General features: G+C 40.1%; 2 protein-coding genes across 5 annotated transcripts; both read left to right on the forward strand.

Moving 5' to 3' along the window:
- Positions 1-3,437: 3,437 nt before the first annotated feature.
- Positions 3,438-59,790, forward strand: LOC133512884 (connector enhancer of kinase suppressor of ras 3-like). 2 transcript variants are annotated; one of them, XM_061842933.1, is made up of 25 exons: positions 3,438-3,754; positions 21,245-21,408; positions 28,051-28,253; positions 28,423-28,510; positions 32,839-32,880; positions 33,649-33,768; positions 33,863-33,922; positions 34,386-34,454; positions 34,562-34,708; positions 37,400-37,524; positions 38,241-38,428; positions 40,143-40,229; positions 40,979-41,232; positions 43,481-43,518; positions 45,381-45,423; positions 51,135-51,188; positions 53,533-53,572; positions 53,905-54,074; positions 54,783-54,856; positions 55,014-55,085; positions 55,198-55,262; positions 55,510-55,634; positions 55,722-56,046; positions 57,890-58,080; positions 58,669-59,790. In XM_061842933.1, exons 1-25 carry the CDS (start codon positions 3,703-3,705, stop codon positions 58,867-58,869), a joined length of 2,997 nt encoding a protein of 998 aa, XP_061698917.1. In that variant the 5' UTR covers positions 3,438-3,702; the 3' UTR covers positions 58,870-59,790. The 2 variants fall into 2 exon arrangements, with proteins under 2 accessions (XP_061698917.1, XP_061698916.1); XM_061842932.1 differs by lacking the exon at positions 3,438-3,754 and adding an exon at positions 19,726-19,870.
- Positions 59,791-59,859: 69 nt separating this feature from the next.
- Positions 59,860-106,177, forward strand: scaf8 (SR-related CTD-associated factor 8). Of its 3 annotated transcripts, XM_061842930.1 has the most exons (21): positions 59,860-60,029; positions 63,439-63,522; positions 92,601-92,645; positions 92,940-93,101; positions 93,178-93,334; positions 93,441-93,568; positions 93,718-93,894; positions 96,346-96,425; positions 96,510-96,621; positions 96,979-97,110; positions 98,761-98,870; positions 98,999-99,192; positions 99,283-99,383; positions 99,573-99,686; positions 99,869-100,025; positions 100,749-100,879; positions 101,130-101,271; positions 102,814-102,861; positions 102,946-103,167; positions 103,274-104,981; positions 105,166-106,177. In XM_061842930.1, exons 1-20 carry the CDS (start codon positions 60,000-60,002, stop codon positions 104,965-104,967), a joined length of 4,020 nt encoding a protein of 1,339 aa, XP_061698914.1. In that variant the 5' UTR covers positions 59,860-59,999; the 3' UTR covers positions 104,968-104,981; positions 105,166-106,177. The 3 variants fall into 3 exon arrangements, with proteins under 3 accessions (XP_061698914.1, XP_061698913.1, XP_061698915.1); XM_061842929.1 differs by having other exon boundaries at positions 103,274-106,177; XM_061842931.1 differs by lacking the exon at positions 59,860-60,029 and adding an exon at positions 73,781-73,862 and having other exon boundaries at positions 63,442-63,522; positions 103,274-106,177.
- The last annotated feature ends 23,665 nt before the right edge of the window (positions 106,178-129,842 follow it).

Below are 129,842 nucleotides of genomic sequence, written 5' to 3' on the forward strand. Positions count from 1 at the left end.
CCTGAAGGACACACATATTAATTTGAGTTTTAGTTTTTGTCTTTTGATGTGTATGAGGATGTGTATTTTAACGGCATCTTTAGCCCTCCATATCCTGCCTTCTTAAGTTGCAAACTGAATAGCATCCTGTGCTAGTGTACTTCATTTGCTTGCCTTTAGCTGCTTTTATAATTATTAGTCTGATCTTGATTTAATGTAATGATAAATATCAGCACTCTACTTAGTGTATCATGAGTCAGATCAATATATCATCACAATACAAGGAAGTTCATGCAGAATTGTCTAATCGTAATGTCTTTACGTGACCTTTTGTCTGAGGGACTTTTTCTGTGGTTTCATTATGTTACAGTATATTTTCCAGCATCAAAAGCCAATAGTCTTCCCATTTTTCATCTGGTGCTCAGATTTTCCCTTTCTTTTACGGCAGACTCCATACCTCACGTCAACAATAGTCCCTTCAGTGCCTAAATCATATTAGGATGGCCCTTCCCTGAATTCTACTCCGTCCAAATCCCTTCAAACCAGCCTACTCCAATGAAAATTGAGAATGCCTCTTTTGTGACACTTAATACACTGTACTTTATGATTTTATGCTACATTCTATCACCATAGTATTTACAGGCGATTAACTCAACATCCTTCTGCTCATTTTGGGCTACACCATGTTATTCAGACATATGGTATTATTATTATTATCCATCCATTTTCCCTACTGCTTATCACCACAAGGTTCTCGGGTCACGTTTGAACCTATCCCAGCTGACTCTTGGTGAAAGGCGGACTACATCCTGAACCAGTCACTTGGCAGTCACATATAGGGCACATATAGACACAAAACCATCCATCCATCTATTTTCTTTACTGCTTAACCTTACGAGGGTCACGGGAGTGCTGGAGCCTGTCCCAGCTGTCAATCGGCAGGAGGCGGGGTACACCCTGAACTGGTTGCCAGCCAATTGCAGGGCACATTGAGACAAACAGCCGCACTCAATCACACCCAGGAGCAATTTAGAATGTCCAATTAATGTTGCATGTTTCTGGGATGTGGGAGGAAACCGGAGTGCCCGGAGAAAACCCACGCAGGCATGGGGAGAACATGCAAACGCCCTCAGAACTTTGAGGCTAACGCTTTACCAGCTGATCGACAAAAAACCATTCACACTCATATTCACTCTATCACTGAGTGGGAACTAAACCCACTTTGTCCACACCAAAGTCAGTCAAAAGTTCTGATAGCGTGTGTTTAAGTACAAAAGATACAGGATATTCAGGCCTTTACCAGGAGGTCCTGCACAAGCAGCTGGATAGCTTTTAACAATTGTACTGTCTTCTTCTTTTCCTTTCGGCTTGTCCCGTTCGGGGTCACCACAGTGTGTCATCTTTTTCCAGCTAAGCCTATCTTGTGCATCTTCCTCTCTAACACCCACTGAAATCATGTTTTCCCTCACAACATCCATCAACCTTCTGTTTGGTCTTCCTCTCACTCTTTTGCCTGGCTGCTCCATCCTCAGCACCCTTCTACCAATATACTCACTCTCTCCCCTCTGAACATGTCCAAACCATCTAAGTCTGCTCACTAACCTTGTCTCCAAAACATCCAACTTTGGCTGTCCCTCTAATTAGCTAATTTCTAATCCTATCCAACCTGCTCACTCCGAGCAAGAACCTCAACATCTTCATTTCTGCTACCCCCACTTCTGCTTCTTGTTGTCTCTTCAGTGCTACCATCTCTAATCTGTACATCATAGCCGGCCTCACCGCCGTTTTATAAACTTTGCCCTTCATCCTAGTAGAAACTCTTCTGTCACATAACACACCAGACACCTTCCGCCAGCTGTTCCAACTTGCTTGAACCCGTTTCTTCACTGTCTTACCACACTCACGATTGCTTGACCCAAGTATTTGAAGTCATTCACCTTCGTTATCTCTTCTCCCTGTAGCCTCACTCTTTCCCCTCCACCCTTGTCATTCACACACATATATTTAGTTTTACTTTGGCAAATCTTCTTTCCTGTACTTTACAGTGCGTGCCTCCATCTTTTTAATTGTTCCTCGGCCTGTTCCCTGCTTTCACTGCAGATCACAATATCGTCTGCGAACGTCATAGTCCAAGGGGATTCCAGTCTAACCTCATCCGTCAGTCTATCCATTACTACCGCAAACAGAAAGGGGCTCAGAACTGATCCCTGATGCAATCCCACCTTCACCTTAAATTCTTCTGTTACGCCTACGGCACACCTCACCACTGTTCTGCTGCCCTCGTACATGTCCTGTAATTTTCTTACATATTTCTCTGCCACACCAAACCTCCGCATGCAGTACCACATTTCCTCTCTTGGTAGGCTTTCTCTTGATCTAGATCCACAAAGACACAATGTAGCTCCTTCTGACTTTCACTGGACTGTACAGTTGTACTGTATCTGCTGAATTAGATGATAGAAAGGAGGGAAAACACACACCTTACATGCAGTGTTACTTGAAAGTTTGTAAATCCTACTGACTTTTCACTCTTATAAAGAAAAAATATATAGTATAATCAACTACTGACCTTGTTAGACATGCATCCAATTCCCAAATTGTGAAGCATGCCTTCCGATGAGTAGAATCACAGATAAAGAGAACTATTTTTATTTATTTAAACCCAGAAATATAATTTTGCTGCCCCCCCCAAAAAAAAAAATTGCTACATTGGTTAAATCCATCAGGTGCAAGACAGGCCAAACACTTGGGTGCTTATTAAACGGATTTAAGAGAAGCAATAAATAATACCTCATTGGGAAAGGTCTGTGCCTGCACTAATCGGGATGAAGGCAACCAAATAAAAATCCATAAACATCAACAAAAGCAAGAACAAAGGAAATAAACGAGGATATGAACAAAAGTGTATTGGCAGCCCATCCACAGCGCATTCTCGAAATATTCTACTGCAAGACAAATACTTTTTGTGCCTGGAAAACGGGCAAAAAAAAACAGAAAGAAAAAGAAAAAAGCTAAAGCCTGAACAAACTTGCTTTTTCACTGTAGGACTGTTGACTACCACCAGATGGAACTAGTGAACTACTATTTTTCAAGATTGCACTGAAACGTCTTTTTATTTAAATAAATAAATAAATATTACCATGGAATATCACAAGTGTTTCGAACTCGTTTTGCAGAATATCTGTGGGGGGGGGGAAACTGCATTCACGGTATTGCGAAATGGAACAAGTTGAGCACACCTCCAGTTTCTAATCAGGCGGGTGAACGAAAAGTTCAATTATCGTCACGTCTTTGCATTTGCGGCACCTCGTAAATTTCAATTTCATTACGAGTTCAAATATGTGAATAAACCATTACTAAAAACTACACTTGACTTTGAGGACTCAACGGAAAGCTTTAATATTAAAATTACATATAGTAGTAGTTGCATAGCTGAGAGGCCACATTACTGTCCTTCAGTGACGTTGTGTTGTTTACCTTTTTTCCCTGCTGTCTATGAACGCAGCACGGTCCACCCCAACCACCACCACACGCACACACACATGCGAGTTGATGAGTTTTATTTTTTCAACAGTGTTCCTCTTCGTGTCATGCGAGTTGTTCGGTAAATGAAGACAAACAGCCTAAAAGAACATTAACTAATTTATGATGGAAATGTGACTCTTCGTAACTCTTCCTCACATTGCGTCGCGAAAACATTTTGTCGCGAATCACGAAGAAGCCATGGAGCCGATAACCAAGTGGACGCCAAAGCAAGTTGTAGACTGGATGAAAGGTAAGTCCTAGTCACGTTGTCTGCCTTTATGTCTAACTAAAACATTTTAGAGTCGTTGTAAAGGTGCGTTTATATGCTAGAAGCCGTGGTTATTCGGCAGCTAGTTTCATAGAAACTGTGACATCACTCAACAATGTCACTGCATAGCATTTCACTTGTCAATCATTGGGACACTTTCAGTCGGACGTGCTTTCTTTTACGCGCATTAGTAGACACTACTTTTTCGTACTGTGTATGTAGTTTTTCTCTTAGTAGCAGCAAATTAGCTGGACTCTATTAACAAACCTGCTGGGCTTGCTGTCATTTGCAACTTTACTCAAAAAACGCCAATGTCCATCTATGCGTTGTATATTTACCATCCATCCATGTTCTGTACCCCTTATCCTCACAAGTAGGAAAAAAAATCAGTGACCTGTCAGAAACTGTGGCCATGTAGTGATGTCTGTCAGCAATTACTTACATCAATACTTGTGTAGTGTGGCGTAAACACGTTTGGTCGGAATTTAGTCTGTTCTATATTGTATGTTGTAAATATTAAAACATGACTGGGTGTCTGCACGCAACACAGATTAAAACACACACACACTCACACACGACAGTTAAACGCTATACACATTGGCACACAATATAATGTGTGTGTGTGCGCGCGCGTGCGTGTGGCCCTAGTGGCACACTTATTTTAGAAGGCTTTGTTGATTGTGTGATTGCGAGAGGGTGAAGCAATGGTTGATTTGATAAAACTGGTAAAGGTTACAAAAGTACCTCAATTTTTTTTTTATTTTTTTTTGCATCAGTTCATGGTTAGGCAAATTTTGTATAAATGGAGAACGTTAGCACTGTTGCATTTCTTTCAAGAGGTGGCCATCCTCCAAAGATAACTGCAAGAGAATTGTGGAGGATTCTCAATGAGGTAGCAAAAACAAAAACCCCAAGAAAACCTTAGTGTCAGTCGTAGACTGGCAATCAATGATCAAACATCTCTGTAGTATTGCCATCCTTGAAATCTATTTAAATGACATAAAAGATGAATGGGGTTTATGGTAGAACAGCAAGGAGGAAATTTGCTGTAAAGCAATTGGATTTTCCACAGCCATACTGGCAAAATATTCTGTGGTTAGATGAAACTAAAGTGGAGTTGTTTGGGAGCAACACAGAATGCCTTGTGTGGAGTAAAATGGCACGCAAAACCTTATCCAAACTGAAGCATAGTGGAGGGAGTGTCACGGTATAGATATGCTTTGCCAAGTCAGGGCCTGGAAAGCTTACGATCATCAATGTAAAAATCACTTCAAATGTTTAAGAAGATATATTGCAGAAGAACCTATGGCGATCTGTCCATCAGTTGAAGCTCAAAAGAGGTTGGGTGTTACAACAGGGCAAATATAAATGTTCTGAAGTGGCCCAGACGAAGTACTGAATTCAAATCAATTGCGATGTTGCGGCATTACCTCAAGAAAGTTATTCACACCAGAGATCCCAGGAATTTTGCTGAACTGCAAGCTTGTAAAGAGGTATAGTCCAAAGTTCAACCTAATTTTTATGCAAATTTGGTCTGCAACAAAAGAAACCCTTAGTTGGACATAATTTGGCAAAGGAGGGTCGGGTTATTACATCTGTAGGTTCACATGCCTGTTCGCTCCCTTTCCTATGCTCTATAAAAATGTGGGAAGAAATGTTTGAATGGTATTTGTTTGAAGACACTGTTGTATTATAGATATTCAGATGGTTCAGACTACATTTGAAGACCACTTTATGCAGAAATGTAAGAAATTCCACTGGGTTCCTGTACTTCTTCATCCCACTGTACAGACATTCCCCCAGCTGGCATGGCTGACATTACGATGTTTAAAGGCCTTTCACTTGACGTACGAATACTTTGACGACAGTAGCATATTTGCCACCTATTGTGAATTCCTCTTTGAACCTGGGTCCAGTCACTGCAAAGCTATGTGCGGTGAGAACTGTCACATGGTATGTGAGGTAAGGGAGAAAATATTCACTGGTCTCATGCGCTCCAAACGTCGTCACGATTGTTTGTAGTCCTACCAAATGATCTGACTTAGGACATGTAAGGATTTTTTTTTTTCTTTGTAGTTGAAACAACTCTAAGCACACAATGTTAGTGTCTTTAATATCACAGTTGTGGTCTGCTTTTGAAGCCAGTCTTCCATTGCTCATCCATGGTTGGCATCTTAAAAGCATTGTGGAGGGGGTCACTTTCATCGAAAAGAGCCGAGCCAGGACGCGCATGATTATGGGGTATTTGTCGACACTGGCCTCATCGCTGCGAGACTTCCTGAAAATCAAACTCAGTGGTTGTCATTGTTAGTTTTAACTGAGGAATTTTCAGTCCATGATAAATTGGGTCAAACAAGGTGAACAGACTGTAAGAGCATATTTTTTTAAGCTTAAAATAACCAAAGCCTAGGATGTAGAGCACGTACCAAGGTGAGCAGGTTCTTAAGCAAAAAATTGACACTTTGTCATGCAGTAATTGTCATGGTCAGCTCAAGCAAAAGGGATTTTCTTGTCATGGTACTTTGAACAAACTGGATTATTCCTCCTTGAATTCATGCTCCTTTGTTTTATTCAGCTTTTTATTTTAACACATCAGAAATTGTTACTGTGGTCATACAAGTACAATAAAATGATAAAATTGAAATGTTATAAACTACATTGTATTATTATTGTTTAGAGTGCAGTTCCCTAGCTGTAGGAAATCATTACAAGTAGTCCACAATCCGATCTAGCAAAACCAAAGCAATGCTCTCAACCAATATATCAGCTAACCTTTTCAGTGAACCTGATAATTTGGTGTAGATGTACATTCCCAGTATGGACTGCATTTTCTCTAGCTGGACACAACTGTACTGGAACTTGGCAGATTGTGAAAAACTGAAGGTATAGTAAATTAGAGCTGGAAACAAGCAAGGATGTGCAAAATGGCTTAAGCCACAAACATTAGCACGTCATCTCCTGATGATTAATGCATAGTATGACCTAGGGCTCCAGGTAGCAAATATTTTAATAATCACAATTATGCTGAAAATTTCATCAATTAATAGGGTACATCACTATCATGTTTGTGCTTCATCAAAATGAAATTATGAATAAACGAGAAAAATTGATATTTCAAGTAATAATAAATGACCATTTGGTAACCTTTATTTCTCAAATTCATGTTGCGCTAGCAGAAAACGGCATTTTCTCGTCTAGAAACATTTCCGGTGAGGACCTCCGCATAGACACGTGTGCAGGCTCCAAAGTACCAATGCACAGTGTAAGAAATAAAATTGAACTCACAGGACTACTACATTTGATACATATACATTTGCCTTTTGGTTTTCTCAAAGAGACACTGACTCTTTGTGTACTGAAGCAGTTGTTAATCAGTTGCATTGTTGGAGGAGATCAAGCAGTGGCTGGTGGATGTTTATTGCCAGTGAAAGGGCAATTGATGCTTTCAATTTAAACACTGTCGTCTTTTGTCTTGGGGGCTCGCAAAGGCCTGAAGCACGTTTTCTTGTCCACAACCTCTGATCTTTTACCTGGACCTGTGATGTTACGTAATCAGGGTGCCATGTGTCTTGTTACCCATCAGGATATGATGGAAATTTTAGTAAATCATCTTAAATAGTATGGAAAATATCATGAATATGCTGCACAAATTTAAGGGTGCGTTGGGGGAAAAAAAAAAAGTCTGCAGTTCGTCTCACTTCCATTTTCCATATATAGTCGTGAGTCTACATGATCGAATATTCAGCTGTGAAGAGTCAGCACCACTCTATGGTTGTGAAACTGCTGATTAGTTTCTCATTTACCAAACATTTAGTTTCTTTTCCCTCTCCCTTGGTTGGTTTGTCACTGCAAGTAAGCCTGCCAAATCTTGAAAAGGCATTCCAAACATGCAAACCTGAACAATGACAGACTGATGCCTGGCTTTTCGCCAGTATTTTAACAATCTTAAACTGCGCTTGAACATGTGACTGTAAGTACTGGATGAGGATGAACTGGAAGTTCTCCAGTCTGTACTGCACTTAAATACTAACCGTTTATTTTTAACAGATGAATTGGACATAAGTCATAACTAAATCATCAAGTTGCCGACTTTGATCATGCAGTTCCATCCAGTAACCCCAATGACCTGATATCTACACCAGCTGACTAGACTGGTTTGACTCGAGATATTGACATAAATATGTCTTGTTTTATGACAGCCAGTTGTGTATGACATAATGAAATATGGATGAATACGCATCAAGAAATTTGCATCCCATCAGTCACGGTGTTCACAAAGGTGTGGGTTTCTTTTTCTTGCTTCTTAACTAACATCAAAGTGCTGAAGCAGTAATTAGGTCTTCATTGAGGTGACAAACGTAGCAAGTATGCTGTACTCTTTTAATAGTTTGTGCAAAACATTCAAAATAGCCTCCCCGTTGGCAACCCCCAGAAGCTTATTCAATTAAAAATGAAACTAGAGTGTGGGCAATCACTGATTAAGATAATTATCTGTCTCTGCTTAAGTTCACTGTCATTGAAAGCTTTAGAAATCAAATATCCATGTTAACTGGGTGGAAGTTAATGAGTTTTAACAGGACTGCAAGTAGATTTTGAGCAGGCTCTTCACCCTGAAGGCGACTTTCGACTCACATGGTCGACAACGCCCACATAGCATCACTTGACTTATGCATTGCCCCGTGCAGCACCGCTGTGTAGCTTGATGCGCACGCGTCAAAAAAGTTGCTGCGCCAATGACGTAGAATAAAAACTGGACTTCGCACAGGCCCCTTTCACGTGGTAATTCGGCTTCAACTTCTGGTCAGGGCAAAACATTGCTTTGGGTACTATTTCACATCAAAGTTGACGTCCTTTGACATCCTTACAATTGTACGTTGTGAAACATAATATCAAATTGAATTGGAATACGTTAGGTTTAGCTTTTTTGTTGCACTGTTGGCTGTCAAAACCGTGCAGGCTGTCGCAAAGACGTGTCTTTTAACCGGTATGTGTGTTTCAGCTTAACCTTCATAATTAATTATGATATATTTATCTCATCGTTTTCCATAACAATGTGTGTATGTTTACCATACTCATTGCCCTGACCAAAAGTCAAAGCCTGTTGACCATGGCGGAACCAATGATGGATGCCGAGTGCGGAGTCCAGTTTTTTATTCTACATGATTTTGCTGCGTGGAGAAAGCCACAGTACTCATCTCGCGTGATTGGTCCATTTTAGTTGCATGAAGGTATGACATACTCGCCGTTCCTCCCGGGTCCACATATGACCGACACTGCTGCTGCCTTTATCAACTTTGCAGAATAACTAAATCTATCATGTGGTCATTTAGGTCCATTTGTTTCAGACACTGTTCCTTGGTCACCATTATTGTTGCTTTGTTCCTTGTTATGGAAAGGGAAGTAAAAATGGCTACTTAAAATGACCGAAATGTGCTGAAGAAACCCCACCTGGTGGCGTCCAATCCAATACCAGCCATAGCGACACTGCTGACTTGGAGCGGCAGCTCATGCTCAAAACTGCGGGCACCGTCTGTGCTTGAGTATAAAGGCAAATTAGGCGCAGGAGACTCGCCGTGACATAGCGTGGTCACCCAGGTGTGAATATAAAGAGGCCTTTATTGTGACATTGGCTGCCATTGTCTTAAAACCACAAGGGGGGTTTGAGAGTTGGATAAAATGTATAAGCACCACTAAAGACATAATATAGATGGTTAATACTGATTCGATTTTCCAATTTGACCAAGATGCGGAACCTGTTCAATTGCTTGATTTATACGAGTATATTAAGACTTAACTTGAAAGTCATTATTTTCTTGACGTCACTTAAAATGAAGTCAACCTTTTGCCATCAACATATTTCCAGGCACCAGGCCGTTTAGCACTTACAATAAACATATTGTTACATTGACTGCAGATAACATGTTACCTTTCTATAGAAAATGGTCTTTACAGTTCAGGGGAAGTGCTGAAAGAGGATTCCCCCTGGAGAGAGGTGACCAAGAGGGATCACCTTCGTTAAATCTGTGGACAACCCCCACCCACACAAAAGCTACCGCTGTGGCCTATTTCTCACACAGACTGGTTTTCTCCAGTCTTAAAGCCTCAACAACTCCAGCCTATGGGAAGACAGTCAATGGTTAATAATGCCATTAGTTTTATGAAATGGATAGCTGGTCCATTAGATTTTCATCAGAAATACATGTTCCTCAGGAGCTAAAGATGGTATTCAGGTGATAATTTGTAAAAGTTTGGTGTAGGCTGCATGAAACACTATCAGGGACTGCAGTATAAACCACCTGTAAAAGAATATATTTGCATTCATAAGCAACTCATTGCTTTCCCTGATTTCTCTCTCAAACTTTGTTCCGTCAGTTTCCCTTTCACTCTAATATTAAATGTGCAATGCAAATCGAGACGATCACTTCTTTGTGAGAACTGCAAGCGTTTTTGGGCTGTGGTGTGTCCTAAGATCATTGGCCTGTGAAGTGTTCTGCTTCAGCTCTGCGAATAAATCTTCCAATCTTAGGTGGCACAAATGGTGTAAGTGCAAATACAGGTGATATGGCGAGTGACGTCTCGTGCAAGGAAGTCAAGCTTGTGTGCCAGCCTATTCACCGTTTGTGTTTGCATGGCAGGCTCTCTCTGCCCTCATGCGATTGAAGTTCTTCTATTACATTGAATACTTCTGCTAGTACAACAAATGTGCTCTTGAATAGTGTTGGGGTTTTGGTATTCCTGTGTCAGTATTGCAGTCAAAACAGCTTTTACTGCAGTTACACTCAAATCACCTCGGTATGCAGTCACTTTCTGCTCCGAAGATGAGCAGTGAAAACAAGTGTGGTGTGTTCTCTTGTGTTGGAACCACAACTTGCATTTATAAGGTGAATGGTCTCGTTCACTCACAAAGATTCGACAATCATCTAATATTGTAATCAAATCAAACTATTTGCAGCGGGTATCTTTGTGAACCCACAGTAAGCTTTAGTTTAGCACTGGGCGAATACCATCACACAGCTTGTTTTGAACATGTTGAGACTTGCCTGCCCCCCCCCCCCCATTTCTCCAACTACAAATGGACAAATTCTTCTGTTTGCGCAGTTTTTAAATCATACTATTTATATTACATACAATTCTATGCTGGACCCTTCCACTGATATACAGAGGAACTATTTCCAATCCACTTCACCCATGTTTCCAAAGGGTTCTTGCTTTTGTCAGGGTCCTATTTCCTTTGGGTTACCACGCTTCATGTACATTTTGTGCTGAGTCTGACATATTATCATAATAGTTAACCATTTGTATTTTCTCTCTATCAACCACATTAGTATATGTACTGAAGGTCACTCTTGATAGATAGATCCTGAGGTGTAGCCAACTTTACTAAGTTTTGCTGCCTGTTTTCATGACACATATTACAACTGGCTGCCAATAATTATGGAGTTTATCTTCTTTTGTTTGGTCCAGACACTCTGCCAAAGCCTCTTACCTACCCTTCACCCACTCACTGTATGCACAGCCCTGTTATAACAGCTTTCAGTCAACATTGCATTTATTATTTATATGAACCCAATTGGCTCGTTGTTTAAGTGGCGTAGCTGTAAGGGGAAACTGACAGCAGGTGCTGGCAAGAGTACAAACACACTTCACCTGGAGGGGGGAGGGGTCTTGGTGTGTTTTTATGTCCACACTTTAGATTGTATCTTTTTTGTTGTTTTTAATTAGAATATGAACAAAAGTAACACAGTGCAGCAGTGTTGTGAATGTGTGTGTGCGTTCTTGTGGGTAACAAGTCACTCAAACTGAACTTTCACAGCTAATGACTCAGCCATGCTCTTCACATCAGAGAAAACAGGATTTGCTCCCCAAAGCCTGTCGTCACTCATGTAGTTCATACTTTGCACAACTCATTCATGGATATTTGTTTCTACATGTCTTTCATAGCTGGGCCATTGAGGATTTCCCTAGAATGCCTTGTCGATTTTACTCCTTGACTGACTTGACACACTGAAGTTGTATTTTCATCAAAAATATGGCAACCAGTTCAGGGTGTACCCTCCCTCCTGCCCGTTGACAGCTGGGATTGGCTCCAGCACTCCCGCGACCCTCGGGAGGATAAACGTGGTGAAGAAAATGGATGGATGGATGTTCTTATTCTTTTGCATCTACCTGCTTTCCAAACATACCTGGACACGAGATCCCATCATTGTATTGTGTTCTGTCAGGCTGCAACACCCCTCATCTTCACTTTTATCTTCAACTCACTGTTTGGCCTGGTAGCTGGGATTTGAACCCTAGACCACAGAACTGTGAGCCAGTCTTCTACCGTTCCACCAGCGTATGTTGCATTGAAGTCATAGTACATAATACTGAATCTGATGCAAAGTTTGGCCCCGTTTGAGAAAATATGCCCACATTCCATGTTTGTATTGCTAGCTGCAAGTTCTTTCTATAGCAAACTAAATGAGTGGGACCCATTCCCCCCCCCCCAAAAGCCTTTTTTTTTTTTTTTTTTTTACTCTTAATATGGTACAGTTATTATCATGGTGATAAATTGGTCTATACTGTCTTCAGCATGCAGGGCCACCCTCATCATGCTATTATGAATGAACACAATCCTTAATTTGTGACAGTCTTCATATGTGTCTTGGTCTGGATTTAGACTTCATGGTTCACGTGAAATGCTGGCAAGGGAGGCCTGTGTGAAAGATCCTATTGATAGGGTCTTGTTATACTCCAAATTCTTTGTGAGGGCATGACAACATGGCATGTAAACTGATTTGACCGTTGACTCAATGAGCAACTCTTTGGTTTACCATGTTTGTAGATAGCACCTGTATTTGACAAGCAGCTTGTCGTCTTTTCATCACACACGAGGATTTGCACGGATGACTTTAAAATGCACAAATGTATTGTCGGCTTCTTAATTTTCCAGATAATTATCTTGTTGTATGTCTCCATGTGCCCTGGAATTGGCTGGCAACCTGTTCAGGGTGTACCCTGGGTCCTATCCGATGACAGCTAGGATAGGCTCCAGCAATCTCATGACCTTTTTGAGGATAAGTGGCTCAAAAAATGGATGGATGGGTGGATGGATGGATACATTATTTTACACTTGAGATTATGTGAGTCCCAGCATACGTGCCTGGAAACCTTGGAACAATGATTCGCTGGAATTTATAGTACAGCTACAGTAATCATTACTGTATGTGTGTTGCTTTGTGGTCCTGCTGCATTGCAGATTATTTGTACAAAATGTGCAGTGTTTTTATGTTTCTTTTTTTTTTCTTGCAATATATTTTTCATCCTGCCACTATGGCAATATTTTTAGGACATCCATCCATTTTCTGAACCGCTGATCCTCACAAAGGTTGCAGGAGTGCTCACCTATCCCAGCTATAATCGGGCAGGAGGTGGGGTACTGGTTGCCAGCCAATCACAGTGCACATGGAAACAGACAACAATCGCGGACTCAATCACAGCTAAGGGAAATTTAGAGTCTCTAATTATAGCATGTTTTTGGGATGTGGGAGGAAAACTGAGTGCCTGGAGAAAACCCACGCAGGGCCCCGTGAGGACATGCAAACTCCAAACAGGCAGGGCCGGGATTTGAACCCCGGTCCTCAGAACTGTGAGGTGAACGCTTTAAGCAGTTGCCCCACTGTGCTGCCTTTTTTAGGACATTTCCCCCAAAATGATACGTTTCATGATAAATGATGCCACTTATATAATATTATAGAACATAATAATTCAAGTACATCCTTTTAAAGAACTCTCATGGTAAATTTAAATCTGAATAGACATTGAACATTGGCATTATAATGTAGAAAAATTAATATCTTGGATACAAAAAAATGTAATTAAATCGGACTCTGGCTCTGTTTGCAAAAATTGCACTTAAAAATATTGAACATTTGGCACATAGATAAAGCCTCATTAACCCCCTGCCAAATTTGACTAAAAAAGCGATGTACTTGCAAGCATTTGTCTTTTTTTTTTTTTAAATCAGATGCCATTAACCACATTTTAATGTTTACGATGACGTCTTCATTTTTATTTATGCTATAATTGTTGTCATGTGTAGTGTACTCTACAATTTCTGCTTCCTGGATCATTTATTATGCCTCTTGGCTTGTGAAAAAGACATTTTATCTTTCAATTTGTTACCTAGTTAAATAAAGGATACATGTAAAAGATAGTGGGGCTAAGCTCCAGCACTCCTGTCACCCTTGTAAGGATAAGCGGCTCAGAAAATTGATGGCTGGATGGGGGGGGGTGTAAAATAAGGACCGCCCTCAAGCTGCTGAACTATGTGAAACCTGTTATCAAGGGATACTGAAAACAAGTTTGACGAATTTAGCTACTGCATGAATATTGACAATATCTGCTGTAGTCAGTGGGCCGACTGGTTAGTGTCTGCCTCACAGTTCAGAGCACCGGGGTTCAAATCCCGGTCCCGCCAGTGCACTTCCCGCGTCATCCCACATCCCAAAAATATGCACTTAATTGAGACTCTAAATTGCCCTTAGGTGTGATTTTGAGTGTCACAGTTGTTTCTATGTGCCATGGTCTGGTTTCCTCCCAAAACCTGCATTAATAGAGGACTCTAGAGCCTAACCCATCTTTGGCCAGGACACAGTATACACCCTGAACTGGTTGCCAGCCAGTCACAGTGCATAATATTAACTAATTACACTTACACTATTCATAAACTATTCACACCCACAATCACACCACGGCCATTTTATAGTCTTCAATCAATGTAGGTTTTTGGGTTGTGGGAGAAACCTACGCAGGCACGGGAAGAACATGCAAACGCCACACAAGCAGGGCCAAGATTTGAACCCTGGTCCTCCAAACGATGAGGTAGACTCAAACCAATGGTTCTGTGCTTGTTTTCTTGTGCTAGACTGACTCCACATTAGGTTAGGTCAACGTTAGCTTTCACTGGCAGCAGTTTGTTCAACCGATCTCTGTGAGGACGTCAGGGCTTGCGGTTAAAATCTCTCTAGTATGTTCACTGCCTTCCTTGCACAAACATCGTTCCTATGAAGTTCAACAAACTAATCACTCGTGTCTAACGCATCGCGAATAAGTTCAATGAACAAATACCCTTGAGTTCTTCAGTACACCAGTTCATTTTAGTCCCTCCACTGAACTAATCACTTTTCAGTTCTGTACACCACTTCATTGCACGAATTACTTAATCACTTAAGTCCCTCCCCGACCTGAACGCCTCTTCCTGACACTCGATGCATATTCTTCATTAGCTAAAGTAAATGGCAATGCTGGTGAATCGAAAATCAAACAGGAATACCTTTATTGAAGTCAAGCCCTATACTCTGGCTGGTCATTCATTGAAAATTCAGGAGTGTTTGACAGAACAGTTCAGCCGTTCTGTCAAACACTCCCAGCCGACTCTCTCGCCTCACGCCAGTGGGCGGCGGCAAAGCTAAATGAAAAAAATCATTTCATAAACTAGTTCATTTCAGTTCTTTCTCCAAAAAGCTGTTCTTTCGAACAAAATGTTCACGAACAACACAACAAGTGTACCGCTGTCATTTTTTAATTTTTTTTTTAACCAGTAAACGTTTTGTGTGTGTCATGTGGGGAATCATCAATTGGCACTGAAACGGCTGATAGTCATTTGTGCTGAGGACTGGATTGCAGTTTGATTGTTAATAGATTTTTAGGTGTTGGCTTTCCATGCCTTTTTGCACCTTCCTTTCTTCCTGTGTTCAATACTGTGTTCATTACTTTTTCTCTATCATTTCACATTATTACACTACTTCATTTCTGATCTTATTTGTTCTACTTTCTTTTTATGTAAGATTTACTTGGGTTGTTCCCAGAAGATGATGAAAATTTCATGTCACTAGCACCTATGGAAATATATTTAGTGAAAAAAAATGATAAATACTTGTTTCAGATACTACTGTATATGTAACAAAAATGAAAAATAAGTCAATCTAGTCAAGTCTGGTCGCTCACTACTGTGGAGATACATTTGAGAAGGGCAGTTTTGCGTTTTAGTTTTTCCATTTTACCAACATTCAGTTGTGATTTTGTGATGTCATGGACCAACCTCGCCCCGCATCTAATCATTATTTTTCCTACGCCCAATCGTGTAGCAAGTTTAAACAGATTAAGACACACACTTTTTCTGGTGCTCATTGACCTCGTCAAGCTTTCTCACGTGCTTTTTAATCATTGCTTTGGTTTCTGCAGATTTATCACTATCACGTCCTATGACTTGACAAGTACCGCTTTTAAACTCTTTTCTACATCTATTTTGACATCTGCCTCCAGTTACCAGTCACCACTGATCTGATCATGACAAAAGTAGCAACGTTGTATCGAAAATGTGGCGTAAATATTGCGTTTTCGGAATGACACTTGACAATGCAATATAATTTACTCGTAATTCATTGTTAGGGCTTTTTCAGGAAACAGAAACTGGTATGGATTAACTCAGCACACTCATGGTTGTTGATACGCGTCAGCTGGGGCTGTGAACTTTAACCTGGTCATCATCCATCAAGTTAGAGACCAGCCTCAGCTGCTTTTTCTCACTAGGAAAACCCAGTCTGCATATGCAATAGCCAATATGTAGTTTTCTCTCTCTTTTGTTCACTCTGGTAAATCAGGTTGAGCACTCCTTGTTAGCAGACGGAGAAAGCCACAATAGCTATGATTTGTATCAATTAAACCACTCACTGAAGTCAAAATGTGGGCAACATCCAGTATCTCAAAGTATGTCCCCGAAATACGATTTAATCATGAAAAATATACCATAAAATTGCCACACAGTTGTGTACTAAGCACTCAGTGAAACAGACAACATGCCGAGATGTAGACCCCTATTGTACGACTCTTTCCCCTGTTCCCATTGGAAGGATAAGGCTAGTGTGTAATACAGGCTTTGTTGTCCTGTTAAGTCATGCATTTGAAGATAGCTTTGCAGTTGCAGGGACAAGCTTTTTCTTTCTAATTACACCACAGCCTGGTCTAGCCAGAGTCCATTGTCCCAAGTGCTGTGAATTCCCACAATGGTGGTGCTCTGTGGGGAACAATGAGTCAAATTCCTGACCGTTCCCTGCAGGTTCAGAGGGCTGGCTAACAAATAAAAACAGCACAGTTACAGTGGATTTGCCATTGTACACTCAGTGATGTTCCCACTGGCCACCTCAGTGGGAATATTGGTGTGTTTGTTTGTGTGCGTTACAGAGTGGCGGCCGCTCCCAGTGAGAAAGGCAGTGGTTTAAAGATGGGAGCGATCTGCATGAGGGAGCTGACAAAGTTTTTCCTAGAGGAAGTGAAGGCAAATCACTCTTTGTCATTTGTTTCCAATTTTTATTGTCCCAAGGCCCATATTTTACATTTGATAAATCTCACGTCACAGAGAAAAATACAAATGTCACAAAAAGTACCTTATAATGTACTTAATGTGAAATCTTGGCATATTTAGTGAAGCACAGCTGATAAACTCACAGGAAGCTATCCCTTGTTCTATGAATTACAGCAGGTGCATACATATTGTACCTTCTGCACATTGAGTGAAAGAGCATTTAATTATTCTGCTTGTCGCTATGTCATTGGCATAGATAGAATTTTTTTTTTTGTGGTTAAAAAAAAATTCTTGTTCAAGATAGTGGAATTGGAAAATTTCCCACAACACATGGAATGATCTCTCATGGCAGACTAATGTGCCACATTACAGTGGTTGAGTCCTGTGCAATGAGAACCAAACGTTTGAGAACTTGAAGCATTGAGTTGGCTCAAGTTAGACTATTGATCAAATTGCTCAACTACTGCTTGCTACTAAACTTCATAACTCCGTGCTCAAACTTACCCAGTATTTTTTTTTTTTAAAGAACAGAAGGCGGATCTAACCTTTGTCCAGTGTGTAAACCTGTAGGTAAAACTGGTTAACGTATACCGTAATTTCCGGCTTACAAGAGTGCACCTGTTTATAAGCCTCACCCAGTACGTTTGTAAAGGAAATACCATTCGGTACATACATATGCCGCAGCTGTGTAAAAGCTGCAAGTGCCCACTTTGAAACCCACATTGAAACGCAAAATATTTACAAAGAAAGATGGTACACAGAGCGTTTAACGCTACCGCCGCCACGCTAATGCTATCACCACGCTAACGCTAATGCCACGCTAACAAGGCCGGACCAATGAAAATCACTTCCTCGGCACATGTATTCCACCGGTCTCACTCTTACCTTTTCTGCTCGAGTGCCCCCTTGCAGCTGTTAGAAAAAAAATGCATAAATTAGCCGCATCACCGCATAAACCGCAGCGTTGAAAGCGTGTGGGGAAAAAAGTCGCGGCTTGAAGGCCGTAAATTACGGTATATTGATTGATTGGTCACAACAGGTTTTACGTTTTGAATTTTGCCCACGTTATTCTAAATGGGGTTTTTTTTTCTACAAGTTTGACATACTGTATGATTGTTTATTCAGTCCCTAGTGTGTACTTCATCTCTCACCTCACGTCAGTTATCTAGAATAGGCTAATGCGAGCTGGAAACATGCATAGCATAGTACAGAAAATATGTGTGGTAATACATCTGTTTTTTTGTTCCTGATTTATGTGAGCACAAATACTGTGATAGATGATGCCATGTAAGAGGACAATCTGCAGTTTTGAAGGTCTTGCGTTCTGCCACTGGGAAATATTGAGATGACAAGAATAGCACAGAAATTGGCACAAAGAAAGGTTCTGGTGTTTACATTGCCAGAAATGTGTGCTTCCACAAACATTAACTCTGCTCTGGGTCTCAACGGCCTCCCTCAGCATAAAATGTAGTTCCACTTGCGCGGTCCAGACTGGGGTGTCTGTGCCACGGTCTTTCCAAGCTACCCACAATTCTGTCTAGCTATGGGAACACACATAGGCGCAGGCCAAACTGAATTGATCACCTGTTGCAGACAAAGTAATCGGAAATGAGTGAATTAAATAAGGTGGTTTCTCAGACCTCCTCAGCAAACTTAAGGTTGTCACACAACAGCAAATTGTAGAAGGAGACCAAATGGCTTAATTGAAATGATAAAACCAACAAATCTTTAATCTAAACTGAACTTATTAGCTCACCACATTTAATGAGTTGCTGCACTTGGGCTTAAATCCAACTGAACATTGGGGAGCAATAAATATGGCCCCAGCTCTATATCAGCATGATTGTATTTGACTTTGGTGGTGTATGTTTATGCCTCTACTGTGGAGTTACACCCTCTTGCTTTGGTCCAAGGACATTTGCCAAGTGGTGGACGGAGGCCCTAAAACTCTCTCAAAGCCCTTTCATCATGCAGAACATTTAAAAAAGGTTTCACACAGTCACTGCGTTCCTTTCCACTCAATTCACAATATTACGACACCAAGTTCTTTACTAATATCAATGCTAGTATAATAGTCTACCCAGACTTTGGTTGACAAACCCTGTTTTATTTTCCCAAGAGGATCGTTCTTGTGTAACCCTATCTTGTGGTTCTTGGGCCTTAGAGCTTACAAAAAAAGGACAATTTGACCCTTAAAGCTGAGTTTACCTGTGGCCGCTCTTTTGAAAGTAGACATAAATGTGACATAATTGCCTTTGGCCTTGCCAACCTTGGATTTTTCATTTACTTGCAAGTAGCTCGCCCATTGTTTACATTTAACGTGACTTTGTCTTCTTATTTCTGCATTTGTCAGTTATTTTTGTTCATTTTGCATGTAACATCTTGTTTTCCTTGCAGTTGTCCTTTCAGAGGTTAAACCCAAACTTCCTTAATGTGGTGTTCAGGAATTTGCATGCAATGGAATGAGAAACATCTCATGAGCCTAACTGGATTTGGCTTGTGCGCAGACGAATGGTTAACAAGCCATGATGGGCTCTCCTTTGATTCAGCCGAAATGACTAAGCTCAAGCTTAGACCATAGCAAACAAATTGATAAAATCACCTGTCATAAAGCATCATGAAGTACTTTAATGCACACGCTTTCAAGTTCAGTGAGCTTTCAAAGTTTTACCATTTTATCAGTCATGAGTAATTTCAAATGGAATTAACCTTCTTGTACTCAAATTTTACTTGGATCACTGGACTTCTGAGAAGTAAGCATAACATTCAACCATTTAAAAAAAAAAAAAAGTTTTACAATATTAACAACAAAGACACGGTAATTTTCATTACTGTTAAACAGGGTAAGCTCCGGCATTAGGATGTGATAACTTTAAGCACTGTACCTACTTGCCTATCATTATTTTTTTTGGAGGGGAGGGGGACACTGAATAGATTTCATTTCTGTTTACCTCCACTTTACAAGAAAATTGTAAAATAGAATTGACTCAAACTGATGCAAACATGCCACTAATCGTAACTATTTTGTCTTTACTTTTTAATTACCAATGTCATAGGATCTGTAGCAATAGAATTCAGTATTTCATTTGACAGTTAATCAACTTCCAATGTTTAACATTGTTCTGACATCTTAAAATTTTATACCCACGCACATGACCCACCCTGAGTTATTGAGATATAAAGTATGATCTGCCTTTTTAGAAAAATGACAAGAAGCCGCACCCAGTGGGTTGTGTGTCATAAATTCATGCTCTATATTTTATTAGTCCCCACTGGTCTGCTACTACGTTTTATGTTCTTCGGAAAAAAAAAGTTGTTCTTCATGACTTAAATTTCTAGCTGAATTACTGCTACCAAATCTTCCTTTTTACTGATGAATAATTGTGTGTGTGTGTGTGTGTGTTGTGTGTGTGTGTGTGTGTGTGTGTGGTGTGTGTGTGTGTGTGGTGAGATTGGGTGAGTTGTGACTGAGAGCGTCTCACAGCTGCCTTTCTCTCTTTTTGAGAAGCAGGGCACAGGGCCATGCATCTGCAGCTGCCCCCTCTCTGTACGCCCTTTCATTGGAAGAAAAATGGCGTTCTACAAACATGCACACACATGCGCGTACACAGCCACACACAAACTCAGACATGCATGTTTGTTGTTGTTGGGTTTTTTTTTCTTTGGTTGTGCATGTTTTTTCATTTCTTGTTTTGTGTATATATACAGCTCAGCTCCTGTTTGTCTACCGGAAGCAAACATTTTATTTAATTGATTTCTCGCTGTTTGACCTTTTGAATACCAGTGTTGTTAGGCTGGCTGTCCAATCAATGCATTATTCGGACTCAGAAACAGGCAATTGGCACGCAGACACTTGCACAAATATAGCCATCCTTTGTTTAACCAGCCTAACAGACGTAGCGGTCGCAACTGTAGCTCTGTTTTTAGTGTTTATCTTGCAGTTATCTATCCCACCTGTTATTCCTCTTCTCTGCATTGTTTTTACACTTGCATTCTCACACAACAAACCACATCTGCACACACTTACACATGCAAACTAGAGGGGCAGATACTTCTCATAATATTTGCAGTCATCTGAACTAAAAACATCCTGCTCTCTTTTTTCTTTTTTTTTAATGGGCGTACAGGTTTGGATGACAGCTTACAACAGTACGTGGGCAACTTTGAGCGGGAGAAGATCAGTGGAGAACAGTTACTGAAGATAACGCACCAAGACTTGGAAGAGCTTGGTGTGGCCAGGATTGGACACCAGGAGCTGGTGCTGGAGGCTGTTGATCTGCTGTGTGCTTTGGTTAGTAGTGTTCAATAAGTGTATTATTTAATGGAAAAAAAAAAAAAAAGAAAAATGGTTCCAGCCTTCAATAGATGATTTTAGGAAGTGGTGAAAGGTGAACCTCTTGGTAATCCTGGGTGTCTCAACTCTCTTGCGCTGTATTAACTCCAAACTCTTGATGTAGTTTGTTGTCTGGCACCTATAAGAGCAACAATGCTGAAAGGCTCATCATTTCCCAGCTCACCGAGTTATGGAGGCTCAGCCATATTTAAAACCATATTCAACTGATGGATTTAAAATGAGAAGCAAATTGCTCACTAAAGTTTGCTTTTGGGCACCTGTGGACATGTTGTCCAATGTTCTTGTCCCTTCCAACACATTTGCTCTTTCCTCATATATTAATATCTTCAGTCCTTATGTGTAAGCACTTGGGTGCTAGTTAGCATCAAAGCAGCACTGCAAACTGCCCAGCGCAAGGGGGGCTAACTTTTCCAACAGATGGGATTGGTTTGGAATTTTATCACTTCCTGTCCCATAAAAGGCTAAAAGACTGGGGCCCATGTGTTTTGATCTGTCAGCATTTTCCCTCTTTATGCACTTGTAAAAAGGGCCTTTATTTTAAATGTTGGAATTGATTAACTTAAACATTTTCTTTTTCAGCAAACAGTCTTAACACTTCAGTTCAAGGGTTCATCTCAATTCAAATCTTTTCAAAGGTCTCAAACTATGGATGGTTTCTCTTGGATCATGTGGACACCAGGCATGTTTCATGTGGAGTATAAACCCCACTCACTTTTCATCAGCCTCCCCAAAGTTTGCCTTTCCAAATAATGCGTTGAAATGAGTACTTTCAAATTCAACATTTGGATGTTTGATTCCAACTGATGTGTAAGGTGTTAGAAATGGCACATTTATAATGTATTTTTGGAATCATAGTGTTTTTTACCTGCTTTCTAGTGGATGGGTGCACATGGAAAGACTAAACGTTAAAGAGCAGCATTGTTTTTTTGGAAGATGTGCTGATACAGGTTCCCTCCCACGGCGCAGTGTGTTAATATGCATCTTATGGTCAAACACATTTTTAATAATGCAGTAATCAGGCCAACACTTTTGTTTACCAATCCCTATAATTTTAGCCTGTTACGAGAACATGACAAAATAAGAGAATTTATCACGTAATAGTTGTGCACAACAGGTTTTTTGTTGTCAATGTAGATGACATTGGGGTGTCTCAGTACCTTTTATAGTAACCTACAATTTCTTTTTTGTTCTTGTAAATTGTCTGTTTTATCAACTGATTTAGGACAATTTTGCATTGCTTAATCTGAAAATATGAATTTCTAAACTATCGTTCAGTTTGGGCTTTTATCCCAAGTTCCTAAATGTATTAATCTTATATTATACATTCCTTACTGTAAATTGAATTGTAGACATTGATAAGAGCACCTGGAAATGGAATATGTCATCGTTTGTGCATTTATTTGAATCTCAAAAGCAAAAATACCTGTATATGGGGCCAGAGTTTAAAAAAAAAAAAAAAAAAAAGTTGACCCGATTGAGCAAAACCAAAGTGATATTTCTGAGCATCAAAATTGTCCTAAATTAACTTAAAAAAAAAAAACTCTTCCATTCATTTTCACTAGAGTCCCAGGCAGTCTGGAACCATTCCCAGCTGAGTCCGGTTAGCTAAAACAACTGACAATAAATTTGTTGTTGACTGGTGTAATTTGCCCAATGTCTTTATGTAACCGGTCTGCCTCATCATCTCAACATTTGTCTTGAGTTTCAGAATGGATTGTGTTTGACCGTTTTGTAAATTACTCTTTGGCATTTTATCTTCATTCTCCTGCTCTTCCTTAGAAGGTAAGGTATTGAGTTCTAAATTCTTGGCCAACTCTCACTTGTAATTCTGATGAAGGGGGTTCCAGCCATCCACACAACTCACGGGAGGAAGCTTAAATTGTAGCATGGTCATTGCTGGTTTACTCCTTGTTTGTCAGCTGTCAAGGGGGTTTGATTATGCTGTAAAGACTTCTGACACGGCTGCACGTATGCTGTAAAGACTTCTGACATGGCAGCACTCCACGTGGATGACTAGTTCGCACATCTGTCTCTCAGTCCTGAGGACCGAAGTTCAAATGTTTTTTCTTTGGGCTCTCTGGTTTCCTCCCACATCCCAAAAACCTACAGGGTAGCTTAATTAAAGTTTAATTTCCCTGTAGGTGTAGATGTGAATGGGAATGTTTGTTTATATGTCCTCTGCAATTGGCTGGCGACTATTTCAGGGTGTGGCCCCGCCTCCCGCCCGTAGGTGGCGTGGATTGACTCCAGCACACCCACGACCCTAGTGATTATAGGTGGAATGGAAGATGAATGAATGCCTTCTGACACACCCACTGCCGTTACAACCCGGTATGCACCAACACAAAAGGGGTCGAAACCATTGAAGTCTGAGGATCACTGGAATTCCTGGATCATGGAGTTTCCCTTAGACACGTGAATATTATAGATTTCCATTTGGGAAATAGGTATGTTACACTTTAAATGTGAAATGAGCTCCTGGTGGGTGATGAAAGTTCACCATTGTCAGTGAAACATGCACAATGCTCATGTAAAGGGTCACTGCTCATTTGTTTTGTATCCTGTTTGATAAATCCATTAAGTCATCTAATCACTAATCAGAAAAACGGTCACAACTCAAGAGAAAAGTGAGTCAACCAGCCGTTTTTGATCTGTGTTGTCCACCAAGCAACCATGCTGACGTCACTTAAACACATTTCGTGACCGACAATGATATTGATAACAGAAACAATTGTTTCAAATTGTAATTCATTGATGCAGTGGTTTTTTATTTTTTATTTTTTAAATTATGAGGACCACTTTCAGACAAACTCGAAGCCGTTGCCCACAATGAAGTAGCTCCTCCTCACAGCTGGGGGGAGTCAGCTGGCGCAGAATTTTTTTCTGACAGTTACCGTAATATGATATTTTGTCGTCTTTGGCTGTTGGTCTAATGTGGTAGAGACACATTACGGCCGTTGGGCAGTCTGAGTGGGCTTTCGCTGGAGCACGGGAGCAGTTAACTAGTTCAAAAAATAGAATATGATGTTTTACCATCCTGGATTCCTAGATCTACCACAGCCTATGGAGTTCAGATGATCAAATGCACTTAAATCTTTGGGAGAAGACACGCATGGCCAGTTATCAGAGGGAAAACACACACACACACACTCAGAGGCTACTTCCCTCAGAGTGCGCATATGGCCAGAAGGTGTAAAAATTATAGAATAAAGTAGATGGCATGGGTACGGTCAGAAATGCGCAGAGCTGTGCGTCTTTTCTGACTTAAGTATATAAGAGATTATGGTCCTATCTATGCAAGTAATTGTGATTTGAATTAAAAATGCCACTGAAAATTTTATGTTGTGAAATTCCCATTCTTATTTCAAAGTGATTTATATTTTAAATAGCTGTATTTCATTTTAACTTTTTAATGTTAACAAATTCACCATATAAAAAAGTTCAACCTTTAAAATTCAAATGCAATATTTGCAGTCTACTGAGATGCAACTGGCTACAATTCACTGTCTGAGATTCAACTGGCTGGATTGGCTCGGTGTTGGGTTCTGACCTGAAGTTACCCTGTCTTCTTAACACTGAATTTAGAGGGTGAGGAAAAAAAATCTTTATTTTAGATGTCAAAAAAATTTTGCATCCCCCTTGTTTTCATTTTGGTATTAAATGCCACTCAGAGCCAATTGCTCTTCGTATTTAAGATTGCCGACCCCTTAGTAATGCCATGACGTATTGTTTGCTGTATTGTGGGTGTTCCTGTCTACAGCAGTGTACTCATTCAGCATAAGTTATTTACTATTTTTTGCATATTTTACAGACATGGCATGCCATTACACAATGTCACAGAAATTGCTCACATATTCACTTTGGAAAATTTGCAAGGCTTTATGCACCATTACCGTATGTGTCATATAGGCCTTAGCACCTGACATCAATGAGCCCATTGCAATTCAGATTGGGCATGAATCAACCCTAACCAAAATTGCACGACTGTTTCTTTGTTTTTGTTTTGGTGATAAAGACCTCAACATTAGTGTTTCTTAACGCAAAAATAGATACTTAAGCATAATAAAGTTTAGTGGAGGGTATGGGGGAGGCACAAGCATTTGGTGGACAGGCACAGCCCCCCCTGGCATGCCCATAACGATGGTGCCCCTGTCTCTCAGGTTTATCCCTGCTCTCCAGGAATAAACAAAGAGCATTGTTTCGTTTTACTGGATTTCTGTGACCCATGATGTCTTTTGCAGTGTCTCTAAAACCCAAAACGTTTGTGCAAGTTCCTTCCTCCCAGTGATGCATAAGTCCCACATTAGACATTAACTCTCATGTTAAAATAAAATAAATAAAACAATGTGATGCACCATAGAAGCCCTGTTAATATATTTTCCTATTGCCTGTGGATCTAATCACATAACGTGTTTATAGTTCAGTCTTGCTAAAGCCTGTGCAAAGAACAGGAAATGCCGTTGGTGTGGAAGCGATCCTTCACTTTGAAGGAAACATTCATTTCGGTCCTTTTATAAACATCATAACATCAGTATCAACAAAAGATCAACAAAGCGTCAGGCCCAGACCTTGTGTCCCCATCCTGCCTCAAAGTCTGTGCAGAACAACTTGCTTCTGTCCTCACAAAGCTCTTCAACAGGTCTCTAGAACTGTGTGAAGTACAAACCTGCTTCAAACGCTCCACCATCGTAGCAGTCGCCAAAAAAGCAGCAATCTCAGGTCTTAATGACTACAGGCGTGTTGAACATCTCGACAGCAAGGGAATCGATGTAAGGATGCCGGTCCAATCAGTAAAACCATTTGTAATATATTCTGTAGACTACTGCACGATTCGTCACCTTAAACTGGTCCCTTTGCACAATTGTCATTGCACTGGTCTATAATGGGAACCGCTAACGGGTACGGTCACTCTGTACAAGCTTAACATAATGTGGGGCGTTGACACACTATCTCTTATCTGTTCTAAATGAAGAAGACTTTGCGTCTTGCACATCGGTGACTCTTAAGGAATAGTTCCTATTAACTGAATGTCTCTTGTTCTTTGTTCTTGTTAGTTGGGTCTTTGTTCTTAATGTCCTACCAGGGCGGCACCAACTGCAGGAGACAAATTCAAATTCCACACTTGGCCAATACAGCTGATTCTGATTTTGAACTTTCAGACTGCTACTTGCACATAGTCTCCACATACAGTATATTTATAATTACAGCAGTAATGGTGTCCAATTGGGACATGCATTAAAAAAAATGCATTTTGTATTATTGTCCTCGTAAATGGCACTAAGAAAATGGTAATTTGACTTCAAATGTTGCTGTCAGTGTCAAAATATTACATTTGACATTGTACACATTGCTTAGATATTTTATTCCCTTTAGTCTGAAATCGGGCAGTGGGCAAGTCCTTTGGACTTGTATTGCTTAAACTGGATGTTTCCGCCGTGTACAAATCCAGACTCAGGAAAACGCGAAATTTAAAGCGCCGCTGCCTTGTGGCCACATCCAGCTTTAGTGAAGGCTTCAGGAGTACACCTCGAGGAAAAATCCAGAGTCAGAGTCCCTAAGGTATCTTGCAGCAGTATTCATCTTTGTCCTGGCAGCTCCTGCAACAACACTGGTCCCAAATTGTAGTGACCTAGTCCAGGTAGTGTTGTGCAGAGGGGAGACTTTCTGCATGGGCAACAACTTGTTCTCCATACTACAGCTCCCAGGCTGAGATCCAACTAAAAGTCAGAAACATGAGATTTGTTAAACAAATGTGAGGTGCTTGCAGTCAGATTATACCTCAAATTTTAATCACCATTAAATTTATTTTTGTTAATGACAAGTCTTATGTGACAAAACACTTGCTAAATTGACAGTGTTAATTCTATAGATATTCACAACCACGAGTCAGGTTGCCAATGACGTGTCAGACTATTCTAGTAATTCCTTGAATCCTGAGATTAGTGAGATGTGTGTTATTAGGAGGAGGGAGTGGTAAAAAGCAGGCACTAAAAACACTCAGCTCTCCTTTACTGGCTCGACACGTGCCACGTTTCTCCTTGCAAGCATGTTTAGTTTCTTGCACATTCATCTGAACAGTAGAATTGCTGGCAGTGTTGCAACACCCTGCAAGCTGAAATTTACAAGCACAGGAAGACTATATTTCTCTTACTCTTCTTAAACAGACAAGATACATGTATGATAAACTGTGTGCTTCAAGTCAAATACAGTAAAAATGCATCTGTTAATTTTCAATCTGAAGTTTTCCAGTGAGTGTGTTTATTTTCTACCAGGCTGCTGTTTAATGACCCTTGAAGACTGAGTTTGGCTACTTTGTACATGTAAAGCGGTGATAAATTAGAGCAATTCAATGACCGGAAACAACCCCTGGCACAAGAATGCAAACTTTACTCTGCATGATAGGAATCAGATTATGACACGTAATGTGAACACCCTAGCCACATGCTCTATGTGTCAAGCAAGAGCCAATCCTCAGGTCCTTGAACTCAATTGAAGAAACAAGTAGCTTTCTTTTGGAATTTTTTTTTTTCGTTTTTGGTTTCAAACTTTTGGTTATTGTGTATGCATGCACTGTTTCAGAACTATGGCGTGGAGACGGACAACTTGAAGAACCTGGTGGTGAGGATGAGAGCAGCCACCAACAGTCTTCACATGGCCACATCTGATCGTAGGAAAAGCCCGGTGTATGATGGCAGCGCCTCACGCAAGCCACCCAATGACTTTCTTACGTGTGTGGTGGAGCTCATTGGTGCTGCAAAGAGCCTCCTGGCTTGGCTTGACAGGTAACATAGCACTTTCATGCCATCCTTCTGAAAACAGATAGTCTCAGTATTTAATTTTCCAGTTATAATTTTTAACTGTTTTTTCTTTAAAGTTATATCAAATTGCAGTTCCTCTCTTCTTTCTGTTGCTTCTATTAATGTTTTTTGTCCTCCACTTGTCTACCGTCAGGACGCCCCTTACAGGGATCAGTGACTTCACAGCAACCAAGAACAAGATAATTCAGCTGTGCCTGGAGCTAACCACCACAGTTCAACAGGTTTGGACACTAGTTAGCAAAACAGCACAAGTATAGCCAGAGAAATCGACATACACACAATAGCATTTTCCACTGAGTGCATACCAGCCCAGGGGCACAGACATGCAGGATCAAGTGAAGGAGTGAAGCGTTATGGGAAATGTGGTCTGGCAGTCATGACAGAAGCCTGGAGCCCAGAGTCTGAACTAATAATTGCAACCACTGATGTTTTCTTTTGGGGATCTGTCTTCTACTTGCTAGCTAACAGTGAAGATCCCCTTTGTATCCTTCGAACGTTGCTTAGATTTTTCAACATGTTCACAACAGAAGCTCGAATTGTCTTTCAAGCCTAGGTGTTTGGACCTGGAAGGGGTCTGTATGAACGTATGGAAGGAGATTTTTGTTTTCAATTAAATTCTCAGAGAATTGCTGTCATATTTTATCATATTGGAAGTCTAGTTTCACACAAGTTAGTTTTTAAAGAGTCAGTGAGTAGTTGAACGTATCTATCCATCCATTTTCTTAGCCACTCATCCTCACAAGGGTCGCGGGGATTGCTGGAACCTATCCCGGCTGTCAACTGGCAGGAGGCGGGGTTACACCCTGAACTGGTTGCCAGCCAATCACAGGGCATACCACAATCACACCTACGGGCAGTTTTGAGTGTCCAATTAATGTTGCATATTTTGGGCATGTGGGAGAAAACCCACGCAGGCTCAGAAGAACATGCAAACTCCACACAGGCGGGTCCAGGATCGAACCCGGAACCTCACAACTGTGAGGCCAACGCTTTCCAGCTGATCCACCATGCTGCCTTGTTGAATGTAGTGATGATAAAATATTGTTTCAAGCTGACTTCAAAGGGCAGTTGAAAGTGGCCACCGAGACGTCAGGTGTCCTTTTTAGCGGCTTATTGCATCAAAATAAATTCCTTTCCCAGAGTGCACATTTCCTCGCCGGTGTATGGGATTTCAGCACCTCTGCTGATTTACTGTGGTTTCCTCGTCATGGTCATCTAGTAGACGTGGGGGTGCACAATTCCCACACTACCGTGTGAATAGCAGAGATTAGGGTGTAGAAGAAGGGTACTCAAGTACAACTCTTCAAGCGCCACATGTTTTTTTTTTTTCCACTGAGTCAAACGGCCATTTATTGAGGTTGTTCAGGTCACGTGGAGTGATAATGCAATATTTAAAACAAAAATAAGAGCTATCATCAAATGTTTCAATTTTTACATCTTTTAAATCAGTAATGGAATAAAACTGAGGGGCTTTGCTAAATTTTAGCCATCAATATCCCCTTTGTTCCCTTTATACATTGTCTATCATGTCACGCATTCTTTGATTTGCTTTATCCAAAATGCCTTCTTGTGTTTACCCAAAATCCACAACAATAATTGAGCACCTTAGCTTTTTGTTATATGTGACAAGAATCCTGAATCAGTGCATTTATTTTTCTTCATAGATCTGTGTTTTTTGGGGGGGAGAAATATCTTCAAAATTCCTATGCCTTGTCTCATAATGCCATTTCAATTGGGAAATGTTAATTCAATCCATGTTTATAGTCAAATGGGGTACGAGCGACACGGATCTTGTGATAGTTTGAGGGAGAATGGGTGCAGGTTTTTCAGCCCATTGTTCCTTTCTGGTCCAAAACTAAATTGAAAGCCAAAAATTGCACTTGCAGCTGTAAACTCAGATTTATGCAATAGCAGGCCGTCTGTATATGGTTGGCATGAAGGCAAGGACTGGTAAACATGTGGTGGCCTAGCCAAAGCACACACAAGACCTTGTGCACCGCCAGCCTCCGCAGCACGGTGTTGTCCCATTGTCATATATACACATTGAATGGGTTAGTTGATAGCACGCTGTGCTAAGTGTTGTGTGAAAATGTCTTAACAGTTCAGGTGCATTAACTGAGTCGCCGGTGAGCTGGAAGAGGCCCAGGGGCCGCCTATTGTAGGCTCTCGGTGTAAACTAAACGCTTCATTGGTGCTGAAAGGATGGAGCACTTTTTTTAACGGCACGTTACCCGGTTGTTGAAAGAACCTGCTTATTTTTTCAAACACCTTTTGAAATTGATATTAATTGCTGAAAGTCTAAACTAAATTGTCACCTTCCTTGCTCTTATTTGGACATAATGTGGTACTACTTCATGAGTTTAGACATTAGGTTTGCACAGCTAGTTGATGAACTTAATTTGAAAAATGAAGGCTTTTCAGATCATGCAATTTACATCTGACTGAATGAAGTCTGTGTTTACACACGTGAAAGACTTGGTCATAAAACTCAAGATGTCGTCCATCTTGTCGGACCTGTGTGTGGATGGAGGTGTAGGTGCATTCCTCCAACCATTTTCTGAGTCGCTTATGCTCACAAGGGTCGTGGGAGTGCCGCAGCCTATCCCAGCTATCTTTGGGCAGACTGACTAAACTGGTTGCCAGCAAATCACAGGGGACATATAAACAACTGTATTTTAGAAATTTTAATTTAGAGAATAATTGTTGTGGTTTTGTGATGAAATTCATGACTTAAGTGTAGCAGTCATGGCTTTTTATTTTGAACAGGTGTTAACATACCTACATGTTCCCACACCGACCCACCTCTCTGTTTCGCATCATTGCTCAACCATACAAATCTGCTCTAGTAGCAGATCAAAGGCCCAAAAGGCAGTAGACAAAGTCATCTGATCCACTCTGGCTGTGGGGTCAAGTCCAAAATCTCACGGGATTACTACACTCACGGAATTGTCATTTTGCATTTACTGACTATTGGTTATGATCCAGCTTCTTTCTACAGAGAAGACAAAATTTTACAAAATAGATCTGGGGTTAATGAAAGCATTTCAGAAGAATCATTTGCTCTATCACGTTCCTATTATTTTATAGGGTTGTAGGACATTACAACTCCAAAGACGTTTTCTTAAGCAGTGCTTGTAGAAAATCGTGATCGTTTTGTTTCATTCCTTCCTTAATTTCCTTTAAACGCAGCAATGTATTTTAGCACTTCCCTTTTGGATTGGGCCAGTCTATCTGGAATCTGTAATTACATGTGCTAGTGTGTCCAAATTCGTTCTGAAACCCTACTTTATTTTTGGTTCTCTTTAGACAGAATATTGTAATGAAATCAGTTTGTATATCAGATGCAACCTGTCATCAGTGTTTTTACCCATTTTGTGTTTACACTACCCTTCATCTAGTGATGGAAATCTGGCAAAGTCACATGTAGACCACTATAGTCCCAGATGATCTGAATCATGTGAACAGACATTGAAATATGGATTCTCCACATTACATGGCCTGTAGAAAGACTATGAAATATATTCATGGGGCACAAGAAGCAAACAGCTAAACCAAATACGTCTTTTCAAATGAAACATCACTGATATGCCCCTTTTGTCCCAGTGGAATGTGCAAACGACAGAAATATAGGCAAACTCATTCAGCCTCCATTGTCAATCTCCACAAGGGATTTGCAAGAAGCAACAGATCTAGCTTTGTTAGGGCACACGTCTGTCCGTGTTAATAGGGTCATACGTTTTTTTTTTTTTCACGTCACTTGTGTAGATTCAAACGTGTGACAGGTTTACATAGATTCTTTGTCGTCAAGCTTTAACTGAAGCATTTCACCTGTGTTTTGATGGACGGCCTGCTTTGTGGTAGCCTCTCCCTGTAAGAGCCAGTTTGGAAAACAAACAGGGCCCCTCTCCTCCCCACCTCATAAAAACAAACTGGGACCCCACCCCAACCCCTACTCCAGAAGCAGGGTGCACCTCTCTTCTTAAATACAGTGCCTTTTCACCATAAGTGACAGTTGTCAGGAGAGGCTGTTGCCTCAGCTGTGTGGAGTCCAGCTGCAGCCAAAGCACTCTGTTGGACTACATTTACCTCCAAGTGTCTCCCAAGCTGACTTAGCACAACTGATTAAGGCATCTCTAAAATAATGACATTAACAGCTACTGTGGCTCTCTGGACTTGATGCTAGTTTGATGAGCAAAAAGGCCTCCATCTAAGAGCATGGTTTAGACGATTTCCTTGACATTATGTTTTACCACATTGGCCTCCATATTGCCCGCACATTGTTCCTACATGCGTCAGAGTGGCCTTCAGATCCCAGTAATAGTTAACTGCACCACGCCGGGATTTGTGTAATTATAGTCTCCGTCAATTAAGGCAGGGGTGTACTTTTGATATACTGGCTGTTTATTTTTTATTCAGTTCTCTTCATTCTACACCTGGAGAGTAGACATACACATACACATTGGTACTTTTATTATGATTGCTTTTTCTACCACGTTGTAATTTGCCACTCAGGATCCTAATCTGTCATTGCTATTCTTGTGTGTAACAGGACTGCTGTGTTTATGATATGGAAGAAAAGATCCTAGAAGTTGTAAGTATCCTGGATGTATCTTTTTCTGATTAAAATAGATTTACTCATTGGTTCATAAGAATAAGTGAATGTGCTAAACCAGTGTGTCAAACTCGAGGCCCGGGGGCTATATCTGTCCAGCCACATCACTTTATGTGGCCCACAAATTAACATAAATTGTGTCTATTTCAATTACTGTTGCTAATATCTGTATCAAAATTTCAAGTTGTCATCAGAAATGAATGTTGAGATATTGGATATTTTTGTTACGAAACCATTGTTACAGTAACTTGAACAATAGTTTAGCAAACCTGTCAACACTTCTGATTTCTAAACAGTTATCCATCAGTTTGTTGTTCATATACAATATGATGTGCCACATTTATATGATTTCAAAGTCATAGCGGATAATGTGGTCTGTGACAAAGATGTTTGATGCAGCTGCATCAAGTGCATAAAAAAATATCACTAAATGAATCTTCCAGGTCCCTTGTATAGTTGATACTTCAGTTCGTCATAGTTGTCTACACTACAGCAATGCGAACTCTCAAACACCATTAGGCCCATCTAATGAGGAAAATCTCGCCGACGATATCCATCGGGTTAATTTCAATGCTCTGAGTTTCACTTATACTTAAATGATCTGTGCGGTCTTTACATTCAACATGGACCTAACATTGGGGCATACATGGAGTCCGCAGCCACTTTCACGGTTGCTTCGTGATAAACCCGAGTTAGAGGCATGGGAGCGGAACAATTTTATGTATTGTTTGTGTGGTCGTTTTGCAGTCTCAGATTTTAAACAACATCTGCGATCAGACTGTGAGAACCACCTCTGACCCCCTGATGAGCCAGTCTGCCTGCTTGGAGGAAGTCCAGCTGACCAATATCGCACCGGGTGAAGGACTGGTAAGGAATGGATAATCTGACGCTTGTGTAGGTCTCCCTTTTTGAAACTAGTTATCCACAATATGAAGTGCACTGGTTTTGTGTTTTCTCCTAGGGAATGTATATTAAGTCGACATATGACGGGTTGCATGTCATTACTGGAACTACAGAACATGTAGGTAGAACACAGCAACTCACATTTCACTCTCACCCTTCTCTTCATCTTGATCTCACAGCTCCTCCTTCAGTTGTCAAAGAACATGCTTTTAAGAACTGTTAGGGAGATTCTAACAGCTCATGCTTACGAAAACTGATTGTTTCTGCATGTCCACAAACAGCCTGTACAAAAGTCACGTCTTTGTCAACAATTACACATTCAGGCAGTGACTAATGCACTAGTATCACTGTCATGGATGGATCGTTTTGCCTCCGGCCCTTATTGTGAATCACTATCTGAATCATCAACAAGAGTCCTTTGTTGTTGGTTTTCATACGATTTGTATGTTTGAATTGAATTTGATTGACATTATAGCTTCAATTAAAGGTAAGGAGATGATCTGTAGTAATATATTAGACAATATTTCTGAGCAGCAGGCAAATAAACCAGCCACATACTAACCCTCGTGTTTGTTCTTCAGTCTCCAGCTGACCTGACCAGGAAAATTCATGCTGGTGATGAAGTGATTCAGGTCAATCAACAGACAGTGGTGAGAATGTTTTTGACGTAGTTAAATGCATTAATATCACAGTAGTTAAACCAATAGCATTGTGAGCAAATGTTAATAAAAGTTTGTATTCATTTCCTTCAATCCAGGTGGGTTGGCAACTGAAAAACCTAGTGATCAAACTGAGGGAGGATCCCATAGGTGTGTTTCTCCTCTTAAAGAAGCGACCCACAGGAACAACAGGTTTTACCCCCGCCCCTCTCAAGAACATGCGCTGGAAGCCTCCTGTACCTCAGGTACGTACGCACTTCCTCCCTGTGCCTATCTAGTCATTATCTGTCAATTATAAGATTTTTACAGCCAAGAGTCCAAAGCTGCAAGCCCAGACATGTTTCTCTGAGGCTCTCTGAAGAGTTCAATGCTTGAGTTTTCCATCATAAATGGCATTGTCCCGTGATTCAGTGTGGTAGATAAAGCAGCCATGCCTGTGTGTAGGAGTCTCCTCAGATTGTATCTGGTTCATTTGAGTCAAATGGCCAGGATGTTACCATCAAAATAAGACAACATAACAGATACATGATCCATTCAGTGCTTTTCCATTATTAGTAGATGTGTTTGAGGAATTTTCTTCACTGATTTACTTTCCTAGTCCTGTTTTCCAGCACAAATGGGATACAGATCCTCCTTTAGATTTGACCTAAAAGCCGAATAGGACAAAGAAAAAGAGGAATTTCTCCCCTTGTCTCCATAAACAGATATTGCGGCTGAAGTATTTCTCACCATTTTTCTCATGTAATATATTTTCAAAGGTGCATTTTGACAGGAAATTTTCTACAGCTGTCGGGATCAACCCAAGTAATCTATACATAGAAAAAAGTAAACAAAATAGGATCAGAAATGAAGTTGTAACAATCTGAAATGATACAGGGAAACAGTATTGAACGCATGTAGAAAGGGATGTGCAAAAAGGCACAGAAATCCAAGACAACACCTACATTATATCATACCACAGCTACAATCTATCAATAAATGGCAATCCATACCCTTGTGGGATATATCGAAATATAAGGAAGATAAGGAATAAGGAATATCTGATGGTTCTGTCCAAATTGATGGCCTACAGGTACCTTCAATTTCCAAGGTTATTTGTTCTACGTTCTTTATATATATATATATATATATATATATAGTTGGGTTATTCCCAACATCTGGTGAAATTTTCATGTCAATAGTGACTTTGGAAATATAACTTTATTATTATATATTTAAAATGTTGACATGTTTAAAACTTATTTCAGCAGCTGTATCGAAGACATTAAAGCTGCTGTAAAAGTGAAATTCAAGCTGTGGCTTTGTCAGATCTAGCCACTTTTCTAATCTGTGTTTTGCAAAAGGGCTCTCATCGTAACGGTGATGACCTCTGCCAACATGCCCACAAAATCTTGTTTTAGAAAGTAGTCAGAGATATCAGTGGTAGCCATCTAAGACTCCGACAAGAAAAATAGAATCATATTCCTGTTTTAGGTGTAAATGAAAACTTTGCAGTACTGTATTGTATAATGATTTAGGAACATATTGTATTCATTTATTGAATATCACCCTGCGCGAGTCCTTGGCCGATTGTCAACAGATGGGGAGGGTACTTGCTCTGGAGGAAATTCTGTTTTCCAAATAGCAGTTTAAAGTGTATGCTCCTTGTGCACCACACGTCGATTGCGCAACTCTGGGTGTGCGTAGCAAATGCCTCTTCCCACACAATGCCATCCTGGGCGACTGCTCCAATCGCCCATATCAGAAATTGCTAACGCTCAAACTCTCAATCAAATACTGTTATATAAAGTCCATATTATTAATTGAAAGTGTCTTCTGTTCTCTATCATCAAAAACTTATCTCCTGTGCATCCCAAATCTAAACGGGGAACTAAAAGGTCATTTTTGGGGGCGAGATGAGGATCAGCTCTGAGCCCCTTCCTGTTTGCTGTGGTAATGGATAGGCTGACAGATGAGGTTAGACTAGATTCTCCTTGGACCATGATGTCCACAGATGATATTGTGATATGCAGTGAAAGCAGGGAGCAGGTGGAGGAACAATTAGAAAGATGAAAGCATGCACTGGAAAGGAGAGGAATGAAAATTAGCGGAAGTAAAACGGAATATATGTGCGTGAATGAGAGGGGTGGAGGTGGAAGTGTGAGGCTCCAGGGAGAAGAGATTGCAAGGGTGGACGACTTCAAATACTTGGTCAATAGTCCATCGCAATGATGAGTGTAGTAAGGAAGTGAAGAAACTGGTCCAAGCAAGTTGGACAGCTAGCAGAGGTGTCTGGTGTATTATGTGACAGAAGAGTCTCCGCTAGGATGAAGGGCAAAGTTTATAAAACAGTGGTGAGGCCAGCCATGATGTACGGATTAGAGACGGTGGCACTGAAGAGACGACAGGAAGCAGAACTGGAGGTGGCAGAAATGAAGATGTTGAGGTTCTCGCTAGGAGTGAGCAGGTTGGTTAGGATTGGAAATGAGCTCGTTAGAGGGACAGCCAAAGTTGGATGTTTTAGAGACCAGGTTCAAGAAAACAGACTTCGATCGTTTGGACATGTCCAGAGGTGAGAGAGTGAGTATATTGGTAGAAGGGTGCTGAGGATGGAGCTGCCAGGCAAAAGAGTGAGAGGAAGACCAAAGAAAAGGTTGATGGATGTTGTGAGGGAACACATGAGGACAGTGGGTGTAAGAGGAAAATGCACAAGATGAGCTTAGTTGGAAAAAGATTACACGCTTGGCGACCCCCAATGGGACAAGCCGAAAGAAGAAGATGAGAATAAGAACTGAGTATTGGGTTCAGTTTTACTTGAATGCGCAAAAGTATTTAGAATTTTTATTTTACCTTCATTTTTTTTGACTTAGTAATATAATAAAAAAATATTGATGACTGATCATTTGTGTATGTGAACTGTTTGGGCATTTTGTGACTAATTGTGCTGTCTTTCCCAGAGCAATTCCTCCTTGATCCGAGCCCATTCTCCATGCAGCTCAGCTAATGGATCAACAAAAAAGGAGAAACCAGCAATCCTCGATTTTTACATCCCACCTCCCCCTCAAATGCCGTACACTCCAAGGTGAGACTTCAAATTTTTCCATTATTATATTTAGGATATTTGATGCCATTTGGAACAGTAGCTCATTGTTGCCTCACTCCAAGATGGTTTAAGTTTCGGAAGGTGCTTCATATCTCACTTTAGGCCCTTTTTAGCGGGTGTTTTTTTGTTTTTTTTCTTGTTTGTTTTTGGGGTTTTTTTTGTTTTTTGTTTTTTTGGCACGTTTTCTCTAGCCCCTCCCCTTAATTCCCACAGTTCAAAGACATGTTAGATTATCTGAAGACTCTTGCTCGTTTTGTGTCAGTTTCTGTCAGTCACAATTGATCAGCTGACAGTTTCCCGCCTCTCACTACCCCACGTAAGTTTCCCTGTGACCCTAAAAAAGAGGAAGTGGATTAGAATTTGAATGAATGACGGATTCAAAAAGTTGAGGTCTTAACAGAATCGACAAGATACAGGTTTTTCATGAGCATCCTCCCCACTAATAAGTTGCTGCTGGCCTGACATTCACCTCCTACAGAAGATGCTACTGCTTTCTTCCAACCCACTCTTTTCCCACCAATCCTACAGCCTCCCTGATGCAATGACGCTTATCTTCCTCCTCCAGGAGATGACATGTTCCACACATTTAAATGACAGAAGGACCAAATTTTACATCACGTCTTTGACATATGCAAATCACATTTTCTTTTGTGCTGTTCAAAATAATCCTGCACTGGTTGTGCTTGTCCTTGCAGAGAGGGAAGAACGGACACCGTCTCTACCTTTAGTCAAAGGCCAAAAGGCTCCGAGTCACCCAACTCCTTCCTGGACCAGGAGAGTAGAAAACGCTGCACCATCACAGATTATGACAAACTAAGTGTCGGATGTCCAATTGAAGCCAATGTGATCCAACCCAGAATGAGGGAGCACAACCAATCTCGTGGTTTGTAGCTTTTCATGACTCACCTAACATAGTGATTCCCAAACAGTGCTGAGGTTGACTACTGTGCAATGATAGCTCATCAAGGGTGCTGTGGAAAATAATCCAAATTTCACTACTATTGTTTGAAAATTAGACTTCACATTGATCTGAAAGGTTTAATCGGTATCGGCCGCTAATTACCATGTAATGCTGATCACCTTTGTCATAATTCACTGATCACTAATTGCCTCCCCAAAAGACATTTACTACATGTCACCATCGAATACAGTATATTTGAATCAAAAGGCAAGTTCATTTTTAGCCTTATCGCTTGTCTTTTAATGTACTACTGTAGATATCTGACACCGAATACTAATTTATTTTTATAAAGAAAACATGATACGTAAGACAGGCAACACATGATGCGTGAATCACAGTACAAGACAAATTTGGTCTTTCACGATTGCACTATGTCAGACAACTGCATTTGAATCTTATATATCGATTCTACTGCATCCCGTCATGTATGATCACTGGGCTTTATCTTGTCCACTCAAATGTGACGAGATGCACTCCTTACACTGGTGATTACAACAAAAATGGAATGCTACACATGTTTTATAAGAACAAAATGGGTAAAAAAAAAAAAAAAATGTGGTGGTGGGCAGTGCTGCTTGGAACATGATTTTTAATTGGAGATTGCATGAGGTATGTTCAGATACTTTTATTACAATATGGCTCACAAGCAGACAACCAACCGCAAACAACCAACCTTTTTGTAGCATAGCAAGCTAGTGCTTCCACAAAGGGTCGTACTAGCGTTCTGTCAAATCATGCTCTAAAGTTTTGGTGTGTGTGAAGTCATTTGATTGCAATAATGTAATATAATTACAGTAAGTTAGCACCCATTGTCTGTAATGTTGGTTTGACCTGACTGATTGGAATACATGACCTGTCTAAAAGAAGTGATTGCCCACTTTTATGGAGCAAAGGCACATATTTTAAAATTGAAAAATCCCATGGCACACCAACAAACAAAAATCCCGCAAAAAGTGTGTACATGAATTACAGTAGTGTACGCGCTTCCTGCCATCTAATAGAAGACCATTCGTTTGTTCTGTCTGACTCACTGGCACAAAAAGATGAGCAATGATACATTATTGTAAAAATATTTTTGGGCGCCATTAAGTAAAACTTGATGACTTCCCACAGCACACTGGTTGGGAAACACTGGACTAAAAATTGGTTTTGAAGATACTCATTATACAGTACATAAGTATATACAGTAAATGAACAAGTCATGCAAGTCGAGTGAATCAGTGAAACAAATTCTGATCATGTAAAGGCTACTGAAAATGTTTAATTACAAATTCATATTTTGCCAGCAACACAACTTATAGTGACAGGAAGGCAATTAAATATTCTTCTATTAGATGCCAGAAGTTATAAAACCATATTCACCTGTTGCCATTCATGCAACAGAATAAGTCATAGGTTCCTGCGAGTACGTCAGCTTTGTGTTCAATTGAATATGGTCAGATGTGAGTAAATTGAGACAAGATCATTGTTTCAGTAGTCGTACTTTTTGTGACATTTTTGTTTAATGTACTTTGGTGTATTTCTCTGGTAAAATCTGGATGCTTTGTCTCGATAATGACTGGGGACACACTGCATGAATAGATAATATAGTAGTTCACAAAACGGTGGTATTCTCAATAAATAACTTGTTTTCTAGGTAAGCCCCGGCCACTCTCCATGCCTGTGGATACTTGTGTTGCAATTGTCGATCCCTTTGCTAAACCGTGGACGCAGAACAGGAAAGGTATTAACAGCATGATTATTCCAATATTTTAACTTACAAGAATGTTTTACTCTGACTCACGATGTTGCCTTTTTTTTCCCTACTTGCGTATTAAGCTGTCTTTCCGGTAAGCCACACAGTTCATTTTAGGATGATGCACCAGTTTTTTTTAATCCAAAGTTGTCACGTCGGGTACCGTGCATCTTGTGGTATAACGTTCCAGTTGTTAGTCTCGTTGTCTTCCTCTGCTTGAATAAATTAATTGGCAACGTACACTGTCACAGTGGTGTGACGCACCTCTACCCACCCCGCCCGCCTACATGATATACTGCAAGGGTGTCAAACTTACTTTTGTCACGGGCCAAATTGTAGTTACAGTACGATTTGGGGGCCGTTATGACTGAGAAATCATAAAAATCTTTAAGCGCCTCATCACGTTTACACATGAAATTTAAGTAGTAGTTTTGGAATCAGAAACCAAGGGAAGTGGATTATTCGAGTATTGTTGATTCATTTGTGATATGATGATTTGGAATTTTGGTCCAGAGTTTGACAAAAACCATGGAAATTGATACGTATGACTTGCCTTCACAGGCCACATCTGGCCCCCTGGGCCTTGAGTTTGAAACCTGTGGTTAACAGTATCAAACAAGACTATGGGGAGCAGAAATGAGCTGTGTTACTGAATATAAATGTAGCTTTTATTTATGCAATGACTATTTTCCAGAGAAGCGCAGCAAATGTCATGTGACTTGTGTCCTTGTGTCAAGGTGAGGACCTCCTCTACAGATACCTGAGCAATGAGAGGATCCCCACCATAGCTGAGGAAGTGGCGTCAGCGTCTCCTCCCACCTACATACCTAGTGGGGACCGCCGACTCGTCAGAGTGGACCACATCCGAGGCACCCGCTACTATTCAAACGCCGACCTTCACAACAGCGCCACCATCCCCTACCAGGAGGATGTCAAAAAAGCCCCCGTAGCTGCAGTCTCCAAGCGCACAACGCCCGAACGTTCATTACTGGTCAGTTGGATCACGAGACTTAAACTGTTGACTCACTGATGATCCGCTTCCTGTTTGGTGCTTCCCGTTCCTGTTTCCTTCCTTGGTGCCTTTGATTTTTTTGGGGGGAATTTGGGGGGTGGGCGGAAGCTTGTGGCTCTCTTGCACTCTTTTGCCAACTGTTTCCCTGGTGTTGCCTACTACTACCAACCACTACTCATCCACCAACCCTGCTTTTGTAGTACTCTACTGTACTTACTACATTACATCATCACCCCTTTAACAGACTACAACTAAATTTCATGTCAGCCTCAAGAGGATCAGTTCATTCAGGTTTGGACACTTTGCTGTCTATAAACTCCACTGTACATATTAAGTTATGTCTTTGCCTGGTATTACTTTGGTCATGTTCTTATTTTTGTTCTATTTCCATATATAAATTATAAAATAAAGCAAGGAACTCAAAGGATTTTGTTTTTGTTAATGCAACTGTGCATGTTTTTAGATTACTTTTGTGATTAGTTAGCATCTATATAATATTTCTCTGCCAATGGTTGCCTCTAGTAAGCTATGCATATGCTTAAAAAGTTTTATTGTCACTTAAGTTGACGTCGCTGCCTCAGTTGGTGAAAGGATATTTTCATTGCTGTCAGTAACAAATATTTGTTTGGTTTAGAAGCTACATACACACTACTGAGTGTATACCCTGATTCAGTTTACACTGCAATTACCCAACTCAAGGGGTCTATGCATGCAGATGGATAACTGTAATGAGTGGCTTTTTTAAAACCAGGGTGTTACTGTTTGAACCAGTTTTTTTTTTTTAAATCCACCTGCTAGATCATGCTATGGAAAGACAGCAGATCACGCCAGACAGTATTGTTTAAAAGTTCTGTACACCGAGGAAATTTCCGTTATTGCTTGATGTTCCCTTTTGTACGTTTTGCATAGCATTTTATTAAAAAGTGCAGCTTGTTTCAGTCTTCCATCGTGTTGTCATTATTTTAACATTGAGTGTGAAGTTACTGCCTCGAGTTTAACTGTGCTCTATTTTGGTTTCTTTTCATTTAGTTTATTCTAGACCCATTCATTTGACTTCTGGATCAGAGAATTTTAGGCTGATAATCGGTCAAGGGTCTATGAGGTCCTTATTGACTTTCCCGCTGCACGTAAATCCAGTACCAAACTGTAGAGCAGTCTGCCTTGCTAACCTTCGAACTATGCTCATGTTTTTAAAGCATGTGGTGCAACAGGTAGCAAACGTGAAGGTACCCTCTGTGTGTACGTGCGGTTGGGTGTGCCTCGGACGATGATGGCTATGAATGGACCTTCCTCTTTGATGAACTTTTCACCTCCAGCTGGTGAACCATATGCTCAAAGCTGGTTTATCATAAGGACCTCTTATGTCATCTTTTAAACATTGAAGGTGAGGGTAGGATAACACACCCTAGCAGCTTTTGCCCTTTTTCACTGATCAAAATTAACTCTCACCTTAGCTTGGGTTTCTGATGCATGCTTGTTAATCTTCTCAATTTCTCTTTTCTGTGTGGCTCTTGCCCAGGCTTCCATTGCTAGTGTATCCTGTGATCCTTAATAATTTGCACCTTCTGAAGGCCCGAGATTTGCCTGAATACCAGCTGCACTCTTTTTACCCCATTAAGTTTGCTAACCATGAACTCATGTCGCCTCACGTCACAAACATCTGCAAGAGAATTGCATGTTGGTTTACTGTAGGTTGACAATTAAGTGAAACTTGGAGGGATATACTGTATGGATAAAGAAAATACTTTGTTCATTTAAAAAGCATTTTAAATTTAATCCACTGCATAGAATATTCCATTGCAATTAAACTCAGGGGTGTCAAACTCATTTTCATATTTTTCCCCCCTCAGAGGGCCTTTGACTGTAAAACCATGAATTTGAATTCCCTTTTTACATACAAATTGATTAACTTTTTTATATCAGAAGACAAGGATAATATGTTGTCCAGCTATTGTTCCAATTACTGTAAAAAAAAAAAAAGTCTTTGGAAGTAAAAAAAAAAAAAAAATGCTTTGAAAATCTTTATTAAATGTGACCTTTTGGCATATTGATCGTAATGATGGAAGTTCACGCACACAATTTGCTTCTATTATTTCCATAAAATGATGTGGTAGGCTAAATCTGGCTTCCGCACCTTGAGTTTGACACCATTGATTAAAGTGAAAGCTAGACAAATTTATCTTGACTTAAACATACTGTAAAACATGAACTTCTTTATGTATCACAGGAACCCGACTGGCACTCTAGCAGGGACTTCCTCAACCGGTGAGTGTCTTTGCCCACTTTCTTTGACATGTTAATGTCGCGTTCAGCTCGTAGATAAGATGGCAAAATTAAGAGGCAGCCCAACCTCATTTTCCTTCATCAAACTGGGTGGGATCCTGAGGAACTGCAGTCCCAGTGGGTGGGCTGCTTTTACCGCACGAGTATTAGACAGACAGGTGGTGAGAGTTGCAGGGTGGCAACACTGCATGCTCAGGGGAGGTTTCATTTGAGGTGATTAAATCACAGCGGATGAAGTCAAAGGATTCCAAAATGAACGTGATTAAGAGGTATAAAGGAACATCAGACTCTTTAACTTAACGTTAAAATCAAAGTAAAAAGTAGAATTTCTCCATGACCTCCCACTGTTTAGTAGACTTCCTGATGTTATTTTGTCAAGGTCACTAATCTTGTAATGAGAGGGGGCCTGAATCACAGTCTCTTATAGTTCATCCCAAAGGTTTTTGATAGGTCAGCCTTTTGACTCCCAAACTCTTCCCAACATGCCTTTCTGGACCTTGTTTTCTGCACTGGGGCAGAGTAGAGTTGGGTCAGCAAAGGTTAGAAGCCTACAGTTGAGCAATGTTGTGCCAGAATTAAGATTTAAAAAAAAAAATCATCTATCCAATCCCCAATTGATTAAAGATTTAAATGAACAATTTGTGTCTCAGAACTATACCACACATTGATGTGTGGAAAAGAGCACTTTTGTATTTTTCTTCATCTGAAAGTCTTTGATCCACAGCAACAGAATGACAACATCTGAGGGTTGTTCTTTCCTCCATATTTCGTCATGCCTGACCCCCCACCCCCACCCCGTGCCTCCCCTGCTCTCATACGCAGAGCCCGATAAAGTGTGACTTCCCACATTAATGTCGTGATCGATGACTCCAGTCGCCCTCCCACCTCCATGCTTCTATTTTAGGTAGCAGGAACGTCTCAGTCGATTTGCCGCCTGCTCAATCGCAACACATGACTCATATTTTCAATAAATAAATGGATGCGGCACTAATCGGTTGACTTGTTACTGTTGGAGTGGGGTGACTTTTAGGAATACTGTACAAGGCCGAAGAACGTGATTGATGCACGAATGAATCAAGTGTCCTCACTATTTTGGTATGGCAATGTGCAAAAACAAATGCACTTTTCACATGACAGAGCGCTTAATATGATGCTGCAGTCCTTTTTTTTTCCTGTTGCCACCTGTCAAAATCATCTGCTTGGCTGAGGCCCATGAAGGACAAAAATCAGACAAACACATCTCGTTTGATTTTTTACCGTGTGAGCGTTTGTTTTGTTTTTTTGCCATCACTCTGAATCAGTCAAGCTTTCAAAAAAATTTGAATATGTTTGGAAGGAGGTGCATGCAAAAGTTAGCTTTTACCAATATAGTAATTTTCTATTTTGACTGCCAGTAGTATTCATCAACAATATTCCATGTTATTGTTTTTAAGTGCATAATATTGCAAAGCAGTAATCTGCTGTAGATGTAACAGCAACATAGTCTTGTTACTGAAGGAGACATCTGTTTAACAAAAAAAAAAAAAGATATGGGAAGAGGGAAAAGAAATAAGGACCCGAAAAAGAGGGAAATAGCCAACATTTTTGTCGCCTAAAATTGCAGGGTGAGGCCCCGTCCGGGATGCGCGGAGTACATCCAGCTTTGGGAACCCATGTTGCTGTGGCAGTTTGCCAAATGTATTATCACAACCACTGGCACCAACCTACTATATTCCAGCCATTAAACATTTTTCACAGAATTCGTCAAGAATCAGTCTGGCCATGTTGTGTACATGTAGTGCACTTCTTAATTGTGTTGGTGAGCCAAGCTTGTGAATTTTAGATTCTCCTCTTTCTCCTTGCAGGTATAATCAACCAAATATACGATCCTGGTCCTTCTCTCAAGCTGTAAGTATACTGCAAACACTGCAAAGTGCTGCATTTGCTTCTGCAGTAATTGTGGGTCATCGTCTGTGAAATTGAATTTTTTTGATTAGGCAGCAAGGTGGAGTAGTGGTTAGCATAGTCGAGATGTTCTGAGTTCAAATCTTGCTAGCTGCTAGTTTTTTTTCAATTAATTAATTATTTAATTTTTTTTTTTTTTTACTTTGGTGAGTATCTCACAAGTGTCACACAATCAGTTACTTCTTTGTGTGTAGCAACCATGAGTACTTCAGACCCAAAACTAAATGAAGCTCCTCTACTCACTTCAACATAGGCCCTTGGCCCAAAGATGTGACAAGATAGTGCCAATACATAATTTTTATATTGACACGGGTTTAGTCAGTGCGCATCAACAGCGAACAGTTGAAAATGGAACATTTTTTTCCATTTGACTGATGAATGAACTATTTTAGTTGGAGGCCATTGCAGTTATGATTTTCCCCAGAGGGCCTTTACACTATTTCCAATAAATGACACCTCTTCACATTATTATAAATATCGGTACACAACTGCTTCTACAATTGTGTTGTCAACACAAATAAAGTGAAATTGTGGTATGAAAATATCTAAGATCTATTGTTTAATTTATATTAGGCTCTTTAAAAGTGAAGAAAAATCGCAATTCTGGTACAAATTTGTTTAGCAAGAAACATAAAGTAGGCACACTTAATTTGCTTTAGTGGACTAGATAAAATGATAGTGAGTCAGTGCTAGCCCCCATCTCTTTAGTTTGACACCTGTGACATAGAGAACCACATTATACTGTATATTGAAAAAAAATCCCTAGATAGTTATGGGGGAGTAGAGGGGGGGGGGGAGTAGGGAACTCATTTTGTCACCAGCCGCACTGGAGTTATGGTTTCCTTCAGGGGGCTGTTATGACTGTAAAACCATATAACTGTATAACCGCCTCTAAGAAAAATGGACTGACTACTTTTGAAATAAATAGTCAAAGAAACTATTAAATGTTTGATTTACGATGAAACTATTAAATGACTATTCAATTAATTTTAAAAAGTAGTTTAAGAACAAAAAAATGCTTAGAATCTCAGCATTATTAAAAGACATTTTGCAATTTTGGAACTGATGAGGTAGATGAACATGTTTTGGTTAGACTGGCCACACAACATGGTGTGGGAGGCCACATCTGCCCCCAGGGCCACAACTTTGACACCTGTGGAGTACACACGTGTGAATTGCGTTTTGGTAGAACGAAATCATGTGAATACAAACACTTGAAATACTCGTATCTTCCATTTGAACAAACAAAATTGTGTCCGTGAGTCGTTTGCTGCGGCGTTTGTGGCCATACGAATGATCATGTGACGCAAGACCTATCGTGGCCGCCGTAGAAGCTCTTTGGAGGGGGCAAAGTGAGCAGCCTGGGTTGTGACATCATTAGCAGGACTGCACTGCACCCCCCCCCCCCTCTCCCCACCATTTCCACATTCTCTTGCTCCAGAAGAATAGCCTTTTTGTTAGGCCCTTCTCTCTCACACACACTGGGTTTTGGGTCAGGAAGGGTGAGGAGTGGTGACGGGGTGTGGGGTACACGAGATAAGTGCCGTGACAATTCCCAGCATGTATCCTGATGGAAGATTGAGCACGAAAATGGTGTGACCAATCGGAATTCTCAGGAATCCATAAGGCCTTTGACACGTCTGTTGAGACTTGGCTGCACACAAGTACTCCTCCTCCGTAAATCAGAACTGAGTTGTATGATGGCACACACACAAAAAAAAAGCAGGAATCTGAATTATGTTGAAATGGTGCGCTTGATTAAAGGTCCAATATTTTGGCTATTTAGACTTCCGTAAAGTGACAATCTAACATGGATTTAATAAAAAAGTGTAAATTTCCTTTGAATATAATAAAAAAAATCATTGGTTTTGTCATCCAAGTCTCCAGAAAAAGGCCCGACACCTACTTCTGTTTGACCTAGTTTGAGATCCGCTTTGTCCATATAAGGTTAAGACCACCCCCTTTCCTCTGATTGCTCGCCTCTGTGTAGAAGACACACTTGTGATAGCAGACACATTTGATGCGTTGACAACGCTGGCTTAGGACCAGAGAGGTTGTCGGAGATCTTTGCGAGTGATGTAGATAAGCTCGAGATATTCAGATGACCTGACTTCAGGCCTCTCACCAGAAAAGCATCTACAACTAGACGATTTTATTTCATACTTCACGTTTACTCAGGCACCACAGAGACAATATTATATCCCAAATTCTAGAAAAGGCAGCATTATATAGACAGAATCAAAGAGAATATTGGACTTACTAACACAAGGAGAGATAGAGGATGCTAAAAGTGACAAAACAGTACTTTAATTTGAATAAATCTGTGTTCATACGAGAGACCTAATAAGATAAAATGAAGTCTAATACAGGACTCCATACTAGATCACTTTGTTTACTTTTACCCTAGCAAAGACATATGAAGCACACGGCGATATGATATGTATCATGGGAGTCTAGAAAATCAGCAACAGTTTTGTGAAGTATGGCACTGGGACAACACTAACGTGTGTCATATGGGGCAACGTCTAATTTGCTTTATGAAATCAATCCTAGACATTGAAATAAGACTTTACATAACCATGTGCCCTGTGGTTGGCTGGCAACCAGTTCAGGGTGTACCCAGCCTCCTGCCCAAGGGTAGCTTGGATTGGCTACAGCACTCTCGTGACCCTTGTGAGGATAAGCGGCTCAGATAATGAATGGATTGATGGATGACTTTAACAGCACAGCAAGTTGGGGATTCTGGGTTTTAATCTTGGCTCAGGCCTTCATGTAAGGAGTTGCACGTTCTCTTTCATATACAGTCCATCTGTGTTTGATTTTTTTTTCGGGTCCTCCGGCTTCTTCTCACATTCCAAAACTTGCATGTCAGGTTCATTGAATACGACGGGTGTGAATGGTTGTTGGTTAACTGTCTAATTGCCTTACAATTAGCTGGCATCAAGTGCGTGGTATGCACCACCTCTCACCCAGAACCAGAACCGGCCTTTATTTTCTCAGGCTCCTCCCTGATCCTAATGAGGATCATTTGAACTTGATGGCTGGAAGACTTTCTGTTGCCATTGTATTTTCCATGTGGAATATTGTGTTAGTTTGAAAGTACAATAATACCATTACAGTGAAATACATTTAATCTGGATGTATGGTATATTATAGTTAGATGTCCCCTTTGCTTGAAAAAAATAAAAGAAATTATAACTTTTATTTTGAAAGTATTTGTCTTTACTCTGAAATTTCCATCAGGTTTGATTTGACTTCCTCTTGGTGAGCGTTGTACGCGCTTTGCGTTGCAGCGACACCCTGTGGCAAAATGTTGCAACTGTTGTGACGCCCTCGTCACAAATGCAGTCGTCACTCTGCTACTACTACTACGACAACTAATACTCAGTAGTACAACTGTATTTGAATTGAAAGTCTCCTTTATTTAAATGAGTTGAACAAAACGTGCTTAATTCACCTCATTTTACGGGGAAGTTAATGAGGCCGCTCGAATTCATTAGGACGTGACCGTGTGGTGTCAGCTACGGTACGTGGAGCACTTTAGTGAGCATTTTTCAACTACTTTTGGGCTTGTGGCATTACGTGGTCAACCGGCGAATGAAGTGTTATTTGGATAAACATTCACTCCTCCTGTAGAAAACATTCATAAAATATGCCAACATATAGTGTAATCTATATACGTTACCTGTTTGCTGACAGGCTTTTACGTAAATTGCGTATCGTTTCTAGCAAATTAAGCCCCTTTTTGGCAAGTAGTTTATTTTCTACGTCATTACCGAGGTGTTTTGTTTTTCCTTCGGGGTACAACGATTAAAGTATTTTGCCCAAGTAAAGGTAAATTGTGTACATTTCGCACTAGTTTTGATCTCGTATCTTAAAAAAAAAAACATATTTTTGGGTATCTGAGTTAGCACTTCGTATGGCGTCATTCGAAAATTTCAATTTTTTTGCACTCTCGGGGTCGAAGTGGGGGAATTTGGAATGATGACCTTTACTGTGCAACAAATATTTTTACAGTTTATTATATGCAACTTAACAAGACCGACGTCATAAATGTTGGAAAATATGCCAAGAAAGTTCAGTGATAAGGTTGTTTTTATTACAATTAAGACACGCTGAGACTACCTTACGACCACCTTTGAAAAGGTAAAATACTAATATATAAAACTATTCCCCAGGTTAACCACAAGTGTCAAGTCACTGTGAAGTGAAAATAAGGTTTGTAAATGACACCACGAAGAAGAATATCAACCCTTCCACAATGAATGATAATTAAAATATACACCAAATATACTGTCAAAATGAGGCTTCAAAATTGTGAAAAAGCCAGCTGTTCTTTCACTCCACAAGTGAGTACGACATCGTTCATCGTCTTGGCATGTTTATCAGCAAATTATCCTCTAACCTACAAATGTATTTAAACATAAATACCATAATTTTGTTTCTAGGGGTTTTAATTTTTAGCTACAATGCACTGTTTTGAATGACAGTACTTTAAAGCTTGATTTCAAAACCCAAGATCAAGCAGCTGTATTTAATCTGTACGGATGTTATTGTAAGTTTCCACATTTCCTGTAAAACCTGCAATGCTCGTCGATGCACACAGTGAAAGCTGGCGTTTTACATTTGTTGGGGGCGAAAAAAAGCTCATCAGGAAATTTGCACACTTTGCGTTTTATTTGTAGCCATAGTTACTTGTTTCGGTCATTGCCCACTTTTCTCTCCCACTCTCGACTCAACTAGCTCATGACACCCGGAAAGCCACAACTGCCGCCACAGTTGAGCAACATACTCTGACGTTTTTTTTTTTTTTCTCAAAGTTTTTTTATGGTATAGCTGTTCGACCACAGAGGATAGTGATACTTGAAATATGAAGCACTTTTAACAGGTATGAGTCGTTTTATTGTTCTGGTTTTGCTTCTTTGACATTATTCTGTGTAATTTTTATATTTTTGTTAGAACCATCTTCCCAGACTGCCTGATGTGTTATGTGTTGATTGCTTTTTAATGTTATCACAGGAGAAAATCATCCAATTTTTTAGTATCGTATGATAGTATCTATGGGTTATATTCTCTTGGCAACCCTAAAATAAGGAACTTGTGTTTTCTGAGGAAGTGAGTCAAGTGGGTGCTTTGGTTTCTCAATATGTCACCCATCAGTGACGATCAATTGAGCGGTACTAAATGCTCGGCGTCGGCCCTTATTGCTAACATAATCATTAATATTTGAAGGCGTAGTATTTGAACAAGGTGTTAGGATACTTAGGAGTGCGGAGGTGCGTCACAACCTGCTGACAGTGCAACTTGAAAGCCGTGAGTCAAGTGCAACTTTTTATCCATCCTACTTTTCATCAAATCTTTTCGTTTGTGTGGTTGTTGTGATCATTTATTACCTCCATAATGGACTATTAATGTTCAGGAGTGTGGGTTTATCTATTTTTGTGGCAGCACATGGCACCTATCATCTGTTGTATACTGTGCTGTTATTTGCAGTCATCAGCTATTTACCATTATTGATGAGAGCTTTTGTATTTAATGCATTTTCAAATGCTTTTTTTCTTAGTGCTATTAAATAAGTGCCTATTGATTAGTGAGTAGTAAATTACATTTTTTTTATCTTGTGTTGTATGGTTTTTGTTTTCTTTTGTTTTCAGGCTGCCTTTCCCATATCGGTGTCACCCTCCATGGCTGCTGATGATTACAACCCTGTAAGTTATTTTTATTTGTTTATTTGAATTTTTGTGTCTGTGTTGTCAGTTTAGTTAGATAACTTTGCTGGACCCAAAAAGGTAAGGATTTTTTTGTTGAATAAGGCCCACATTTTTGGGGAAAAAGGCTACTTGTTTTAACAGATTTACTTATTGTGACCCCATCATTAATTTAAATCTACAGTGCTGTGAAAAAGTATTTGTACCATTCTCAAATTATTATTATCTTTTGCATAGTTGCCCCTTTTTAAGATAGTCAACACTGAAATGCAAATGAATTAATTGCTGCCCTTGTTAAATCAAGAATTAACATGGCTGAACAATTTTTTTTGGAAGGGAACCTGAGTTCATTGTCACAGTGCACACCCAAGCCAAGTGACCTCCAGAACTCTTCAGTCAAGAAATGACTTCAATTGAATGTGTCTCATAAAAATAAGTTGGCAAAAAAATCTCAAAAGGCTGAAAGAAAATCCCACAATCCACAATTAGAAATTCAGGAAAAGGTGATGAATAAAGTATTTTACGTGTCAGTCTAGAAAGGGGTTACAAAGCCTTTTGTCAAGATGTAGGACTCTGTGAGAGCCATTATGCACAAATGGGGAAAACTCGTAACAGTGGTGAACCTTCCCAGGAGTGGCCATCCTACAAAAATGACCCCAATAGTACAGGGACGACTCATCTATCTTAAAGAAAACCCAGGACAACACTTAAAGCAAAAGAGTCCTTCCTTGCCTCAGTTAAGATCAATGTTTATGACTCAAAATGAAGTGCGAGATGGGGAAAAGATGGCAGAGTTCTATGGTGAAAACCACGAATGACCAAATAGAACAGAAATGCTTGAAAAATCTTAATTGCTCCAAAGACTTTTGGGAGAATATTGTATGGACTGACGATTTGAAAGTTTCAAGTTTTTGGAAGGTGTGTGTCTTATTACATTTGGTGTAAATGTAACACAGCATTTCAGAAAAAAAACCATCATACCAACACTCAAAAGTGGTGGTATTGTGATGATCTTGGGTTGCTCCGTACCGTCAGGAACTGGACAATTTCCTGTGATTGATGGAACCATGAAATCTGCTCCCTACCAGAAAATCCTGAAGGAGAATATTCTGCCTCAATGTGTAACACCCATGGGTTCTGCAGCAGGATCACTATCCAACACCAGCAAGTCAACTTGTGAATGGCTTATGGGTGGGGTTGAGGGTGTTTGGAAGTGCTCTAGTCAACGTTTGAAATTCAATTTTATTCAAATGTTGTGGCATGACCTTATAAGACTCAGTCATGCTCAAAAACCCTCCATTGTCACTTAATTTAAACAATTCTGTAAGGCAGAGAGGACCAAAATATCTCCACAGAGAAGTGAAAGACTGAGCCAGTTCTTGATAAGTCTTGATCTTGATTTCAGTTGGTGCTGCTGAGGGTGGCCCAACCCGTTACTGCATTAGGTTTGGGAAGCAATTCCTTTTTCACACAGGGCCAGGTATCTACATTTTATGTTAACTGGGCTTGTCTTAGTCTGATATTTGCATTTGTTTGATGATCTCAAGCAAAGTGGAGAAATTATGCAAAATGTAAGAATTTGAGAAGGACGCCAATAGTTTTGCTGCAGCACTCTGTATGTTGATATCATGGGAATATGACCCAGTAGGTTTTTGACCCACAGAGTAACTAAATTACTAAATAGAGTATATGTCCATGGGTACAGTCTTCAGTCGACAGTTATTAATTATTGATTGAAAGATTCAGATGGAAACGTATGTCCTATTTGGTCAATTAAATCTTTTTTTATCACAAATTTATACTGTGGGTCCCCATGTGGGTGCTCTCTTTGACAACGCAACGCTAACGGCTCAACAAACCTGCCTGGGTTTTGTCGGATTTCCTGAAAAATTATGACCCGAAGATATATCATTCATTCACACAAATTTATTTTTTTTCACATTTAATTTGTCGGCTCTAGGTCAGCAATTTCAACAATTTTGATTTTGTTTGCTGGTTCTGAAGCTAAATGTACTCTATTTCAGATCCATTTCATTTAAAATGACATTGAGATCAGGTTGAGAATTTCTGTAGCTCTCTAAAATGTTCTGAGATATGAACTATATACGCACTGTTTTTAAATAGAGCTATAGCTTAATAAAACAAAGTCAAGTCAGAGATTAGGCTCGTGGTTATCTGTTTGCGAGCAAATGCGTCAGTGTGAAGGAAAGAACGAGTGCATGTGACATTTGCAGTATGAAACAGGATGTTCCAACCAGCCTCCTCTTATAAGCGGTTGGGTCTTAGTTAGTGTGACCCTCTCATCATCACACTGTTGTTTCTCTCCTGTGTTTCACTCCAAAAGGTCTCCCTGCGACAAAAGTCCAAGAAGAAGAACCGAGGAGGTAAATCCGTCGTCGTCTTCCAGTCCACATCCGTTTTGTCTGCTGAACTGTAATTCCCAGCCTCTGAGCTAATGTGGCCACAGGGCTTATTTACTTTTAACTTTCTGTCACCAATGAGAGGTCATTTTTAGATCATTATCTTATCTTGACTTGTATCTGAAAGAGGAAGTCTGATGTGAGCAAGTATCTGTATAATTTTAACCTATTTTTACGATGTTTGCGACTTAATTTCTCGCCAGAAAATGTCCCGCTTTCACACATTCACTCACTTCTAACTCTGACCTTGCATCTCATTGTGACTTTTGTGTGTGTGTGTGTGTGTGTGTACACAGGCAATGGTGCGATGAGCAGGAGACGGGTGTCAGTCAAAGAGCTGGGTCAGCCAGACCACCAGGGTTGGTTGTATAAGAAGAAAGACAGCAAAAGCTTCCTGGGTATCAAATGGAAGAAGTTCTGGTTCATTCTGAAGAAGACTGCATTATATTGGTACACAAACCCGCTGGTGAGAATACTGTTATTGTTACCTTCTTCTGGATCTTGTAAAATCCATTTGAATGGATGTTTAGTTGATTGAGCGAGTCATATCTATTGAGAAATGTTGAGCTGCCCGACTATTTGAAGAACTGTTCCTTTCATCAATTTCATATTTGTGTAAGTTGAACATAGTATATACTACATGTTGACAAAGGTTTAGCATAGAGATTTGTTAAACTGAAATCACCCAGTTGATTATACTTGCTTGAGACTGGCAACCAGTTCAGTGTGTAGTCCGCCTTTCACCGAAGCTAGCTGGGATAGGATCCAGCACACCTGTGACCCTTGTGAGGATAAGCGGAAAACGGATGGATGGATGGGTGAAAATTATTAAATTATGCAGGTGTGCCGTGTCTTCGTTTTAGTTCACAGCTACTTTATCATGCATTTAACATACATGCTTCTCAGCCTCAACAATAACTCAAACTAGCACAGCTGTCTCCTTGTCAGCCGGTCTTAATGACTACAATTCGCTATCGCTGCGGTTGCTGAGGCTGACAGCTGGGCCTGAGAACGCCTCTGTGACTGACAGGTTTGATTTGGCATTGGAAATGTCACTGAAACATTGCAGAAGGAAATAGAAGAAGTGGCGAAGGTCAGGTGGCTTAGTCAGGAAGTGACTTGAAGTCGTTTGTTCATCTTGTTTCACGCTCACTCTTGTTTGTTTGTGTTGCAGGCGGAGAAAGCTGAGGGCTACATTGACCTCACCAACTTCATGATTGACCGAGCCATCGAGTGTAAAAAGAAATAGTAAGCATGCATGCAGCTAGAACAAACGTCTGCTTATACTGTCGACAGAAATTAAAAAAATAAGTTCCTCCAACATTATTTGACATGAACTTCATGGAAATTAACTTTCAATGTACTCTTTCGTGTCCCATCTTAATGTTGACTATTCTTTGTCCAGTGCATTCAAAGCTTGTCACCCACAAGTCATGATGTTTTATTTTGCTGCTGAGAACCATGACGAAATGAACTTGTAAGTAACAAACAGGATGGTGTATATTCAGCATTCAAGAAAATACTTCAAATCATTTTAAATGTTCAAATCCCACTGAACTATATATGTGTGTTGTGTGCATGTGCTCCAGGTGGTTAAATAAGCTTGGTCTTGCCTCCATTCATTATGAGCCTACAGATCAAAACACAGCAGCTGGTGAGTTTCTGGATAAAATATACTTTAGCATGATTTCTTTTTTTTTTTTTAGGAATTCAGTTGTTTATAACTATTTGAAACAAATCAGTGGGGGGAAGATGTCAATATGTCAAATTATAGATATTCCTGAACAGAAACTGAAAGCGGCTGCATTGTTTTCTTTATGACACATGGTCAAATAAATGTGTTCATAAATATCTGTCTACGGACTGAATTTTGATGTTACATTGATCATGTGTGCTTTTAGAGTGTTACAGTGAGGCTAGTGACCGTGAAGAATCAGAAACCACGGATATACCTCCACCACCATACTGTGAACAGACCCAGCGGGGCTCTGTGGGTCCGTCTGATCCTCTTGGCAGCACACACCAGGTCAGTGCCATGGCTTCTTCCAGTATTCCCTTTATTGCAAATCAAACTTTAAAAGCTGTGTTTCACGTGATTATGTCGGTCTCACAGGGCACTCTTCCTCCACCGTACTCCTCTGCAGTCCCCAGCGAAGGAAACGGCTCACATTCCTCACCCCTCAGTACAATGACATCGCAGAGCTCGTCCGCCTCATCGCTCTCCAGGCAGCGTCATTCCTGGTTGGATCTGGTCGCGCAGGTGTCGCCTGCTCCCACTGGTGATGCCCCAGTGGTGTGCTCAGTCCAGGTGCTCTTGCATCAACATACGTCAGACGAGGAAGAAGCGCAAAAGAGTTCAGCTCCTCTTCAGGAGGCTGAAACAGAGTCCGATGTGGAAGGGGCTGCACCGAGGGAGACTTCAGGTGTTGTGGACAAAGGTACATTTAAAACACTGCGAATAGAACTGAACTAATCTAGAACTGAACTAAAAATATAATGTCAGATTTCCTCCCCCCCCTCCCCCCCAACAAAAATAGTATTTATGATTTCAATCATTTTCCCCCTTTGTGTTCAGACAAAGCCTATGACAATGACATTATGAAAAAACAGTTTCGACCCCCCCCTTCCCCTTGGGATTAGCTTTATTTACATCGATACCAAACAAGCCTTGAAACTTTATTTTCCCCCCAAAAATATCCACCACATGACTGTACTTTTTAATTACAGTTAGTATGAACATGGCACGATTTTCAAGAAAGATGGGGTTGGCCACAAAAGGAGAAATGGAAAACAATAAGGAGAGACTGTGATATAGTATTTTGAACCTGTTGGCAAATTTTGGTTGATTGCTCCATTCAATTTATTAGTCATGCATTTCCGCAAGAGAGTGTGTGTTTGCTTTCTAGCCACAGGTACATATGAAATTAGAAATATAGGGAAGCATAATTTGAAAACAATATTTACTACATGAAGAGGGTATGTAAAATATTCAGAGCCCCTTAAATTTTCCAATTTAAGTTCATTTTTTTTTGTTCTTATGTATACACAGCACCCCATATTGACAGAAAAAAACTGTTAAAATTCTGTCAAGCTGGATGGGGAAAATTGGTGGACAGCCATTTTCAGGTCACTCCAGATATGCTCAATTGGGTTTAAGTTAGGGCTCTGGCTGGGAAATTCAAGAGGAGTCACAGAGTCCATGATTTTAGCTCTGTGCTTAGGATCATTATCTGGTTGGAAGGTGAACCGTCGGACCAGTCTGAGGTCCTGAGCATTGGAAAAGTCCGGGATATCCCTGTACTAGGCTGCATTCATCTTTCCTTTGATTGCAACCAGTCGTCCTGTCCCTGCAGCTGAAAAACAACAGAATGATGCTGCCACCACTATGCTGCACCGTTGGGACTGTATTGGGCTGGTGATGAGAATACCTTGTTCTCCCTCACACATTGCTTGGAACCAGAGAATCTTATTTCTCAGCATCTTGGAGTCCTTCAGGTGTTTTTTGGAACGCTGCAGTAATGGTTGACTTTCTCCCATCTACAGACTCCACAGCTCAGCCATAGTGATCTGAATGTTCAGCACAATTAAATCCATGAATGCCTTCCACCGGGCTCCCATCAACAGGAGTCATAAAGAAAGCAATTCGAAAGAGCTTCCACTCATATATGTTTCTTAGCTGAAATCCGGTAAATGTGGAAACTACTTCCGTACTCGCAAACTGGGCAAAAGCACTTCCTCCTCACTCGGGTGAATAGGGAAGGGGACTGTCAAAGCACTGATAGAAACTTAAAATGTCTACCTTTTTTTCTTTTTTTTAAAGATGTTACTTCAACCCACCAAAGATGCCAATAGACTGTGTTAAGGCGTCGTTCATGTTAACATGCATGATATCACAGTTGGATGAATGACATTATTTACATTTACTCCAAAGAAACTAGCAAAAAAAGAAAGCATTTTAGCGAATTTGACTTTGAATAATAATGTCATCAACCCAAGTTATGCTGGTTAGTATAATATACACTGAAGGTCAGCTGGCTTGTGTTCTTATGTTGGCCACGTCACATTCGCACATAACATCTTAAACTCACTAGATGCTTTCTTGAAAACTAGTTACTTGAAGGGGTCATAAAAATGACTAACTCCTGCTTGCAGCCATGTTTGTGTCAGCTGAGCAATGGGGATCTAGCATTGAACGATGGCAGCTGTTAAAAAAAAAAAAAATACGATACAGTTGAATGCTAAAATGATAATCCAGATCTCATGTGATTAATGTCGCTGCAGGCGATCACTCGAACAGCTCCGATGAGATGGAGAAGCTGTATATCCACCTGAAGGAGGCCAGCCTGTCGCCGATAGGAGACCGCAAACCATCCACCAAACGGGAATTCAGGGCCTCTTTCGTCAAACGTTGCAAAAACCACACTGTCAATGACAAACTGCATCTAATCAGGACACTGAACAGCACATTAAAGGTACAACTTTTCCTATATTATGGTTGGTGGTTTGTGCCCGCTATTGTCTCACTGTGATTATTTTAAGTGATTTTTTTTTTTTTTAATGGGTTTTCACAGTACCCTAAATGCAAAGCCCTCACATGTTCAAGGAGCGCCACAGTGGCCGGCCGATGCACTTTTCACCCATTAATTGAACAGAGATAACAGTAAAATACAAACACAATGAGCATACCCACACAGAAACTGTTGGTTGCAGCTCTCACCCAGATACTCTTGCAGACTCACAGATGTCACACGCCTCCCGATCAGGCCCCCTCTTAAAGGGACATGGACATCCGACACAGTCACACAAAAGATGTGAAACATGCTTGTCATGTTTTTTTGTTCCAATCTAGGGACAATGTGTTTTAAAAGTTAAAGGTTTTTATATGGGTTCACAATATCACACATTTTTACCTAGTGCAGGTTGGCATGAAAGCATAACCCTCATGATTGATGGGGGATTCACTTGTGCTCCTTTTTAACAAGCATTTTTAATGTACGCATGGGCAAAATTGTATCATTATTTTATATTTTAACTCATCATCTGCTCTCTTTCCATCCCAGTCGAAACAGGCAGACCTACAGGCACTAGAGCAGGTGCTATCGGACCCCGACCTGACCTCAGTCAGGTTCAGAGAATGGAAGGAAGCCAATGGGCCTTTGGTGCAAGAGATTTGTGTCCCAAATGACCAGCAGGTGGAGTCAGAGGCCTCCCAAGATGCGGCATCAGCTGTTGCCTCTCCTGTGGCAGAGACCAGTTTATAAATGCTCCTCGTGTCTTGTACTACTGACTTTGAGCGCACGGGCGCACACTGCTGTCGAAATTTCAAATGAGACTACTATGGACTTTCAAGCTCTTGTTGACTAACAAATGGCTCCGTCAATGAAAGCGGTTCTGTTGTTCACATTCCGAAATGGAATCTGGGCTGCCATTTTGTAACTAGCGGTTCACTTTACAATGTGAAACGCATCATAGTATTACTTTAAGCATTTGATTTAAGATTAGCAAATGTTTCAGGTCATTGCTTTTACTTCCTTGGTGTTTGCGTTTCGGAACGACGGCATATGTTGCTTTGGTTTCAACATGAAAACGTTTTTGGTTTTTTTTTGGTATGTTTTTCTATTTAGATGTTGTTATAGTACTGGAATGTTCAGTCTCTTATTGGTGCTATGCACCTTCCATGCCTGTTACACTTTTTAAACTGATAAGAAGAATCTCTTAAGAACTAGTCTGCACGGACAGAGTAATCATGCATCTTAAATGACAAATTTTCACATTTGAGAGTGAACGATTTTTGGATGGTTTTAAGCAGAACATTTTGTTCTGCAATGCCATTTAAAAGGTTATTTCTTTGTAGGTATATTCACTTGTTTTTAGTGTTTTACATTAAACAAAACCAAGCAAATATATTGTAAATGCAGTGTTTCAATACTCACAAAACACCGGCAGTGGTAAACCATTTCTCTTTTCACCTTCTGTAAAACAGATCAAAACACAGTATTGTACTGCATATGACACAAACATCATGAATGACCTCAAATATAGACAAATCTATTTTGTATACATTGACTGGGGGTGCCAGTATGTGGCTGAGCCTGTGACATATTTCAGTGTGTTTGTGACGCGTTCTATTTGTGTTAAACATGTTTGCATTCAGACTAATAAAACACGATGGTAAAATTGAATTGTTTTCTACATTTGGAACGTGCCACGCAAAAACATGGAGGCGTCAGCTTGTAGCGCCCCGTGTCGACACTAGGGGACGCGTGTGTGTGTACTGTAGTTGTCCTGTGCTTGTGCGCCATATTGGTAGTCTCCTTCATCTCGCCAGACGTCGAGCATGCACGTCTCAAGTCCGTTATTAGCTAGTCACTAAGAGCCCAAGCACACCGCCATGGAGGCTGTGAAAGCCTTCAACAACGAGGTTTGTTGCGAGTCCTTGCAGTAGTTATCAACATGTCGGAATCCTGTATCCCCTTTCTTATAGGCGGCGACGTTAAAGCTAACTAGCCGAGGCTAACGTAAAGGAAGGTTTGATGAACTGCCTCGCAAGGCCGCGTAACCGTGTAGAGTGATGGAGCTGTGGGGGGTTCCTCACGGAAGCTCTCGAATGGCCATGGTCAATCTAGACTCTTCAAAAATCAACATTAGTAAATTGTATCTATCTATATATGTGTGTAGTGTGAGATTAGAATAGGCGCGCTGCTGCGCCTGGTGCTAACGTTAGCACGTTACAAGTTAGCCAACCCGTCTGAGTTTTCGCGATCACTTGCTTAAGCTAAGGCGTTATTCGACGTCGGCAAAAATGACAATGACACTGTAATCTTGCTCTCCACGTTAACGTGCTGCATACAGTAGTGATAAAAAAAACGGCGCGTTTTCGCTATTCGTTGCCTAATGTTCACGGTGTAGCCCCCATAAACTTGGACGTGACCCGTGTACAGTCGGATCGCTTACCCAATGCAGCGTTTTGGTCTTGACACAAATGTACAAAATAATTGTACCAAACTGAGCAAAAATTAAACCTGGGACTCAAATATCTGTTTAAAAGTTTCATGTTAACAACACAAGTTCAGGAGGGAAATATTGACACAATCAATACTTGATTCTCGTTCCATGTCTTTATCGTTTGTTTTCATGTTGGTATGTGTGCTAAATTTCAATTTCTAGTTGATCTACACGAGACAACATTATTTTAAAGAGGTTCTAGAAAGAAAGTTGGGACTCTTAAACCGGTGAAAATGCTCACATTTCTGGCCAACGACTTGGCTGTTTCACTGGGCATGGAGATTTGAGGTTGACTTATTTCACACTTTAGAAATGTTCTTAAGCTTTATCCAATTTTCAAAGAAGGAAAAAAAGATAAAGTATAATTATGCAGTTTATTATATTGTTATAATGCTGTGAATTGTTTCACATTAATTATAGGCACTACAAAAAATCTAAAATATTGATACAAAATAAAAATGCATTTTAAAGAAATTGAAAGTCAGGATAACAATCACAATTTCAGAACTGATCTATGATATATACCTGCGCTATACTATGAAGTATTAAGTTGACATTTTCAACAGAAGGCATTCTACGACTGAGATTAGTTTCTACACTAACAACAAAACCCAAATTTCCGTGTTAGTCAGATTTTGCCATGAAAGTCAAAATTTATGATGACAGCTGGGGTTGGCTGCAGCACTCACGACCCTTGTGATGATAAGCGGCTCAGAAAATGGGTCGGTATGGGCACTTCATATAAAAAAATAAAATACATTAAAATTAAAAACAATAAGATGCTGTACTTACCATTACTGTGAGAGGTGGATGGCGAAGAATGAGGTTAGGCTGTGCTTAGCTATAGTGATCGTGCACCTACGTCATAAAATCATGTGATTTTCATTTGCGTCGCCATATTGCCGGTCAAAAAAAGCATTGTTGAAAGTTAATTCTGTTTTAACCTGAGGACTCCCTCTAATCTGAAGACTTTATTTAGGTAATCTAATGTACAAATGTATACTACTTCACATGTAGTAAAATGCAGTCAGGTTATATAATTAATGCCTGTTGTTCAGAATTATTGTCCGCTACGTGGCTTGAACGCAGCATGCTCCTCATGTAAATTCCTCAGGTGCCCTATCAAATCTCTTGTTGAAGCATTTAGGTGACATTCCCCACAATTTACATCGGTTGTGCAAAAACTGCAAATAACTTAAATATTGTTTGTTTCTAAGACATGTGACAAAGCAAAAAAATAAAAGCATTTGGATTCATATGCAACAGCAATTGGGAGTAAATGTCTTTTGCGTAGCTGATTGATGACGTAATTGATTGGATCAACAAATGATGACGTTAAGGCTAATCTATGCCAATGCTATCACCCAATACCGATCAAGCAAATATGATTGGTGTAAAGTCTAATATTTATACATTTGCTTCATAATTCTATACTACAGCTATAAGAAAACCACCAAACAGACTAACCTTAAGTCATAAAATGCCAAGGACCCAGGTTTGCAAAATAATGGTCAAGAGCCAAACAGCGTTTGGAGGTGATGGGCAGGTAATGTGTGATTTAATTTCACAATCAGTCATGCATAGGGAAAAAAAAAGAACAAAGTAACACTGTACGCAGTTAAAATACATATGTAATATAAATACATAGAAAGGAATCAATAGAGCACTGTTTTATGTGAACATTATCTTCCCGATGTATGTGTACACCATGATTACATCGCAATGTCTGCTGTAATGTTGGTGTGCTGTAATATGCAGTGTATTAACTGTAGCATGAAACGTGACCAGCAAAGGGACCTGTTTAGGGATGCTCAAAGGATGAAATGATATTACACCTGCTGCATTTCTTGTTTGGCTCTTTAGAATGAAACTAGGCAGGCATGCGGAAGCTGTGTGAGTCCACAATGTGCGTTATGGGTCACTGCATAAATGGGATGCAATCTTTGTAATAGATTGCATAATTGTAAAATTGGATAACTATGAAAATTATTTGTATCAGAATACGTTATTATAAACACTGTACTATCTCTGTAATATGGAGTTAATTTCATTTTGGTATATAGCAGTACATTAATTACTTTGTGAGTTAAGTCAGCCAGTGCACCAATGAATCCAACGTTATCAAAGTCCTTTCATCATTGTTCTAGTCATCATGTGTTGTGTTTTTTGTTTGCGCATTATTGACAATCGTCTTTTTTTTTGTTTGTTTCTTGTTTTTTTGCTCCACACTTTAAAAAGAGACAATTCTATGAAGATGTTTCCCCTTCATGTTTATGAGATTGTGTTGTGAACGCTGCAGTTGGCTACTGGTGGGGATTAAATGGGTGGCAGTTCACCCATTAGCAACCTATGGAAGAAAAAAAGGAGAACAATTAACTAGTTGGCTTTGGGAATTTGTGTAGAAAATGAATTTTCCCAATACTCATATTGAATTGGTTTGCATTGCAATATATTCTTATAGGTTTAAAACAACATCACAATGCCATTTATTTTAAATATTGTGCAGCCTCAGTTAAAACCGATTTGTAATTGATAAAATACATGCAATTAGCATTGGAAGCGACAGACATGAGACACACTGGACACATGAGACGTACTCAGATTGACACCACAAAGAAGAGACCTGGCCAACAGTGCATCCAAAGTTGTCTTATACGCCCAAATGTTTTTGTGTGGGTTTATTAAATCTAGATTTGTAAAATGTGGTCTGTGTCTGAGTGTTTGAGATACCCTTTTTTATGTCACTAAGATTTGAATACGAGGAGAGATTACATTGTCATGAATGCAACTTGATTCTTTTTCTCTGTCCCCTGGGATTTTTGCAGTTGTACTCGTTGAATGAGTACAAGCCACCCATCTCGAAGGCCAAGATGACCCAAATCACCAAGTCAGGCATCAAGGCCATTAAAGTAAGTATGAGACATTAGGTACACTACTTGAAACAAAGGTTGAAAATAGTGTTTATAGAAGGTTCTAATTCTCAATATGCTGAGATGCAAGTATTGCTACTAACTGCCACTCATCGAATAGTGGCAGTGCATAGATGCTAAGTAACCCACACTGATACTGCTCATACTTAGATTACCCTTAAAATTTGGCAGGTTTTTTTTCCGAGATAAAGTACAACCCGTAGGAGTTAGAGTACCCCACAAATGCAATATTAAAAGATGCGCTTTGGCTAGGGTCTGATCTGAACATCAGTATGAAAAAAAACCTGTTACCATTGTGACACAACTCCCCAAAAACTACAAACTCCCAATGAAAATAAATAGACCGTGGTAATGGTAGTCTGCTTAACCCACATATGCTCCTCTGACATATGGTAAAAAATGGGTGTGTTCCACATCTCATTTTAAAGACATAATTGGGGTCTTATTTAGTATCAAACTTGACATTCTTGGAGGATAACTATGAAAAAAAAAAAGCTGATTTCAGTAAGCATATTGCATTTTGTCAAACTGCTTAACGAGCTCTATGGTAGACATTCGAGACTTTGTCCTGTTTCCACTTTTTCCAGTAAGGTCGACAGTTGTTGTTTTCCATTCATGCATTCATTTTCCATCCTGCTTTTCCTCATTAGTGTCGTGGTCCTGTGACTGGCTGGCAACCAGTTTGAATTGTACCCTGCCTCTCGCCTGGAGATTGTGGGGATAGGCTCAAGCATCCCCTTGACCCTACTGAAGATAAGTGGTCCAGAAAATGGATGGATGGATAAGTTGTAGTCGTCTTGGAGCCCATTCCAGCTGACTTTGGGCGAGAGGCAGGGTACACGCAGGACGAATTGCCAGCCTATCAGAGTTTTGTTTTTCTCTTGTATGAATGTGATGTACCTTACCAGAATTTGCAGTATTTATTTTGGCAGATAGCTGACATCAAGTGAGATGCTGCGTTTTACGTCAAGCTGTTCATTCAAAATACTTAGCATCATTGCCATCTTCATGAGTTGGCTGGTTAATGGTACCATTTGCAGTGTGACAAGATTTGCATTAAATTCTGTCAATTTGCAAAGTTTAGTTGTTTAGGCTAAATCGGATGATAGATTCTGGATAAATTGAGCTTTTGTGTGTGTGTTGGGGGGGGGGGACCCTACCTTTTTTGGGAACTCAAGTATGAAAATGACTGCAGAAAATTGAGTCAAAAATGCCTTCATATTAAAATAAAACACTATAACTTCATTCTTCTCAACATATTGTAGCAAAAATTCACACTCATGTAATTTATTAGCATCAGCATTTTATTCATTTATTTTTATTTTTTATGATGATGCTAATTTATAGTCCCTAATTAATGTACATTTACATTTGTCAGTACCAGATTTTTTGGGGGAGGGAATTTTTTTTCCCAAAATGAAATGCCATTCAAATGTATACATGATATATTATGAACCCATAATATACTTAAAAAAATATAGAACATTGAAAACGTCACGATTGGTTTTCATCATTACATGATTTTCTAAAGCTGTAACTTAAGCAATACTTGAACAGTTATATATGGTTTACCACTTATAATGGCCCCCTGATAGAAACCGTCACTAAGTCACCTGCCACAAAAATGAGTTTAACACCCCTGGTATTGTAGATTATACAAAAATTAGCCGATTGTTAGACAGTGGACTTCCTGTTTTTAACGATTAACAATCTAGTCATGCCTTCATAATTTCCATGTTAAATGATTGTATGCTTCACAAGATTACTCAAAACATACTAAATATTCAGTTGGACAACATGAGTAATATTGGTCAAGCACATTCATCCATACCATGAGGTCAGTGTGTACTAATGTTATTACAGCTGATGTTTAAGACTCGGACTTGCAATTTAGAGTAAATCCCGATTCGTTTCTCTCATTGACAGTAATGAATGACTAGTGAATCACAATCAAATCATGACCCCTTGTACTATTCTGAAATAAATAAATATAATATGATAATATAAATAAATTGTCCAAGAAATTAAAAATCCAATTTGATTATTACGACTATCATTTTATCACGGATTTTGTCATAACACCCAAAAAGACTATGCTGATGCATTTTGAGTGGTGTATTTTAGCTTGCTGCTTTTACCTCTGGAAAAAAACAGTAGCTACAATGTAATTGCTTACATTACCTACCCTAAATACTTAAATTAAGTAGCGCAAATTTAACATTATTCATCAGGAGTGGTGTGTTGCCAGTAGAATATGTCATGTAGTTTAATCATGAATTTGTTTTTTGTTAAATTGTTTTTTAAGCATTTCAGAGGCATTTGAAAGTTCTCATTCCACCAAGATGGCAGCCACTTGTCTCCTTGCTACTAGACTTGCCACAATCACGAATTTTGGGATAGATCGCTAATGAGTGAGTTTAAAAAAAAAAAAAAATAACTGTTTACTGATCTGATCACAAGATGAGTAATGACTCTATTTAAATTACCTCTTCATTTACTGTATATACTTGTGTATGTAATTGCTAAAAATATACATATATATTTACAGTATATATATCTTTGTTCATCTATTTATGCTAGTGAAACATAGTGACAAATTATTGGTCTTCTATTAGATGGCAGCAAGTAGATAGAGCCGTTCATTTACATACTTTTTGTGACATTTTTGTTTGTTTGTGTACTGTGAGATTTTTCATTTGTAAAGTTTGTGCCTTGGCTTCATAAAGGTTAGAAATACTCTGGTCAGATCATGTATTCCACATAACAGTAGCATGTTGACACGTAACCACTAGTACTACCATGATCTTGCTAGGGTGTGTAACATTATTGCCTGGGCGTGAGCCGTATTGTATTAAAAGTAGGTGAACACACTTCAAGCAAAACGCCAATTATCAGCTGATTCTGTTCAGGCCAATAAGATCAGCGTAAACTCTAATTGCTACAAACATTGATTTGGAAAAGCCATTTATGGACTTACGGAAATTGACACAGCTATTGCAGTCAGTTTAAACCATCAAACAACTGTCAATTTAGCATAAATCTGGCAGTAACACATGTAAAATAGAACATACAACAGTACTCACAGATCACTAGCATGTAATGTATCATGGTTTTAAGATGTTCTGTATCAGATGAATAATATAACAACAAAATAATTCTGACCTTCAAATATATCCAAATGCAACATCAATAACTTGGTTTTCCATTGCACAGTGTAACATTTTTTGTGTTGTGTTGTGGTTTTAAAAAGACAAAAGGCACAAAAACAATTCACATTCACACAATTTCTGGGATTCCGTTGAAAAGGTGGTCATTTATTTAATCTGCAACCTTTTAATACTGGTTGTACTGCACCTATTTTTTTCAAATACAGTATCAACCCAGTACAATAAAAACATCTCACATTTCGTGATTTGTTGATTGAGAAAAAAAAGACGTCAATCTGTGGGTCGGCGACCAAAGCAAAGGCTGCTGACTCGATGACAGCCTCGACCAGTTTTTTTTTTCCAAAGTGAATTCAAAACCCATGTGGTGTGGACACATTACCAACAATGGCGAGGAATGCAAAGTGAATAAGAAAGGACACTACCTGTCTGGGTAGCGAGGTAGAACCGCTGCTTTGGAATGAAAGCTAGGTAAAGAACCTCTGGCATGCTGAGCCACAATTTCCTTGTTATATTTACTGGTGTTAGCCCATGGTCACGGTAAAATTAGGAGTACCAAGTCAGTGTCTCAGGAAAGATACTTATGTTTTATGCCTGGAAAAGCAAGATGAGTGTTTTAAAAATTAAATACATTTTTACACAGGCAGGAAACAGCTGTAGTAAATCTTAACAGTTTACAGGAGCTGGGGAACATTCATGTAAAATTTGTTGAAGAGGGCAGTACTTTAACGAGTTAATCGCAGAAATGTGAAGCCGGCATTTTGGCTCAGAGATAATTACTGCACTTTGAAAGTACAATATTTGAATTTGGAAAGCAACTGTGTAACAGCGACATCTTTCCTGGTCATCCGGTCTATCGCGAGAACGGCGAATGGGTACCATGGTTGTTACAAAAGTGCCATGAAAGGAGGATGAGGAGTGGCTAGGCGAAGACGATAAAGCTAATTGCTAAGCTACCATAACAAGTAGTTGCAAAACAGAAATAAATGATTTGGTAAAGCCATACACTTATCACAAACGTTTGGCTGGAGCTGCATTTTCTTGGAGCGTCACCAACTTTGAACAACAAAATCTGAAAATCTCTGTTGTTCGTCTCCCATAGCAGGTGGCACAGTGCCTTCTCAATGGCGACTGTCCCAGTCTCACAGCTGTAAATAACGTAGCATACACTATGGCTTGGATGTCGAGCGAGACTTCCGCAGCTTTGCGGATGAATGACATACTCTCCGCTCATATTAATCTTTTCGTATAGACATTGAAGTGGATAATATGTAATTCCCATAACAATATCTATTTTACAATGTATATGGGGATGCCAGTGGCACTTTAAATTAACAGTGTATAACATTTAATATTTGGTGGAACAACCCTTACTTGCAAAAACAGGATACAGCCTGCGACCCATTGCTTCACCACAAAATGTTCCATTCAGCATTCGAAATCTTTTTTCAGCCCTTTACTGCAGCACCTATCCGTTCTTGTTTGTTTCTGGTGGTTTCTCCCTTCAGTCTCTTCTTCACGGGGTAAAATAGATGCTTTATTGGGTTAAGGTCTGGTGATTTGCATAGACCTACCACTTTTTCTCCCTGAAGTCCATTGTTGTCCTGGGAGTGTGTTTTGGGTCATTGTCTTGTAGTTTTGTTTTTCCTGTAAATTGCCAGACGGAATGGTTTTGTAGACTTCCCAGTTCATTAGTTAAGTCATCAATAAAGACTAGTTAGCCTCTTCCAGGAGCAGCTATGCAAGCCCAAGCCATGACCACCATGCTTCACACCAGCTTGTGTGTTTTGTATCATAACCAGTTTCTTATTTCCTCTATACTTTGGTCTTTCCATCACTTTGGTAGTGGTTAATTTTGGTGTCATCAGTCCATAAAACTTTATTGCAAAACTTTTAGGGCTCATCTCTGAACTTGTTAACATCCAAAACCAATATGCCATTCTGATTCTTTTTGTTGATGAGTTGTATGTTGCTGCTGTATGTTTCTTTTCTTAAAGTCTTTTTCGAACAGTGGATTGTGATACCTTAAACTGTGCTTCATGGAGGTGATGTCACTGACTGTTCACACCCCTCAAAATATTTCCGTCATCAACTACTCTTGATAGGCTTCACCGACCTGTTCGATGTCTGTTGCACAGTACACCAGTAGATTGCTTCTTTTTCCGGGCATTCCAAAATGTTGTATGGGGTATGCCCAGTGTTTGTGCAGTAGGTCTGATTGATTTTTCCTCTTTTCAGCTTCAGAATGGTTTTCTTTTCTGGCACAGACAGCCCTCTGGTCTAAATGATTGCTTAACAAAAAAAATGCAGTTTTCACTGGTAAAACCTAAAGCCAAAAACATTATTTAAGCAATCAATCTAGAAGACAACACTTGAGCAAATATAAAAGCCCATCAGTCATGTTTCAATACTTTTACTTGCTGAAATGGGTCTGGGTTCCAACAAAAGCTGCTTTGTCCTTAGTTATTTTCACATCGAGAAGTAAATACCATTAAATAAAATCTGGAATTCTGAACTTCTCTCTCATATTCATCTTGTAAGATAAGATGGTGGTGCAGGCATATGCAGCAGCTCCTCTCGCCATACACAATGGTGATTTTGTGTTTTTTCCGTTTTTTTCATTTTTTTTAATAAGGGATCTGAGTGTGTTTGTCTCTGTCGCACCCTTACACCCCATTGTGCGGCTACTCCAAAGTGTATCTACTTGAGATAGGCAGAACATTATTTTTCGACATAAATCCAGCGATCGCTAAGTGCTACCCAACTGTGGTCTACTCTGGAGGCTAGCACAATCCCCGGCACCCAGACTTTCCGGTTTAAATGCTTTGGGCGGGACAGAAGGAACCAGAAGAGGGCTAAGCATGGAGATGTCAGAGCTAGAGTAGCAGCTAGTCAACACAGACCAACTCTCCCTTCCATCACCCTGGTCAACATAGACTTGCTGGACAACAAGATGGACAGTATCTCTTTCCTCCGCACATAAAAAAACCTGAGTGAATGCTGCGTCTTTTTTTTTGTGGAAACATGGCTCAATTATAGCGTACAGGACTGTGCCATTCAGCTAGGCCGGCTAACATGCTACTGGGCAGACTCACGGTAGGGGACTCTGTTTACATCAGTGATGGCTGGTGCTCCGACGCTACCATGGTTTGTCAACACTGTTCTTCGCTGCTAGTGTTGATCGTCATCAAGTGTCGGCCTTTTTACCTGCCAAGGGAGTTTAACTACTGTTCTGGTGGGAGCCATTTACATCCCTCCCAGCTCAACCAACAACAGGAGCGAGGCACTATTGAAACTCCACTGGTTCATCAGTCAACAGCAGACATCCCACCCTGATGCCTTTCTCATCCTGGTGGGCAATTTTAATCATGCCAACCACAAGACCATGTTTCCACAACTTCATTAATGTTATATTTCCCACAAGAGGCAGCAACTTTCTGGACAATATTTTCAAAACTCACTAATGAGCCTACAAAGCCCTCCCCCTCAACATTCCTGAGAACCTCATACCACACTACTGTCATGCTAATGCCTGAATACAGAGTGCTGCTTAAGGTGACAAAGCCAGCCAAGAAGGAGCTCCGGGTGTGACCAGAGGGGTCACCAGAGACACTCAAGGACTATTTTACCACCACAGACAGGAACATTCTCAAACAGGCAGCCACCCATAACACCAAAGACCTCCAGGAGTACACAGAGACTGTAACAGTCTACATGAGGAAGTGCAAGGCTGACAGGGAAAGTCAAGAGGCTCCTTCCTGGAGGAGGCTTTGTTCAGAGCCGGGAACAAGGTGAGTCTAAGAACAGCCAGGGTCAACCTGTCAGGTGGCATCAGAGAAGTGAAGAGGCAGTACTCCAGGAGGCTTGGCGACCACGTCAATGACAGCAAAGACACCAGGAATCTGTAGCGTATCCAGAGCACCATGGACTGCAATTCCCCCACACACACACACACAAACACACATACAAAGACCTGTGTCAACTACTCTTCTCTGCTGGATCAGCTCAATGACATCTTTGCTCGCTTTAAGGCAGATAACACTCCAGCATAGAAGATCCCTCTGCCTCCCAGGGACCAGGTGCTGCTATTGTCTCCTAAAGCATGCGGAGATCACTCAGAGGGACCAACACAAGAAAAGCCGCCGGACCCGAAGTCCTTCCTAGCCGATCCTGAGAGATTATGTTGATGAGCTCGCAGATGTCCTCACAGACCTTTTCAACACCTCACTGACCCAAGCCGTCTCACAACCTGCTTCAAAGCCACCAACATCATCCTGGTCCCAAAGAATCCATCTCCCTCCTGCAACAATGACTACCGCCTGGTTGCACTCACTCCCATAATTATGAAGTTCTAGCAGTTAGTCATGGAGCACATCAGTTTCTTCCTCCAGACAGACAGGATGCTCAACTCCCTCTCTGCTTTGGTGCATGAATGCTCCCTGGCACCTACCACCACTCATCAGCACTGACTCAAGTCTAGACCACAAATTCATCTCATGCACAAACTACACTTAAAGCTCTGTATTCGGTTTGCCATTCCAGCACTGTGTACATTACCCAACTGATTATTCTGCTACACTGTTTATAAATGTCTATAATGTAATATGCTGTAATACTCAACTGTGTACATTGCTGCTCATCATGTCAATATCACACGTGTATATTGGAATTGCAGTTCCTCTTAACTATTTAACAATATTTACCATATTGTTTATGTTTATACTATATTGTGCAATGTACATATTGTAGACAGAAGTTTTTTATTTTTTTAGTTTTTATTCATTATTTTTTTTAACTAGTTATTACAGCACCACATGTCTGAGTGGAATGCTATTTCAGTTTTGTTGTACATCATATAGGTATAACACATCTGACAATAAAGTTACTTAAACTTGAATTTTTCATCTGAAACCCAAATGTCTTTAGTATGGAATGAAAACAAAAAAGACAGTATATCTTTAGCTTTGCTTTAAGAACACAACTCATTCAAAAATACTCCCAATGTAAGTTTTTAAAATTTTATACCACAATATGAGTCACTGTGATTTGAGGGGTGCGATGGCGCCTGTGCGCCATTGCACTCGATAATCTGCACTGTCGAGCACGAAAAAGCACGCGCGTAGAATTTGTTACGAGTAGATATACATAGACATTCTCAACGCACATGAAAACCAATCCAGCGCAGTGTACCACAGCCTGACTTTTTTTTTTTTTCCTTTTACCCCAACACGAAAGCACACTACTCCTGCTAGTTTACCTGACTCTGGCCGCCTTTGGGTGTTAAAGGGGTACACTCATAATTACAAACACCGTCCACCCACACAGTCTGTGCAACGTAAAGCAGAAAGACATGCTGCTTGTGTTTTCTCTTGATAATAATGGTAAAAGTTAAAAAAAAAAAAAGCAAGTGCTGTTGCTTTAATGATTCTCGGGGTATGTGAATAATAAAATAAAAAGTGGTGAAACTAGATGAAATTTTCTCTTTTTTTGGGTAAAAACTTCTGGTTTGAAGCCAAAGTAGAAAGTACAGGATGAGATGTGTGTAATGTGAAAATTCCACTTTGGTACAGGATGAAAGCAGAGACAATACAGTGCACAAAAATCTAATTCTGTATTTTAAATATAGGGGGCAACATAAGATTATCCATAAAACTGTTTGGGAGCATCATTCAGCTTTCAAAATGCATTGCTAAAGATATTCTGGGATTTAACACAGGTCATGTTCCAGTATCTAACTATAATAAACATGAGGTTGTGATTTACTTTGGCCTGATCTAGGTTCTTACATTAGACTAGTCTGTCCATATATCTAAATGCGAAGGGTCATTTTCTCCCGTGGTACCGCGTTATATTGAAGTTGAAAACTTTTCCCCTTTGCATGCTTTAGGAAGAGGATAGGTCATCTGCTATCTTTCATCAATGGATTGAAAATAGATACCGCCGTAAATTACGCTAGATTATAACAACACATCATGATGAAATAAAATGATTTGATTATATGAATATTTATTTTTGAAATTGAATGTCTATTGACCTCTTTAAAAATGTCTCTCAGTGCAATGTCAATAAATTATGATTATGATATTAGGTCACAACTACATACTCGGGTATAACAACTCAGTAAGTTATTTTAAGGTCTTGAGATTCCATCCCTAATCACACCTGCAAATTTATCTGCGGCCATGATTGATCACACCCGTACATTTTTCAAATCTGAGTGACTGCAATATATGCCATTACCCTGAAGGACTCAATTGATACCTTTAAATGAAATGTAGGCCATATCAGCCGACTCTGCTTACTAGACATTTTTATTAGAAACAAAATAATTATTTCACATCCATCACTGTGTTACTCATATAATGTTTTGATATTTTGAAGTAGACATGATGAGCTAATATTTGAGTAATTTACATCATGTTATAAACATGGTTTCATAAAATAGGTTTTCATTGATTTGAATGCATATTATCATACATTATCTATTAAGAAATTATGTAGCAACTTTCATTATGATTATTTATTTTGGTACATTTTTCAATTTCAGGCACTTTAGGAAGCATTGTTGAAGGAACTTAATTTTAAATGTAAATTATTTTCAACATACATTTAAGAAATTGTGTATTAGTCCTTCTAGTTTGGTGGTAAAATCAATGAATAAAGTTGGAATACTGTAAAGTAGTGTCTTATTTTATTCTACGTCAAGGGAGATAATTACAACAAAATATTTGAGATGGAATTATAATGCGGTCTATCCATGATGACATTCCAGACCTGGTACTGAAAAGAAATCTTAAGCAGCACCTATTGAACTTGTGTGGACTAGTGTTTTATAAATTAGTACATCTGCTTGGATGCTTACAGTATACTTGTTGTTTGTACTATTATGAATATTTATTGTTGGAGGCAGTAGCAATATAAACCATTGCATCAAAAAACGCAGTACACAAGACAAACTTTTACACTCCATTCTCATCAAATGTGTGTTTACCCACCTTGTTTGTTCTTTGAAGAGCTACTCTGCCTGTGGTGTTACATGCCTGATGAATAACACTCGTTTCCCCTTCCCTCAGCAGCTCTCCCAGCTCCCCCAAAGCACTGGAGGATGGGGTGGAGAGAGTTACAAAGAGATAAGAGAATCCCTTACCAGCTTAGGTAGGAGTATGGGTTGTTTCACCAGGAAGATGTCTCAGTTGGTTACATAACTCTTGATTTAGCAGGCAGTGCTCAATAGTGGTGTTTGGGAGACTGTATATTTGGCCTGGCTGATGATGCATTTCTTCGTTGTAAAGTCTAAGAACACTTTTGGTAATGCATTGTGCTCACAGTGGGAAAATACTGCTTGTCAAACAGACGGTACTTTGTGGACATCCTTATACTCTGCACACACTTTTATCGCAACACGTCACATTTGCTTATTTTATACATATTGATATAGTCATTCAGGATTATATGCTAGTATATTTGAAACATTGTTGTTTTGTTTGTCTGTGCTGAGTTTTTGCTTTAATTCTGTTGTGGAAAAAAGGGTTTTAAGCCTTGGAATACACATGGTGTCACAGTGTTTTTATATTGGCTTATATAGTGTACAGGTATAGAAGCCAAAGATTTCAGTGTTCATGTTTTGATAGTAAACTAGGACTGTCTCTTTACAATCACAATATAGGACTCAGGTTGATATTTTTTTGCAGTCAGATATGTGTTGAGCATCAACTGATATTTGATGTTTTCAAGAATTTCACTAATGTAGGTCTTTCAGCAATTGAGGAGGTAGTTTGAAAGGTTATTGAGATTGATGTTTTTGAAGACTCCCATTTGCTTGGTTCATTGTCACTGCAATATGGCAGATTAAATAATGCCCTCTCCTGCATACATAAAACAGATGAAACATGTAGTGTTTCTCTTTGACAATGGATGGAGACTTGAATGCAAACACCTGCAGCAAAAATTTCCTTTATTAGTAGTAGTAGTAGTAGTAGTAGTAGTAGTAGTAGTAATTAACATGCACTCGTATCCCCCTTTGGTATGTTCTACCAGTCCACAGTTGAGTCTTCTACTCTTTTGAGTCGTTAGGTCCACTGTACAGTCAAATATTGACTTAAATAATTTCTTATTTGGGGTATTGATAGTTAAAGGAATACTCCACTGAACAATGAAAAGCCTTAATCTGATAGGTCATGTCATATGTACTGTACCTTGAAAGTTTGAGGTTAATCTGATACCATTTAATGGTGCTTTAAGAAGATTTTTATCGGCAATTAGGAATGTTCATGGGCGCCGCCATTTTGGCGAGTCACATGACCTACTTGCGTGGATGTGATGTATTATATACATACACAAAGAAATCACGGCCGATTTGTAGTGTTATCACATGAAATACCACCACCTTCGGACACATGAAAATGCCCTATTGTATCGCGAAATTTTGCCATAATTCGGATAGAAATCATCCAAGGAAGGCTCATGGCATATTCTGCCCAGTAAGAAAAAAAATATGTAAAGGTCAAGCGTCATCCCTATAAACATTCTAAAATAGATATTGTAATGAAAAATGCATATAACATTATTCACTTCAATGTCCATACAAAAAATAAATATGAGCGGAGAGCGCGTCATCCATGCGCAAAATTGTGCAAGTCTCATTCAACATCCAAGTGGTAGCCATATTGCCTGCATCCTCTGTTCATTACGTCACACCGGGACATATGCCATTGAAAACACGCTGTGGCCCCTACTATGGGACAGGGAAGCTCTTTTCAAAGAAGAGAACACCTCACAATCGAGTGAATGGGGCAATATTACCCTATCGTTTCGAGCCATATTCAGATTATATGTGGATCACTTCTAACTAACAACAGACTCCCAGAAAGTATGTATGAGCTAGCCCAGCTGAAGCCGTGCCTCGTCCGCGGGAAATTTAAACACACAGCAGAACCCTCCCGTGTTGAAAATTTCAGTACTCATATTTTTTTCCGACACGATCGGTGTTCGACCGTTCTGTGCCTGTGGTTAGTTAGCTAGTCAAACTCTGTCATTCCCGTCCGAAGAATCATCCAAATGTTCACCATTATTTACAGCCACAGGTTCAAATCTGTATGGACGTATTCCTCCGTCTTCCCAATAAACCAGTACTCCTATTTCCTCATCAGATTAGGATAAATCCGAGAAATCACCACTGTCCATGATTGTGCATTCCTTTGTTTATGCACAGGATACATCACTGCCAATTTTTTAAGTCATGTGATCTCGTAAAAATAGTCAAAATGGCGCCGCTCATACAAAAATGTGATTGCTTGGATAAAAGAGTGCAATTAAGTTAACATTTACTAGAATTTTTTTGGATATGCTTATATTTATAATGGATTAACAAAATAATCGTCGAGGTAAGCAATCACCAGAGTATTGCTTTAAGAACATTTTATTTTGACCAATCATTATCTGACATAGAGTTATCAATTTATGATGGATTTATATTACTTCAGCCTTCAACACAAACTGAAATTACATAAATTGGATGTGTGAACGTGTAGTAGTCACTATCTATGCCAGTCAGAGATCAAGAGCCACATTTTTTACTCTGTCACAGCAAACAACTACATCATCTATATGAAAAAGACAAAGAGCCACATCATAGACATTAACATCATTTCCTTCTCACAGATACATTTGTTTAGCTAGATTCACTGTAAATCATGCACCAACATAAGAAAAATTGCCTCCTTCGGAGTATCAAGACCATAGGCCATTGCTTATTTTATTTATTTATTTATTTATTGTGTTTTTTCCTCACACAAACTACCAGTTCAACCAAGACTTGTCTTGTATGTCACAACACTCATCTAATGCAACACTAAAATACTCACATGATTGGAGGACCGAGTGGAACTGTGAATCAGTAGCCATGCTAACGTCTGATATTCTTTGTTCAACTGTGTGTGGCGGGACACTTGGTGGTATGATGCCATTTGTTTAAAATTGTTGTTTTCAGGACACAAGATTTCAGCGACCTCACTGAGGCAGTTTTTAATAAGTTCCCCTTCATTGTCACTGAGGCAGTTTTTAATAAGTTCCCCTTCATTGTATTGCTTTTTGGCCCTTGCATTGTTCCAATCCAGTTGACACGATGCAAACGTTAGTCTGAATGTGTCATTGTTTTTTTTTTCATCTGCTTTTCTGTGTGATTTTTTTTTTTTTTTTTTAAAGTGACTAACTTGTGAATGCGAAGTTCAGTCCCTTTTAGAAATTCTAGGTCAATGTTAACGTAGAGTGAGCTGAAGTCAAGATTTGAAGCAGTGAAATGCCGTAAAAGGCAGAGTGGCTTGCCATTTCGCTGAACAAAATTTAAAAAAAATATCTCTGCTCTGATAAAAAACGTCCTGTGTTCATCCACATATTTTTGTTTAGCTGTGCATTTTCTCCCTCCATTTTAAGAGCAAATTTGACAAATTATTTTCTCCGAAGATCATGATCCGACTGGGAAACTCAGATATCTTCCTTCATTGTGCATGCCTGTTTTGCAAAAATACTGTTAACTCTTCCTGCTACAGTCACCTGACTTTGGTCGGGAGACGCAGTGGAGACATCTTCTCCAGGCCTAAGTTGCCCTCCTTGGGGTGAACTCCCTTCTCTCATTGCACATTTGAGCTGGGTGGCAGGGGACAATCAAGCTACTCTTCACTGGTTGCCGTTATGCTTTTTTCCCCTTCTCCCTCCTACTGCACACACTTGCTAAGTTCCGTCTCACGCACGCACATGCCCACGCCCACACACATTGAGCTTGTTGTGAATACCTGTAACAACTGTAATAAACTCTAGCAAAGTGTGCACCCAAATACCGTAATAAACACAAGAAAAGCGCGTTCGCAAGTACCGGAATGAACTCAAACCAAAGTGCGTGCACGCATATTGAAAAGAAACAAACTTTGATTTGCTTTCATGCCTTCACGAGAGCTGCATTAAAAGAGCCGCATGCGACACGAGAGCTGCAGGTTGGCTATTTAGTATAGATTCTATACTAATGCAATAAATATTTTCATTTAAGCACTTTTAAGACAAATATAAAACAATCAAATGAAAAGCATTGAGCAGAAGTCGTTTTACTTCTTTTGTGTTCTTTAGGGTGTTCAATTTGTGTATATACCTGTGTACTTAATTGTTCAAAAGTATATATTTACAATAAAAAATGTATCTTTGTTCATCTATTTTTTTGTGTCATGGGATGTTTTAATTCTAAAAGTACTTAAAAGACCATAACCAATCACCAATCCGATCAAAAGATGGAGCAACGAGTCCATTTAAATGAACTGGATATATTTGTGTACTTAGTTGTTCAAAAAACATGTTTACAATCAACAATGTATCTGTTCATCTGGTTTTGCCAGTGAGGCATAGTGACAGAACAAATTAATGGTCTTCTATTAGATGGCAGTGCATACAGCAATTAATGTATCTACTTTTTGCGACATTTATGTTTGTTGGTGTGTCGTGAGGTCTTTTCATTGTAAAGTACCGGGATGTGCCTTGGCACTAAAACTCGTGGATTTCGCTGCTCTGGTTAGCATGTATTCAATCATGAGAAGTAACACTAGCTTGCTAGGCTACGTAATATTTTGTTGATTGTTTACGAGATCTATCATATTAAAAGTACATGAACATACATTAAGCAAGCATTACACAAAAGCTAGCAGTAGATGGTTTATATCTTCCTAAAGCATGTAGAGGGAAAAAAAAAATTAACTTCAAGATAAGGCGATACGACGGGGGAAAATGGCTGTTCACATTTAGATATATGGACAGACTGTTAGAATTTAGATCAACTCAAAGTAAATCACAATCCCATACTTATAGATACTGAAACATTTTACCTGTCATATCACAGAAATGATTTCAGTGTAACTGAATTTCCTTTTGACATGGCTCATGATGTTGATTATTTTCGACATACATGCGCTCTCAGTATGTGAAGAAGCTCGGAAGATGTGCTTTTGACATCACTTCCGAACATGCTCAGTACAGTATTACAGTTCCTGTTTTCGGGTATATATTGTTTGTGTAGGATCAGGCTTGTTTTGTTACCAAAGTTTTCGAAATAATCACGTAAATTAATGTCAAGACTACACAAAATAAGCGCCGTCTTTCAATATCCATTTATTTCTACTAGTAACAAATTTTACACGCATGATTTTACGTGCTTGACTGTGCAAATTTGCGAGTGCGATGGTGCACGGGCGCATATGCGTTTTTATAACTTTATTGGGCGTCAGATATTTACACTACTATGTCAAAAGACATCCAAAAAACTATAAAAATACGAACATACAAACAAACCATCTTTTGGATTCAGGTAAACTGCATGACGGCGACGCAAAATAAATGGGTTGTCAATTATGTCACTGATCAGATCGGTCAGTTATGACCGTAAAACCGGTCAGCTGGTTAGTAAAAAATGCTAATTATGATTAGGCCGATAAATCTGTGCAAAGTCTACGGAACCTGGAAGAAAGAAAGAAAACTAAATGTTAGCAAGTTCACTTCAAACAATCGTGTAGTCAATCGTAGTTTTTATCGTCAATGCATGCATGGGAAGTCAGCTGTTGTGTGCTGGTCACGTGGTGTTCCTTATATAGCAATAAGGATGGAAACCTTCAAGTATTCATAAGTTTTATTCTGACCAGCACTTGTGATTGCCAGTCTACACACAAATAATAAATATTACGCTCAAAATACCTTTTCCAAAATACCTTTTCCAAATGTAAAACATAATTTGTGTGTGTATGTGTCCAGAAATGCATAGAAAAATAGTTTTTTGTTTGAGGAAACTGTTGTGTTCAAAATAATAGCAGTCCAATGTGACTAACCAGATTAATCCATGTTTTCAGTATATTTTTTTATTGCTACATGTCAAAACAAGTCACCAGTAGGTGCGGTAGCTCCTCAGAAAACCAACAAGACCCAGCATTCATGCTATACAAAGCCTTAGGGCTGCGTAATGGGGCGGTGTATTGAAAGCGGTGTGATTAAAAAAAATAGTGATGTGCCATTCAGTCAGTGAAGTGAGTTGTATTTGTCTGCAATAGTCACTTTGCAGGTTCAATTGCAATGTTGGTCTTCAGGGATATACAGTGAATCAACTGTAAAAATAAAAGTGACCACCAGAGAGACCTGTTTGGGCATCCTGAGAGTGACAATGTAGGACTCCTGCATTTCTTAGTTCATTCTTCACAATGAAACTAGGCAGGCACGTGGCAGCTGCATGATTCCATGAGGTGTGTTCAGAGGGACATGGAATAAATTTTCAGGTCCATGTGTTTATGTAGTTGTCTCATATTTTTGTATATTACATTATTTTGCAGGTGCCACAGTGGATCAGCTGATAAAGCATTGGCCTCACAGTTCTGAGGTCCCGGGTTCAATCCCAGACCCGCCTGTGTAAAGTTTGCATGTTCTCCCCGGTCCTGCGTGGGTTTCCTCCGGGCACTCCGGTTTCCTCCCACATCCCAAAAGCATGCAACATTAATTGGACACTAAATTGCCCCTAGGTGTGATTGTGAGTGCGGCTGTTGTCTGTCTCCATGTGCCCTGCGATTGGTTGGCAACCAGTTCAGGGTGTACCCCGCCTCCTGCCCGTTGACAGCTGGGATAGGCTCCAGCGATCCCCACAACCTTCGTGAGGGTAAGCTGTAAAAGAAATTAGATGGATGGGTACATTATTTTGCTTTATGAGCACATACTAATTTGCCTGCTATTTTGTTTTTCAAAGTTGGCTAATCAACGGTATAACGTGGTTCCAGCCAGACAAATGAGAGATTACTGTACCAGCAATCATTTATTTTGTTTTGCGACTTCATATCATAGCTTAGCATTTAGTATGGTGCACTCAAGTCTGTCTTGTCTTACCCCTGTTCTTCGTTATTATGATAATCGTTTAAAAGTGTAATTTATTCGCGATAAGGCCTTAAAAAATGTTGTGGCTTGATCCTAAAAACAAAAAAAAAATCAGACCTGGCAAAACATGAAAACATGACTTAATATGGCTCAATAACGCTATGACATGGGACGAGGGAGTTACGCTAGCTGATGCTCATGAACACACACACACACACACACATATATATATATATATATATATATATATATATATATATATATATATATACACACACACACACACACACATAATGATAACCCTAACCTTGGCAGGAAGTGGCATGAAAAACAAGACTTAAATAACACAACGTACTTAGGGCGCAGGTGCACACACGAAGAAGCGGCACACGGCCAAGTCGCCGCCTGCCGCGGCTGCTGTCGAAGTATGGCATTGAGCATTTTAATTGTGTGTAACCTCCCGCTTTTTTAATGTGTTCATTATCAGTCACTGTGATTTGACGAGCATGATCGCGCTCGCAAATCTGCACAGTCGAGCACGAAAAATTATGCGCGTAAAATTTGTTCCGACTAGAAAAAATAGATATTGAAAAATGTTATTTTGTGTAGTCTTGACATGCATTTACGTGTTTATTTCGTACACATTAACTAAACAGGCGTGCTCCTAACCAATCAGTATTCACCCGAAAATAGGAAATGTAAGTTAACCATACGAAAATGCTGCACATTTCACTACACTGGCCCACTTCGAAAATTACATCGTGAAAAAAAAAGTCCGCCTCACATTCCATATGAAAGTGATACGTTTTTGTCTTCTTTTCTCCAGCATCCATACTCATTTTTGTTAAGATGTCTTAAGCGGGGGCTTAAAATAGGGGGGCAACTCGCTGACTAGCGTGTTTTCCTGTACTGTCGTTGTTTGTACATGCGTGGTAAGCTAAAGGTTAGAAAACTATGGCTGATGTCTTTTTTTTTTCTGGTGGCACGCCGTCGCGATCGACCAAAATTGCCCAGTCGATTGCGATCGACGCATTGATCACTCCTGAACTAAACTTTCTAATTTTATCAATTTGGCCCCATCTAGAGCTTATTAAAAAGCTGTCCACTTTCATTCTAATATGCCACCGCCACCCAGAGATTATTAAAACATGTGTATCTGGTTTCATTCCAAAATCATGGGGGTCCGTATGACTGCATATATGAACAATTTTGCTCATACGTTTTACATACCCTGGCAGAATTAGATTAATATTGTTTATTTTTTAAATGTGATTCAACACCATTCATCATTCATTTATTTATAGTTATGCTTTGTTTTAATGAAAAACCAAAGGAATTTTTTCATACAACACAATACACACTTTGGTAACTCAATGTTTTTAACTGATCAAATTACATGCTGCTTTGCTGCAATGCTTGACAGTTTAATTTGAATCCCATTCAAATAAAATGTAAATGTTTCGCATGATCCTTCATGTTTTTGTTCAAGGATTGTCTAAATTTTCTTGAAAGAAATTCTGCCTGGGTAATCAAGAATATAGTGGGTATGGAAAGTCTTCAGACCCACTTAAGATTTTCTCTCTCTGTTACTTTGCAGCCTGTTGCTAAATATGCTTAATGCTCAATATTTTTTCCTCATGTACACACAGTACCCCATATCGACAGAAAAACAGAATTTGTTTTTTTTTTTTTTTTTTTGCAGCTTTATCGAAATAAAAAACTGAAATAACATAAAGCCCTAAGTATTCAAACCCTTTTCTGTGACACTCATATATCTATCTGTGTTACTATCCATTTGTTTTGATCATTCTTGAGATGCTTCTCCACCTTCACGGGAATCCAGCTGTTTTTGTATACTGATAGGACTTGATTTGGAAAGTGACATACCTGTCTCTATAAGACCTTACAGGTCACCGTGCATGTGAGAGAAAATGAGGATCATTAGGTCAAAGGAACTGCCTGAAGAACTCAGACAGAATTGTGGCAAGACACCGATCTGGCCAAGATTTAAAAAAACATTCTGTCGCATTTAAGGCTCCTAAGAGCACAGTGGTCTCCATTGTCCTTTAATGGAAGATGTTTGGGATGACCAGAACCTTTCCAAGAGCTGACCATCTGGCCAAACTGAGCAATTGGGGGGGAATAGTACTGGTGAGAGGTAAAGAAGAACCTAAAGCTCACTGTGGCTGAGCTCCAGAGATACTGCTGGGTGATCGGTGAAGGTTCAAGAAAGGCTAAAGTTCAAGAAAGTCAACCATCACTGGAGCTCTCCGCCAGTCGGGGCTTTATGGCAGAGTAGTTCGTCAGAAGCCTTTCCTCAGTGCAAAACACATGAAAACCTGCGTGAGATTTGCTAAAAAACACACAAAGGACTCCAAGATGGTGAGAAATAAGATTCTCTGGTATGATGAGACTAAGATAGAACTTTTTTGGCCTTAATTCTAAATGGTATGTGTGGAGAAAGCCAGACAGTGCTCATGACCTGTCCAATACAGTCCCAACAGTGAAGCACGGTGGTGGCAGTATAATGCTGTGAAAGTGTTTTTCAGCTGCAGGGACAGGACAAGTGGTTTTAATCGAAGGACTGATGAATGCGACCTACTGGAATATTCTGCACAAAGACCTTCTCCAGGTGCTAAGGACACAGACTGGGCTGAAGATTCACCTCCAAACAGCACAATGACCCTAAGTACACAGTTGAAGCAACAAAGGGATGGGTTCAGAACAACCCATATGATTGTTCTTGAATTCGGCAGCCAGAACCCTGATTTAAACCCAATTGAGCATATCTGGAGTGACTTAAAAATGGCTGTCTACCAAAGTTCCCGATCCAACCTGACTGGACTAAAGAGCATCTGCAAGGAGGAATGGCAGAGGATCCCCAAATCCAGGTGTGAAAAACTTGTTGCATCATTCCCTAAAAGACTCGTGGCTTCATAATCTCAAAAAGGTGTCCCTACTAAATACTGACCAAAGTTTCGGTATACCTATGGCTGGGTGATATTTCATTTTTTCATTTTTAATAAATCAGAAATAAAATCAACATTTCTATTTTTTCTTTGTCAATATTGGGTGCTGTGTATTAATGAGGGGCAAACATGATTTTAGAAAGCGCACCTGTAAAGCGTTGGCCTCAGATTCTGAGTACCCGTGTTCAATCCCGGCTCTGCCTGTGTGGAGTTTGCATCCTCTCCCCATACCTGCATGGATTTTCACTCTGGTTTCCTCCTACATCCCAAAAACATGCATTAATTGGACACTCTAAATCAGGGATGCCCACACTTTTTTACCCCAAGATCTACTTTCCAAGCAGCCAGCCTTTCACAATGGGGAGGGGGGGTTATCGCTGCGACTGCTGTGGAGAAACCACAAGAGAGACTGTAAATAGGAGGCCAGCTTGCTAGAATGCACCTTTATGTGCATGCAATTGACATATCTGCTACATCTGAATCAAGCGACGAGACGAATGAGAGGGTGACTTTTTTTTTTTTTTTTTTTTGGGCACGCTGTTACGTGATTGACCAAAACTGCCTCGCGATCGACACGTTGAGCACCCCTTCTCTAAATTGCTCCTAGCGTGATTGTGAGTGTGACTGTTGTCTGTCTCTATGCGCCCTGCAATTGTCTGGTAATCAATTCAGGGTGTATCCTGCCTCCTCCCCGTTGACACCTGGGATAGACTCCAGCACTCCTGTGACCCTTGAGGGGATTAGAGGCTAAGAAAATGGATGATTGGATGGCAGCAGTTGAACAAAGAGTGGAAAATTTAAGGTTGTTTTGAATACTTTACATACATTGTACGTGCACTATAAACTATTTTTCTCATTGACTAAAAGTAGTGCTGTGAATTTTAAAATAAGCGCAAATAAATAACAATTACATGTTCAAATAAAGTGCATGAATTCACAATAATTCTTTGAAAAAAATACAGATAATACTTTGATCTTAATGGTAGAAGCAAAATCATGTATTATAAAAATGCATTATAAAAGAGTACAGTATGGCTAGGAGGGACGTCAATTTATTTTTCCATGATGCACATTCTGTATCTTGGTTTGTGTGGGGTGATAAACCTGTTCTTTGATTGGCTATCGCTGTAGCATCTTCCTGGCATCCCATTGGCTAGGAGGGACATCAATCTTTACCCATGATGCTTTTAATTTCTCTTGGAGACTGAATTGTCACCTGATTTTTTTAATTTTTTTTCATTTGCTTTTTGAAAGTTTATTCATCTTTATTCACCGTGGGCCCCAAGAAGCTTCAGTGGAATTTAGTGATTTACATCTATCCATTTGTACACGTTTTCTCTCAGCTCTCAAATGTTTGCTTCCTCTACTGTCCCCCACGATGCCTTTTGCTTGTTGCACACCCTTCTCTTTGCGTAGTCCCCAATGTCAAAGGTAAATGAGCATAATTTTTATTTTTTTTACATTTTGTACTTTGAATACTTATTTTTGGCAGGGGTCTAGGAATGGATTAGGCGATTTACGTGTAAAATCAGGTTCTACTTACAAAGAATTCCCGTCACGAAACAACTTGTGGAACGGATTAATTGAGAGGTTGCGCTGCGCAACCCAAACTCTTGGGATTAAAAAAAAAAAAAAAATGTTTCAAGTCATCAATGATGAGTTCCACAGCGATGCACCAAAGGTAGCTACTATGGATCTTTTTCGGATTGGAGATGAGTCAAATGCTTCTTTTGAAGGCTTGGCCAAGGATGTGTAATGTAGTGGATAAACTGCTTTATGCACAAATGTCTTATGCAAAAATATTTGTTTAATAAACCAGTCACATTTGACGAGTGCGATCGCGCTCACAAATCTGCACAGTTGAGCACGAAAAATCACGCATGTAAAATTTGTTACGAGTAGAAAAAATAGATATTGAAATACGTCGCTTATTTTGTGTATTCTTGACATTAATTTACGTGTTTATTTCATAAACGTTAACTAAACAAGCCTGCTCCTAAACAATCAGTATTCACCCGTAAACAGGAAATAAAACAGGAAAATTCAACTGTACGGCGCATGTTCGGAAGTTACAGGGCCCTCGCCATATACAAACACATAATGAGTCTGGCGAGTACAGTTTTAAAATGGTGTAAAAAAAGACGAGCTTGTAAATTGGCTGTTCATCCTAGCATGTGATTCTGTACTATTATAGACTTTTATGTATATGCCAAGAATTTGTATTTGATTCCTGGCTTTAGCGTGAAGAAAGTTTTGTCGGAAGCTACACCAGAATTTGAGCGAATAATTAACATTGGAGACAACTGCATCTGGGTTCAGCATCAAGCCCACGCTTTCTTGCCATTGGTTCGTGCTAGCTGTGGATGCTACGGAAAATTTATAAGGCTTTGGGATTATCTTTCGAAAAACAAAGAATGGCAGTGATGTCAGTCCAGTTTATCAGCTGCCAACTTTGACGGATGCCCATTACGTGGGAAAGACGCCTAAAACAACTTTGCCTGCTGTCAGAAATTCTACTCCCCGTGCATGGCAGAGCCAAAAGATTCCTGAAGAATGGTTTTCTAAATTGAAGTGGCTCAAATTAAGGGACTCAATTTTTTTTCTTCCAATGGTGTATTGACAGTGGAAGAAACACACGCTGAAAATCATCGGTTGCGCCAAAGTTTGATGACTTCGTGAAGCATCAGCAGACAGCTCATCACAAGTTTGCTGCAACTACAAAGACGTAGTTGATGTAGAACGTGGGTTCAGCAGTATAACATTGTAAAGATGTCCTTAAGGAATTGTCTCAAAACAGAAAGTGTAAATGAACTGTTAATCGTTAAAATTGAAGGCCTTGAAGAAGAATTGTTTTGATAAAGGTTTCTGTAAATGGGTGACCAGTAAAAAAAGGAGAATCTTAATGGCAGGAATCATGCAAAAACTTAGTGTTGAACAGTGGTGTTATTTGTTACAGTCAGGAAATTAGAAGAGGTTTGAGAAACGTTTTAATTTTATGACTCATCTCTCATTCTTAATGTTTATTAGATTCGGTTACCAAAAAAAATACAATTCCTTGTATCACATTTACGTCTGAAAATTATTTTTATGCATGTAACTATAATAAGTATGAGATTGGGATTTACTTTGACTTGATCTAAGTTCTAACATTACACTAGTCTGTAAGTAAGTTTCTTTCGGCTTGTCCCATCTAAATGCGAACAGTCATTTTCCCCGTGGTACGCGTTATCTTGAAATTGCAAACCTTTCCCCTCTACATCCTTTAGGAAGATATAAATCATCTATTGTTAACTTTCATGAATGTATTGACAACAGGTACAGCCGTAAATTACAATAGATTATAACAATATATCACGATTGCTGACAGGAATATATTGCTATCTTGTTTCCACTAATGGCGATTATGTTGAACTAAACTTTCAACATTTTCAAAACATTGCGGGTATAGACCGTTTGTGTTTATTCCTTGACAGGCCAATGCATTTAACTTTTCTTCAGGAAAATTTTGTCAGATCAAGAATTTTTATCGATGAAAATTTTTAAATACTGTTTGATATCATGTTCTACTAATATCAGTTGAAATTCAAAATTAATATTTCTGAGTTTGAAATGTGTTTTTTCCATTTGTTATGTATTTGTTTATTTTAATTTAATTTAATTTGTTTAATTTACAGTTCTTCTTTTTCTTTTGGCTTGTCCCGTTCGGCATCGCCACAGTGTGTCATCTTTTTCCATCTAAGCTTATCTTGTGCATCCTCCTCTCTAACACCCACTGTCCCCATGTCCTCCCTCACAATATCCATCAACCTTTTCTTTGGTCTTCCTCTCGCTCTTTTGCCTGGTAGCTCCATCCTCAGTACCCTTCTACCAACATACTCACTGTCTCGCCCCTGAAAACCTAACCTTGTCTCCAAAACATCCAACCTTGGGTGTCCCTCTAATGAGCTAATTTCTAATCCTATCCAACCTGTTCACTACAAGCATTAACCTCACCTTCTTCATTTCTGCTACTTCCAGTTCTGTTTCTTATTGTTTTTTCAGGGCCACTGTCTCTAATCCGTACATCATGGCCGGCCTCACCACTGTTTTATAATCTTTGCCCTTCATCCTGGCGCATACTCTTTTGTCACATCGAACACCAGACACTTTCCGCCAACTGTTCCACCCTGCTTGGACCCATTTCTTCACTTCCTTACCACACTCTCCATTACTCTGTATTGGTGACCCCAAGTATTTTAAGTCGTCCACCCTCGCTATCTCTTCTCCCTGGAGCTTCACTCTTCCTCCTCCGCCCCTCTCATTCACGCACATAGATTCTGTTTTACTTCAGTTACGTTATATTAATCTAGTAAGTTATTTTAAGGTCTTGAGATTCCATCCCTAATCACAACCGCAACTTTATCTGGGGGCATGACTGGTGGACCACACACGTAACTATATCTGCGAGCATGACTGACCACACCTGTACATTTTTCAAACGTGAGTGACTGATAAACTGTTAAATAGTTTAGATTTTTATGACTGTAATATGTGTTATCAAAATGTTGTGCCACCATTGAGCGATTATTTTATTCGGATGAAGGATTCTGTTCTGACAATTACAGAGACCGGGACAAGCATGTTCTGTGGCCTGTCCCGAGATTATATTACCGTTACATTAGCACATGCACAATGATTATTATTAACAGTGATCAAAGTCCTCCGGATTTTCCCGGAATTCCGGATTTTCAAATTTTCATGAAAATTCCTCCGGAAATTAACACTAGTAACAGTAATGGCCCTCCCCTCCCAGTCTCTCAAGACGTATCTTATTTTGTGTAGTCTTGACATTAATTTACGTGTTTATTTCATAAACGTTATTAACTAAACAAGCCTGCACCAAAACAACCGTTATTCATCCGGAAACAGGAAATGCAAGTTAACCATACTGAGCGTGTACGGAAGTTAGGCCGAAAGCGCATGTTCAGAGCTGCTTTACGTACTTCAAGCACATTTACCTCGAAAGTCATCAACATCGTGAGCCATGTCAAAAGAAATTCACTTATACCGGGGGTGCTCATTACGTCCATCGCGAGGCAGTGTGACGGTGTTTAAAAAAAAAAAAAAAAAAAGACGTTAAGACTATCATCCACCTCGTGGTTTGATTCAGTTGTGGCCAATACGTCGAGCGCAAGCACATAAAGGCGCGTTCTAGCAAGCCGACCTCCTATTTACGGCGTGATGCGCCCCCCCCCCCTCAAAAAAAAAAAAAAAAACACATACACACACCCAACAACACATCACTATTGGTGACAGAAATGTTTGTTACAATGTATCGCTAGCTTGTTGCCACGAATGCTGATTTTGTTGAATTAAAATTTCAGTATCTTCATCACATTGCTGGTATAGACTGTTGGTGTTTATTCCTTGACAGGCAAGTGCATTTAACTTTTATTCAGATATTTTGCCAGATCAAGAATTTTTATTGATGAAAAATTTTAAATACCGTTTTATGTCATGTTCTGCTAATATCAGTTGAAATTGGAAATGATCATTTCTGAGTTTGAATTTTTTGTTTTATATTTTAGCTATGTATTTGTTTATTTAATTTTTAATTTACAGTTATGTTATATTAATCCAGTAAGTTATTTTAAGGACATCCCTAATCACACCAACTTTATTTGTGAGCATGACTGACCACACCCGTATATTTTTCAAATGTGACTCAAAATATTAAATGCAACTGATTATACTATTAGTATTACTAGATCTATATCCAAGATAGTGAGCAACGCAACGTAACAAGTTTGAGACGTAAACATTAACAGTAATTACTACAGATCAACTTCTTTAACATATTTTGCTGTACGGTGTCGAAATTCTAGGATATATTTTCTTATATATTCTATAACTATACTATAATATGTATAATGTAGGGAAAAGGACAATTTTAGATGTCTTTTTACTGAATAGTTCACTTAATTCATTTGTCTTAAGATAAGCTGCCATATTTTAAGGATATTTGAATGACAAATGTGATTTTGTGTTATATGGTGATAGAGTGATAGGGGGGCAAAAAAATCTGGGCTTGGCCCTTGGGGAACTTCTGCCCAATTATTTTTTTGGTCAGGACTTAGAAATTTTACTTTCAATTTTTTTCAGAATTTTGTTCACAGATATCACCAGAATGCACCACAGCCATCCATTTTTTTTCAAAAATTTCCTGTACTCCCCCCAGACCTTACTAGCAGGACTTTACACCTTCAGTGGTCACATTTGTATTTTCAGGAATTTTCACAAAGTCCACTTTCAACTCCATATTAATGATTGTTGTACGGACAGTTTTTTGAAAAACAATACAAGTACAAACCTTACAAAATATAAATACAGACCATTCCTAATATTCTAACCATATGGGTAGCGCCAAATTGTTGGTGCACATTGGACGTTGGTAGAAGGGTTTTCCAGATTTTTTAGGTCAACTTTCGGGGTGCGCATTATACTTCAGGACGGCCCATCAGTCATTCGCATTTGAAAAATGTATGGCTCTAGTCAGTCATTCTCGCAGATAAAGTTACGGGTGTGATTAGGGATGGAATATCAAGACCTTAAAATAATTTACTGGATTAATATATAATAACTGTAAATTAAAAATAAAATAAATAATACAGAACTAAAATATTTAAAAAAAATTCTAATTCAGAAATGTTAATTTCCAATTTCAACTGCTATTTGTCAAACATGATATAAAACTGTATCAATAAAAATTCTTTCTCTGACAAACTTTATCTGAAGAAAAATTAAATGGACTGGCCTGTCAAGGAATAAACATGAACATTCTATACCCACAATGTTTTGACAATACTGAAAGTTTTGTTCAACATAATCGCTGTTAGTGGCAACAAGGGTAGCGATACATTGTAACAAACATTCCTGTCAGCAATCGTGATGTATTGTTATAATCTAGCGTAATTTACGGCACTATCTATTGTCAATACATTGATGAAAGTTACCAGTAGATGATCTACATCTTCCTAATGCTTGTAGAAGGGAAACATTTTCAACTTCAAGAGAACGCGTACCACACGGAAAATGACCGTTGGAACAAAGATCAAGTCAAAGTAAATCACAATGTCATACGTTTTATAATTAGCGGGGCGGGAGGGGTGTGTTATGCATGCGCGCTACGCCGTGTCTGCCGTAAATAGGAGGCCGGCTTGCTAGAACGCGCCTTTATGTACGTGCGCTCAACGTATTGGCCACACCTGTATCAAGCGACGAGGTGGATGATTGTCAAATCTTTTGTTTTTTTTTTTTGGTCATGCCGTCACACAATCAGCCAAAACTGCCTCGCGATTGACGGATTGAGCACCCCTGGTGTTACTGAATTTCCTTTGACATGGCTGATTATGTTGATGACTTTTGACGTAAATGCGCTCGCACTACGTGAAGAAGCTCTGAACATGCGCTTGTGGAATCACTTCCGGACATGCTCAGTACGGTTAACTGGGATTTCCTGTTTCCGGGTGAAGACTGATTGTTCAGGAGCAGGCTTGTTTAGTTAACAACGTTTATGAAATAGACACATAAATTAATGTCAAGACTACACAAAATAAGCAACGTCTTTCAATCTCTATTTTTTCTACTCGTAACAAATTTTATGCGTGTGATTTTTCGTGCCCGACTGTGCAGATTTGAGACCGCGAAGGCACGTAAGCGCAGTTGCGCTTGTCAAATGTGAGTGACTATAACTAAACCAAGCCAACTATGAACTATAAATTTGAAAGGTCGCTTGCAGCTTTGTTTCATTTTTTTAACCCACAATGATATCCCTGTCTGTTTTTCTTGGTGTAAAACTGAATTATTGCTTGCAGAATATCTTAAGCAACGGATGTTGAAAGCTAAATGATGCTCCCAAACTGTTTTAAGTTTAATCTTATGTTGCCTCCTATATTTAAAAGACACAATTAGCTTTTTGTGCACTGTATTGTCTGTGCTTTCATCCTCGATCAGGCTGTACCAAGGTGGGATTTTAACATTAGACACAATCTCATCCTGTACTTTCTACTTTGGCTTTGGACCAAACCTTTTTTACTCAAAAAAGAGAAAAACTCGTCCAGCTTCACCACTTTTTCTTCGATTATTCACATACACCGACATTCATTAAATAAACAGATTTTTTTTTTTTTTTAACTTTTACCATTATTATCGAGAGAAAACACAAGCAGCTTGCTCTACGTAGCCCAGACTGTGTGGGTGGACGGTGCTTGTAATTATGAGTGTTCCCCTTTAAGAGCCAAAGGGGGGCAGAGTCAGATAAACAGCAGGAGACCTTTGCTTCCGTGTTTTTAAAAAAAAAAAAAAAAAAAAAAAGAGTCAGGCTGTGGTTTACTGCGCTGGATTAGTTTCCATGTGCGCTGAGAATGTCTATGCATTTCTACTCGTAACAAATTTTACCCGCATGATTTTTTAGTGCTCGACTGCAGATTTGCGAGTGCGGTCGTGCACGTCAAATGTGAGTGACTGCATTATACACAAGAAATTACGGTTTGTAGGGGCCAGCCCCTCTTTCTGCTTACTTAATCGATTCCAAAGCCACTGTCTTAAATCTATGTACAGCTTCGGCACAGCAGCTTCTGACTCTTAGATTTTCATGTTATAGGATTTTGTGGTTTGAGTACCTTTTGTCCATTTCCTGTGTTCCGGATTTACAGGGGAATCAGAAAGGATCCCCGATGTCAGGTTTAAAAGTAGAAGTTGCTCGCTTCACGTTGCTGCTCCCCCAGCTGCTTGCTTTAGTTCCCATTTTGTTGTTGTTGCTCAATTCTGCTTCCATCCTAACAGTGTGGATCAGACACCATCCATGCTACCATTGGCCAGGAAATGAAGTGATTCAGAGGATTTGCTGAAACAAAATTGAATTGTGGTTGGATGTATTGCAGCGTATTGATGAATCAATATATTTACCCACTCCTAAGGAAAAGTGATATGTGATTCCTGTTGATCTTTATGTGCTTAATGCTAAGACTCTGCTGTTAACATATATTTCCCCTCTTTTCAGTTCTACAAGCATGTTGTCCAGAGTGTGGAGAAGTTCATACAAAAGGTGACTCACATGAAACATCTTAAAATTTTTAAATTTTGGAATTTATTGACAAGTGTTGAAATAGGTTCTCTCCCTGTAAAATATGCACACAGCTCCATACATATTTGAATAGTGTTACTGGTCATTTGTTTTCGTTAATTGTAAATATAAAGTTTCACTTTGCAACATGTATATGAAACTGATGCATTTATTTTCAGGTATTCCCCTGTGCATCTGATAAACCACATTATTTGGAACAAAACTAATTTTAAAATGTACTTGCCAAGCTAAACTCTGAACTTTTTTTCATGACAGTGCAAACCAGAATACAAGGTCCCTGGGTTGTATGTTATCGACTCAATTGTGAGGCAGTCACGTCACCAGTTTGGCACAGAGAAAGATGTGTTTGCCCCACGTTTCAGCAAGAATATAATCATAACATTCCAGCATCTTTACCGTTGCCCCTCTGATGACAAGGTTTGACTGTTTGCCTTTAGGTCTTGCAATGCAATGTTATTTGTACTTTGATCTTCTCAAACGTTCATTTTTCCAGAGTAAGATAGTGAGGGTCCTGAACCTTTGGCAAAAAAATGCTGTCTTCAAGAGTGACATCATCCAGCCTTTGTTGGACATGGCTGCGGGGATTCTTCCTCCGAGCGTCACTCCCGTCATGTCCAGCAGTGCTGCCCCTGTCAATAACACCACACCTGGTCAGTCAAAGAATATTTATGGTGTCCAAAAATCTCATATGTGGAGATTATATGTTCAATAATGTCCTATAGCTTCATTTAACCTATTTGTTGTTATTGTATAAAGGCACTCCAGCCACCCCAGCTACCCCAGCCAATATTGTTCAGGGACTACCAGACTGGGCTTCCCAGATAACCAACACAGACACTGTGGCAGCTGTGGCGCAAATCTTACAAAGTCCTCAGGGGCAACAGGTTGGAGAAAATGTGGTTCTGTGCTGTAATACACTTGGTCTCTTCCTAATATTGAATTTAGAAAGATTCCTACTGACTTAAAAAAAATTTCTGTAAAATATTTTGTGTTTATGCTTCAAAGTATTTGAAATCTTTTTGTCTGCCACCAGCTTCAACAGCTTGTACAAAGCCTGCAAATGCAGCAACAAAAGCCTCAGCCCTCACTGCTTCAGGCCTTGGATGCTGGTCTGGTTGTACAACTGCAGGCTCTGACCGCTCAACTCACTGCAGCTGCGACTGCTAACACCCTCAACCCCCTAGAACAGAGGGTCTCCTCTTTTAACAAGGTACTACTTAATCGATCTTAGGTATTCATAGAATAATTTCCTCTTCGTTGTGGGAGTTAGGTTCCAGGTCTGCCAGCGAAATGTGAAACGCTGCAATACAGAGACTATATTACATTATTATTATCATACTATATTACTATGTCAACATCTACACAAATTAAAACACTTTTTGAAAACATTGCAAACGTATTTGAGTGGACAAAAAAAAAAAATCAAAGAATCTTGGCCTCGGTCTGCCAGGTGAGCACAAACATGTAAATAAGTCTTCTGCTTGCTTAAAGAAAGACTCTCCCCAAAATTCATATGTACAATAAACCCTCCAATGTGAAGTAATATTATTTTTACATGTATTTTGGACATTAATTGAAAAAAAAATTGATAATAAAGAACATTTTTGAAATCGAAGCCAAATCTGGATATGTGCCAGCTTTCACAGCCAGACCCGGAGTAAACATTCTTGACCCCGCCCCTGACGTCGCTGGTGCTTAGCATTACAGACCATTCGTTCTAGCTAGACCAAGATGCCGATGTTTTGTGCACCAAACTGGAACAAAACAGAGAAAAGGTGCCCAAATTTATCCTCCTTTAACTTCCCGTGGGGTCAACCTGACAGAATAAAGCTGTGGCTGTCACAGTTGAGGCTCGTTCATCAGCCGGGGAAATTTGCTTGCATCAAACCATTTCTGGTTATTAGCTGTTGAGCTATAGCCTCTTGTGCCGGTACTGTATGAGCAACAACATATTTTATGAGGCAGGACGGTGGAGCAGCTGTAAAGCGTTGGCCTCACAGTTATGAGGACCCGGGTACGAACCCGGACCTCCGTGTGTGGAGTTTGCATGTTCTCCCCGTGTCTGCGTGTGTTTAACCCGTCTCCTGCCTGTTGACAGCTGGGATGGGCTCCAGCACTCCCGCAACCATCGTGCGTCTAAGAAAATAGATGGATGGATGTGTATACGTGTAATCAATCACCTTAGGGAAGTCCCAATTTTTTGGGGGGAATTTTATATTCCAGATAAATATAAACCATTAGATAGTCCTACACTGTGCTCAGAAAATAGGCTCGTATTTTTGATAAACTGACATACCCCTTAGCATTCATAAAGCTCATATAGCATTCACATAGGATTCCAACACCATTAAAAATGTGTACTCACTGATTTTCCACTGGATGTACAAGTGCTCCTTTCATCAAACTGTCAAGGATCATAAGTAAATATATGTAATACGTCTTCGTCCAAACAAAAAAACTTTGTATCTATTATCTAGTATCTATGTTATGCAGATATGTTGATCATGATCCAAGTTCATTTCGATACGCTCCATTTTTTTGGTCGACATTTTCAAACTCACGACAACACTGGCATTCCGCCACAGTTGGCATTAGGTCACAATGAGAACACGAACACCAGTCTTTTGAAATGAGCCTGTCTGGAACATCTCCGAGGTCCATGTTATGCTCGTCCATTAGAGTCACGCCCCGTCCCCAACACGTCAAGTTCCGTCTGGCTGCTTGAAAAGTAGGTCTTGGGGTAAAAAAGTTTGGCCACCCTGCTGTATATTCTCTACATAAAAAACAACTCTTCAGAAAAGCATCAAACATATCTCCGCATCCCATATAATGTGATTATTGTTCGTTGTCAGCGCCACGCCCCCTCTCCAACACATCAAGTTCCGCCTGTGTGTATTCTGGCTCAAACGCATAGGCTTAAACATTGTACATTTTTATTTTTGTTTTGTTTGCTCAATGGCGGGACTTGTAATAACATGGAGCATAGGCTTGATGGATGGATGGATGGATGGATGGATGGATGGATGGATGGATGGATGGATGGATGGATGGATGGATGGATGGCTGGCTGGCTGGCTGGCTGGCTGGCTGGCTGGCTGGACGGATGGACGGATGGATGCTGAACACCTGCAAAAGACTTGATTGTTGAGACTCATAATTTCCGCTAGCCAGTTTTTTTTTAAGTCACAGGGGACAGCTCAAGAGTCAGACTTCCCGCACTAGATAAGTCACCAGTGCCATCTATGGCTATTCACTGGAATTGCAAGTGACTTAGTAATAACAGTCTGGCCTATTTGTAGAGCTACTAAACTATACATCAGAGGTTCCCAAACTTTTTTTTACAACGCCCCCTTTTTGGAGATAAAATATTTTCAGCCCCCCCAATCTCAAACCCTCTGACACACACAGTTTTCACTAATCACTGCAGTGGTCACTTTTACACTTTAAAATTATACTGTTGGGTTTATCAAGCCCCCAAGAATATTTTTTTCAACTAACAAAAACACTTATTTCTGACATATAGTGATATTTTCTGTGATTAAAAATTGTTAAAATTGGACACCCTATGGATGTTCAACAGAAAACTCTGCGACATCGTGCGATTACTTTATTTTTCCCCTTTCCTGCTTATCATGAACTAGGTTTGTGCCTCTTTTTCCAGAAACTCTTAGGGCAGTTTGACTTTGGGAATGAGTCTGAGCGTGGTGAAGAATCCAAGAAGGAAACATCATCCTCTCAACTGTGAGCTAATAATGTTTCATTATAGAGAATCATTTCACTGAATACGTTTTGATGCATCTAAGCCACGTTGTCCACCGTTCGCAGGCCTATGGTGTCAGAGCCCATCAACAGCTCACTGTTCCACCAACTTGCAGAGCAGCTGCAGCAGCAGAATCTGGAACAGTTTCAGAAGCAACTGCTGGAGCACCAGCAAAAGGTAGAATCACATAAGGATACAGTGTGCAGTTCTATTTTACTTTATTTAAATGTTAGCTCCTTAGATTAAAGATAAGTTTAAAAAAAATACAAAAAAAATGTTACAAAGGTAAATTTTTTTCAAATAATGGTAAGAAATAGAAACAGATTTTGAGGCAATTTTTCTACTTTTCATCCTTGAATGAGAGGTATAATTTTCTGTTGTTTCTGTCAATGTTATTGTACTTGGTGAATATTTTCTGAAACTTAGGGGTCAAATGGAAAGATTGAGATCTGTCAGAAAAATTACATCTTTTCTGAAAATCATTCACCTATACTTGGATAAGTTAACCAATTTACTGATGATGTATTTGGACAGGCTTTGAGCATAGAAGGACAGGAGACCCTATTTGGACAGGAGAACTCTGTTGCAACTGCTCAGGGTAGCAATCAGCCGCAGGTTCCTGAGCCAGAGACCAAAATGGATGACTCCATAGACAACCAGCAACAGGTACCAAAGGCCATGTGACTAGACTGGACCATGGAAGTTTAAAGTCAATGTGAGAGTATATGGATTATTTGTAGAGTTTACTCCAATTTTATCTGCCTGAACAGATCGGCCGATAATTGGAATTTTTTGCTGATCGAACGATCAGTTTTTTGACGTCATAATTCGCTGATCCAATCAATGACGTCATTGATCCGCTCCAAGACAGACATTTACTCCACATCGCCATTGTGCACACTATATCTGAATCCAGTTTATTTTTCATACAATCGTATTTATAATAAGTTTTTGTTTCTTTTGGCTTAAAACCTTAAATATTTGACAGCCAATAGGTTCCATCCATCCATTTTCTTAGCCGCTTATCCTCACAAGAGTCGGCGGAGTGTTGGAGCTTATGTCAGGTGTTAACAAGCAGGAGGCGATGTACACCCCGAACTGGTTGCCAGCCAATCACAGGGCACAGAGAGACAAACAGCCACACCCACAATCACACCTAGGGACAATTTAGAATGCCCAAATAATGTTGCATGTTTTTGGGATGTGGGAGAAAACCTGAGTGCCCGCAGAAAACCCACACTGGCACGGGGAGAGCATGCAAACTCCACAAAGGGAGGGCAGGGGTTGAACCCGGGACCTCAGAACTGTGAGGCCAATGCTTTACCAGCTACATCACCGTGCCGCCAGCAATTAAGTTATTTTTAAAAAACAATGTTGGTGGTATGGTAGAGCAGATGACACTTAATGCACAGATAAGACTACAAGACAAATTTTCTCTTTCACGATTCCACTGTCAGACTACTGCAATAAAATCTTGTATTCCGATCCCAACGCATCCCGTTTTTTACGGTCATTGGGCTTCATATATTTAGCTCATATGTGACCGGATACAATCATTACCATTGGGATGAAAACATGAGTGGTTTGCGCCGACTTTATTATAAGAAGAAAATGAGGGAAAAAACATGTGGTGGTGCTCACCAAATCTCAGGACAGGGGAGGACATACTTGTAAGGCTTGCTTGAGGGATGTTCACATACAAAACGTTACATAGCCTAGCAAGCTAGCGCCAGCGCTCATGGTTGTGTGTTAACATCCTGCCGTTGTACTGAACACATGATCCGACCAGAGCAGCAAATTGCTACACTTTTGGAGACAAGGAACATACTTTACAATTGAAAAATCTCATGGCACACCAGCAAACAAAAATGTCACAAAAAGTACATACATTAATTGCTCTATGTACTTAACTGCCATCAAATAGAAGACCATTAATTTGTTCTGTCTATCGCTATCACTCACTGGCATAAATAGATGAACAAATATTCATTGTTTATTGTAAATATATACTTTTTGAACAATGAGGTACACAAGTATCCATCCATCTTGTGATTGGTTCTCTTTTAATCTCACTGATTGGTAATCGACCCCAAAAATCCTGAATGTGTAAAGTAAATATTTCCCATTTACTTCCACCAAATTCTGGTTTTCTAAGAGAATGATTCCCAACCACTGCTCTGCGCACGTAAATGTGTCATCAGAATACATGTGAGAATGAGAATATGGGCATTTACAGTTTAATTAAATAATGAAGATTGGGGTGAAACATAACAAATGCATTTGTGTTATTTGAACTGTGTTGAATTCATCCTCAAGGACATGGATCTTGATGAAGGCCCGGATGGAATGGAAGAGGATAACTTTGAGACAGAGGACAATAAGACAATTACCACCCGCTCCAGAACACGGTCAAGGTCACGTTCTCGGTCAGTCATGAATCAAAACAAATGTTATATTTGTCCTCATTTAACACAATTTTTCATCTGACACAGGCGTGTTTCATAAAGAACAAAAATAGAAAACATTCCTATAATATTTGTTGGTGTCTCTACAGGTCTCCCAAAAGGCGAAGGTCTCGGTCCAGATCAGGGTCACGGAAGCGCAAGCATCGTAAGCGGTCGCGCTCACGTTCCAGAGATCGTAAGAGAAAGACATCGCGATCGTACTCAAGTGAAAGACGTGCCCGAGAGCGAGAAAAAGAACGACAGAAGAAAGGACTGCCTCCTATACGATCTAAAACTCTTAGTGGTAATTAAATATTAATCTTGTTGAGTTGTTTAGATCAAAAACTTAATTTTGTATAAATTATAATTGTTTGTATTTTCACCCTTTATCTAGTGTGCAGCACAACCCTTTGGGTTGGCCAGGTGGACAAAAAGGCCTCTCAGCAAGACCTCACAAACCTGTTTGAAGAGTTTGGACAAATAGAATCTATAAATGTAAGATACCCTGTCTAACTGAGTGTGATAGGGTTAGCACACCCTTACCCCCTCTCATTTTACGGTTCCATACATCCCAAACGATTTCTCCTTTTCATGTTGAAAATTTTTAGTAATTGAATGAATATTGCTATATTGAAATTTAGTCATGTCTTGTGTCATTTTATTTTACATCTTTGACCTTTACAGATGATCCCTCCAAGAGGCTGTGCCTACATCTGTATGGTTCACAGACAGGACGCATACCGAGCACGCCAGAAGCTCAGCACAGGTTCCTGCAAGATTGGCTCCAAGATAATCAAGGTACACTTTGCTGCTCTATGCTGTAATATGATAGAATGCAAAGCCATTTTCCCCATGGTTCCTTTGTAATTTAATTTGACCTCTAGCAGTAGAACCTGTGATGGCTTGATGTCTTTATAGAGTCTGTCTTTGTAGACACTTTGTTCGCTTCCCATCTTCACTTCTTGTGCTTTTTAATGCAGATTGCTTGGGCCTTAAACAAAGGAGTAAGACAAGAATACAAGCAGTTTTGGGACGTGGACCTCGGAGTCACCTACATACCATGGGAAAAAGTTAAAGTGGATGACTTGGATGGTTTTGCTGAAGGAGGAATCATCGATCAAGAGACTGTCAATGATGGTGAAATTCCATTCATTTATCATTTGTCAGAAATAAGTGATTGACTCAGATATGGCCCTACCCAAAGTTATCTGAAAAATAGAAGAAGCAATTATACATAAAAACAGACATTAATTACAGCCGAAAGTTAGCGTACCACCTTCTCTGCTGACTCTATATTATGTTGCTGCAAAATTTAGTTCGTTGTGCACTGTTCATCACCTTGAAATGCTGTCGATAGTTGTTAACCAAGCACCCCCTGTATTAGTCCTGCAATCAAAACTCCAGAATTTATGAGTATATTTACAATATCAGGTGTATTATAAGAGCTACAATATACTATATCAATAAAACTGACACATTAAACAAAGAAAATTAACTTACAATTAACCAGAATGTTCACCCAAACCATGTAATTTTGTTCAACTAAAGTCCACTTGCCAATGGTAACACAACACAACACAAACTGGTACTTTAATGCTCTCAGCTTTGTGGGAACCACTCTTATTACTGGAGTTTAGCTTCACACTGTTGCTGCCTTGCCTTCTTCCTCTTAAATAAACTCCATCTCTTCCAGTAGACTTCAGTGCTGCCCTGCATATTGCTGTACAGTGAATGTGAAATGTCAGCCTTATTGTATGTAGCAAATAAATGTATGATAATAGCAATCTTAACTAATGGCAGTAGCAACAAACAAACACAATTAATTTTGTTCAGTAATATTCAAGCTTTGTTTTTCTTCAGAGTGGGACACAGCTAAGACTTCAGAGGCAACCAAGGATGCTATAAGCCAACCACTTAGCACTGAGACAACACCAGCATCAAACAGTCAAAGTGAAAGCTACAACCAGCAGGTCACTATGATGCCTGTGCAGGTAATAAAGATGGTGACAATCAACAAACCTATAAATATTTTATTTGAATGGTCATTGATAAGATTGAATTTTGTGTATGAGCATTCCCTTTTGTTTTATAGTTCTTCCCACAGTCCACATTTATCACATTATTTGTACAGTAGTCAGACAACCCCTGAAAATGAAGGTTCAGTTGAACATTATATGAAAATTTTGGTGGCATTGCAACTAAAGCAGTCATTTTCTACTTACTGTTGTCTCTCCTACTCAGCTACCAGTGGCCCCAACTGTTCCTGGCGCAGTAGGCTTGGTGCCCCCTAACTTTCCTGTCAGTATGAGCATTCCCCCGCCAGGTTATGGGCCACCACCACCATTCTTAAGACCCACCTTCAACGCCTCACAACCACCTCCAGGTAAATATTTTTGAATGCTGCTATTCAAGGACACTGATGTGTTCCATATATATCTGCTATAGATGATACAGAGAGACCATATGAGAAATTCTTCCATGGTCCCCCCCTCCCCCCCATTCCCTTTTAAACAAAACTAAAGTGCACATAAACTTAGTAAAACGCATCTTGCACATATTCATTAGCACCTGTTTTCACACGCTTACACTTATATTGTTCTTCAAACTATAAGCAATGTGTACTTGCTTCAGACTGTCACATAAACAGCTGCTACTGTAACACACACTGGCAGCAACATGTTCAAAAAGAACATAAAATAGTACAGGCATCTACTGTTATTGATCAAAATTATATGAAAATTACCCAGGTTTTCTCTGGTCTGTTGGAACAATCCAGAATGTAATAGCAAAAGGTGGGACTACAACGAAAGTACAAACCTTTTAAGTTCAGATTCACCCGTCTAATGTACCGGTATATACTGGGCTTTCCACGATCAGGATTTTTTGGGAAGATCAGTGAGTTAAAAAAAAAAATCAGATCACAAGATAAAGCAATCGGTGTATTTAAATGACCTGTTGATTTACTGGATATACATGTGTACTTAATTGTTCAAAAAATATAAATTTACAATAAATAATTATCTTCATTTATCTATTTATGCCAGTAATGCACAGTGACAGACAGAGCACTGGTGAACACGAACACGTTTTTTGCTCCTGTTTTCGTTTTATAATACAGTTACCACGATCCATTCATCCACTTATCATATTTACACACAGACACCAGTGCTAGCACTATCTCGCTAGGCTACATAACGTTTTGTTGATTGCTTGCGAGCCACATCATATTAAAGCAGCGTGAAGACACCTCAAGCAAGCTTTACACGAATGTCTTTTCCTGTCCGAACCACCAGTGACCACCAACACGTTTTCTCGCCCTATTTTGTTCTTAGAATACAGTCGGCAAGATCCGCTCGTGTTTTCATCCCTACAGTAACGAGTATTTGGTTGCATTTGAGTTGACCAAATAAAAGCCCGCTGATCATAAAAAAGGGGATGCAGTGGTATACAAGAATATGATACAAGATTTTATTGTAGTAGTCTGACAGTGCAATCATGAAAGAGCAAATTTGTTTTATAGTCTGATTTGCTCATTACTTGTTGCCCTGTCTTAGTCATCTTGTATACCCCATTGCGTGTTTTTTTAAAAATAACTTTATTGCCTGTCAGATATTTACAGTACTATGTCAAAAGACGCACACAAAAATCTATGTAAATACTACCATATAAAAATAAATACCTTTTGGATTCAGATAAACTGCACAACGTCAGTCACTGATTGCATCGGCCAATTATGACACTAAAACCGATCAGCAAAAAATGGCAGATTCTGAATAGGCCAATACAATCGGTGTGAAGTATAGTAAAAACACATAACAAATTAAAAAATCCCCATGTAATGGGGGGCACAAATCATGAACCATAAATATAATGGGAACACTGCATGAAAGATTCTTAGCATATATTGTTTCATTTTGTCCTCCAGGTTTTATGCAGGCAGCACAGACTGCAGCCATGGCCACACCACCAGTTTGTAAGTGTTACTTACATGACTGCCTTTTGATTCAGATGTGACTATAACGTCATTTTGACCAATGTCTTTTTGACCCTCCTATAGCTCTAGTGCAACCCCCGGTGGCAACCAGCCAGGAAACAGTGAAGGAATCACCTTTCAGTTCAATGATCCCAACAACCTGCTCAATGCCTGGTGGCTTCATGTCCTCCGCTGTCCCTGGACCCAATGTGTTTAATGCGGTTGGAGTTCAAAGTCAGCACTCGAGTGACAAAAGGCCGCCACCCGCTAAGGGTTTGGAAGGGACACAGGAGCTCACGATTCAAGGTGAAGCAACATTACAGATGATACATTGATAGATGAGTCATCAACGCATGGAAAGTTACATTAACCTGTTGTATGTGATCTCCTCCCCATGGTATGCATAATGCAGGTCGGAGTGGAATTGGCCTCCTTGGCATGCAGCCCACAGCCTCCCTCGCCCACCCACTTCACCAGGCTGGAATGGCGGGACAAAGAATGCCTGGAATGATGCCGTTGGATGTCCGTCCTAACCTCCTTCAGCCTGGGGCTGGTGCTCGCTTCCCCCTCCTTCTGCAGCAGGGACCCGGCCAGCAGCCTGGTGGCCATCTTGACGGCTCCCTTCAGGCTCAAGCCCATGTCAGGCCCCCCTTCCCTCAACTAGATCCCTTTCACCGGCCCCCTCATCAGGCTAATGATAATGTAGCCAAGACAGAAGAGTCCTCCTCAGGGGCAGATGAGGGTAAAGACCAGGACTACCGCTTCCCCCCAGTAGACAAGCCGAGTACAGGTCTGCTGAGAACACCACCACCGGAGCATCGGACGCCCCTTAGTGGTGCTGGGGCAGGAGGCAGGCCCCCATTGCTACAAACACCAGGAACTCAGCCAGCTAGAGGCAATCTGCTTGGACGTCTGCAGGCTCTCGCCGGCTTTACCCCTGATAATCACTGGAACCAGTCAAGGGGGGACTTTGATGAACGTGATGGAATGGATCGCCCTAACCAAGGGCAGCACTTCCCTAACCGCTTTGACAGCCGTCCCGGAAACACAGCTTCCAAGAATGTTGGTGGGCCGCAGCCATGGAACCGTGGTGGTGGAGCCCCTTTTGAAAGTGACCTAGATGAACGAAGATCCCAGTGGGACAGGCAAAGGGATAGAGATGAAAGAGATTTTGACTTTAGGAGAGAAATGAATGGAAACCGTCAAGGCCGTGAGCGGGATAGAGACAGGGAGAGAGGGCGAGACCGTCCCCGAGAACACGACAAAGATCGCGAAAAAGAACGAGAGCGGGAACGTGGCAACTGGACTCCTGTCCTCCCTCTACCAACACCACTTCTTCCTACACCACCTCTCAACCCTGGTCTGAACCTGAATCAAGGGAAGCTGCTCACCCCACTCAAATTAAACACCCCCATTCAGTCACGATTCCACTCTCCCCTGCTGTCTCAAGCTCAGGCCAAGGCGTCTAAGTTTGGTCAACATCCCCCACCGGCTCCTGTTCAGTTAGCAGAGCCCAAAATATCCAGCCAAACAGCAGAGGTGGAACCACAGAAGAACATTGCTTCTTTGCCCGAGACCCCTCAATCCCAATCCCCACCTTCAGCTCAATTTGACAACAAGGCACAGAACCGATTGCCCAGTTCACCCGCTGAGGCACCATCATCACTGCAGCCAGAGACCACTCTACTATCTGAATCACTACACCAAGCCTCAGACCAGCCCTTTCCCCAGACGACCAGGTCCTCAGACACTCCGAGCCAGGCATCTCCTGTGGGCCTCACACAAGCAGCCAGCTCCCCTGAAGAGATAAAGTACTCTCTGGAGGAGCACATAAGCCCACAGGAGAAGACTGAGGAGGTCTTACAAGAGAAACCCCCTTCTCCCAAGGCCCAGTGGCTCAATGGGGCTGAGATGGACAAAAGCACGGTGTTCAAGCCCACACCGGACGCATCTCCTGAGCCCACCAAGTCTGCGCTTCCTGAAAGCGAACCCAAGCAGGAGCAGGCTCCGCCCCCTCCGGACGTAGACATTGTACAGAGTGAGGCCGTGGAGGAAGCTGCAAGTGAGCCAGTGCTAGACACTGACACACACACTGAGGGGACATAATCATCACTCAGTAGGTAACAGATCATTTTGTACAGTTGTCTTTTCTTCTCTGTACTCATGTCAGCAAAGCATCACAACCACACGGGACACGGCAAATAACGATCCACCAATACCGACAACTCTATACCAGTGTACTTAGAGAGCTAATTAGCTGACATATTCATAATTGTTTTTTTTGTATTTTTTTTCCTTTTTCAGTTGTACTGCCACCACATCAGATTTTATGAATTTATCCTATCAAATACCCAAATGTTTGGTTTATGAGGGGGAATGTGTTTTGACCTTCCTATGGAAGACAGGATGACATCATGGCTGTTCAGCAATGGATCGAATACAGTTGCACACAACTCTTAAAAATGGCACTTGCGGGCTCATTTCTGACAACTCCTTTTAAAATGCTGCTGCAAATTTTTTAGTGAATGCTTTTAAGGTGCCCTGTGTTTTTTTAGACACACAGCCTACCAAAACAGTAAGACAGTTACTACTCTTCAAAGTAGAACCATTTGAAATAAAACCATGAACATGTTGTATCCCCAAATCAATGTATGTAATCTGTTTCTAACTATACAGTGAAGCTGAGCAAACTAACACAGCATGGGGAGGAGCAATGGATAAGAAAATGACAGCAGGGATATGCTGGATGTCTGGTGCATATTGTTTTAGTGTGAAATAAACATTTGTCTCCTTGAACACGCTTTAGGACTGCTTTTCTGACCCAGGACCAGTGGAAACACTTCTTTCCCCACTCACACAAACACACACACGCTGTCACTTCAGACAATTTGATGTTCTTTGGAGCTCAAATTGCACCTATCCAACCCCGTCTACAGAGCACTCAGGTGGATGGGGAATGAGGGACATAGTTTTAAATTATGGATGACTTCAGCCTGGGTTCTGCTTGGTGACTGTTGCAAATTATTGGATCGTGCCTTTTTGAACTGACTCTTTCACAATGCTACTTTGCTATACGCACTAAACTGTGTGTGTGCGCTACCTGAACAGAATTAACAAAACTTTTGACGTGTGGTAGCTGGAGAGTTTGTACAACACGCAAGCTGGAAGAGACTATATACTTGTTCTGTGCATGCAGCCTTGTAGGCTCCTGTCATTCTTGTAGTGCTTTTTTGTTGAGACACACCGCTAGAGATGCTTAGGCTACTGTTCAACCACAGGAGATGTGATGTGAAATAAAAGTTGAAGGTGGATCAGATATTACTACTATTTCTTATTATTATGAATCTAGATTTTTTTGGAACAACTATCATACACCACAATAAACCCCCATTTCTTGCAGAGATTTATTCCGGACACACACACAATAGGGGGAAATCTGCGCTATACAGAGACAAGTACTAGTAGTCTATGAGTAAAGTTTAATTTTTTTACTCTCTCACTTTCTCTCTACATATAAAGAGAGTTTTATATATATATAAATACACTGTATATATATCATTATATACATACAGTAGTGTTCAAAATAGCAGTCCAATGTACCTAACCAGATTAATCCACATTTTTTGTTATTTTTTTGTTGCTACATGTCAAACAAGTTGCCAGAGGGTGCGGAAGATTATCATAAAACCAACAAAATCAAGCATTCATGATACACACACTCTTAAGGCTGTGCAATTTGTTGAAAGGCGTGTTTTAAAAAATAGCCGTCTGCTGTTGACTTAAACTCAAAATTATTTTGTACACATTTTTTTGTTTATCGGATTCACCAATCCTTACAATCACTAAACTAAAATTTGATTATATGACCACAGTTTTTTATAACTGCTTGACATCTGTGTGGCATGGAGTCAACCAACCCGTGGCACCATTCAGATGTTATTCCACCCCAAGATTCCTTAACAACATTCCACAATTTATTTACATTTCTTGGTTTTGCTTCAGAAACAGCATTTTTTTTTATCTCACCCCACAAATTCTCGTTGGATTAAGGTCTGGGGATTGGACTGGCCACTCCATCACATTAACTTTGTTAGTTTGGAACCGAGACTTTGCATGTTTACTTGTGTTTGGGGTCATTGTCTCTTTGTTCACTGGGTACTGTGGCTTAATTCTGGGGTTTGGGGTCATTTCACAAACTTTCTGCGGCCCCTTGATACAAAAGGAAAAATTTTATACTCATCAATCCCCAAAATGTTCCTCCATTTCTCTTTAGGCCTGTTGATTTGTAATTTGGCAAATTCTAGCCTCTTCTGCACATGCCTTTTTTTTAACATAGGGATTTTACAGGGGATTTTTGTAAATACACATCTCTTCTCACTCTCACAGTACTTCCGGTAACTCCAGACTGTCTTTGGTCTTTGTGGAGCTGAACGTTGGCTGACCCTTTACCATTCTGGTTATTCTACGATCCATTTTGATGGTTGTCTTCCGTCTTCTGACACGTGTCTCTCGTTTCGCTCTTCATTTTAAAGGAGAAGTCCGGTCGTTTGGATTAACAATGTATCCAACAGATCATGTCATATGTACTGTACCTTGAAAATTTGGCCTTAATTCTCCATCATTTAATGGTGTCTTGAGAAGATTTTTATTGCCAATTATGAATTTTCATGGGTGTCACCATTTTGGCGAGTCACATGACCTACGTGCGCAAATAAAGAAATCGCCAGTTTGTAGTGTCTACAAATGTGGTACCACCCCAATAAGATACAGTAAAATACCTTACTGTATCAAGAAATTTTGCCATAATTCAGATAGAAATAATCCGCAGAATGTTTGGTGGTATGTTCTGCCCAGTAAGAAAAAAAAAATCATTTAAGGAGTGGAAACCGGAGTGCCCGGAGAAAACCTACGCAGGCACAGGGAGAACATGGCACACTCCACAATTCTCGAACCCGGGTCCTCAGAACTGTAAAACCATCTACTATATTGGAGGCAGTATTAACTTGCACCAAGCCAAAGATCATTTCATTCTCACTTGGACCCTGGCCACCCTCTTGGCGAAAACAACCTTTCCCACAATATGAGGGCCTGCCTTTCACTGATGGGTTCTACCATCCTTCATGGCCACAAGTGCTGTCCTCAGTGCAGTCCTCCGCTGGCTGGCCTAGACGCACTCCAAAATCGATAGGATGGATGAATGGTGCGTCCCGCGTGTCGGCCTCCGTGCAGTCAGACTCCGTGTCATTCCCGTCCGAAGAACCACCCGAATATTCAACATTAATTACAGCCACATGTTCAAATCTGTATGGAAGTTTTATTCCTCCGTCTTCCCGAGCAACCGATACTGCTATTTCTTCATCATATTAGGATAAATCTGAGAAATCAGCGCTGGCCATAATTGTTTCCCAACGTAAGCGAACCTTTGTTCTGGCACGTAAAACATCACATCCGCGCACTTATGTCATGTGACTCGCCAAAATGACAACGCCCATGAAAATTCGTAATTGCCGATTAAAATCTTCTCAAAACACCATTAAATGACATAGGATTAATGTCAAATTTTCAAGGTACAATATATATGACAAGACCTATTGGATACGTTGTTAATCCAAATGACCAGACGTCTCCTTTAAGACGTTCAAGATCATTTTAGCTGAATAGACTAATTAGAATAATTTTTTGCACTCCAAACTTTTAAATCAAAGTACGCTGTTCTTCTGAGCAAAGTGTTGAACGACCCATTTTCCTGAGGCTTTCAAGGAGAAATGCATGTTCAACAGATGTTGGCTTCATCCATAAAATAGGGGGCAGCTGATCCACACCTGTTTTCAACAAAACTGATGATGTCACTGATTGAATTTATGATTCAATGATTGAACTGACTGAACAGTATTTGTTATACTATCACACCCCTTTCAACAAATTGCCCAATTGCACAGCCTTTGGAGTGTGTCTATTATGAATACTTGGTCTTGTTGATTTTTGGAGAATCTACTGCACCTACTGGTAACTTGTTTAATCTATAGCAATCAAAAAAGGTCTGAAAACGTGGATTAATCTGGGTAGTCACATTGGACTGCTATTATTTTGATCACTACTGTACATACTGAAAAATTAAATACATAATCTTATTAAAGCACACTTTTTCCAGTTTTCCTTATTGCTTGTTCTCACTCGGTTTTCAAATAAGATGAAACGTTTGCTTCAAGCTGTTCAAAAAGCATTTACATTTTATAAATTAAAAGTGTACATTTTTTCACCAAACCATGTTTTCTCGTGTAACAAAATTTTGCTAGCTTAATGCTAAGATATCTTATGAAATACGAAAGGAAGACTGTATGGAAATCAGCATAGCTATTTCAGAAGTTAACTCTCAACTGACGAAATGCACCCAAACATCTATTTAAATGCTAAAATGTTAAACTAAACCATGTGCGTTTGTGTTACGAAAGTCTGCTAGTTTAATGCTAATCTGAAACGCCATAGACCGGCTAATGGAAATTAGACGAGATACTCCAAATGTTTACTGTATAACTGACACATTACATGAAATATAATTAAACATTAATCCTTGAGCCAAACATAGTTTTGTTTAATAAAAATTCACTTGCTTAATCCTAATGAAACACAACAGGTTAACGGAAATTAGCTGTCCCAGAAATTATAAACCTTAAAACAACTGTTCCTTTAGTGCACATAGGAACAGCAAATAATATTCAAGTATTCTCTCTGGTCTAGGTGAATAATGAGAATTAAAATTCAAAATGTATTTCATTACACTGTCTTGGCATTTTGCAGCACAACGTGGTACACTGATGGTGAATGACTAAATCCGAATTAACCTGCATAGTGTAAAAATGCATTAAAAAAAATGACCGTTTAAAAATTGCGATAGATTTGCTGCCATTTCCAACAGTTCAGATGAGCAAAAACGCTACCACCAATACAATTACTCACATACCAGAATAGAAAAGCAATACATTTTGACGCATATCTTTAAATGTGTACTTTGCTGCTGTTTCTTTACAATTTCGTATTTAGACTGAACCTAAATAAATCTATCAAAGATGATAGAAAATTGATGTATTAACAACAGAAATGAAGCTGTAATGTTCTAGCTACCGTATTCACCTCTTCAGTCGACAAGAATTGAGCCACCACTCACTCAGACCACAAGGCCTTCTGCACTTAATATAATAAGGGAACACAATGGGATTAGTTCAAATAACACATTGTGGTAGAGGAAGATTCATTTATATGTAATTCCGCCCCTTCTAGCCACATTAGTATTCCATGTTCCTAAGCAGATAAATCATCCAAAATACAAATAGATGGCTCCCTTTGTCAAAGTTCATCCATAAATCTGTAATACCACAAAACAACGAGCCATGTAGATAAATCCTTTCCGAAAGTGAATTGTATACTATTTTCAATAAAAAGTTAATAGAATGAGTGAGGTGACTAGTTAGTATAGCGTATTGTTACAGTGCTCCATTGGCATCATTAGTGTAGATTGGATTTCTTTATTTAATATAACCTGCAATTACAAACAATGTGTAGGCAGGTAATTGTTGGGAGGTTAAAGATCTAATGACAAAGTGAAATAGTTTACTCCCTGTTCGTGATGAGGCGGTGATACTGACGCTTTAGAGTTGACTGAGCAAATTAACTAAGGTGGCTGAAGATCTGTGGTTGTCCGTGGTTGAAATCGGTCTTGACTGGCTGGTTGTCATAGCTGAGCTACCGGGAAGGAAAGAAGCCATGGGGCCTCTTGCAGAATCATTCCTGGCTCTGACCGTTAGAGGTCAGTATGGCACCATGTAGCATTCAGCCATTACTGTGCAAGAAATGGCCTCTGCACACAATTCTTTAGTATGACCAGGCTATAGAAAATTGCATGGGTGAAATCGATCATTTGCATTCCTCTTTAGGGATCGTGTGTGTGATCAGTGGATTGAGCTTCTTTTACATGGTAGTGTTCGGCATGCTTTTTGTTATGCTCGGCACTTTGTTAATTTGATTCACGCTTTTGATTGGTTGAGTAACAGCAGCCACATCATCTTCCTTCCTAGTCTGGTGAACAGTCGACGACTTTTGCAGGAGCATCCATCAATTCTGCATGCATGAGAGAGGAATCCCCTATCTTACTGTAATTTTTCACCCCCGTGGGTGGGGGCCGGGGGGTCTAAACTTCCTGCTGGAGCCTCATCTGCAATTATCAGAACATGCAATTAGTTTCCCAATCTTTATTGAGCCAAAGCATATATTTTACATTTGAAAAAAAAAAAATCCCACTTTCTCACTCAAGGTACTTGTCATAAAAAGATACATTACTTGTAATTGGTTGGAAATGTATTCATTTTTCAAAGATTGTATAATTGTTCATCCATATACTGTATGTCGGTGATGAATAGTGACCTGCAGATCAATTGACCCCTCCGTACAGGGCACTTAACCACGCCTCCTGAAGTTACGTCACCCCACGTGTGCTAACCTCAGACAAACAATTAGCAAAAATGGTGGCGCAGGAAGAAAAGACTAGAGCGAAATTGTCCGATTTACCAGCTGATTTCTCACTCGCATTATTAGCGAATAGTGAAATATCGTTGAAAAGCAGACAGCAGGGCTTCAAGTATTTCAGCGAGGGCTATTTCAGTGGTATTTACATGCCTATCGACGGAGAAACCATTGATATTAGCGCAAGATCTTTCCGGAGTCAGAGGAAGACCGAGAAGCTACATAAAATATTATAACCCAAAGACGAATTCGGCATTGATGGTTTCCTATTTTTGTGTTACCTATTACACTTGTGTGCAGAATTTGTATGTGTATCTGTATAGCCGTTTGTGAACCGCCATATGAAGGAAAAGAAGAAGGCGAGGCTTGATTTACGAGTAGTTTCTCTCGTTTTCTTTGTGTAACGTCACGCGCTCCCCTCAATAATTATTCTTGAATTAGTGCCGAACCTACGTAAGTCCCGACCGAGTACGACAATCACTACTTTAGTGTCCTCAAACATCCTTTCTTTAGTCTTGGTGTCTCGGTGCACGTCGAAGGCTTTTAGGAGTGCTAGTCCGGTTTAGCTTAGCTCACCGCCGAACAGCGACACGTTTGTGCAGTCAGATCATCGCAAAATATCGCTCAACACAGATCAAGTGTGACAATCATTCACACGTAGCTATGTTATGCAAGCGAAGAACTGCTAATTCATTTATATGAGACATGTATTGAAAATCAAATATAGTGCTTACCTTTGTGCAAACATATCTGTTCCGGTTGATTTTAGATGGATTCAGTTGATCATCGTACTCGGTATTCTGTTCCGATTGATATTAGATGGATTGAGTTGATGATGCCGTCTTCCACAAAGTTTGATCCATCGAAGACATTTTTCGGACTGGGTCTTCGGTTTTGGAAAGGGTACGAATTGAACACCACCAACTCGCCTTTCAGGATACCTGTCGTCACTATTACAAAGTCCGTGACTACACCTCTTAACCATATCTATTGTTAAAGAACCCAAATACGCGATAAAACGCTAACAAAAGCTATACTGGACCATGCAACGTTGTCTGAGGTAACAGGGGACGCCAACAAGGGGCGTGGTTTATGCAGATCTCTGGCCTCTGATTGGTCAGTGACGCGGATTGCGCAATATCCACGGAGGGGTCAATTGGCTGGCAACCAGTTTAGGGTGTACCCAGCCTCCTGCCCGTTGACACCTGGGATCGGCTCCAGCACTCCCGTGACCCTTGTGAGAATAAGCGGCTAAGAAAATGGATGGATGGATGATGCAAAATGTCCTGATGACCCAGTGGAGCTTAATCCAACAGTAAATCCATCCATCCGTGCCACCTAAAAGTAAATATCAACTTTAATTATTACTTATGTATTTTATTATTATTATTATTATGTCTCGGTGCACGTCGAAGGCTTTTAGGACTCGTTAGTCCGGTTTAGCTTAGCTTGGTAGCCGACAACAGAGACACGTTTGTGCAGTCAGATCATCGCAAAATATCGCTCAACACAGATGAAGTGTGTGAATCATTCACATGTAGCTATGTTATGCAAGCGAAGAACTGCTAATTCATTTATATGAGACATGTTTTGAAAATCAAATATAGGGCTTAGCTTCGTGCAAACATATCTGTTCCGGTTGATGGATTCAGTTGATGATGCTGTCTTCCACAAAATTTGATCCATCGAAGACATTTTTCTTACTGGGTCTTCGGTTTTGGAAAGGGTACGAATTGAACTCCACCAACTAGCCTTTCAGGATACCTGTCGTCACTGTTACAAAGTCCGTGACTACACCTCTTAACCATATCTGTTGTTAAAGAACCCAAATACGCGATAAAACGCTAACAAAAGCTATACTGGACCATGCAACGTTGTCTGAGGGAAGGGGCGTGGTTAATGCAGATCTCTGGCCTCTGATTGGTCAGCGACGAGGATGACGCAATTTCTACGGTGGGGTCAATTAAATGAGATGGGGAGATGTACAAAGCGTGCTGTGGCGTCCTGTGATTGTTTTCTTATGTAATATATGTGCTATGGCGCAGTAAAGGTTCAGGAATGTTACTCGAGAGCAGGGGTATTAAACTCGTTTTTATCACGGACTTCATCATCACGATGGTTCCCCTCACAAGGCCGTTAACAAACTATATAGATGGATGCCACCTCAACATGATGTAAAGCGATTTGGAGGGGGGGTGGATTGCTCGTAGTATGTGAAAAGTGAAGAAAAAAAATATTTTTTTGCACATCCCGTACACACTTTATTTGACTTAGTCTGCCGCAAAAATAATTTGGTGAGAAACGTATGCCATTGCAGTACTTTGTAGTAGTAATCATCAAAAATGTAGCGATCATCAAAAAGAAGGCAGTGTCCCCCCCCCCCACCCCAAAAAAAAAAAAGTACAGTATAATGTATTCATTGTTGAAAACCATTGGTGGAACACCCCGTTACATGGAGTTTGAACGTCTTTAAAAAAATTAGAGCTGTCTTTAAATGTTGAAATAAAGCAGTTCTTAATAATTAAATTAAAATATAGCATAGGTTAAATAAAACGCTACATGTAGAAATGTTAAAGATTTTATGAATTCTCGCGTACTTAAAAATTAAATACAGCTGAACTGTACTTATAAAAATGCCGTTATTGCTTTTTGTGATTGAAAAGTTTCTTGAACATTCTGGAATAAAATACACAAACGATAAAGAAAAGCAGCACATTATCACACTGGTTGAAATCACAAAGATGTTTTAGTGGGGCAAGAGGGGGGGTGTTTCGTTACTGCAAATGCTGAGAAGGACTTTTTAACAAACATCCAAACACTGCACAGGTAGGGCCTCGCTCAATTTCAAAGTCATAAACACATGACTTTGAGACAAATGTGCTGACCTCTGACCTCTATCTTACCATGCGGTTAATGAGAAAAGCGGGTGTTTTTAAAAAATTCGTTGTATGAATACACATGACGTTAAATACACGTTAAAGGATGTCAAACTGTGTGATATCAGATTGAAATTGATTTTCACAAATTACCCGCACAAAAGATCACAGTCACTATCAAGTACATGCAATAAAACGTCTCAGCATGGAAAATGGACTTAAATCATTTAGTTAGCCAGTAATTGCATATTCAGAATGTTTTCTTCTCCCATATTTGCTCTAATTAATCCCTCAACTTTCATTTGTGTCATTCATATAATGATACTTTGGCACACATTCAAAGCTTTTTACCACCGTGTTACAACTTGCCCGTATTTGCCAAGCCACTGTGTACCAGTGAGCGAGCGCATTAGTGCTTTGAATGCCTGTCACAAAATACATCGCCTCTGTGCACGTCGGTGTTTGTGTGTTGGCAGGGCTTCAGCGGTTGTCACGGAATCTGTCTCAATGGTGTAAACACATTTTAGGACTGAAGATGCTTTAAAAAAAAAAATTACAGCTCAATATCAATAGATGATTTTGCCAGTTGCCCCCTCATTAATTCATGTACACCCCCCCCCCCCACCAAGACCTGTTGAAGAGTTCCTGTTGATCACGGCATTATTAGGCATTGAGATCTTTGAGCTCGATATTCTGATAATATTTGATCTTCTCAGGCTGTAGTTTTATTTGTGTACAGTATGTAAAATGTGACGTGTGATGCTGGAAACAAACGTAACGTAAATTTATACACATGCTGACTCTTGACCTACTGTAGAATTAAGGGCGGGAGCAGCAACTAACAATTACTGCATATTGATATCGGTCGATAATTTGTCAAAATGAGCTAACAGATATTAGCACAGATGTTATGGAAAATACATACATACAAAGAACTCCTATTTTAACACACATGATCATGTACAATTAGCAAATACAACAATACTCAGAGACATACTGTATATTATCTCTCAGAATGAATATTTCTGCAACTTAAGCAGTATGGGTACCTCTGTGTTCCAGTAGAGCTCAGTGCTGCCCGGAATGTTGCAGGAGAACTACATCAGGCACATAACTTTAAATTTGGACATGCCTGTACAGTACGGTGGACCCCCACCCCACCCCTCGCCACCTCTACATACTAATGATTTAGCACCCATAGATTCTCCTTTTTTTGGATTTTTTTCTTTGTTTTTCATATTATCCATCCATCCATTTTCTTTGCCGCTTATCCTACCAAGGGTCACGGGGAGTGCTGGAGCCTATCCCAGCTGTCAACAGGCAGGAAGCAGGGTACACCCTGAACTGGCTGCCAGCCAATTGCAGGGCACATCGAGACAAACAGCCACACTCACAATCAGCAATTTAGACTGTCCAATTAATGTCCCATGTTTTTGGGATGTGGGAGGAAACCGGAGTGCCCAGAGAAAACCCACGCAGGCACAAGGAGAACATGCAAACTCCACACAGGCGGGGCCGGGATCAAACCCGGTCCTCAGATCTGTGACGCCAACGCTTTACCAGCCGAGCCACCGTTCCACCGTTTTCACATTATTAATTTTTTTTTTCTTTTTTTGTTCCTTTTTGGGGGGAGGGGAACACAACGCCCAAAACGCTTACTGGTGGTCTATCCTCAAACATCGAAGCATTTTGCAGGTTAAATAACAAATGTAGTGGCATCAATTATCGACTGATTTATCGCTATTTGCCTTATCCTGATTCACAGAAAATCGTACAGGTCCACTCTATACTGCAAATATTTTTAAAAAAAAAATTACCATTTCAAAATCCACAATATAGCCAGGCTGCAAAAGATGAACTGTAATATGTTGAGCATTTACTATTTTGGTTTCCTAGAAAACAAAACAATTAGTAGCCTCCACTACTGTGTGGCAATGTGTTTCATACCATAAAATACATTTGTTATCAAGGCTGTTCAGTCAGGTCAAGCCGTTTGCACTTATTCATTTTTAAAAAGTCCACACGTAATATGCGTTGTGTCATGTATGTACTAAGTATGTTTCTCTGTCCAGTCAAACTCTGAAGGAGAAAATGAGCTCTGATTGTCATGTCGGACTCTCACCACACACTGAGTGAGTGGGTCACCGTGACATTGAAGTTAAGGTCGTGACAGTTAGGTGTTGCAGGGATGAGGCTGGGAAAGTTGACATGAAGTAGTCGATAAGGAGGCAAAATGCTGATCTTCACTGCAATCGTTATCTGGGTGACAGGGGATCTTATTTATTGTGGAATGTGCGTCCGTTGTTTAGGAGGGGAGATGCTGAGCAAGCCCCAGCACAGCACATTGTCTTTGTGTGTGTGTGGAAATAAATGAGGGGCGGTGGGTGCGATTTGAGTCTGTGATTGCCCTCCCCTCCTCCAATGTGTCACCAGGCAGATTTTTACGCAGCGCTGCGAGAGGCCTCCCTCGCACATCCTCCTTAATAAAGAGCAGACGTTCAAGGTTCTCACTTCTCAGGCAGTCTCCATTCATAAGTCTGTCACCTTGGGTGGGGTACGAGGGGGGGGGGGGGGGACGCCTCAAAAAAAGATGCTTATTAGAAGGCTGACTCAGCAACATTTGCAGATGTGACACCTGTTTCATCTTCCTCCGACCCCCCCCAAAAAAACAAGCCTTATTGTTTTCTGTAACGTGTCATGACTTGTACTTCTACTTTACCCCCTCCCTACCTTTCTTCACCATGTGACTGCATGTTGAAGATGCTAGCTGGTAATTAGCCTTCCAGGCCTTGTCCATGTCTGCCCGTTTGTTTACGATACTAAGAAGAAGAAGTAAAAAGATTACTGGCAAGTGTGCATAACAGATGGAATACGTGGAATTAAATCCAATATATAGCAACTCATTCCACACCTCCACCTTGGTAGTGTGATGAAGCTGGCGCTCCGCAGTGTAATATCAGTTGTTATCCTTTCAGAGCTTACTTTTCTGTGTGATTGTGTAAAACGTGAGAAGAAACCAAAAATAACACCATTTTGGTGGCACAACATACTTTAAATCATCACCATTGCATTCCACTTCTTGATTGGCAGACTTTGTGAGGCACAATGATTAGGCCAAACAGGCAGCTGTAACCAGAACATTGGATGCAAATTGAGTGGCAAACATTTTGATTTGATTTTGAAAACACAGATTTCCCTGTTCGCAGATGAGGTGATGTTGTATGTATATATATATATATGCAAGACTACCATTATTAATAATGCCTTTTTCAACAATCATCTCTGGATCCCGGGCTTGTGTTGGGGTTCCCTTCCTGCGAAACCGGGGCATCTGACAGAAAAAAAAAAAAAAACCCAAACCAATCTCCAAAACCATCACGCCATTTTGAATACTTCTGATTCGTCCAAAATTTATATATATATATATATATATATATATATATATAGATAGAGAGAGAGAGAGAGAGAAGAGAGAGAGAGAGAGAGAGAGAGAGAGAGAGAGAGAGAGAGAGAGAGAGAGAGAGAGAGAGAGAGAGAGAGACATTGATCAATAACCAACATACTGACCAATAATATTGATCTTTGATCAAATCTAAAACTGACAAGTCTTTATCACTAATGCTCACACAGTTTCAGAACTAAATATTCTAGCATCGATTAATGGCATAATCAAGAAAATTATTCAGAATTATTGAATAACAATACAAACATATGGTAAAGTGCATGTGAGCTGCAAATATTAACATTGTCCACATGCCGCTATCCTCACACTCTACTTTGTACAGTAGCATCTGTGACTCGGAGAGTGTGTGGCTTCTAAAAGTGGGGCGTGGCTTGATGACTGTCGTGTGCATCAGCCAATGAGTGTAGTTGGCTGTTGTTGGCTGAGGTTAGCAGCTATCTGTTAAGTGGCTAATGGTTAGCCAGTCTACATGTTGAGTGACAGCTTCAGTTGCGGGCAAAAGAAACTGCTTTATGAATTTTGCTTGTAACGCGTTTGTTTTGTAGAGTAAAGTCATTAAAAGCACAATGGCTGCTGTGTATAGCTAGCCTTAGTAGCAGTTATAAGCTATATTAATTTAGCTGACCATGTTTATGCTACAGTGTGTCAGCGATCATGTACGTTATGTAAGCTAGTTCTGCTTTGCAGTGGACACATGGCACTTTATCTTATATATAACTGTGTAATAATCCTTATCTTTGCACTTTTATGGGCTATTTCGTCCTTTCTTGCCGCCATGTTGGGCATCCGCAGTGACGTTAGTCTGTGCTGAAAAATTGTCTTTGTGATATGTCAAAGCAGAGATTTCACGTCAAACTATTTTTCAGATTGAATTATTCCGAGTTAATCAATTGATTGTTTTGGGCCTAAATTTATAACCCAATGCTATTTCTTTACACCGATATTAAGCTTGAGCACGTGTTCAGAACTCGTTTGCAACAACAAAATCACTATCATAAATCTGACTCATGTATGAGAAGCAAATACCCAGTGACGTCTTCATTGTCCGTCATGAAATTGTCTTGCAATATTAAACATTGTGGTGTATGTGATGTGCCATGTTTTTTGTCATTTCTAAGAAAAACAAGTGTTGTTTTTTGTTTTTGTGTTTCATTGAATTTCACAGAGATCGTAATCATCCACCTCATCCGGTGAAAAACAACTCCAATATTTGTATATGAGTTCAAGCAAATTAGTGCCGAACGATGTTCAGCAATCTTTGTATTTTGGTTTTTCTAACCCCATTAAATCGATTTTAAATCGTGTGTATTTTTTGGCTCCCACTACAGAGCCATTCCTCCATCTGTTTTTAGACGATCATAAAAAGAAATAAGCAGAAATTCAAGTGACACTGTGACTTTTTGTTCCCCATAAAATGACAGCTTCTAATTCAGTTACGCTGCCATGTAATGGGGAGATTGGCTGCCAGCTCCATCTTAGCCATTCATTTAAAATGTCAAAGAATGATGCTTTAAATGTGGCTTGGAGGCAAGGGCAGAGAGGAAGGTTGTTGTTTGTCAGTGCCAGTCCATGCACGATGGTCCTGCCTTAAAGAAGTGTTTGCAGTTTTGAAAAGTTGCCAGCGTTGTCAACATTATCTCTGTTCACGGGGAGCTGCAAAAACAATTGAAGACGCTGTCATTATTATACCACTGCTAGTACGACTGGTCTTAAATCTGGTTTGGGGGGGTGGGGTGGGGGACAGGTCCTATGCTTAATGAGATAAAAGACAGCTTGCCCGCAACCCTAATGAAGACAAGCACAATAGAAAATGGATGGATTATTGTAATGTGTTAATCTATTCTCCCAAGGCCTTTTCTCATCTGCTGTTAAGCAACCCCCAGCCGCTATAAGAGGAAATAACAGTAGACTACAGTAGATGTTTTCGGGACAAAACCGGCTAAAGTCCATGTATTATAAATTTTACACACGACTGTTATCAACAGTCCTGCCAAATTTTCCTAATAAAATGAGGCTTCAAAATTGGAAAAAATGGGAAGCTGTTTTCTTCATTCTGTGAAGGTGTGGGCATGTCCGCTGAATGCGCTGAACCCACGACTTGCTCAAATGTCAACTGGCAATCAAATACCACTTCGACAACCTGGAAAAATGGAGGCTACTAAATCCAGTATTTTTGTTCTGCATGCATATAACCGTAAAAACATATTGAAAGCTTTCAGTGACTGGAATACAAAATCCAACCCTGTCCTTGCAGGGCTTTTGCCCGCCTCGACAATGAGGCGCTCAAAAGTACTCACAACAGCCCGAAGGCCCCCCCCCCCCTCCCTCCCTCCCTCCCTCAAATGAGACGCGCCACCCCCTCCCTCTTCCACATACTTATAAATCTTTTTATTTTTACTGTTCAAACATTATTTTTTTCCTCCTTTTTCTTTGTTCTTTCTTCTTGGGGGTGGAACCAATCTATAAAAAAAAATCCATACTGGCAGATTATCCCCACTTAAAAAAATTGAGGGGGGTTAAAAACAATTTAATATCTGCCCCCCACCCCAAAATGCAAACTTGGTATGGTTGTAATAGTAGGCACTGGTTTATGCACACCATATTTTTTAGTTTTTCTGTCACTCAAGGTACATTGATTTTAATTATTATTTTTTTATATGATGCCAAATGGCGAGGCGGTGGCCTCACAGTTCTGAGGTCCTGGGTTCGATCCCGGACCCGCCGAGGAGTTTACATGTTCTCCCCGTGCCTGCGTGGGTTTTCTTCGGGTACTCTGGTTTCCTCCCACATCCCAAAAACTTGCAACATTAATTCGACACTCCAGATTGCCCTGAGGTGTGATTGTGAGTGCAGCTGTTTGCCTCTATGTGCCCTGCAATTGACCCCTCCGTACAGGGCAGTTAACCACGCCTCCTGAAGTGACGTCACGCCACGTGCGCTCACGTAAGACAAACAGTAAAAATGGCAAATACAATACAATACATTCTGAACTGAGACAGACTCTATGCTTCTGATTTCATTCAAATCAACGATATATTATAGATTCTAAATACAATACATTCTTAACTGAAAGAGACGCCATGCTTCTGATTTCATTCAATCATTCACACGTAGCAATGTTATGCTAGCGGAGAACGTCTCATTCATTTATACGAGACGTGTATTAAAAATCAAATTTAGGGCATATCTTCGTGCAAACACAGTCTGGTTAACTTTCGGCCGCGAGCCAGCAAGAAATCCATACGTTTGTGCAGTCCGATCATCGCTAAATATCGCTCAACAAAGAATAAGTGTGTCAATCGTTCACACGTAGCAATGTTATGCTAGCGGAGAACGTCTCATTCATTTATACGAGACGTGTATTAAAAATCAAATTTAGGGCATATCTTCGTGCAAACACCGTCTGGTTAAGCTTCTGGCCGCGAGCCAGCAAGAAACCGACACGTTTGTGCAGTCCGATCATTGCTAAATATCGCTCAACAAAGAATGAGTGTGGCAATCGTTCGCACGTAGCAATGTTATGGTAGCGCAGAACGTCTCATTCATTTATACGAGACGTGTATTAAAAATCAAATTTAGGGCATATCTTCGTGCAAACACCGTCTGGTTAAGCTTCTGGCCGCGAGCCAGCAAGAAATCAATACGTTTGTGCAGTCCGATCATCGCTAAATATCGCTCAACAAAGAATAAGTGTGGCAATCGTTCGCACGTAGCAATGTTATGCTAGCGCAGAACGTCTCATTCATTTATACGAGACGTGTATTAAAAATCAAATTTAGGGCATATCTTCGTGCAAACACAGTCTGGTTAAGCTTCGGCCGCGAGCCAGCAAGAAATCAATACGTTTGTGCAGTCCGATCATCGCTAAATATCGCTCAACAAAGAATAAGTGTGGCAATCGTTCACACGCAGCAGTGTTATGCTAGCGAAGAACTTCGAATTCATTCATACGAGACGTGTATTAAAAATCAAATATAGGGCATACCTTCGTGCAAACATATGTGTTCCGGTTGATATTAGATGGATTTAGTTGATGATGCGGTCTTCCACAAAGTTTGATCCATCGAAGGCATTTTTCGTACTGGGTCTTCGGTTTTGGAAAGGGTACGAATCGAACTCCACCAACTAGCCTTTCAGGATACCTGTCGTCACTATTACAAAGTCCGTGACTACACCTCTTAACCATATTTTTTGTTAAATAACCCAAATATGCGATAAAACGCTCACTAAACCTATACTGGACCATTCAATGTTGTCAGAGAAAATGGCGGGAGCAAAAACGGGCTTTGGTCTATGCAGATCTCTGGCCTCTGATTGGTCAGTGACGCGGATTGCGCAATATCCACGGAGGGGTCAATTGGCTGGCAACCAGTTTAGGGTGTACCCCGCCTCCTGCCCGTTGACACCTGTGATCGGCTCCAGCACTCCCGCGACCCTTGTGAGAATAAGCGGCTAAGAAAATGGATGGATGGATGGATGGATGATGCAAAATATCCTGATGACCCAGTGGAGCTTAATCCAACAGTAAATCCATCCATCCGTGCCACCTTATAGTAAATATCAGCTTTAATTATTACTTATGTATTTTACACATACATACAATAAGTCCTCGTTAATTTTAGTTGGAGTGGTTATGTTTTAAACATGTTGATACAAACCTCATCTTCCTTCACACATTTTACACGATTGGTGCTGCTGTCAAACTTTCTCCTGCCGGTCCTCCAATCTGTCCTGTGTGTGTGTGAGAGGGAGAGAGCGAGAGAACCCCTGATGCATGCTGGTCATTAATAAACATGCTCATGAATGTTTAATGCCCATCAGCGAGGTGGCAGAGGGACTTTTGCGGGTGATAATGGTGATTGTTAAGACACATATACACACATACATATGCATTTATTCATATTTTATTTTTAAACCACACAATCTGCCTTGTACACAACACCTGCTTAAACATGATACACTTTCCAACCTTTTTGTAAACACTGTTCTTATTATTTAATACCCTTGTACACTTCACACATAACCCGCAAATCTGTCGTGTTCTCCCATTGACTGGCACGAAATAAATCTTGGCATTCTGTTGCTTTGTGTGTGTGTGTGTGTGTGTGTGTGTGTGCGTCTGCGTCCTTGTGTATGAAATGGACAAATTAAAGCAAAGACGTTCATCTTAAATGTAAGACTATTCAAAAAATATATAGCGTTTACCATTTAGGAATGAAAGTCATTTTGTGCAGAGTGATTTTCTTTCTAGAGACTAAAAAACAGCCAAGTCTGCATCTGGTGGTTTGTACAGTGTATGAAACTATAGAGACTACAGATATTTGCTGTCGTGTTCAACAGAAGCACACTGTTTCCTTGTCTCACTGGGACCAAATTGTTTGGACTCTCTCAAAGAGTCAGGGAAGGGAAGGACCTCACTGAACAACATCTGTGACGGGTACACCCAGCAGAGAGTGCAGTGTGACAGGGTCTATTGACAGCAGATGTCACGCCAGTGTGTGTGTGTGTGTGTGTGTGTGCGTGTGTATTGGGAGGTTGAGAAGTCCGTGACCTAGAGACGATGTGGAGGATATTCCCCTCTGTGCTCTTTCACTCGCACTGCTGTCTGTACATTTCCAGCTGGTCTTGGCCATTTTCCATCTTCTGATTACGGCCGCCCTGGACAATACCCCAGTTGACTTTCCTCAAAAGGTGCCCTGGGTACTTATTGGAGTGATCACGTACCAATCGCAGGGAACATACAAAGAAACAAGAGATTTCCTCAGTTAACCTACCATGCATGTGTTTGGAATGTGGGCAAAAACTGGAGTATTGTAAATGATCTTTATCACACAATAGGTGAAAATCCACAACATTGAATATGTTTGTAATTTTACTTCCATCGCGCTGGTTCAAGCAAAACATGTACAGTGGAGGAAATAATTATTTGAACCGCTACTGATTTTGTAAGTTCACCTACAAAGACAGTCTATAATTTTAATGGTTAATTTATGTTAGAGAATACTATATCTAAAGGAAAAAAAATGGAAAATCACATTTAAAAAAAATACTGAAGAATTTTGATGACTGACAAGTCCTCTCACTTTAAGAAAGTACTCCTGAAAATCCATGAAAGACACCTGTCTCAACTTGTTACCTGTATGAAGACACCTATCCATAAAATTATTCAATCAGGCACCAACCTCCCCATCATGAGCAAGATGCTATGGAGATCAGGAACAAGATTGTAGACATGCACGAGGCTGGAATGGGCTACAAGACCATTAACAAAGGCCTGGGTGAGAAGGAGACAACTGTAATATTTAGAAAATGGAATCAACATAAAATGACTATCAGTCTCCCTTGCAAGATTTCGGCATGTCGGGTGTCAACAATAATAGGAAAGGTTAGGTATCAGCCCAGAATTACACGGGAAGAGCTTATTAATCATCTCAAGAGAGCTGGAGCCACAGTCACCAAGAAAAACTTGAAACTGAAGATTAAACATTAAAATAATACAGCACCTGTAAACTCCCCCCTACTCAAGAAGGGACATGTACAGGTCCATCCAAAGTTTGCCTATAAACCCCTGAATGATTCTGAGAATAATCGGGAGAAGCTGATGTGGTCGAATGGGGAAGAGGAATTCAGACTGTGACCCCCAAGAACATCATCCCCGCAGTCAGGCATGGAGGTAGAAGCATTATAGTTTGGGGGTGTTTCTGTACAAAGGGCTGCCAATGAGTTTGCATGTTCTCCCTGTGGCTGTGTGGGTTTTCTCCAGGCACTCCAGTTTCCTCCCACATCCCAAAAACATGCAACATTAATTGGACATTCTAAATTGCCTGCGGCTGTTTGTCTCTATGTGCCCTGCGATTGGCTGACAACCAGTTCAGGGTCAACCCTGCCTCCTGCCTGTTGACAGCTGGGATAGGCTCCAGCATTCCCCGCGACCCTCGTGAGGATAAGCGGCAAAGAAAATGGATGGATGGAATAATAGACTAATCTTAAATTATTACCTCTTTGACAGCACTGTGTATTACTATTTTACAATCTGCTAACATGCTAACAACATAAAGCAAAGCTCTCTTGTCTCTCAGCCCAAATGGAAAGCGTGCATTACCTCCACTAGTCCACACATACATGTACCACACACACTACACTCCACAAGGACTGCAATGGGCCCAGAACCAGCAGGTCTGCCTTTTGAAATGAACCTAAAAGTGTTTTTTTTTTCTTCCCAGCCTCTCTCAAGGACATAAAAACTTGGTACTGTGAAGTTTGCATTCATCTTTACTCAACTTAAATGACACTGGAAACAGTCCACAGTAACACATCCATCTATAAACAACCTAAGCCATTGTTTCTAATAGTTTACAAAAAAAACACAGCCAGACAGTCCACACACTTTATAATGGAAGAGTTGAGGGATATTCTGTTTCCATCATTTAACAGCGTCTCACCATTCATTCCAATTCATTTTGTCTAAAAGCTTACAGCAACCAGCAGACGTGAAGACGAGATATCATGCTGGCAGGTGATTATTTAATGTAGTACAGTGAGTTTGCAATTAAAGGGATTTTAACAAGTGAGTGTAATTTTAACTGCCCCCTCAACGTGGGTGTGAAAGTGCTTCTCCGCAGGGAGCGAGGAGGTAATGTGTATGAGAACCTCGGTGAAAAGGGTTACACTGCTAATTGTGCATTATGCTACGGCCAATGAAAGGCCTCGTGGGCTGATACTCTTTTTTTTTTTTTTTTTTTTAATGATGATTTTGATTAGGGGGGAAGTTGTTCCTACTTCTCATTGTTAAACTTTCTCCTCTTATGTCAGGGTCAGCCTGATGCTTTATTCAATTAAACATACAAACCACATTACTCTTGAGTGACTGCTTGAATTTGGCTCATTGAAATCAGCTTTTGCCATTTTTTTCTTCCCAGAACTTAACCATTGTCAAGTGTTCCCTCGTCTTGTCATGTTATTCTCGGCAGACTCAATTTTCGAAGGCAATAACTCAAATCAAGTGACCCCGTTTTTGGAAGAGCCAATATTCATGCTGCAACAAGATTTTAAAGGACAAAAAACTGGAAGGTCAGCAACTTGCAGAACAGAGTGGATCAAACTGGATTTTTGTGTTGACATTGTAATATTCTCTGGATAAGAATACAAAGTAACGAGTGTATTTTCTTTACCTGGAAACAAAATGTAACAGAGTGAGAAGACCTTCCGCAAGAAACATTAACATAATGGTTTGATCAAATGTTATTAATAGGTTGTTTTCAGCATAAGACTGAGATTTTCTGAACGACAAAAGAGATTTTGTTACTTCACACAAAAGATGTTCATGTATAACTAAGAATCTATAATCAGGTGAACTTGTGATCTCTGAAAAGTGTGAGTGTCTATGGGAGTGTGTGAAAAATAACAACCCGTGTATAGTGACAACATTCTATCCATCCAGCCATTTTCCAAGCCACTTATCCTCACAAGGGTCGCAGAAATACTGGAGCCTAACCCAACTCAGTTTTGTGCTGAGCAGTAATGGGTTGCGAGGATTTGTAGCCATTGATCCAGAAGAACTTTAGTGAGGTTAGACAGCATTGATGTTGTGGCTCAGAATGTGTGTTCTACTTCATCCCAAAAGTTCTTACACAAACAACTCCTCCGAGTGCACTCTTGTGGATTTTGGTGTGTTCGCCAGTGCTCGGAAATGGGCCTTCCCTAAACTCTTACTGTTGTTGTTAATTGTTACTGCTAAACAATTGGGATTCCTGAGGCCTAACACAATTAGCATTTCCTTGTTTTTGACTGACAGAAAAAAACAAAGGAGAATGTGTGAAAAGGCACGGAGGTAGAAGCATTCTAAATAACTAAATTATATAAAATAGACACCAAACGACAAAACAAAGAACAAAAGTTTTAACTCTTAGTGGTCTCGTGGTTTGCATGTCTGCCTGACAATTTTGAAGCTCAGCCTTCCTTTGTGAAATTTCCAAGTTCTGTCCTTGCTTGCATGGCTTCTCTCAGGATGACCAAGCTACCTTTTTCCCCCCACATTCCAAAAACATGCATGTAAGGTTCGTTGACTTTATTTATCCATACGTGTGAATGTGAGTGCAAATAATGGTTTGTCTTAATGTACCCTGCAGTTGGCTGACAACTAGTCCAAGGTGACAAATATTCTGGCCATATTACGAACAGTCTTCTTCTTTTCCTTTCGGCTTGTCCCGTTAGGAGTCGCCACAGTGTCTCATCTTTTTCCATCTAAGCGTATCATGTGCATCCTGCTCTCTAACACCCACTGTCCTCATGTCCTCCCTCAGAACATCCATCAATCTTTTCTTTGGTCTTAATCTCGCTCTTTTGCCTGGTAGCTCCATCCTCAGCACCCTTCAACCAACATACTCACTCTCTCGCCTCTGAAAACCTAACCTTGTCTCCAAAACATCCAACGTTGGCTGTCCCTCTAATGAGCTAATTTCTAATCCTATCCAACCTGTTCACTACAAGCATTAACCTCAGCATTTTCATTTCTGCTACCTCCAGTTCTGTTTCCTGTTGTTTTTTCAGGGCCACCCTCTCTAATCCGTACATCATGGCCGGCCTCACCACTATTTTGTAAACTTTGCCCTTCATCCTAGCGGAGACTCTTCTGTCACATAGAACACCAGACACCTTCCGCCAACTGTTCCACCCCGCTTGGACCCGTTTTTTCACTTCCTTACCACACTCACCATTGCTCTGTATTGTTGACCCCAAGTATTTGAAGTCGTCCACTCACGCAATCTCTTTTCCCTTGTGCTTCACTCTTCCCCCTCCGCCCTGCTCATTCATGCACATATATTGTGTTTTACTTCACCTAATCTTCATTCCTCTCCTTTCTAGTGCGTGCTTCCATCTTTTTAATTGTTCCTCGGCCTGCTCCCTGCTTTCACTGCAGATCACAATGTCATCTGAGAACATCATGGTCCAAGGGGATTCCAGTCTAACCTCATTTGTCAGCCTATCCATTACCACAGCAAACAGGAAGGGACTGTAACACTCGTAATAGTGTTAAAATTGTATGTGTCCACGTGTATGAGTTTGGTAACTGATTTGCCTCAGTTGTTTCACAATTTATACAGTACAATTTAGGAATTATTTGGACTGTGTGAGAATCCTGTCCTTTTTATTACCATGTGTGTACTTGCTTTCTGTGACGGACGTTTCTGAGACAGTAGGTCAGTGGGTGGGAAGAGGGGATTGATGGTTGTTAAGCAAGAAAGTGGCCACAAGCACAAAGAAGCCGTTGTGATTGTGGATGTGTGAGTGATTGCAGTCAGACACACCCCGCAACAACTCTTTTCATGCGTCGAAATCCCGCAAGACAACATGAAGGAGATAATTGCAGCGGCTCAAATCAAAGACAAAAGCCATTACATAGCAGAGGTGACAAAGGGTGGGATAAAGATAAGACGTGAACAAAACAAAGGCTTTTAATTGGAACATGGCAGTTCTGATCCAAATGATACAGTAAGCAGCTTCCCAAGGTCCTTACTAATGAGAAATCAATGACAATGTGTAACGCAACAAGCTCTTTCACTAATGTTAGTTAAGGCAGACACTCAGCACCTGATTGAGCTTCACTTACCATTTATATATGCGAAACAGTAAAAACACACACCTCCTAATAGATCATTTATTCAATAAGGGATCCCTGGAGTCACTGATGGTGAGGTGGTACACATAGCTGACTTTGGTGCGGGCAGCGTAGGATTGATTCCCGCTCAGTGAGTGTAATGATAATGTGCCTGCGACTGACTGGTGACCAGTTCCTTGTGACCCTTTTGAGGATAAGCGTATTGGGGAATGCAATGGGATCCCTGCATCCTTGAGTTTTTCCTGAATCGCAATTGTTGCCTGTGTGAACAGGACAGTTTTCAGTTGAAAATGACATTACAGTATGTTAAAAAGGATCTCAATTCACCGATTCTTGGGTATGTATTCAAAATACAGTAAGACCCTTGAAGTCAAACACACATTTCTTGGGCACGGTCAGAGAGAGGCATGACTCTACAACAGATCTACTGGCCTGGTATGGATATTTGTTACAGAATTTTCAGTTACCTTTTTGAAGTGAGGTCATTTTAAAAAATTTCAAGATGCTCAACATCCGTCCATTTTCGAGAGTGCTTATCCACAGGAAGACTACCGATGAGCCGTTACCCATCTGAGCTGACTTTGGGGGAGAGGTCGTCAAGCCAATCGGATGCCGCCTATAGACAAACATTTACACGCCGCACCTTGAATAAACCAAACATGGAAGTTTTTACAATGTGGGAGGGGGACGGATAACCTGGGGAAAAAAAAACATCCAAACCTGACTACTGTGGGGCAGATGTGCGTAACAACTAGGCCACCATGATGCTTGTATACTCAACTCCACTGAAAAAATACATCCATCCATTTTCTGAGCCGCTTATCCTCACAAGGGTCACTGGAGTGCTGGAACCTATCCCAGCTGTCATCGGGCAGATTGGCAGGGTACACCCTGAATTGGTTGCCAGCCAATCACAGGGCAGACATACAACAGTCGCACCCACAATCAGACCTTGGGGCAATTTAGAGCCTCTAATGAATGCATGTTTTTGGGATGTGGGGGGAAACCAGAGTGCCCGGAGAAAACCCACGCAGGCACGGAGAGAACATGCAAACTCCACACAGGCGGGGCTGGGATTGAACCCCGAACCCTGGACCTCAGAACTGTGAGGCCAATGCTCTGACCAGTTGCTCCACCGTGCCGCCACATTTTCTTTCCAATAAATATAAACCCAAAGCTTCAATTGAATAAGGAACCTTTTCTGTCCCAGTTGGCTATGCCTGTTCTCACTTTGTATTGGTCTTCGTGATACCTGTAGCTGTTGGACACTGACTAAAAGTTTATATTAATCATACATCATGGTGGGGATATGTGGAAAAGGGATAAAATTGTCATGTTATTGGATCGCATGTACTATGGAAAATGCCAAGCTACATTTGAAACCAGGAATACTTTTGTTTTGGGCAAATCACCTTTTGTACTAATGGCACACCTTTGCACGTAGCCTCTTGACATTGCTGGAGATGCATGATTAGATACAGCGTTAATTTTAGATTAAAGATACGCT

This window comes from Syngnathoides biaculeatus, chromosome 15 (assembly GCF_019802595.1).
Source record: "Syngnathoides biaculeatus isolate LvHL_M chromosome 15, ASM1980259v1, whole genome shotgun sequence".
Taxonomy (NCBI): domain Eukaryota; kingdom Metazoa; phylum Chordata; class Actinopteri; order Syngnathiformes; family Syngnathidae; genus Syngnathoides; species Syngnathoides biaculeatus.

What these genes read in the sequence shown, in the direction of transcription:
- LOC133512884 (XM_061842932.1), top strand. Translation starts at nt 19,816, where the DNA reads ATGGAATTAACCTTCTTGTACTCAAATTTTACTTGGATCACTGGACTT. An exon ending in CTCCTGGCTTGGCTTGACAG is followed by an intron (nt 28,254 to 28,422) that starts GTAACATAGCAC and finishes GTCTACCGTCAG; the next exon opens with GACGCCCCTTACAGGGATCA. An exon ending in CGCCCGAACGTTCATTACTG is followed by an intron (nt 41,233 to 43,480) that starts GTCAGTTGGATC and finishes TATGTATCACAG; the next exon opens with GAACCCGACTGGCACTCTAG.
- scaf8 (XM_061842929.1), top strand. Translation starts at nt 60,000, where the DNA reads ATGGAGGCTGTGAAAGCCTTCAACAACGAG. An exon ending in CATGGCCACACCACCAGTTT is followed by an intron (nt 102,862 to 102,945) that starts GTAAGTGTTACT and finishes ACCCTCCTATAG; the next exon opens with CTCTAGTGCAACCCCCGGTG. An exon ending in ACAGGAGCTCACGATTCAAG is followed by an intron (nt 103,168 to 103,273) that starts GTGAAGCAACAT and finishes TGCATAATGCAG; the next exon opens with GTCGGAGTGGAATTGGCCTC.